The sequence below is a fragment of the Orcinus orca genome, chromosome 21, assembly GCF_937001465.1.
Source record: "Orcinus orca chromosome 21, mOrcOrc1.1, whole genome shotgun sequence".
Taxonomy (NCBI): Eukaryota; Metazoa; Chordata; class Mammalia; order Artiodactyla; family Delphinidae; genus Orcinus; species Orcinus orca.
The window spans coordinates 8548532-8692710 of NC_064579.1; positions in this window are offsets into that span (position 1 = coordinate 8548532).

Consider the following 144179-nt stretch of genomic DNA (forward strand, 5'->3'; position numbering starts at 1 on the left):
CTCTCCCCCCACCTCTTCAGAGCAGTTACTTAGAGTTATCTGAGGGGCTGTCTCCAGGATACAGTCCTCAGTAAGACAGTGAATAAACTCAGCTCACAGCTCTTATGTTGTGCAATTTTTTCCCAGTTGACAATACATATATCTATACATAGAAAAGACAGTATTGGATCCCAGTCTTAAAGGAAGGGTAATTGCTCACCAGTGATAAAAGAGGTGGGGAGGTTTATAATATAATGGTCATCACAGACAGATGAACTGCATGTACAATGACCTGATGTAGGATGAGGTATGGCAAGTTTGGAGAATTAAGGAGGTTTGGTACAGATGATGCTCAAGTGTGCACTAGGTAAAGAGCAGCAGGAGATAAAACTGAAAAGGTCATCTGGTGCCAAGTCTAACAGGGATTTCTCTGACTGACTGAGGATTTTGATCTTTATCCTTTAGGTTATGGGAAACTGAAGGTTTTTCAGCAGATGAGTGACACGAGCAGACTTTTAAGACAATCACTCTGAGGAGTCTGCATGGGGTGGGAGCCTACAGCTAGGAGGCAGGAACATCAGATACTGATTAGATGGCTGATGCAGTATTACATGTAAAAAATGAGGAGAGACTGAACTAAGATCCATGTGAGTATGCAACCCCCTCACTTTGCCCTTGGTCATCACTAAAAGATGTTTCCTTAAAATCCGCTTTCCCTAATATGTCTCAGTAAGTCTGCATTTAAGCAGACTGAATAACACCTCCTCATGGACTAGGCTACAGTGACACTGCAGTCCACCAAATATGCCAGGGATACCTACACAAATGCAGCTGAAGTGCCATCCCCGCTGGTTAGGCCGAATACCAGCCACTTTCTCACTTACATAATCAGTGATTCTTTCCCTTCTCCTGCATGGGCACTTTTTGTTAAACATAGCTTTGTTTTCCCTAGCCTGATTAGTAAAAACTTGTTCAGGTAAGATGCTTCATTAACAAATAGTGTTCTTTTGTTCCTTTCAAACTGTCTCCTACATTTTAATTTACTGGGCAATCCTAATGAACTCAACAGGAGACCTAGTAGTTTCCCCTGGGGATAGAGAAAATTAGAAAATTGCCAAGTAAACATAGGACAGTTAAGACAAAGCAATGCCAAATTCAAATTTTAATGAAACCACCTGTTGCACAGGTAGTAAAGGATAAGAATGTCACCTAAGTTTGCTTCTTCATGTATTACCATTTTAAAGGACTAACCATGCTCCAGGAACAAACTTGCTGTATCCTTTTACATACAAAATGATTGAAAAAAATGAAACGAATGAAAATATTTTCTTCTTTACATTATAGTTTCCAGCCTCCCAGCCATCATCATCCTAATCAGAAGTTTTCTTCATCAGAATTTTGCTTTTGGAATCCAGAAGCCAATGCCCTCTCCTAATAGTATTCTTTGAATTATATGGTTTAGCCTTGTGGATCTGAGTTTTAGTCCATAAGAAAGGGAAAGAAACCTATTATAAGTATGCATTGTTATTTTATAATCCTGGGTTATGTCATTTTCTCCAAAAGTATGCTCACCACCCTTCAACCACTGTGTTTGTTTCATTCATATTGACTCTATATTATTAGTTCTGCCTTTGGATGAGACTCTATTCTTTTCCAGAGAAAAAGGAAAATCCTTTTCCTAATTTTTTTTCCTTGTTAAGACATTTTCTCTTGTAGTAGATGGCGGTTTGTGATCTCACCACACACTTGGCAGATTTCCTTATTCCTCATAATAATTGCATCAACATCAGCAATGAATATCAATGATAATAATGTCCCTCTTCAGACTCTTTCCTCGGCTGATGCATCTGGCCTCCTTGAATGGCATTCATTAGAGCTCAGGCACTAAAGTAATAATATGCCAAAACCAGTGATGCCAGCTTCTCACTCTCTGACCAATTACCTCCTGGACCTGGTTCAGACTGAAACCAAAACACCCTGAATAAGTTTATTCATCTTTATAAGTTATCAAGATATATGAGAAGCTACAAATAATATTTCAGAGCTCTTTTTTGATGATGGAAAAGAGATACTCATTGTATCTATATAATAGCAGCCGTTTAATATATTATTGTTTGTCAGGCACTGCAGTGCAGAGAATGATAGTTTTCCACAGACATTCAAGGTGATAATGCACAGAATATTGGAAGTTCAGGGCACTTATTTATATCCACAACTATAAGACCACTTCATGGTCATTAAAGACCTATACTATAGAGAAAATGGATTAAGAGTTTTCTGAATTTCTATATCAACTGAAATTAGCATATTATTTTAATGATTAATGGTTATATATCTCAGGTGCTTATCACAATATAATTATGTCAAGAATGACACGAAAAATAAAGGGGAGTAGTATGACATTCATGTAGGAAAGGCAACTACTAATTTTTCAGACTCAAGAAACACAGTACAACATGGTAACTGGGAAAGAACCACAGTAAAGGAATAGAGTTGTCAGAAACATTGCAACACCAAACTGAAGATAAGTCAACGTGTCACAGAGATGATACACTTTTGTGGAAAGAAAGCAGCTGTAGTACTTTGAAAGGACTAATTTCCTGTACTGACATATATACAAACATACCATATGGTTGCCATTTTACAAGTGTATTTGCATGTATGTTGGTGAACATATTTATATATAGATACAAGCGTAATTATACATATAAACTCCTCATATAAGGCTTAGCACAGCTTTAAATGATTCTATGCCAAACCCTATAATCTTGATTATCTGATATTCTGCTAATCATAACTTTCTTTTAACTGGCATTTCAGAAGGTATACAGTACTATCATGTTTATTATAATGTCAAATAGCTTAATAATTAAGAGAATGGATTTTGAAGTTATTGTTTAGAAGCCAGTGAAAGATAATTCTTTGGTAAATATCAGCATTTAACCAGAATATTCCATTTTAAACAGTACTAGATAACAGAAGGTTAATGTTTTTGTATTACTTATACATTTATTTATGTTCACTGACATCTGCATTTCTGCATTCAATTTATAAGCTACTCAAGAGCTACGCTTTTAAAAAACTTTATTTCTAGATCTGTGATGGTCTTTGAATATGGACTCAGGGCTTATCTCAAATGGTACATTTTACATGAGATCTTATAGGTTGTGCTAATTTAAATACTATTGTGTCTTAGCTGTTATAGCTCAAGGCCGTGGGTAACAGATGTCTAAGACTAGGTCTGCTCAGAAGTTGAATGATCAGTGGCCTACTCATGGATTGAATGATGAAAGAGCCTGTTAACCATGAGCTTCGCACATGTGAATTAGTAAGTAATGTAAATCTTTGCTAAAAACAGTTTAACTCTGATCATATATATTAAGTGTTTAGGGAAGGAAAAAATGCTTGGTTTCTAGAGAGAAACCAAACCAAACCAAAACAACAACAACAAAAATAGTTACAGAACTTTAAAGTATTGAATAAAATTTAGCCACGTCTCCCTAGTCTAGGGGGAGGAGTAAAGCATGTTTCCAGACTGTCTATTTTCCAACTGGGTGAAGTGTTAAAGAAATGAGAATTAACATTTATATTAGTATTTGGACGGTCACTGCCTTCTAGCCAAAAAAATAGGTAGACTTGGTGGTTTAAAAAAAATATTAAAAACAAAACAAAAAAAGAACACTTTTCCCCCCCTCCCGTTTGAAAAGAAAAATACAGAAAGTCATTAGAGAAATAAATATTTGGAGATTTGGAGGAAATTGAAAATAATAAAAAGCCCATCACTTTTTTTTCACAGATAAAAGTCTCTGCAATTTGCTTACCTGAAGTCTATTCTATCACCTACAATCTACTAGAAAAGCCAAAACAGGTGGAGAAAGAGGGGAGCCAATGCCTCAAGGTGGAACAATAACTAAAGCTCTGACTATTCTTGCGGCATCACCTATGGAGCTCAGAGTGGGCCATGACATCAACAAAGCGTAATTTCTGAAGGAAATAATGTTTATGGTTGAGAAAGGGGAAACCTTGTATTTCTTGAGACGGGGAATGTAAGCATTGAATTCCAGAGAACGAAAGCTTTTCTGAAGGAAAGGTGAGCGCAGTGTATCTGGGCAAAGACAACATAGTTCTCACACACACATGCAGATACAGGTACATATCCACCACACACCCTGTACACGTTGGTTAACCTTTCCCTGGGCTTCATGCCTCCCTCTGTCTGGAAGAGAAGCAAACTTTTGGGCTGCCACCAATGAGATAGAGTTGATGATACCTTTTAACTCGGCTCGTAATCATCTAAATATCAAAGAAACACTCTCTATATATGCTATATATAAACAGTTTCTGGATTTCAAGATACCTGTTTGCTGGGGTTGCTCTCTCTTCCCTACACAGGCAAGGTTAGTTCTGGGTGTGGGCTGACTAGATAGGAGGGCACTACCTGTACCCTGTGATTTGAGGGCTGCTGACAGCCTTTCACCAAAAATAGATTCATCATATGCCTGTCTCAGTGACCAAAAGACAAAACAAAACTGCGGCAGGGTCACTCATTAATAATTATGACATACAGAATCATAGGCTATTAGAGGAAGAAAGATTTTGAAAAATCATCTGGTCAAACCCCCTCATTATACAAAGGAGAATATGAGGGCTAGAGGTAAGGTAATTAGTCCACATTTTTTTCCAGTTACTTCATGATTATCGTGTGTCAGCAAGTAAAAAACGGGGATCTTGGGTATAGGAGTTTCTGAGAGATATTAATGCAAGAAGCTTCATGAAGGCATAGGATCCCGTAACAGAGCTAAAAGGGTGGCCTCAAGGGAGGAAGACCCTCCTCTTCTCTTATTCATTAATCTACCATCTAAAGGTAGCATATATGTATATATATAATTTCTTACATGTATATGTGTAACTTTAGCATACTGTATCCAATATTAATAACTATACATCTACATAATTCTTTTTAATGACCCCATTAGTAATCCACGGCATGAACATACCATGATTTATTTAGCCAATGCTATTAGTTAATACTTAGGTTGTACCCTATTTTTTTACCTTTACACATAACACTTATATTTTTCAAAGTTTTCAGATTCCCAAGATGTAGTATTTTACACACACCTTTTTTTTAAATTGAAGTGTAGTTGATTTAAAACACTATATGAGTTTTAGGTGTACAACACAGTGATTCAATATTTTTATAGATTGTCCTCCATTTAAAGTTATTATAAAACATTGGCTATATTCCCTTGCTGTACAATATTTATACACATCTTTGGTTCTTTCCTAAGAATATGGTTTTGCACATGATATCTCTTAAGTCAAAGCTAACTATTATTTTAAAGATCTGATACAATATAACAGCATTTCTTTATGAAAGTATATCTATACCAGCTCCACTGGTAGGAAAAACTATTCTCAGAGATCCATCACTACTTCAATGCACAGCCACTGCCAGTAAGAGGATGGCAATCTCAGGCTCCCTTCTGTCCCTCTGTGTCCTGCTTGCAGTTTCTTTTTGACATTCTTGTTTTGAAAAGCCTGAGGGCCATCTGAAGTGGACAGAAATCACACAGAAGAGGGGAGAGGAAAAGGACTGAGAACAGAAGAAAGACCATGGAAATAGCCCTCCTTGTTATCAGTACTGCAATCACAGCAACCCCAATTACTAAAGGGAAAAAAAGAGATATGGTGGGGCATGCAATATTACAGGAAGACCAGCCAATCAGAGCAACTGCAATGTTATCTGCCATCAGTACCAGAAAGATACAATTTTTACTGGGAGTGGAAAATGAGAGGGTGAGAGAGCTGTGACGATTGTTGACTGGAATTTCCCACAGTCCTTTGTAGATTTCAGCCCCTTCTGTGTGGGAAGGGTAAGCCCTCTTCAAAGCTCAACTAAGGCAGGCTCCAACGTAACATTTAAACAGCTTACACTATGTCTTGAGTCACAAGCAAAGGTAAATTTATCAATTTTTCTGGCCATGTCGCTCTCGGGAAGTGTTTGCTTTTTTAACTGCTCAGCTAGGGTTCCTTGCATATAACTGAACAGCTACCTGATTAGAGGGCACAGGCTGAGGACGGCAGGAGCAGCTGACAGGAGAGTCTCCCGCACTTTGAGCGGCTCCCTCTGCCTGCTCTGCCCCTGCTGCGGCGATTGGAACTGAACCATTCGCTAATGCTACCTTGACTGGAAAGGAGGGCAGGAAGTCTGCATGACCCATTCAGCCAGCCAGCAGTAGGAATACAGCCCGCCAAGAGGTTCTCTATCACAGCCAGATGTTAACCGAAAGCCTCAAATCTCAGGGATTTCATTAAATGTGAGAATCACACCTTCTTCTTATCACCTGCAAAGAGCTGCAGGCTCCCTGAGGGAGAATGACAGCTCCACTGGCTGAGTGCCTCTTTCCTAACTCCCTGCTGACATCTTTCAATAGGGCTGATGCCATGAAAAGGATCTTGTTTCTACTCTTGAGAGGCCTCAGGACAGGAAGCATTCACATGGAAGGAAAGAGAACATTTTCTGTGAGCATTCATCCCTGCCACTGCCACGGTTACACTTCCAGCAATGAAAAGTTCTTCCACTTCTGAAATACAATTGTCTTGCAAACAGCTGCTCCAGCTTGATTTTGCAGACAGTTTTCAAAACATTTCAGGCAAAAACTTCTTCTTAGCCCACCCACAAATTTTCATTTGTATCTCTCACACTGGCTGAAGCAAATCTCTCATAATTACCCATAATTTCTCCCATTCTTTATATCATGATAGAATTTTAGAATTGGCGGGAGTGAAGTTTTTGGAATAGCCTTACTTTCATGGAATTTATTTATTTATGATAGCAACAATAAAATTGTTACCAAACCAGGTTTGTTTGCCCAACAGGCAGCAATCCAAAAGCTGAGACATCGAGGTTTGCAACAGAGAAAGGGTTTATTCATAAGGCAGCCAAGCAAGGAGACAGGAGAATAAGTCTCAGATCCGCCTGCCCAAAGGCAAGGAGCTTCAGATATTTATGAGTAAAGAGTATAGGGTGGTCGGAAGTGCAGGGGAAGGTGATCGGAGGCAGGAAAAAGGTGAGTAATTGGTGATCTGAGTTACATGCTTCTTCATGGGAGGCATGTTCAGAAAATGGCGACATTAGCATGATCTGAGGTTGGGGTTTTTGTCCCTCTGACAACAAAAGGTCATCCATCGGACACCTGCCCAGGCCCGTTAGAGGGGTGGTGGTTCCACCCAGTCTATAAACTGGCTTGAGGGACTTCCCTGGTGGTGCAGTGGTTAATAATCCGCCTGCCAATGAAGGGGACACGGGTTCGAGCCCTGGTCCGGGAAGATCCCACATGCCGTGGAGCAACTAAGCCCGTGCACCACAACTGAGCCTGCGCTCTAGAGCCCGTGAGCCACAACTACTGAGCCCGCGTGCCATACCTACTGAAGCCCGCGTGCCTAGAGACCGTGCTCCGCAACAAGAGAAGCCACCGAAATGAGAAGCCCGCGCACCGCAACGAAGAGTAGCTCCCACTCACCGCAACTAGAGAAAGCCTGCGTGCAGCAACAAAGACCAAATGCAGCCAAAAATAAATAAATAAAATAAATTTAAATAAATAAATAAACAAACTGGCTTGAACTCGAACTGGACAAGAGCTGACTCTAAGTTCCTGAAAAACAATTTCAGCAACTGTTAGTATAGCGACTCATATCAAAGGTCTTAGTTACAGAGGGGCCGTTAAAGGAGTCTTGTGACATATTGTCTAAGTTATGTGACACTTGGAGGGTATGTAATTTGCAGAACGATTAAGGCGGGTATGTAATTTGCAGAACGATTAAGGCAAGCTTGATTGGTGAAGGCAGGTTATAGAATATTATTTGCTAAGCAAGTTATAGCTCAAAGATTCTAACTGATGACTGTCCCTTGGTTTCAAAATATAACCTCATGTGATTGAAGATGCAAAGAATAAGGCCAACTGAGCATATGCTGTATTTGATTTAGATTATTTCCTTTAACTTCTATCCAGTGATAAATGGAATATTTATAAATGGAATATTTCCTGCCATATCAATAAGCAAAGGATGTCACAGTCACCAATGATTGCAGCCCTCCAACGTAAGCTGGTCAGCCCTGAGGAAACTCCGGGCTGTAAAGAACACCTGCCATCTGCCGCCATCAGACTGCAGCCACTCCCTGCGGTGAGCGCAGAGGAAACTCAGGATGTGAAAATATAGGCCCCAGATGGCTAAGGTGCATATCAAAGGAATGATTTCAGTGAGCCCAGACTCTTGCATCTTCCCATACAAAGAGAAGTGCTAAATTCCTTAACTTGAGATATCTGGTTTTCTATATTTAACAATAATCTTTTGATGTTCCCACTTACCTATCCTTTGTGGCAAAACTCCTCTATATCCCAGCTCCTCCCCTCGCCTCCTCCGAGCAGTTTCTCAGCGTTATCTGAGATGCTGTCTCCCGGAATGCAGTCCTTAGTTTGCCCCAAATAAAACTTAACTCACAACTCTCACACTGTGCATATATATTTTTTTAAGTCAACCCCGGCAACTCTTCATGGCCAATGTAATAAAGGTGGTGGAAACCGGCCACAGTCTAGACACAGTGTGAGGCTCAAGTTGGTGGCAGCATTGCTCTTCCAAAAGTGCGATAATATTTTGGCATTTGAAGATAGGGTAGCATCTTGCTTCTGTGAATGTTCAGTGATGCATTGCCCCTAGAGCACCCAAACAGGAAGCACTGGCCCACTGCTTCCCTTGGGAAGCTTTCTTCTTGTTAACATATTGAGAAATTATATCGGGAAAGAGAAATGTCTCCTCCAAAGACTAGACCTACCTGTTCCTCTGGGATCACCCTTATTTTATCACTACACTCAGTATCAGCTACATAATTTGTAAGACCTGGTGCAAAATGAAGATATAAGTCCCCTTGTTCAAAATTATTAAGAATTTCAAGACAGAAGAGTCATCAACCAAAGACAGGGTCCTTCTAAGCATGGGCCCCCCTGTGACTGCTGTTGGGGAGAAAACATAATTTTTCCTCCACCCTTCTAGGTGCTTGCCTGAGACCTCCCCCTTCCATAATAAAGAACAGATTAACCTGAGAAAAACAAACAATAATATGTATACCACCTATATACATGGGAGATACCCTGGAAAACTAAGTAACTCTGAAATGGTTCAAGCCACCACCTTAAACACCATCTACAGCTAAAGAAAGATAAAAGAAGAGGTGTGTGTGCTGGGGGTGGGGGTGGGGGTGGGGAGGTGGGTGGTATCCAGTTATGGGAGGTGACCAGGAAAAGTATAAAAAACAAGGGCAAACTCGTTATGCATATTTAAGTCCTTACCTTCTCCAACAATAAGAGTTTCCAGAGATTTAGTCATCCTCCTCTTCCAGGTACAGAGAGGGGACACCCTTACAAATGGAGATTTCCCTTATAAATGTCAATGTCTCTTACAAAAGGGTAACTCCTACTCAGTTTTCAGAGCTTCTCCTGCTTCTGCTGTTTCTTAAAAATAGTCAGCCTTACACCAAAGAGGCATATTTGTGGGCAAATTCTGCTCCCCTTTATTGCACAAGTCTCACATCTAGGAACCTAGCTCTGACTATATTATATTCTTTTCTGTCCCGTCATCCCCTAAAGTCCAGCATTCTTGGTCAATTTAAATGCATAACTTATTGTCACAAGAGTGGGGAGGTATTTTAGAGAACACATTACCTAGAACTGAAATAATTTTAAAATGTAATTTCATGTTATTTATTAATTTGGCATAGGCTTAATTCATTAAATGAGCCCTCTTGGCTTTCACTCCTTTTTCTGTTGGCAGGGTCCATCTCTAACCTTAAGTTTTGGAGTTACTGGTTTAACCTGCTAGTCTGTCCTACTTATGTCCCTAAACTGAAGATGTTCCATTATTTTCACTCCCTAGACAAACAATGTCTTTTCTTGTCTGATACCAGGTTCATCCCTTCTCGATTTTAACTTGGTTCTTTTAAACACTCTTTCTCATTTTCAGTGTTTCTCAACCCCTTTCCCCCCTTTTTAAACTTTATTTTCCCCCTATGGAACGTTTTTGGATAACTTTTTCCTAATTGCACCCTCTATGAAATTTTACTACTACAGATACACTATAGCATATAGCATATATACATATACATATAATATATACTATTTTATATGTGTATCAACAAAAATTGATTCCTTTGTGGTGAAAAAAGGTACTCATATATAAATATATATGTATATGTATAGGTGTGTGTATACACATATATGGATATGTGTGTATACAGTGTAAAAGGAAAATCAAAATGGGGTCCAGTTTGCAGGGAGAGCTCCCCAAAATGGAGCTGGGGGGCCATTGAGGCAGGGGGACTTATGCACGTCTCAGCCTGGAGAGCATCTGAACTTTGACCGCTTATTGTCTTAACGCAGGCATCCAAAAACATCTGCCCAGTGTTCCAGAAATTCAAGATACTTATCAGACCCTTATCCTAAAATAACTCCTGTCAGCCTATCCCTTAAGGACAAATATTTCCTTTCTTGCATCAGAGGCAATCATAATTCCTACCAGACAACTTTAACAACTTGTGCTTTTGCCTTTGTAAATCCCTGAATTTTTCTCTTCCTTGGAACACTCTTTGAGTTTTACTGTGTCTCCTGAATTGCAATACCTAAGACCCCAAATAAACTCTTTTCTGATTTGCAGACTTCTGTGTTTTTCTGGTCGACATTACATAGATGTAACTTTCTTCACCACACAAGAATCAATTTTTGTCCCTCAGGGAGTGATATTACCTCTTTTGAGAACATATGATCTAAAGAAACATGTCTCAGGATCATTTTCAACTCTACCTACACAAAGCTTCTCTCTCAAAAAATAACAACAACAAGTCCAAAACACTAGCTTCCACATCCTCAGATTTCTTGACTGAGCTCAGAAAGCATACCATCAACTGGGAAGTTAGCCTACAAACTTTTGTGTACGATCACAAGTCTATGCTGTGAACCCATCTGCATTTTAATTACAATTTCATGTTCTTGACTTCTGAGGTCAATTCTATTCATGGCTACCCTTAGAAGGGGATGCTTTTAGGGACATATATTAACACAAAGATAGTGATGGGGTTCAGGACAAACTACTCCAAAATATGGTAACTTTGCATACTGAATATTTTAAGCTGAAGGAGTTTGAAAAAACAGCAGAAGCAGGAAGGTTAGTCTGACTTTTTCTCTACCCTTCTCCCCTGAAACTGGTCATAAACCCTCGCGTAAGCAGCACCCTCCCTACATCTGGAGGAAAGGAACATCCTTATTCCCAAAGACAAAGGGCCACAGAGGATAATTTGAACAAACAGGCCTTACTGTTTCCCTTGGTTTATTATACTCACTCCATACCCTTTGACCTATCACATTTCTCCATGACTGTCCACTCTTCATCAAACCTAGCATGAAAATACTTGGGATTAACCATTTCTTCAAGTATTCATTTCCTTATGAAGGTTCCTGTGTCATGTAAAGCTTATATTAAATAAATTTGTATGGTTTTCTCCTGTCAATCTGTCTGTCAGTTTAATTTTCACACCCAGCCAGGGACCCTAAGAGGGTGGAGAAGAAAAATGTTTCCTCCCTACAATAACAAATTATTCCCTGCAATCATGAAAGGGCCATGATATTATGCAAACCCTAGAAAGATGAGCTTCCTTCCAGCTTGTCAATTTCATGAGAAATAGACTGATTGACATTCTCTGGAATATAGATAGATACCCATCATAAAGCCAGTTTCCAACACAAATGTCTTTTTCGCTGGATAATGGGAACACTGCCAGTTGGTTGGACAAAGAGTTGGATGGAAAATTACCTGAGGGAAAGAAAAAGTTACACTGATAAAGGACTCCAACACTTCTGGTCAGGTCTCAGGCAAGGAAAGAATGATCTAAAAGTAGTTGTAAAACACTAACATAAAGTACCACTTTTCCTAAAGACAAGATATAACTTTCCTGGATCTTTTTTGATGATATTCCATAGCTTGATAAATTATCTCTTCTCTTGCATGAAGACACAGCAAGAAGATTAAAGTAACTACAAAGTATTTACTTCCATATAGCAACTAGCTAACCATGGAATGCAGTTTAAGTCAGCTTGAAACAGCATAATTTGAAGCAATTTTTTCTCTTCAAATTATATTGCTTGGGCCACCCTGAAATTATATTGCTAAAGCAGGACAGATAAAAATCAACCCCTCATTTTATTTTGTTATATCAGTTTCTTATATGTCTAAACCTACCATAACAACTCCCCTGCAAAAAAGAGAGATACAAGTTTTCTTTTTCCATCTAAGGAGGAGCTATATAGTAAGCAATGAAAGACCAAACGGGAAAGGATATGAGAGAAACTGAAAGCAGAGTCTGTCAAGAACATACGCTTCCTGGATGGAAAATCAGGAAACAATAATTCACAGGGTAGAACCCCATGATATTTATTGCTTATTCTTGGCTTTTATGTCTTTGCTCAACAAATGGTCATTGAGTACCTATTATATACAAATGATTATGCTAGATGTTCTATGAGATTGGACTCACGCTATAGAAGATATTTCTTCTAATCCTGTCTTCTGAAATATTTATATATATTTTCAAGGTTTGCTCTCAATTGCAATTAAAGGCTCCCTCCATTTCCCCACCTCCCATCCACCACAGACCGAGCTCTAAGGCTCTTTCATAATTAGCTGCAAATGGCTGTGAATAAGGCACATCCAGGAACATACATAATGACTAACCTTCACGGGTCTATAAAATATTCAGTGGTTCAGTATCATTTATCCTAGTTATATTAATCTAAGTTTGGAGTGAGAAAGGAAGCAGGGAAGATGTAGTTGGACCTCTTAACTGAGAAACTATTTTTCTCAGAGACTCAAGCCCTCCAGCTCATAGTTTTCTGTTGGTGTAAGATCTATGTCGGCTTCACCATTTGGGGTACAAGTAAGGTCACTTTTAGTTTTTCCAATTAATTACTTAAAATACCACCTCCTGGTATTTTAGCATTCTCCTAATGCTTTCCATCATCACAAATAATCCAAGAATCTCCGTGGGGACGACAGTCTTTGTCAGGAGCCAGCATTCTCCATCCACTCTCTATACTACTATTCTGCTTTATTTTCCTCATTTTGATCCCATCTTAAATTATTGAATTTCCTTAGTTGCTTGTTTATTTTATGCCTCTGCTACTAGAATTTAAGCTCCTTAAAGGCAGAGATTATGTCTGTTTTGTTTGTTGCTATATCCCCAGTGCCTGGAGATGAGATGAGATCTCATTACACTGTAGTCACTCAATAAATATTTATTAAATGAATATTTGAATTGTCAAGGCAATATCACTAGTGAAAATAAGTCTCATCTAGTTCTAAGCATCCGTGCCCACTGCTGCATTGGTTTTATTAGTCCAGACATCTGTACATTTGCAGTGATGCTGCACACTTACATTTGCTAAGTAGCAGCCAATTTTATTTCCTAATCGCATTCTCAGCTTTTGCACTTGTAAGGGAGGAAAAAATAATTTTCCTTCTACCCTTCTAAATTCTTGGCTGGGGCTCCTATAACAAAAGACAGATTAACAAGAGAAAATGTGTCTACCTCATCTTGAGTACGACCTTCCAGAGTCCAAGAAACCCTTGGGTTATTGGGCCAGTTTCCTATATCTGTCCAGCTAAGTTTTCCCTTAGTTTTCTTGCTGGTTCTTTCCTGCTGACAAATCTCAATTAGGAGTATCAGAGTAGACAGAAGATTGTCTCCTTATAGTATTAAATCTCAAAAGGGAAGAGGTCGGGGTCTCTAATTTTTCCCTCCGGTATAGTCTTTAGCAAATTTATCAGTGACCAGTTTTGCTTATCAAAGTATATTTGGAAAAGAGGCCTTCCAGGTCACAAAAGGTCCTCTTGCCCATTTCCAGGGCAGTGGGTGACTACTAAAATTACATTTGTATAACTAAAGGGGGTTACTCAAGGACTGCTCTCTAAACAAAGATTTGCTCTGAGGTGAATCTGTGAATCCCTCTAAATCTAGGTGGGGTACCCTGCAATGTGTGGTCGGATCTAACTCTTCTTTAGAAATGCATGTTTGAGCACAGCTGCTGGGAGAGCCAGCTCTCAGGAGTCAGCTCGGTTTGGGGCTTGCCTCTGCTGAAAAGAGCCGATATCCTACCCCTCCTGAGGGACTGCCCACATAAATGACTGATCTGTGTGGAAGGAGAACCGACTGGCCCTCTCACATCAACTTGGAACAGCTCTGCAGCTTCAGAATTCTCTGCAGAGTTGGTTGCCACTTCTATCAAGTCTACATTGCAGTTCAACTTCTCCCTCTGACCAATTCTGCTTCCTACCCTTTTCTTCCATGGTTGTTTTTCCTAAGAGTCCTCCCAAATAAACCTTTTGCAGGCAGACACACGAGACAGCTGGTAAAAGCTGCTATTTTTATTGTTGAAAAACTCATCCCATTATAATGGGAGATAATCTGTGACAATGTACTTACACTTTGTTTACAACTGGAAATTAAATATAGTTTCAGTGGTGGGTCCAAGCAATGTCTAAGGTTTTGTTGGAATAGAATGAAATAAAAAAGATAGATGAAAGGAAAGAAGTGAGAGAATAGTTCAAATGACTAGAGAGCGGATGAAATCAAGATTGAAATGTATCAGGGAAAGAGGCAGATGGCTGGCCCCAGATTTTGCATGCAGTGCTGACTGGTGATTCAAATAGTAATTCACATTTACATTTTGTTTTACAATTTCTAAAGAATTTTTATATACATTGACGTATTTTGACATCTCAATAGATCTGGGGTGAAGGAGGTAAAAAAAAATATTAGATTTGTAAGAATCAGTTAAAGTCCTGTAATACCCCCGTCTCTCCAATGTAAGAATATGCCTTAGATTTCTCATCTATAGGGATTCTGTGAGAATGAAGTGAAATATTATTTGTAAAATATTTAAGGTAGTGTTCAAATATAATTAGTGTCTGATCAATGTTAGCTGACACCATCATCATCCCTCCCAGTCCCTTTATAACATCCTTTCTGAAGACAGAGGATAGAACTTTATAGTTCATTATTGAGTTTCCCATCTTACCAATTTTGGAATTTTTACTCAGGAAGGGAAAAACTCTACTCTAGACAAATGAGATAGTGTTACAGGCAAAACTAAACCTCATGAGTGTCTGTCCAAAGCCTGTTCCAAAAGCTTTCACAAAGTATTGGAACTCTGCATTAAATCTGAGAATCTTGCTCCTTCCACTTGGTAGATACCAAAACTGAGAAACCATGAGAAGTGATATGATCTCAGTTAGAATGTGAGACAAAATCTTCAAGGAATTTCTGTTCCCTGGATACTCAATCCAACCCATCCTATAGCAAGGGTGAAAATAAACACTAGGCATTACACATTCAATAGGGCCACAGTGGACTGGATCCTTATGCTATGGGATCAGTGAGATCTATAACAGAAACATAAATAAGGTTCTTGATGTAAGTTGATACACATTACTGACTTAACACCCTTAAACCTCTCTCCCCATCCATACCCTTGTCTAAACCTTTTCCCTTCCCCCCTCTTCCCCCTCCCAATTTTTTTATAAAACAAAATGACATGTTGCATTTGTTTCCATAATGCCTTGGAGATGCTGTTCAGTTGGTTTTTATTTACTTATCTATTTACTTTTTGGGTTTTAAGATGGAGGTTAATTGAGGAGATTTGCGCAGGCTTGTGAGGAGCTTTGGGTATTAACAAGCTTTTGGCTTCTGAGATCCTTTAGTCCTGATACTGAGTCACTCTTGTCCACAATATCTGGAGTGAAGTAAAGGGTCTGCCAAGAGTCTCTCTTAGATCAAAACATGTATCTCATATTTTAGCACTGCTTAGGAAAGCCAAACTCATCATTTGGCAGGTTCTGGCTGCATTTCCTAAATTTTAATTTTAATCTTAACAGATAAAACTTTAGATCTCCACTACTAAGGGAAAAGTTGAAGAGCTGTTGAGCTGTTTTCTAACTTTATACTTGTTAAGAGACAAAAGGAACGACAACAAATCTCTCAGCAACCAGTTCTCTGAATGAGGACAGTGATAAAGACTGAGGTGTTGCAGGATTTTTTACTGTGGTCTTGCTTAGTGGGTACAAAGAATGCTGGCCATAGTAAAACTGTGGCATATCTAGAACCCACATTTCTCTTCTCATTTTGTGAAAACAGATGTCAGAGCGAGCAGGATTGAAGAAAAAAATATATGAAGTCCTTACCCAGGTACAGCCCTGAGGAGAATCCCTGGATGTTTGAACCCTAAAATATGGAAGATACTTGGAAAATGATTACATTCATTTCCTTTCTTCTTATTTAGCCTTTCTGGAAAATTAGATACAAAATACAGGGAAGTTTCAGTTACTCTTGGTGGAATGGTTTGCCTAAGGTCTCTCAGTGCTAGTAGTGGAAATCAAGAATTGAAAGCAGAAGGAATATCTTGACGTGAATCCACGTGATGACCTTTAACGTTTCTGAATAATCTACTTTTTGTTGCTGACACCAATTTCTAACACCTCCCTCTTGGCCCCCAAACCTGAGATCCTATAGAGGTCTCTTTGTAATTGTTTCATAAGCAGGTCTTAAATTTTAAGGTTTCTCATAAAAACAACAATAGTGACAACAAAGATCAAATAGGTATGTTCAATTTTATAGAAAAATTAAATATTTATTCCCTGAGGCCAAAGAACTTTATGTAGTGTTTAGACCAAGAATCAATTTTGGAGGCAAACTGTAAGAACCTCTAAGGCAAGTTTCTAAAATGGAAATGTTGAAAAAGTCCCTGTAACAAAATCACCACTGGAAAAGGGAGCCAGCCTTTGAAAGGTCTGTTTTCCTCCTCTCAGATCTTTGCTCAGAACTGAAATTGCTCCTTTGCCAACCCAAAGAGAGGCAGTTTTTGAGCCTTTTGTTGAAAAGAGAGCCTACAGCTGACACTAAAGTAACACTCTGTCAATAGCAAGGACAGGGTGATTTTTATTTCATTTATTTTATTTTTACTATGTTTTTTGTTTGTGTGCAACTTTTCAAAAAATTTCCCAACATTTTATTAATGAAAAAATTTTAAATATATTGAGAAGTTGAAAGGCTTGTAGGATGAACAGCCATGTACTCTCTACTAGATTTTACAATTCACATTTTACTCAACTTATTAAATACATCCACCAACCATCCTTCTCGCTCTACAGCAGTCCATCTTATTTTGTTGATGCATTTTACAGTGAGTTATAGAAACACTTTATACCATTACACATGTTAACATGAGTGTCATTAGTTTTTTTGTTTTTATTCATTCACAATTGATTGCAAGAAAGCTTTGTAAAGAATCTAGACATTCTGAGGTAGATCCATAGCAGTGGTCCCCATGCTCGACTTTTACAATTATTTTGATGTAGTATCAAAGAAGACGATCTACAATGATCTAAAATGGCTATTAAATTACTCCTCCCTTCTCCAGTTGCATGTCTGTGTGAGGGCAGATTTTCTGCATATATAGCAACCAAAAACACCCAAGTCCTAACAGATTAAATTCAGAAGCAAATATGAGAATCTGGTTGTCTTCTATTTAGGCCATAAAAGAGATTTACAAAAATGTAAAACCAGTGTCATTCTTTTCATTATTTTTTTGTTATTTTTCAGAGTTACTCTCCATGTTAATTTAATGGCCTTATGATTGCCATTTTAAATCAATAATATTTATTTCTTTCACTGTTAATTTCTAATAAGATATAGATAAATAAATATAACTTTATAAACAAAAGCTCTTTGGTATGCTCAGGAATTTTCTACTTGGTCCCATTAGCTTTCTGTCTTATACAAATGGGTCAAAATCTCCTGCCCAAACACTTCGTTTTTTCTACTACTTTCAGCACTCTTGTGGTGTTATTCCCTTTTAATACTTTTATATACTAGAAGTATAAAGAATAAAAGTAATACTATAGTTATATAATAAACAGTGTTATTATTATTACTACCATCATCATTGTTATTTCAGTAGAATTTGGAGTGAAACAGGAGTTTAACCATGGAGTCAAAAAAGCTACCCTATTTAAAATAAATCATAACATCTAAAATATTACTTTTTAGATCAAATATATAAACTGGGGTGTGATTTTTGAAAGAATCATTCATTTTATGAAAGAATTAATTGATACATATGAGAGATAAAGATATACATACATCCTTTAATATAATTTCTATATGTATGTTCAGAGATTAAGTGCAGAAAAAAGCATGATGTAGTAGGAAAAAAACAAAATCCAGGAGTCTTAAAAAGTTACTGTTTAGCTGTGTGTTTTGAGGTCCAACTTTATATTTTTGTGATTCAGCTCTCCCATTTGAAATGGAAGTCACATCAAAGTTCATAGAAGGTTCTTTTGGTCTGCACATTACTATGCTGCTTCATTTCATTTAGTAATAAATTTAAAAAGTTATCATCTACTACATTAAAAACCTTTAGCTAGGGGCTTCCCTGCTGGCGCAGTGGTTGAGAGTCCGCCTGCCGATGCAGGGGACACAGGTTCGTGCCCCAGTCCGGGAGGATCCCACATGCCGCAGAACGGCTGGGCCTGTGAGCCATGGCCGCTGAGCCTGCGCGTCCGGAGCCTGTGCTCCGCAACGGGAGAGGCCGCAACAGTGAGAGGCCCGTGTACCGCAAAAAAAAAAAACAACCTTTAGCTAGGAATGTTGAGGGATGCAGATATATATATATGAAATATAATTCTCACCCACAATAAATTCATAATTTTTTTGGATATGTAGAAAGTTTAAATAAAAAGTTAACAGTAATGGGATTTTTGAATTTTCTTTCTTTTCCTTTCTCCCTTTCTTTCTTTTCTCTGTGGAAATAAACAAAGACTAACCAAATGAGAAAAGCAGAGGCTATTTATTCAGAGCTGCTACAGCAAGGGAGCCAGACACTGTCACTTGCATTTGGCAGAGACTCAAGGGCAGGCAGAGGAGTGGGAGAGCTTTACAGCGGAAGGAAGTGAAGGGCTCAGGTATGCTACAATTGGAGGCTGTCGGCATGAGGAAACTAGGTGGACCAACTAGAAGTAGGCCATCCTATGCAGTTGGTAGGGGTGCATATTTGACTTTCGCTGGTTGGTGCTAAGTTGGAAGTGAGGACAAAAATGACAGAAGCTGTCAGTTATTAACCAAACCCTGGTCATTTGGGGTGGATCATTAGAGAAATTACTGGTTAGCTTCCTGGATTGTTACTAGAGATAGCAATCCTACTTCCTGTAAGTCTTACTTGTAGCAGGTTAGCATCCTGAGCTGGTTCTTGTGGATGAGGAGTTTGGTTTCTGGGCAGGTTGTTGCAAGTTGTGGGTCAGAAGTCTATTTTTATATAAGGTCTGGCCATTGTCCATTTGTATACTTATCCTCCCTCTCTCTGTTCTCTCCTTCCATCCATCCCCCCTCCCTTTTCCTTCCTAGTGTTTGTTTCTGGTTTTGTTTTTCTGGCTCCTGAGAGGGAGAGGAAAAGGAGAAAGAAGAAAGGGCAGAGGAGAAACAGAAAGAGAACAATGATGGGATAGAGTGAGTCTGGGACTTAATGTGTTATCAAAGTGTCCCCATAGTGAGGTCAATAAAGGACATTTTTAAAAGAGGAAGCCAAATATTTAATATGAAGTTATACATATGCTGCACTGTAAATACCACGTGTCACTCTCTCCCCTCCTCCCTCAAATTGCAGTCCCCGACTCCCAAGAGGACCACAGTAGAAAGTACACCTGTGTGTGTGTGTGTGTGTGTGCATGCTTGGTGCTTTGCCAAAAATGAGCAAGTAGTTAAGATTACTCACACAGATGCCTGGATAGGTTAGTTAGGTTAATCTTCAATTAGCATGTTCCACCATGCCTGATAAGGACCAGAGTTCACTGTTGACCATAAAGAAATAAAAAGGGAAAGTCAAAATTGGTTAATCTGAAAACCTTAGCGCATGCCCCTGAGGTAGCTACAATGAGTAAGCAGTTAACTGTAGCAGATGACCTGGGTCTCACCTACCCCTCCTCATTTCTAGCAAGCTGTCCTTTTCAGAACTGCCTCTCTGAGTGATGAAAACACTCTCTGTGACATGTGAATTTGCCCTTGAATACAGGCCCAACCAAGCTGTTAAATTTCACACTCTTTGGTCTGTGATTTACTCCATTTTATAGTTTTCAGTCCTGTGCAACTCCACCCACTCAAGACGCTTGCCTCTGACTCCATTGCAAGATTTCAATTTCAGATTTATAGCTAAAGGTAGCAAACATTTTTATAAAGCAAACAAAAACAAACAAACAAAAAAACAACCAAAAAAAACCTCCCAAGAAATAGGGAAGGCCCATAAAGTTTGATTTATTCTCCCCACAAATTCAGTTAGATCTTTGGGAAAGAAAACCATAAGAAAAAGAAAAAGTACTAAAACCCAGTTGGAGGCTTCTGATCCACTGAGCCATTTAAAATAGAGACTGTTCATTTTGATCTTACCAAGATGGCCATTCGCTTTTCATGGGGAAGGAGGAAGGCAGTGATTCCTCCAACATTTCAGATTTTGAAATCTATCATTTGATTCTTAAGCCACATGTCTCCCTCCTTCTAAAATCCGTGCTTTATTCACTTCTTTGAATTTTAATTCAGTTTGAGAACATTTTGTTGGAGGAGAGTATACTAAAATGACTAAGGGCACTGGAGTCAGATAGCATGGTTTTAAATCTTGGCTCTATCGCTTACTAGCTATATGATCTAGAAAAGTTTTTAAATTTATCTGCACCTCAATTTTCTTCATTAATGAAATGGGATAATAACTGTCTGGCTCATTAGTTTTCTGTAGAGTTAAATGAGATGATTTATAGAAAGTTCTTAGTGTAGTGTCTCTCTAGCATATACCAAGGTCTCAGTCAATATTAAAAGTAATAATGGGTAAAAACTGGAGAAACAGGAATCACTGCTTTAAGGAATATGGTGTTCAAGAAGCAAATGTTAGGAGAAAGAGACATTCAATAGGTAATGTATTTCAAGCTTTCTGATACTGATATTTTTAAACTATTTGTTCTTTAATTTCCTAGTCTTGCTAAAATTTAATTTGCTTGAACGTACAGATAGACACTATGTTTCATGCTTAGGGTATTATGGATATTATTTATATTTTCTGTCCCTCCCAGGGTTCTTTATAATAATAATAGTAACATAAATTATTATTATTTTTAAGATTTTGTGGCTGTGATACAGACTTTAGGTTAAAGACTTATCATAAAGAGTGACTGACTACTAGAAATGTTCATTAATTAAAGTCATGTTTCTCTTCCTCTAGTCATGTATAACCATTTGTCTATTTGTCTGTTTCTGAGGACTCCCAAATTTATTAAAAAAATCATTATTGGGAGTGTGAATGGTCCTAACAAGGGGCCACTCTTGGTCAATATTATTTATTGAATTAAGTGTTTTGAAAGGCCAGGAAACTCAAGCAACAAAGTAACTAAATGTTACAATAAATGATTATCATAACTCCAAACATAACTGTTATCCCTAGACCACCAGCTTTTCTGTTAACTTCATATCAGAACAAGTATCTGGTCCTGTTCATTTCCATATTCTCACAATCAAGCCCTGTGACACATGGTAGGCGTGTGATATTTATTAAAATGAATTAAAATAAATTATCACAATTCCCTTTTCAAGAGCATGGCCATTACTGAACATCAAAGATTTGAGTAAAAGGAAACTATTCTCGTTAGACTAAATAATAAGGTTTCTTCCCTGCTGTGGGATATTATAAATTTTGAATTGAAAAGTAGGTGGTTTGGGAGATGAAAGGTTATTCCAGAATACTGAATTTATATAAAAAGCCCAATGATTAAGGTAAAAGAAAAAAAATCAAAAAGTTCACTTTTTTTCTTAACTAGAAAAAAATTAAAGAGACCAAAAAGTCACTAAAAGATGTTGCTTGATTGAAATAAGAAACATGAAAAATAAAGAAAATATTAAAAAAAGTATGTTCTAGTTTATTGTTCATATTTTGAACCTGATGTTATACTCTAAGTTTTCCTATCCATCTATCCATCCATCCATCCATTCACACTTCCATCCATTCAACAACAACAAAAATATATATTGAGTTCTTACTAAAGGGAAGTTCCCAACAGACTCTGTCCAAGTTTCATGGAAAATCCGACCTTGTGAGGCAGTGGAGATGAGACATGCACAGACCGAAGTAACATGTGAGAAGACCGAAGTGTACATGTGAAAAGGAGATGGGTGCTTTGAAGAAAAGGAATCTAGTTTAGCCTGTGGGTCAGGAAAAGCTTGTCTCAGGAAGTGGTATCTGAGTAGAGGTCTGGGGTGATTATGAATTTATTTAATAACAAAGGAAGGGTATGCACACATAGGGACCTGCACAAGTCAAGTTCCTGTTACAGAGGGAATGTGGCACATTGGAGGAATTTCAGAAGGGCTAGTGTGGCAAGATTCCAGAGAGTGAGGCAAAGAATATGGAGAAAGAGTAGTCAACGATGGTCAGGAGCTGGGCCACAGTCCCATAAAGACTTTGTTTCCTTATCCTTAGAGGAGTGGGAAACACTAAACGTTTTTGACAGGAACAGCTTGAGGGAACACAGTCATATACTCAATGTAGCTTCATTTTGGAAATAAATTATAGATTTGGAGGACCCAGTAATAGGCTATTATAGGACTCCAGGTGAGAGAAGATGGTAGCTTGGGCTATGTTAGCAACCATTAAGATGGAAAGAAGGCATGGAATTTGAAAGATATTCACAGTAAAAAAGGCTCTGAAGGGACCGTGGCAATGAAGGGAAATGTAGGTTGGTGAACAGGGAGAGTCAAGTTTTGCCCCAAGGAGTCTGGTTTATATAACTGGGTGAATGATAATGCTATTCTACTGAGATCAAAGGCACTGAACAAGAACCAGATGTTTTCCCCCTGTACATGGATAGTGCATCATAGAATCAGTTTTGATTATGTTGTATGTAAAGTATATTTGAGGTATCCAGGTAGAGGTCCTGGGTAGGCAGTTATACACAAGGTTCTGGAGCTCAGAAGGGAGGCCTGGGCTGAAGGTCACTGGCATATTAATACTACTTAAAAGCACGGGGTAGGATAAAATTCCTAAGTGATATTGTAGAGTGAAAGGAAGGGGAGATTCTGAACTTTAAAACAACACATTATTCAATGCCTGGGTAGAGGAAGAAGAATTTTCTATGAAGCATAAAGAGAGTAATCAGAGAGGCAGGAAGAAAGCAGATATTTAGCTCTAACGTGCAAGCTCTTTTCAAAGCCTTGACTTCACTGGACGCACATGGTTAATGAGAAAATGCTTTGTTTGCTACATTATTTCTGCCATACTTATGGTTTCTGGCAAGTAATTTATTTAGTCACTGTGTTGTTTCTGAGCACTATGGTCTTCTTTACTCACTCAATGTGTAAAGTGTTTTAAAAACCTTGCAACCATCAAAGTAAAAGATGCAGCACGGTGCCTCATCTTCCAGCACTGCCGCAGGGCTCAATAATCTATAGATCATGTAATAATTTCATTTAGCAGCACAATAAAAGTCAAATTAGTTTCCATGAGACAGTTATGTATGATAATCTGGATTACTGTGGCCTCCTACTGACTATATTAGCATTGTAATGCTATTTCCACTTCTGGGATTCTGGTGGAATTATTTCTTTCAGTTTATATTTATTGAATAATTATGAAAACTGAGTTCTTAAAGTCTTGAAGAAGTGGATTTATACCAAAAAAAAAAAATTAATGTGCAGTGATAATGATCTTAACTTCCAATGTATCACTCTCTCCTTTAAAGAAGTGACTTTAACTGTCAGAGTTTCAAAGTAGTTGAAAATGTATCTTAGTGAGTTTGCAGCTAAACACTGACAGCTAAAGCCTGTGTCTCCACCTGCTAGGGCCAGCATTTGCCAGAGGCTTTCAAAGCCATGTCTCAGTGTAAGTCGGAGTTCATGCAAAACTTAAGTATAAGAAACTTGTTTACCTGTCAGGGATTGATAGGACTGCTTAAAAAGCCAGGACTTTTCAATGCAAATCCCAAACAAATCCTAGTGGACACTTCTGTAGAAATCGACAAGCTTAATATTTATAAGAAAATGCAAAAGGCCTAGAATAGCCAAAGAATTTTTAAAAAGAATAACAAAATTGGAATTCTCATTCTACCTAATTTCAACACATATACCATAAAGCTACAATAAATAATCAAGATAGTTTGGTTTTGGCAAAAAGATAGACATGTAGATCCAATGAACAATAGATACTCCAGAAACATACCCAAACGTATATGGTCAACATATTTTTGGACAAATTGCAAGCATGATTCAGTGAGAGAAAGGAAAGTGTTTTCAGTAAGTGGTGCTGGATCAATTTGATATCCATACGGAAAAAAAAGTATACCTTATACCACCTCATACACAAAGATGAATTTAAAATGGATCATAGGCCTAAATGAGAAACCTAAAACTATAAAACTACTAGAGGAAAACATAAGAGAAAATCTGTTATGGCCTTGTGGTAGAAAAAGATTTATTAAATAAAACACAGAAGTATGAATCGTAAAAGAAAAACTTGACATTTTAGATCAAAATTAAAATTAGAAATGTTTGCTATTTAAAAGACATCATTTAAAAAACCCAAACAAAAGACATAGACTGGGAGAAAACATTTACCACATATATTTCAGATAAAGGAGATATATATATATAAAATATATAATATTTAAAACTCTTTGAATTCAATAAGACAGACAACTCATTTTAAAAATAGGCAAAAAAAGGGCTTCCCTGGTGGCGTGCTGGTTGAGGGTCCGCCTGCCGATGCAGGGGACACGGGTTCGTGCCCCGGTCTGGGAGGATCCCACATGCCGCGGAGCGGCTGGGCCCGTGAGCCGTGGCCGCTGGGCCTGTGCGTCCGGAGCCTGTGCTCCGCAGCTGGAGAGGCCACAACAGTGAGAGGTCCGCGTACCGAAAAAAAAAAAAATAGGCAAAAAAAATAGGCAAAAGATTTGAACAGATGCTTAACAAAAGAAGATATACGAATGAGTAATAAACACACAGGAAAATGCTTAACATCTTTAGTTAGCAAAAAAAAATGCAAATTGAAACACAATTATATTCTACTACACTCCCATTAGAATAGCTAAAATTAAAAAGACAGAACATCAAGGGTTGAAAAGAGTATGATATAACTGAAACTCTTCAACATGACCACTCAGAAAGTAAAATGGTCAACCACTTAGGAAGACAGTTTGACTGTTCTTTAAAAGTTAAACCACAAACCTATCATACGATCAAGATAATTCCACTCTTAAGTATTTACCCAAGAGAAATGAACACATTTTTTCACAAAAAGACTTATACACAAATGCTTATAGCATCTTTATCTACAGCCAAAACCTGAAATGATTAAACCAATTGTGGTGTATTCATACAGTGGAAGACTACTCAGCAATAAAAGAAGTACAAATCATGGTTATTAAAAAAAATGGATGACTCTCAAAAATTATGTTCAGTAAATTAAAGCAGTCAGAAAGACTACTTACTAAATTATTCTATTCATAGAATATTCTTTAAAACAAAAACAGGTTCATAATGACAGAAAGGCCAGTGATTACCTGGAAACAGTGGTGAGGAAGGGCTGGATTACAAAAACGGCATGAGGAAACTTTGGGGGGTTATGAAAATGTTTGTCACTTTGCTTGTGGTGGTGGTATCATGAATGTGGGCATATGTTAAAATGTATCACGTTGTACACTTTTAATATGTACCTTATATTTTATTATATTTCCATTGTACCTCAATAAAATTGTACAATTCCTAAGTGTAGGAGATAGGCAAATTACTTTATCTGAACCACACTTTTCTCAGCTAAAAATAGGGGGCAATAAGGATCCCCCTCATAGTGTTGTTATGATACAAAACGTGATTTATTTAATGTGCTGGACATTCTAATTATTAATGCTTAATTTTAACTCAAGGTTTAGAGCTAATTTCCAAAATATGAAATTCAGAAAACAGAGAAATGAGAAAAAAATGACACTAGGAGAAAATAAAGAGCCAAATCCAGAAAGAAAGAAAGTCCTCTGCAGGATAACAGAGTAGGGTTTTGTTGGTTATGTTTTGTTTTTTCAGTAAGACTCTGCTGTTGAAGAAGGAAAGAAAACAAACAAAAACTCTCTTCTAAAGCAAGAGACAATGATAGGATGTGTAATCATATGTGATGTTTGGCCCTGGATTGATTCTGGTTTGGACACCTGACTGCAAAGACATTTTGTGAACAATGAAAGGAATTTGAATATGGGCAGAATAGAGATAACGTTAGGGGATTACTAATTGTATCCACTGTGACCATGTTATTGAGGTGATATGGTAAACGTCCTTGTTCTTTAAAACGTGTTGTTTTATACTCTTGTTCTATACTACAGTTAAAGAAAAAAGAATTCTTGGTATCCATCATCTACTCAAACACATAAGGGAGAGAGAGAATACTGTCTCTAAGGAACACTCATGTGAAGGCAATAATATTTCACACCTCTTCAGAGATAAAGAAGCTGTAAGGAAGTTGTTCAAACTCCTCTAACTGTGCTTTATAAAGCAAGTCAACATATACCACATACTATGATGCTCCAGGTTGTCTGCCCTTAGATATGACACAAATTCATTGGCTGACCCTGAGTTCCATGTACTTTCTTTTTTTTTAAAATAATTTAAATTCTTTTTTTTAAATAAATAAATTTATTTATTATTTATTTTATTTATTTTTATTTTTGGCCGTGTTGGGTCTTCGTTGCTGCACGTGTGCTTTCTCTAGTTGCTGCGAGCGGGAGCTACTCTTTGTTGTGGTGTGTGGGCTTCTCATTGCAGTGGCTTCTCTTGTTGCAGAGCACAGGCTCTAGGCATGCGGGCTTCAGTAGTGGCATGCAGATTCAGTAGTTGTGGCTCGTGGACTCTAGAGAGCTGGCTCAGTAGTTGTGGCGCATGGGCTTAGCTCCTCCACAGCATGTGGGATCTTCCTGGACCAGGGATAGAACCCAAGTCCCTTGCATTGGCAGGCAGATTCTTAACCACTGCTCCACCAGGTAAGCCCCTGTGTACTTTCTTATCCTCTACAAAACTTTCCTCCAAGTACATTGCAATGGAGAGCCCATCACTCTGCCTGAATTTTCAGAATACCTGGCTATAATCCCCAGTTTTCTACATATGTTCCTCCCATACCTATCTTTTGATCTATTGATCAGTCATCAATCTATCAGTAATTGAAGGTCAGGTACAGCCTGGCGTATCCTATGTAACAAATAAAAAAATGAAAGTACTCTTCATAGGATTAGTCAGCTGCTTCTCCATTTTCCAAAGCACTGTAGCTCATACTTTTTATTAAGTCACTTGGGTAATATACTTAGCTACCTTTCTAATTGTTGGACTTTTTTCAAGATTAACACTACTTATGGCAATCCTGGTATGGCTAGGTAGTTGCAGTATCCTCATATTCAGGTAAAATTTAGTTTTCAATTTCTAAATACCAGGCCATTCTCTCTGTCTTCTTCAGCTGTTACCTAGGAGCTCCTGCTATGCCAGATTGCTTATCTCCATGCTTTGGTACATCTTTAAAGTGTTTCTTCACCCTTCTTACTTGCAGCTGCCACACTTCAGTTCACAAGACAGCATTGTTTGAGTATCCTGTTATTTTAGTGCTGCTGTGTGTGCCTAACTCAGCAAAGCTATGCACCATTTCAGGGCTGTGAGACTTGACTCTGTAGCAGGAACCCTGTGAGAATGATCCTCTGGGGCATTTTTCATTAGGCACAGAGGAAAATAAAGGAAAGTAAAATATGCACTGTGTTTGCTACTCAAGATATGTTTATGGTAGGAATGGAAGGGTATAGAAAGTGGAATGGAAGGGTATAGAAAGTGAAAAGGGAAGAAGAGAAGGAAGGAATTAAGGAAGAGAGGAAGAAAGCAAGTGAGGTGATTAGTGGGAAACAGGAACAGGAAATGAGAGAAGATGGAACAGATTTATAGAAAGAAACTTGACTTTATTTCTCATTTAAGACTTCACGGGGGGCTTTCCTTGTGGTGCAGTGGTTAAGAATCCGCCTGCCAATGCAGGGGACACAGGTTTGAGCCCTGGTCTGGGAAGATCCCACATGCCATGGAGCAACTAAGTCCGTGCACCACAACTACTGAGCCTGTGCTCTAGAGCCCGTGAGCCACAACTACTAAGCCCACGTGCTTAAAAAAAAAAAAAAAAAAAAAAGACTTCACCTTCTTGGAGAACTTACCCTCCCCAAAAGAAAGCAAAGCAAAGCTTGACAACGCTCAATCACCATTCTGTAAATGCTGGAACTTTTTTTTTAAATACATTCATTTATTTTTCTTTTGGGATGCATTGAGTCTTCGTTGCTGCACACAGGCTTTCTCTAGTTGCCGCAAGCAGGGGCTACTCTTCGTCGCAGTGCACAGACTTCTCCTTGCAGTGGCTTCTCTTGTTTCGGAGCACGGGTTCTAGGCGCGCGGCTCAGTAGCTGTGGCATGTGGGCTCAGCTGCTCCGCAGCATGTGGGATTTTACCGGACCAGGGCTCGAACCCATGCCTCCTGCACTGGCAGGTGGATTCTTAACCACTGCGCCACCAGGGAAGCCCAAATGTTGGAACTTTTAAATTCTCTGTTCTACTTAATTGCTAATTAGGTCCACCCAGTTGAGTAGAACAATCTTTTAAATGCTTCTCTTACTCAAATTGTATACAGAAAACAACCAAATTGATTGAAAAAACTGATTGAAAAACATCATGAAATTAGTAACATGGAGTTTACCAAACGATTAACTTAAATATGCAGAGAGAGAAAGTGAATGCACACTATATGTACAGTGTGCAACGTTGGTGTTGACTCCTGCCTACTAAGAACACGGTAAATCTACAGTCAGGGATGTCTGTAATGAATTCTCTTTGCTTTAGCACACTCCAGACCTTATATTCTGATTCCATGCCATTTGTTAATTGTCTGTGCTGTTCTTAATCTTGGCCAAAATGGACTTTTTTCATGATTGTGGCTTTTAAAATAATGAGTAGAATTCTCAGTCTCTTTCTACAACTGCAAAAATACCAGGATTTCAAGACAGATATTCTTCATCAGCTGTAAATTCATAGCCCTATTTATCTCTCTTCTGATTTCCTATTTTACGTTAAAAGCTCTGTTTCATTCAGTCTTCACTACAAGGCGACTGTCAACAGTTACCCTCAAATGAAAACTCTCTCTGCTCTGCCTTTGGATGTGGTGGTTGAAGAGACTGTGTAAATTGCCCTGACTTTTTGGAGGAAGAAAAGGTTTTCAACATGGCTATAAAGTGAAAAAATCTACCCTGTTAAGCAGAAGCCAATGCTTGATACAACTTCCCCTGCTATGTTATAAATTAATTCTTCTCCTTTCCCTTTAATGCTATCTTTTCACCTCCAGCAAGCAGCTCAACTGGCACCAGTGATTTTTTTTCTATTTAGAATTTTCATGCTCCAAAGTACAGACTATATTGTCACGGGACAATAATTATTGCATGTATAAGGCATGATGTTAGGTGCAATCCCATTGGTCTTTTATGGGAAAATCAGTTCCTCAGAAGTCATATTATGTGACGTTAATTATCATGAATGACAATTAACAATGACTTTCAGAGATTTTGAGAAATCTGTGCAACAGCTACTCAGAATTTTAAAAGTACTATTTGTGGTTAATCTTCCATATGACTCAAATTCTGTGCATTTTATTTAAAAAATAAAAATGGAGGATTGATTCAAGATGGCGGAGTACAAGGACGTGCTCTCGCTCCCTCTTGCGAGAACACCGGAATCAACTAACTGAGGAACAATCAGCAACAGGAAGACATTGGAACTCACCAAAAAAGATACCCTACATCCAAAGACAAAGGAGAAGCCACAATGAGACGGTTGGAGGGGCGCAATCACAATAAAATCAAATCCCATAACTGCTGGGTAAGTGACTCACAAATCGGAGAACACTTACACCACAGAAGTCCACCCACTGGAGTGAAGGTTCTGAGTCCCACATCAGGCTTCCGAACCTGGGGGTCCGGCAACGGGAGGAGGAATTCCTAGGGAATCAGACTTTGAAGGCTAGTGGGATTTGACTGCAGGACTTGGGCAGGACTGGGGGAAACAAGGACTCCACTCTTGGAGGGCACACACAAAGTAGTGTGTGCACTGGGACCCAGGAGAAGTAGCAGTGACCCCACAGAGACTGAATCAGACCTACCTACTAGTGTTGGAGGGTCTCCTGCAGAGGTGGGGGGTGGCTCTGTCTCACCGTGAGGACAAGGACACTGGCAACAGAATTTATGGGAAGTTCTTGGCGTGAGCCCTCCCAGAGTCCACCATTAGCCCCACCAAAGAGCCCGGGTAGTCTCCAGTGTTGGGTCACCTCAGGCCAAACAACCAACAGGGAGGGGACCCAGCCCCACCCATCAGCACACAAGCGGATTAAAGTTTTACTGAGCTCTGCACACCAGAACAACAGCCAGCTCTACCCACCACCAGTCCCTACCATCAGGAAACTTGCACAAGCCTCTTAGATAGCCTCACCCATCAGAGGGCAGACAGCAGAAGCAAGAACTACAATCCTGCAGCCTATGGAAAAAAAACCACATTCACAGAGAGATACACAAGATGAAAAGGCAGCGGGCTATGTAACAGATGAAGGAACAAGATAAAACCCAAGAAAAACAACTAAATGAAGTGAAGAGAGGCAACCTTCCAGAAGAAGAATTCAGAATAATGATAGTGAAAATGATCCAGGACCTCGGAAAAAGAATGCAGGCAAAGATTGAGAAGATGCAAGAAATGTTTAACAAAGACCTGGAAGAATTAAAGAACAAACAAAGAGAGATGAACAATACAATAACTGAAATGAAAAATACACTAGAAGGAATCAATAGCAGAATAACTGAGGCAGAAGAACGGATAAGTTACGTGGAAGACAGAATGGTGGAATTCACTGCTGCAGAACAGAATAAAGAAAAACGAATGAAAAGAAATGAAGACAGCCTAAGAGACCTCTGGGACAACATTAAATGCAACAACATTCACATTACAGGGGTCCCAGAAGGAGAAGAGAAAGGACCCGAGAAAATATGTGAAGAGATTATAGTCGAAAACTTCCCTAACATGGGAAAGGAAACAGCCACCCAAGTCCAGGAAGTGCAGAGAGTCCCATACAGGATAAACCCAAGAAGAAACACACTGAGACACATAGTAATCAAATTGGCAAAAATTAAAGACTAAGAAAAATTATTATAAGCAGCAAGGGAAAAACGACAAATAACATACAACGGGAACTCCCATAAGGTTAACAGCTGATTTCTCAGCAGAAACGCTACAAGCCAGAAGGGAGTGGCATGATATACTTAAAGTGATGAAAGAGAAGAAGCTACAACCAAGATTACTCTACCCAGCAAGAATCTCATTCAGATTTGATTGAGAAATCAAAAGCTTTACAGACAAGCAAAAGCTATGAGAATTCAGCACTACCAAACCAGCTACAACAAATGCTAAAGGAACTTCTCTAAGTGGGAAACACAAGAGAAGAAAAGGACATACAAAAACAAACCCAAAACAATTAAGAAAATAGTAATAGGAACATACATATCGATAATTACCTTAAACGTGAATGGATTAAAATGCTCCAACCAAAAGACACAGGCTTGCTGAACGGATACAAAAACAAGACCCATATATATGCTGTCTACAACAGACCCACTTCAGACCTAGGGACACAAACAGACTGAAAGTAAGGGGATGGAAAATAATATTCCATGCAAATGGAAATCAAAAGAAAGCTAGAGTAGCAATTCTCATATCAGATAAAATAGACTTTAAAATAAAAAATGTTACAAGAGACAAGGAAGGACACTACCTAATGATCAAGGGATCTATCCAAGAAGATATAACAATTATAAATATATAAGCATCCAACATAGGAGCACCTCAATACATAAGGCAACTGCTAACAGCTATAAAAGAGGAAATCGACAGTAACACAGTAATACTGAGGGACTTGGAACACCTCACTTACACCAATGGACAGATCATCCAAACAGAAAATTACTAAGGAAACACAAGCTTTAAATGACACAACAGACCAGAGAGATTTAATTGATATTTACAGGACACTCCATCCAAAAACAGCAGGTTACATTTTCTTCTCAAGTGCACACGGAACATGCTCCAGGATAGATCACATCTTGGGTCACAAACAAGCCTCAGTAAATTTATGAAAACTGAAATTATATCAAGCATCTTTTCTGACCACAATGCTATAAGATTAGAAATCAATTACATGGAAAAAAATGTAAAAAACACAAACACACAGAGGCTAAACGATACATTATTAAATAACCAAGAGATCACTGAAGAAATCAAAGAGGAAATCAAAAACTACCTAGAGACAAGCGACAATGAAAACACGACGATCTAAAACCTACGGGATGCAGCAAAAGCAGTTCTAAGAGGGAAGTTTACAGCTATACAAGCCTACCTCAAGAAACAAGAAAAATCTCAAATAAACAATCTAACCTTACACCTGAAGAAACTAGAGAAAGAAGAACAAACAAAACCCAAAGTCAGCAGAAGGAAAGAAATCATAAAGATCAGAGCAGAAATAAATGAAATAGAAACAAAGAAAACAATAGCGAAGATCAATAAAACTAAAAACTGGTTCTTTGAGAAGATAAACAAAATTGATAAGCCAGTAGCCAGACTCATCAAGAAAAAGAGGGAGAGGACTCAAATCAATAAAATTAGAAATGAAAAAGGAGAAGTTACAACAGACACCACAGAAATGCAAAGCATCCTAAGAGACTACTACAAGCAACTCTATGCCAATAAAATGGACAACCTGGAAGAAATGGACAAATTCTTAGAAAGGTATAACTTTCCAAGACTGAACCAGGAGGAAATAGAAAATATGAACAGACCAACCACAAGTATTGAAATTGAAACTGTGATTAAAAATCTTCCAACAAACAAAAGTCCAGGACCAGATGGCTTCACAGGTGAATTTATCAAACATTTAGAGAAGAGCTAACACCCATCCTTCTCAAACTCGTCCAAAAAACTGCAGAGAAAGGAACATTCCCAAACTCATTCTATGAGGACACCATCACCCTGATACCAAAATCAGACAAAGATATTACAAAAAAAATTACAGACCAATATCACTGATGAATATAGATGCAAAGATCCTCAACAGAATACTAGCAAACAGAATCCAACAACACATTAAAAGGATCATACACAATGATGAAGTGGGATTTATCATAGGGATGCAAGGATTCTTCAATATACACAAATCAATCAATGTGATACACCATATAAACAAATTGAAGAATAAAAAACATATAACCATCTCAATAGATGCAGAAAAAGCTTTTGACAAAATTCAACACCCTTATATGATAAGAATTCTCTAGAAAGTGGGCATAGAGGGACTCTACCTCAACATAATAAAGGGCATATACAACAAACCCACAGCAAACATCAGTCTCAATGGTGAAAAACTGAAAGCACTTCCTCTAAGATCAGAAACAAGGATGTCCACTCTCACCACTATTATTCAACATAGATTTGGAAGTCCTAGCCACAGCAATCAGAGAAGAAAAGGAAATAAAAGGAATAAAATTGGAAAAGAAGAAGTAAAGCTGTCACTGTTTGCAGATGACATGATATTATACATAGAGAATCCTAAAGATGCCACCAGAAAACTACTAGAGCTAATCAATGAATTTGGTAAAGTTGCAGGACACAAAATTAATGCACAGAAATCTCTTGCATTCCTATACACTAATGATGAAAAATCTGAAAGAGAAATTAAGGAAACACTCCCATTTACCATTGCAACAAAAAGAATAAAATACCTAGGAATAAACCTACCTAGGGAGACAAAAGACCTGTATGCAGAAAACTGTAAGACACTGATGAAAGAAATTAAAGATGATACCAACAGATGGAGAGATATACCATGTTCTTGGATTGGAAGAATCAATATTATGAAAATGACTATACTACCCAAAGCAATCTACAGATTCAATGCAATCCCTATCAAATTACCAATAGCATTTTTCACGGAAGTAGAACAAACAATCTTAAAATTTGTATGGAGACACAAAAAAGACCCTGAATAGCCAAAGCAGTCTTGAGGGAAAAAAACGGAGGTGGAGGAATCAGGCTCCCTGACTTCACACTATATTACAAAGCTACAGTAATCAAGACAATATGGTACTGGCACAAAAACAGAAATATAGATCAATGGAACAAGGTAGAAAGCCCAAAGATAAACCCATGCATCTACAGTCAACTAATCTATGACAAAGGAGGCAAGGATATACAATGGATAAAAGACAGTCTCTTCAATAAGTGGTGCTGGGAGAACTGGACAGCTAGATGTAAAAGAATGAAATTAGAACACTCCCTAACACCATACACTAAAATAAACTCAAAATGGATTAGAGACCTAAATGTAAGACCGGACACTATGAAACTCTTAGAGGAAAACATAGGAAGAACACTCTGACATAAATCACAGCAAGATCTTTTTTGATCCACCTCCTAGAGTAATGGAAATAAAAACAAAAATAAACAAATGGGACCTAATGAAACTTAAAAGCTTTTGCACAGGAAAGGAAACCATAAACAAGATGAAAAGACAATCCTCAAAATGGGAGAAAGTATTTGCAAACGAATCAACAGACAAAGGATTAATCTCCAAAATATATAAACAGCTCATGCAGCTCAATATTAAAAAAACAACCCAATCCAAAAATGGGCAGAAGACCTAAATAGACATTTCTCCAAAGAAGACATACAGATGGCCAAGAGGCACATGAACAGCTGCTCAAAATCACTATTAGAGAAATGCAAATCAAAACTACAATGAGGTATCACCTCACACCAGTTAGAACAGACATCATCAAAAAATCTACAAACAATAAATATTTGAGAGGGTGTGGAGAAAAGGGAACTCTCTTGCACTGTTCGTGGGAATGTAAATTGATACAGCCACTATGGAGGTTCCTTAACAAACTAAAAACAGAATTACCATATGACCCAGCAATCCCACTATTGCACATATACCCAGAGAAAACCATAATTCAGAAAGACACATGCACCCCAATGTTCACTGCAGCACTGCTGACAATAGCCAGGTTGTGGAAGCAACCTAAATGCCTATCGACAGACGAATGGATAAAGAAGTTGTGGTACATATATATATAATGGAATATTACTCGGGCATAAAAAGGAACGAAATCGGGTCATTTGTAGAGACATGGATGGATCTAGAGACTGTCATACAGAGTGAAGTAAGTCAGAAAGAGAAAAACAAATATCGTATACTAATGCATATATGTGGAACCTAGACAAATGGTACAGATGAACCGGTTTGCAGGGCAGATGTTGAGACAAGACATAGAGAACAAACGTATGGACACCAAGGGGGGAAAGCAGCAGTGGGTGGGGGTGGCAGTGGGATGAATTAGGAGATTTGGATTGACATATAAACACTAATATGTGTAAAATAGGTAACTAATAAGAACCTGCTGTATAAAAAAATAAGTAAAATAAAATTCAAAAATTCAAAAAAATAAAATAAAACAAAATAAAATAATAAAAACTAAAAATGCAGCCTGGGTCATGATAATCGCCTGAAACTATATGCTAAAACAAGGCTAAGTAGAATAAACATTAAAGAAAAAATTATTTGTGTTTAGATAAATTCAAGTGTTTAATATTTCTGTCTCATTCTCCTGAATTCTTAAAGATAAACAGTTTTGATATACAAAAATTTTATTCCTGGATGGAAATCTGAGATAACAAAATCAAGACCATCATGTAGATCTGAAATATGCACATTCCTGAGATTCAGATTCAATAGGTCCACGACTGAACACAAGAATTTGTGTATTGAAAAGGTTGTACAGGTTATTCTGATGCAGACTCCTCATCGATTGTTTGCCTAATGTTACACAGCTCACTAAGAACAGAAACTGGACCACAAACAAGTTATAATATATTTCAGTAATATTTTTATTATGCCTGGAGATATATGTATATGTACAGCTGATTCACTTTGTTATACAGAAGAAACTAACACACCATTGTAAAGCAATTATACTCCAATAAAGATGTTAAAAACATTTCTATTATGCCATCTAAGGAAAAAATATAAATATAGTCATTTCTCCTCTACTGCCGTACTCTGAGGATGAGAAATTAATACAAAGGTAAAGACCTGTGCACCATGTGAGACAATCTAGATGTGGGCAGCTCTGGGAGTGAAAGGATCTAAACGGGAGTGAATTGTGTGGGTCTGGGAAAGAATGGGACTAGAGGTGGATAGTAGGGGTGGCAAAATTCAGAGTAACAGAAATAAGGGAAGACTCTGGAAGAGAGTTGAAGCAGCAGGTATAATCACAGCCTACTGAGAACAATAACCAGATGCTGATCATCCCCGGAGAGTAGACACAGAGGTAGAAGCCAAGCCAAGAGAGAGACACAAGATGCTGTACGGAGCATCAAAGAGTAGAAAACCAAGACCTGCAAGCAATGGCCTTATGGCAAAATTCCAGAGGGTGGGCACTACTGCTCCACTTGGCCTTTCTATGTGCTTGTGAGGAGGGCAGGGCTCCCATTTCCCACCTCCCCTCTCTATTCTTTAAGGGGCCTGGAAAAGCTTCGGACATCAACTTGAAAGACTGTTGCAGGACTAGTATATTAAGTTACATTTTATCACATCAAACATCATATTTGATCTCTCTTGACTTCTTATAATGAAACAATATTAAGAGAGAAATTTTAGAACTCATGAAGAAACTAATATTATCATACAAAAAAGCGTAAGATTTTATACAAGATGATTCTAAAATGGGTGCCTTCATCTGAACACATGGTACTTTCAAGAAGAACAGGTAAATCTCACTAATAGCTAAAAGTAATTTATAAAAGGCCTGTAAACCAACAATTAATGGAAAGGAAATGAGAGCTAGAGAAATGTCAGAGGGCAGAAACAAAGCAAACTGCAAACCCTGGCCACCACATTCATAGAGTGACCTGACACACCTAACAGCTATTTTTATTGGACTAAAATTACCTCACAGAAACAAAAATCACAGACTGAAACATTCTGAAAAAGGACTAAACCTCTGATTGACTCACTTAAAAATGTCCAATGAGAGCAAAATTAGGTGAAAGGGTCTCTGATTTTATTTAGTTCTAATCCTTACTGGGTACAGAATCAAAAGGACAGCTAAAGCAGTTGTATCAAATCAATTCAAAATATAATTAAATGCATGTGTATCTGCTATAGGCCAGTCACTTCGATAGACAGAGAATGCAGAACAATAAAATGCCATCTGTTCGTTTGAAACCTGGGAGCTTCCCTGGGTGAAATCTGAAACTGGTCCTCATACTCGGAGAGCATGGAGAGATCAAAGAAAGAGGCAAGCCACTCAGATTGGTGGGCGGCAAGTTTACTAAGCAAGGAATTTTCATACAAGGCTTGTCTTGGGCACCACAAGACGAGCAGGTCTCTGCACTGACCTCCAGAATCTTAAAGAGAGTTTATGCAGAGGCCTTAAAGGGGTTAAGTCACATATAGTGTCCAGATGGTCTCAACAACACATGCTCTCTCAAAGCTGCGTCCTTGAACATGGTTCCTAGTGCGGGAACAGTAGGTGGGATGCACATTCCAGGTGAGGAGACCTAACTGCCCAGGTCCAGCTCAAGGGTCAACCTGTAGTCACAGCCTCTCAATGACCTCCTCCAATACCATCCCTGCTTTAAAGAGCTAGAAGGAATGAAAGAACAGTGAACAGTTAACAGTGACATATAAACTCTGGCATGATGGAAGACAGATCATAGTGCTGTGGAGATAATTAAATGTTCTCTAGGGACAGGAGGTAGGCACAGAAATCCACAGGATGAAATTGACACTGGACGCCTTGCGGATGGAGTTTCTCCAGGTGAGCACAGGGAAGAGGGAAGGAGATGAAAATCCCAGGTTTGGCGACCAGCGCTTGGGGAAACACAGAGTACGCACACATCCCAAACAGCGGGCAGTCTAGTGGGGTGACAATGCACCATGCATGGGGTTGAAACGGCATTATGCTAAGTGAAATAAAAGTCAGACAGAGAAAGACAACTACAGTATGATATCACTTATATGTGAAATCTAAAAACTACAACAGATTAGTGAATATAACAAAAAGAAGCATACTCACAGATACAGAGATTAAACTAGTGGTTACCAGTGGGGAAAGGGAAGCAGGGAGGGGCAATATAGGGGATTAAGAGGTACAGACTGTTAAGTATAAAATAAGCTACAAGCATATATTATACAACACAGAGAACACAGCCAATATTTTATAGTAACTACAAATGGAGTATAACCTTTAAAAACTGTGAATCACTATACTGTATACCAGTAACTTATATAATATTATAGATCAACTATACTTCAATTAAAACGAAAGAAAGAAAAGGTAGCCTGTGACCACGTTTCAGTGGTTCTCAATCCTGAGTGTGGCCCCGGGGACGAGGTGTGGGGTGCAGGATTAGAGGTTTGAATGTGCATCCTGTCTCTCCAATTTCATGACAGATCTTTAGCAAGTTACCACCCCATCCATGCTTCAGTCTTCTCATCTGTAAGTTGGGAATAATAAAGCATTTCCAACCTCATGGTATGATTTAAAGGATCAAATTAAATGATATATCTAAAGAACTAAGAACACTGCCTGTCACATAGCAGTGTACTAAATAAGGTTAAAAATATGTATAAATAATATGTTAATATGTATAGCTGTATTAATATGCATAACTAACATGTGTAATGTTAATAATGAAGAACTTGGAAGGCAATGTGAAATGACGATTAATCTCCTGGACTCAGGAGTCTTGTAGCAGCATTTTGCACTCAACACTCATAGAGCATTGAGGGAGCTATTTCTCTGGGGCTGTAAATTGAGGACAATAATTGTGAGTTGGCCCAGCCAAGACGCAAAATTCTCAATGAAGTTATCTATTCTTTGACAGTCACTAAAGAGGAGGACAGAATCATGAGTTATATGGGTTAGGTAGGAAATTAGATACATTTACCTCCTCTAGAAAAATGTCCCAAGAAAGCAAAAATGAGAGTAAAATGTAAATAGTTTATTTTGGCTTTGGGAAGCAAACGGCTAATGCTTACGTGGTGGTAGTGGAGGTGTGTTGTACTAGGGTGTGTGTGTGTGTGTGTGTGTGTGTGTGTGTGTGTGTGTGTGTGTGTGTGTGTGTGTGTGTGTGTGTGTGTGTGTGTATTTCCTTTCAAAATACAGCTTTTAACTCTTTTTAAGAGAGACAGGCATTTGTAGCATTTGCTTGGCTGACACACTGGCTTTCAGCCCTTCCATTCTTCTGAATGTAATTGCTACAGTTAAGCAGGGCCAAAAATCTCTCTCAATGCAGTCACCAGCAAGACTCCTGACTTGGAGCAATAAAAATGTATCTAGCCTATGAGGCAGTTTGGCTTTGCTGATGATTACAAATGGCAGAAGCCACAGTGTGCTAGGGAAGAAGAGGCAGCAGCCTGCGAGAGGTAGCCCAGAAGGCTAAAAACTAACAGGCATTCTAAACCCTTTACCTATTTGTTAAAAAGCACTTTTAAAATGTTACACTTTAACTCTCACAAAACATTCTTTTCTTCATTCAAAACTATTTATTGAGAATTTGCTACCTGCCCAGCACTATGCCAGGAGTCAGAGATATACAAGTCCTTGTCAAAAGGAGGCTGTGTAGAAGACTGGCAATGGAAGAATAGCACTGAATCAAATACTCAGCGAACACGAGATGTGAGGTGAGAAACAGCAAGATTTTCTTTCTTTGAGAATGTTGTCAGGCCATCTGGAACCAGGAAGGACATCTTCCTTCTCCCAATCTTAAGAAAAAGTGTGGTAATCTTGCAAAGATGGCCTCCCTCTGTCCATGCCCTTCGATATGGCTTCCTGCCCTGACTCTGGGCTGGCCTTGTGACTTACTTTGGCTGATGGGACAATAGCAAGCATAACCTAAACAGAGACTTGAAATGTACTTCACAAAACATTCTTGGGTATGATTATTCTATTGTTTTCCAGATGGGAAATGGAGGTTTCAGATATGTTAACTGATCTGCCCCAAATTTCACCATAAAGAAATGGTGGAACGTCTTTGGTATCCATGTTCTCCTTCACACATTCCTAAATATCTTACTGCATGTAAAGTGTGTGTCTGAGGTTTTATGTTACTGGAGGTGGGGGACAGACGTCTAGTTGACCGTGAGAAAGATTAAACAGTAGGTTCTCCAAACAGAAGTTAAAATAAACTAAAATGTACCATTCGACCTTCCTGGTCACAATATTCATTTAGGTGGTCACCCCTGATTCTGCTTTAGGGATGTCCTGATAGAAACATTTTTCAGTTGATGTGTACATTTGTTGTGAAAAATTTGTTAAGATACTGATCACTTCTCAAAAAGAAACAAAGGCAAGCCATGGGCTCATATAAATGAAGTCACCCCTATCACATTCTTCTTCCATCTCATAATCATACAGTGTCCATGGAGGAGTGAGAACTGCGCTCCTGCTCTGACACTTAGGAACATCATGCCATGCCTTTCTTGAATTGTTTCTGTTCTACCTCAAGGCAGTGATCCTTCAATGTGGAAAGACTCATTTCAATGCCTGACACATAAAAATCTCCAAATCTTAAAAAAATAAGCTAGAAGACACCAAATAATCTAGATTTTTAAGATATATACATACCTGTATCTATTTCTATATGTATTAAGATATGGAAGTATAAATATACTTCCACACCCCTTAGCTCTTCTGTAAGCCACACTTTGGTACAAATACTGTTTTCTTAACTTAAAAAAAATGCCACTCACATAAAGCAGTTGTGTGCAGCAGACTTTTTGATAAAGTTCAAGAGAGTGAATGGGATTACACAGAATCACAGTGGAATCAATACTTGAACCCGAACATTAGCATGCCTCTTCTCATAAAATGTTCAGGCATCTTTACCATCAACTCCTGACGGCTTTATCCCTTCAGACACCAGGTCTCCTGCTGTAGGACCACCCCTGGTCTCTGTCACCGTTTTCATGTCTTTTCTGCTCCCCATCCCTGGGCCCTCCCATCCTGTCTTCCCAAGCTACCCCTAGAAACTCCATTGTTTTCTTTATTTTATTATGCATAGCAATATAGCTTTCTCTTTGTCTTACTCCTTCTGTCTATTCTCTGAAATCTAACAGCAAAATAACTCATCAAATCTTTTTGGTAAACAAAAGATAGCTCACTTTTCAAACTAATTTTCCTATCTTAAAATAGCAAAGTCTTATGGTGGAATCTTAGTTGGGATACAACTCAGCAAAAGCCCATTCATATGGTATTTGTTTTTCTTTTTCTGACTTACTTCACTCTGTATGACAGACTCTAGGTCCATCCATCTCACTACAAATAACTCAATTTCGTTTCTTTTTATAGCTGAGTAATATTCCATTGTATATGTGTGCCACATCTTCTTTATCCATTCATCTGTTGATGGACACTTAGGTTGCTTCCATGTCCTGGCTATTGTAAATAGAGCTGCAATGAATATTGTGGTACATGACTCTTTTTGGATTATGGTTTTCTCAGGGTATATGCCCAGTAGTGGGGATTGCTGGGTCGTATGGTAGTTCTAGTTGTAGTTTTTTAAGGAACCTCCATACTGTTCTCCATAATGGCTGTATCAATTTACATTCCCACCAACAGTGCAAGAGTGTTCCCTTTTCTCCACACCCTCTCCAGCATTTATTGTTTCTAGATTTTTTGTTGTATGCTAACACATATATATGGAATCTAAGGGAAAAAAATAAAAGGTTATGAAGAACCTAGGGACAAGATGGGAATAAAGACACAGACCTACTAGAGAATGGACTTGAGGATATGGGGAGGGGGAAGGGTAAGCTGTGACAAAGTGAGAGAGTGGCATGGACATATATACACACTTCCAAACGTAAAATAGACAGCTAGTGGGAAGCAGCCGCACAGCACAGGGAGACCAGCTCGGTGCTTTGTGACCACCTAGAGGGGTGGGATAGGGAGGGTGGGAGGGGGGCGCAAGAAGGAAGAGATATGGGAACATATGTATATGTATAACTGATTCACTTTGTTATAGAGCAGAAACTAACTAACTAAATAAATAATAAATTAAAAAATATATATATATAGATGAAGACAGAAGAACAGTAGTCTGTGAATTTTCTTCTAGCTGGTAAGAGGATTTTCTTAAGCCCTTAGTCAGTTATATTAAAAATAAGAATTGCAATAATTATGTAATTACTAATATATAATTAATTATATTTTGTTATAAGTTTCTTACCTCAAAAAAAAAAAAAACCCATTCAAAGTCAACTTTTGTGCGGGAGGAGGTAACAGCTTAGATTTAGATCGGTTACCGATGAGCTAGCTTGAGCAAAGTATAAGAAAATAGTGTCTGTTTTATTTCATGCTTTTTGAAACAATGTAAACTAGAAAGCATTAAAATCTACTAGAGAAACCTATTTAAAAGTGCTTCACTCTTGGTTTAAGAATCGTTTCAAAGGTGCTTCTGAACGTTGTATGTTTTGAAAGCTTGTGTCAATGCCTCTTGTCCAATTAAATATTTTATTAGAGTTTAGGTGTGACATTAAAAAGATGTATAGTTGCATTTACTATAAATATAAAAGAAAGGCATGAACAAGAAGAAAAGCAGGACTAGGTGAATAAGTAGCTTTGAATATGTATTCAGTGAGGAGCAACTCTCTATGGAATGATGCTAAGAACTCCCACTTTGACCCAGAAAAAGAAGGGTCTCAAGTTATTTGAAAAAGTCCAGCAAAAAAGAAATATGAACATATCCAAGGATGTCAGTTCTTATAATCAACCAAGTAGATGGAAGGACTGACTTCTTATAAATCCTAAAAATATCCTAGAACTCACTCTGCCCTGCTACTCACCACACACAGTTGAGCAGCTCAGAGTCCTGCCCTGTGGTGTACTTTCACTCTGGAAAACCGTGGTTAGTTAGTAGCGCAATTTGTCTGAAGCACACTGAAAACTCAAGAAATCTTGCTATTCTGAGCATGAATGCCCCTGTAACCTAATATTTCTATTGAATTTATAGACTGATATTACGAGTACACGTTGGGTAGACAGGTACACGGCTGGGTTAAGGGTCCCTCCAACTATTGATCTCAGCACAATAAAGAGTAAGTGGTGCCACCGGAAATTTGATTTTTATGTGATGGAAATGTGCTGAATCATCGATTATAGTTATACCCCATGTGTTTCAGGGACAGTTATAAAGCTATGGGGCTAAATCAAATCAGACTTGGAGAATGTAAAGAAAATATCTGCAGAAAGCACAGGGGGTCATCAAAACTATGACTTTAACGAACAACGTTTAGGGCCTTCCTGGAAGAATGCTATGCAGACCACAAAGACATTTAAAACCACTTTGAGTGTGACTGCATTAATTGAATTCCTAGAAATTAAATGCAACCTAAATAATTTTATTAATGTAATATATATGAAGGACACAGAACAGCTTATGTGCTACAATGTCTATGAATAGCTTTAAAACATCCAAAATACCAGGCAAATAGAATATGTCCCTTATATGTACATCTCTTCCTATTAGACTTAGAAGGGTAAAAGATAACTTGATGATTTGGGAACAAGTAGATTTTTAAACATTCTTGACATAACCTTATATTATGCAAGAAACTAGCAGTTGAATGCTCAGGTATAGAAATCTATAAATGTGTGAACTTCTTAACTGAGTGATGATAAATGTTAGGGTGTAGAGTGAGAAATAGAGCAGCACTTAGTATGGGGATGGAGATATTGATGATGTAAACTTAACTGCATCCTCAAATTTTTATTGGAAAATCCTCATGAAGAAAACTGGCTTTGTTGTGAATATCCTGTTACTTATTGTTTCTGATTTGTTGAAGAAAACAGGATGACAATAGCATGCAGGCTGATGGAAGTGATGTAACATGTTTGTAAAGCCTGGCCACGCTGTGTAGTTTGTAACCACATTGTTAGGGGACATGGTTCCTTTCTGGATCATCTCACCTTATCAAGTAATGTAAGAAATCCCTGGGGAGTGGCCATTGCCAGAGTGTAAGGTTTTGGACTTTGAACCAAGAAATCCATAGATTAGACTTTACTTTTCCATAACTAGATATATGACCTTGGGCAAGCCATTTAATTTCCCTGGGTACTCAGACAAAATAGTATTAATAATCCTAGTTTATTATATGCCAATACTCTAAGTATACTTTCTTATCTCATTAATAACCCTTCTAAGTAAATATACTCTTCATTGACACACAGAAAAAACTGAGGTTTAGGGCTTCCCTGGTGGCGCAGTGGTTGAGAGTCCGCCTGCCAATGCAGGGGACATGGGTTCGTGCCCCGGTCTGGGAAGATTCCACGTGCCGCGGAGCAGCTAGGCCCGTGAGCTATGGCCGCTGAGCCTGCGTGTCTGGAGCCTGTGCGCCGCAACTGGAGAGGCCGCAACAGTGAGAGGCCCATGTACCACAAAAAACAAACAAACAAAACTGAGGTTTAAAGATGTGAGAAAACTGCTGAAGGTACAGAGCTAATAAAGAGTAGAAATGGGATTTTAATTGAAACCTGTTTGTTCTAAAACCAATATCCTTAATCACTATGCTATGATGCCTTCCTAAAGAAGTGTGCATCTTCCAAGTTGATGTGGTCACTTAATGGTTAAGAGCATAGACTGGGGGACCTAGAAAGCCTGAGTTCAAATTCCACTCACTGACACTTAACTAGCTTTGTGACTTTCAGTAAGGTACTTATCCTCTGTGCCTCCATGTTTTCATCTGTAAAATGGGGATAATAATAGAATCGACCCCTAAGGTTGTTACAAAATATACGTAACACATTTAGAAGAGTGTCTGATACATACTAAGTACAATATTAATCTTCACTATTATTTTCCCTGGCACAGAATATATAGACATTTACCCCCCCAAATGTGAAAAATATGAGTAAATCAGTGAACAAATATTTATCAATATGATGTATTACTAGTAATTTAATTTTCTGATTATTGCTTTTAGAATGTGCTCTTTCATTATGGTTTTAAAGCTATTTTGAGTCTCTTTATTCATTCATTTATTCATTACAACCTTTCTTTCCTTGTGGCTTGGAGAGGATGCACTAATACTTCACAAGAACTTATTTATATTTATAAAAAATATGAAGCTTCAAAGCCAAAGATTTTGAATTTGGGACTCATGTGTTACAACAATTGATGCCTGAAAGGTTGGAAAGTTAACTGTACTCCCTGAAGTGGAAAGTGGTTTTTACTTAAAATCAAAAATTAGTAATTTAACAGGTGATATTTTCCACACAATGATTGCTGAGGTCTGATTAGAAGCTAAAACTGAATATTTGGAATAGCTTACATAATATATATCACAGAACCCCCAAACATTCTCTAAGAAATAATGTGTCTGCGATCTGTAACCTGACTGCAAGATCAATGAGGAGAAGCATTTCTGAACTTGCCTAAGATGAGAGAGTGAAATGGATACAGAATCTGGAAATCTCAACTGGATCAAAGTATAGCAAATCTCTAAAATCCAACTGAGTATCACAGGTTGTATATACAGTGAGGGTAGGAAAAAAATTCAGTAGTTCAACAAATATTTACTGGACACCAATGTATGCCAGGCAGTTTCCTTCCCAGTTCTCACAAAGCAATCTCAGAGTCCTGCAGGTTACCATGACTTTTAATTTGAGGAATATAATCCCTATTGGGGTTTGGATTCAGCAAATAGTCCTACCCCACCCTGTGGGTGAAGTATACTTTCCTGTATCATTGATGGTGAGATGTGCCATGGACTTGATCTGGCTAAAAGGTGTTGTAAATCATGATCCAAGCAAAGGCATGAAATGTATTTCTGCATTAGAGACAGCTCTCATGTGCTTCTGCCATTTCTGTGAAAAAATGTGATTCTGGCAGCTCAGAAGAATGGGCGATATACTGAATCTTCTACTGCTACTCCTCACTGCTATCATTTGCTATCTCACCCATTAAGAATTTAGTTGCTGGTTCACTGTCTCTCTCCCTCCATGCCAAGTCCTCCCTCCAATTATCCTGGGAAATTAAATGTCTAACATACTCTAAATTGCTAAGCTTCACATATCAAGCATACTTCTCCTCTCTCCTCTTTAGTTTTTCTCTTCCTAGTCATCCCCTAGGTTCTTCTCAGAGTGAACCTTTTAACAGCAAAGATACAATGATTTCACTTGTCCTGCTTAAAAACCTTCTACTGTCCATTGCTCTTGGTATGTAACCCAAACTTCTTGAGGCATTCCTCCATCATTTAGCTCACAACCATCTCCAGAGTCTCTTATCAAGCTCCATGCTCTCTTAAATTCTAGGCTCTACGTATATTATGCTTCTTTTAGATATTCAAATGTGCTATCCTTTTCATCTTAGGTCACTTGAATATGTGGTTTTCTCTTCCTAAGGTTCTGATACTTCTTTCTTTTCCCAATTCCCCAATCCAGCTTCAAACTTCACATCACTCCCCTCAGAATGCCTATACTAATCCAGTAGATAAAGGAGATTGCCCTTTTCATTTTCTAATTCTTTCTTATATGCTCACTACATAGTGTTTTCAGAATTTATTATAATTCATTGTTTAATTACTGTCTCATTTCTACTAGACTGAAAAGTTCATGCAGTAGTGATCACAGATGTCTTATTCATTCTTGTATCTCCGGTGCTTAGCATAATACTTGGAACATGATGGATCCAATAAATATTCATCAACTAAACAATTACACCATTAAAGCATTGGTTAGCTGCACTGCAACGACCCAGTGGCTCAGTACCATCAGGGACAGGTTAGGCTGATGTGTTTTGAGTCATAGATCTATGGGAAATGTCAATAGTGAGGACATTAGGAAGATAATTTGAGGATAAATTGTTGAGGGACTCGAGTCCTCCAGTACTTACTGCAGGCAATAAAGGTTGACACCCCTCAGAGTACACCTTCTTTGAAGTACTTCCACTTGAGTGCCCTCTTCTCAATTTATTGTCAACTTTCTAGCAAGGTAAGTAAGGATAGGTAGCAACTGCTTCTGCTAAATCATTTTTGATTCTGTGGCATCCAGACACAGGGTATCATCTGCAATTACACTGGCAGATAAATGGCAACAATTGAGGGAAGATTTGATGTAAACAGAACAAAGAAACTCTGATCTTTACTGAGGATGCTTATTCTATTGCACTTAAAATGAAAGCATTCATCACTATCACACACAAGAGATGGCAGAAATTCATACTGAAAGTGTAAGGTTAGAATTTGATGGGCTGCTACTGTCCCCCACAAACACCTTTGTGATAATAGGCAATGTGTGATTACTAAAGGTGTATCAACATGTACATCTCCTTTTTTAAGAAAGACCTAGAGAACAAAGGATTTCCTGTATTAGTCCAGTTTCAAATTAAAGGTTTAGTATTTTGACACCCAACCACATGGAGAAATGCTCAAAAAATCTGATCTTTTTTTTTTTTTAATAAAGTCAATCCAGAAAAGCGACATTCAACCCTAATTATTCAATTTAATTTGTCTGTGGATAAATAGAAGAAAATGACCTTGAGGCACTGATTCACATAACAAAACGTTATGATTTAAACAGGTTTTTGTAAGAAATATGTTTGTAAGAAAATATTTTGATATATCAATATGAGAATTATTTTTCTCCATTGTCATTTACTTGGCTCTATTTACCAGAAGTGCAGAGAAGTAACTGGCAGAATACAGACTGCATTGATAGAACAGTTAAACAGACATTCTGGACGTTAGCAAGATCAATCTGCCATGTAGCATATTCATGATTTCTATAGCTGCTGCTCCCACCAGGACTAAGAACCCTATATAGCAGACTTAGCCTCAACAAAAGAACTAAGGATCCCTTCAGCTATCTTTCAAAGCTTTATAGATTTTTGTGTTTGGTGATGGTGTTACTGATGTAGTTATTTTGCACCCGCCCAAATATGAGTAGAAAGATCCATGAGCGACCAAAAACTGGGAGAGAGATTATAGAGGGATAGAGATAGAAACAAAAAGAGAGAGAGAGAGAGAGAGAGAGAGTGTGTGTGAGTGTGAGGGAGTAAGGGCGTGTGTTAGTTTGTTCTGACAAAGCTCTAAGGCTCTGATGCTCAATGACTTTCCCCAGTGAGTTTCCCTATCTAATGGCCCTCTAGGACAAATCCTCTTTTAATACATTTCTTTAAAAGTTTCTCTTTAACAAACCTCCTTCCTGTTTGTTTGTTCTAAAAATCCAACCAGCAAAATACATTTCTTCTCAATCCTACAAGATTAGCTATCTGCAAGGAAGAAACAGATGGATCCCATGCCAACTTATCCCCAGATGAGGTCCTGGAACCCCCCATCTTCGTAAATAATAGCCTGGAGTGTTCATTATAAGCACATGTTTCTGGGTTTTTCCCCAGACTTACTATGAAGGAATCTCTGGGGATGCATCCCAGGAATGCGCATGTTGAACAGTCTCCCCATGTGATTCTGATGCATACTACAGCTTGAGAGTTCTATGGTTTGATAATGAGAGAGTTGAGACAGTTTGGACCTTAGCTGAGGCTGGATCTGTCACCTGGGGAGGAGCTAGATTAATTTATAAGTGAGGCTTAAATTACAAATACAGTAACAGTGGCTAACAGTTAACATTTATTGAGTCCTTAACATATACCAGAAACTGCCAAGTAAAATTATAAGTTTTTCCTCCATGAATGCTCCTTCTGATAACTCCTTTTTAGAAAAGGTCTATGTACCTATAGTGAATGTCCACTATGTACCAGGCACTGTGATAATGTTAAGGATACTGACAGGTAACAGTTAAGTCCATGCACTCAAATAAGCAAATATAAACATTTCCATATGATACCAAGTGCTAATAAGGAAACCCATGAAAGGCTAAGGTACAAAAATCCTCGGAGGGATCAATTTTAATTAGGATGATCAAGGAAGTCTTCCTTGAGATGAGGTGGCATTTATGCTGAGACCTACAGAAAGGAGAACAGAGGGAAATCATCTCAGAGGAAGAACAGCAAATTCAAAAGTTCTGAGATAACAAAGGCCTTGCACGTCAGAGGAGCTTAGACAAAACTGGTGGGGCCAACTTTCAGTGAGAAATGGGGACAGTGGTTTGGTTCTGAGGCCATATCATGCAAGGATGGATTAAAAAATTGGGTTTTCTTCTGAGTTAAAAGGGAAGCCACTGAGGGATTTCGTGCAGGAAAACATTATTTAATTTACCCCTAAGAGGATCCCTTTTCCCAATATGTGGAGAAGAGGTGGAGGGAAATGGGAGTCACTGAGAGACCAGTCAGTGGTAGTTGACTGCAGTAGTCCAGGTAAGAGATGGTGGTGGTCTGAGGGCATAATTTTGGAAACAGAGGAAGCAGATGACTCTGAAATATAACTTACATAATTAACAGGAAATAAAAATGGACTAAAGAGAGGGCAATGGGAGAGAAAAGAATCAAGGATGATTCCTTAGTTTCTGAATATAGCACCCTTCGAGAGTGCTTAGATGGAAAATTTAGAAATGGGGGTTATTTCTGGGGTCACGTAGGAAGAGTGGGAAAACAAGACTGATTATAACAAAATTTTGTTCTAATAAAATTTGAGAAAATCAGGCGCAGATGGCCATTGGATATGCAATCTTAAAATGCAAAAGAGAACTGTACAGTAGAAATATAAATTTGAGAATAATCAACATCAATATGCTGCTTAAGTCCATGGAAGTGAATGAGATCGTCTAGACACAGAGAATGATTTAGGATGGAGCCCTGAAGGGCTTCAGTAGTTAAGAGGTCGGATGGAAGAAGCTAAGACATCAAAGAAATTTGAGAAAGAATGGCCCTAAAGGTAAGGGAAAAAGCAAATAGAGGATGTTGTCATGGAATCCAAGTTAAGAGAGTGTTAGAAAAAAAGGGGATGTGGTCAGGTATACTGAATGCAGGTCAAGTAAAATAAAGACAAATAATTTGTACAGTCAATTTAGCACTATGGTTAACATCAGTTACCTTGACAAAAACAGTTTCAATGAAGTGAGACAGTAAAATCAGATTACAGAGGGTCAAAGGGTAATGGAAACAAAGCATGATTTCAGAAAACTCTACCATAATCCAATGCACAGAGTCCAAAAATTTCAATTGTACAAAATGTGGACAGCCATTATTTCAAGGTTAAGGAAATGACCTAACCATCATGCTGGTAGTTCCAAGGGTCCAGCTACATCTTTCCAAGTCCTGGCTGCACTTTTCCACTACACAGTGGTTGTTCACTCCTGATCAAATATAGACAGGGATGATCCTGGATCCTCTGTCTGGAACTCCCAGGACATCTGCAGGGGCTGGGATATCTCCTGGTATTTGACTGATTGAGATTGTGCTGAGAGAACACTGGGTGTTTGCTGCTCACTCTCCAACATCTTACTTCAGATCCTAAGATTTCCCAGCCTGGTGACTCCTGGCATTTTCCATTTCAAGGTAAAGAAATTCAGCCCACCCCCTCTTGGGACTGTTGGTTGGTCAGAGAATAAGATTAAATTTGGTATTTCCTCCAGATGTCCATGTACCAAGACAACATACAAGTTTTCTGTTACCGAGGAAGAGGGGAAGCCTAGACAGTAGAAGGAAACTAGAAATCTTTCTAAGACTAAACCAGAAAGATAATTTTTCAAAGTGAGTGGTAGTGATAGTTACAAAAGAAGCAACCTGGATAACGAAAAAGGCTGTGGTTGACGAGATGTTTAAACTGAAGTTTGGGAGGTGGAGCAGTTATCAATAATGAAAGAGCCAAGGCAGGGGGGAGAATGTCCTTGGAAATGAGGTGAGGAAGTGAGAGGCATGTTTGGATGAGTCAGGGAAATGAATGTTAATGTTGTTCCAACTGAGAGCAGCCCTTGAAGTAGGGAGGAAGCTTGTCCCAGGTACCAAAGTTTTTGATGAATGGCAAGGAGTTATCTGAGGCATGATAAATGATAATAGTGGAGAGCAGAAAAGGATGACATAACTGAATGTCATGGGCCTCAAAGGGATAGGCTGTTAAAATTATACTGGTAGGATAATGATCTGAAAGCAGCAACAGGTAGCAAGGATGACTCTAGATCCATCTCTAGTTTGAAGATAGGAGATTTGAGAAAATAAACAGCCACCACCTCAGAGGGTACAAAGGAAGTAGGACCCTCAAAAGATTGGCAGGTGTCAGCTGAAGTAATGAGAAAAGAAGTTTAAAAGTTGAGAAGAGTTTGTTGGTCAATGAGCTGCAATTTCACAGAGGGAGAGTTTGGGAGGTTTGCTGGAGGACAGGATGGGGGAGGGCTTCAGAGAAATATGGAGATGATCACTGGGAAGAGGGCTAATGAGAATACCTTATAAAAACAGGGAGGAGGGGACGGCGCACGCTATTTCTGCAGTCACTTTGATGTGAATGCACACCGGGCTTAAAGGCCAGTAGACTTCTGACTCTGATGGGATGACGGCAGTATTGATCTCAAAGCCTTGAAGAACGTTGTTACATATGCAGGTAATAGAATAGAGGTCTCCTGTCTACGAAGACAATGCCCTTCTTCCCAACCCCTTGCTTTCAGAGCACTTTTTTTTTTAATGTTTAATTAGCTTTATTGAGGTATAATTTACATCCAATAAAATTAACCTATTTTAAGCATACAAATCTAAGACTTGACTAATGTATACTGTCATGTAACCACCACTACAATCGAAGATATAGAACATTTCCATCCTTTACAATCAATCCCATTCCCCAACCCCAACCCCGAATAACATCAACCTATTCTCCACTTTTTGTTACCCTCTGAGTACATACTGCTCTGAGGGTCTGTTCAGGCAGCAACCCTCTGTACTGCTTTGTGACATCTCTTGTGTCTGCATTTTACCATCTATGTGCATAAAGATGTCCTTCCTCTTACTTTTCATCTTCAGTATAAGTTGTGGGAACATCTGGTCTGGTCCACCCCTCTTCCCTCCACACCAAGCACACTGTCCCAGACACAGTGGACCTTCAATAATGTGTGCCAAATGAATATATGACCAAATAAATCTGCCCCCTTTCTTCAGAGTGGGATTGGGATCTTTAAAAAAGTGTTTATTTGGTCTGACAGAGGGGTGAATAAAGAACATCTGAGTAGGGAGCGCTGCCGCTTAACCAAGGCTCAGGATGACCACGGTCAGGAGACACTGCCAGGGAAGGAGGCTGTTTACAGGGTGTGTGCTGAGGAAAGGGCTGCCCCTCGAGGCTAAGGCCCGCGTTGGACTCATGCCGTGTCTACAGAGATGGAAACACTCAGGTTGGCGTCACATATCTTTGAATGTTTTTATTATCTCTGTAAACCAAAGTTCTGAAGTGTATCAGGGCTCAAAGCCAGCCTTTCGCTGTGAATAATGAACTGAAATGAGGCCTTTTGTGTTGATTATCTGATGATTCATTCTAACGGAGCAGACACTTTGGGCTGTACTGAGGGAAAAAAAACACAGGATGTGTTCAGGTGGCATTTTTGATTCATGGCCTTTCTCTTATGATTTATTATTCTAAGATATTCAATTTGAAAAGCAAATAGTTTGATACTAAGTGATACATTATTTTTCTTCAGTGTGAAGAAAGCCATGTTGACAAGTCTGAAAGAAGTAAAGTGACAAGGGGAAAGCTTTCTTTTCTCATGATCCATCACCAAGTGGGGTTGACTCTAAAAATGAAAGACTCTGGATAAAAGAACCATTTGCTGAAGCTTTTTGTTCCTTTAATAAACAATTTTGAATGCCAGCCTAACTCATGTCAAGCCCTTTACTAAATCCAGTGGAGGAATGACAAAGTAGAGCAGTCATAGGCTCTTATGAGGAGAACACACAACCAAAGACCAGTGAAAAGGCCTTATTACAATTGCAGACTGAAGTCCAGCAAAAATATGTGTGGAAGGGAAAAAGAGCAAGAAAGTGATCATAGTGGGATAAAATTTACCAGCAAAGGCTTCAGAGGAAAATAATAAGGCATTGAACTTAAACTGGATTTAGACATTTTTAGAAATCTGGGCCCTGGGAGAACAGGTGTGTTGATGTGGTTGCAATATCTCTGGTGTCTTGAGGTTACTTTGAGAATTCTACAGAGGAGACAGCAAGAGAAAAGAAGAAGAAGGAAGAGAAGTACAAATTGTATTAAGAGATATTTTAAAAGATCTAAATGAATGGAAATGTAGATCATTTTCATGGAGAAGACTGTGATAGCATAAATTCTAACTAAGTTTACCTATGCATTCAATCCAATTCCAAATAATTCCCCAAAGTATTTTATGGAATTGATATGGACAATGTAATACAATCATAAAATTCATTTGGAAGAACAAAGGCCAAGAAGAGCCCGGAACTTCTGAAGAAATGGGGAGCGTTCTTGCCTTACCAGATATCAGGATTGATTTTTAAAGCTGTAGTAATAAAGAAGAGTTGTGAATCCAGGGATAAACAGACTGGACAGCTGAGATCCAATTCACATCTTTCAGAGTTCATGTGAGAGAGAGAATATAAAGTTAATTTGGGACAAAACCCTGATTTCAAAGTAACTTTTTTTAAAAAAAGATATAAGTCCTTTGCTAGCGAAAATGAATCTGCTTCATTATGGGGCCTACTCTCCAGTGAACGTCAAGGATGTAGATGTCATTAATTTAGCCAACCTTTTCTTGAATGTATATTTTTAATTTTTTAAATTTAAAAATAATTTTAACTATTTCCTCATTTGATTTTAAATCTATCATTTTAAATTAAAAGAGACTTGTGAGTGGCCTTACTTGGGCATCTTTAAATATCAGCTCCCTGGTGAAGGTGCTTCTCCCTCCCTGAGGCAAAATAGACTACTGTGTCCTCTGAGAGTTTCCCCAGCTACTATCTAGGCAAGTACTCATCATAATGTACGTCTGTCTTTGTTTTGTTTGTATATGTCTTCTCTTCCAGACAGAGAGCTCATCAAGGGAAGAGGCGCTGTCTTTTCATCTTTGTGTCACCTGGGCTGGAGAAGGTTTTTGGTGCACGGCAAGCATTCAATAACTACTGAAAGAATGAAAGAATGAATGGATCTCTCCAAGACAGTTTACATGAAGTGCTTTCTGAATGCAGGAAGGGGCCTGGAACAGTACTTAGGGAATTATTTCTGACGCTTTTATAATTCAGTGATGACATGGGAGTGGGGAACGCTAAAGATCACAGGAGTAAAAACAAATAAGAATTCAATTCATCCAGAAAGCATTTCCTTTTTCAACTGCAGGCATTTTAAAGGCACATCATTATTCTCAGTACTAAGCTGGTAATTTCAGAACAGCAAGAAAAAAGTTTTATTTTATGTTGCCGCCATAGCACAAAACACATTAATGTATTTGTGTGAGCTGAATAAAAGGTATCTTGAAAATTCCAAACAAAGTGATTTCTCAGTGACAAGAGGTGAACCAATTAAAATCAGAGACTGGAAAGAAAAGTTTGGCAACTGCTTTGTGACAGACATTTCTGAGAGGGCTTCAGGGAAAATGATGCACGTACATCATTTGTTTCAATGTAAATAAGACTAGAAAAAAAGAGACTTGACAAGAATACTGCAAGAACCAAGTCATGAACTAGCCCAATGCCCTGATCTGGGATATGCTTGTAAATTTCCAGGACAGCCTTCTCCATCTTATGTCACATAACTAATCAGCCATTTAGTCATCTGTCCATGTATATTTCCTTCTACCCAACTGTATTAAGGGAATTCGATAAAAAACATTCAGCATGTTCCCTATTTTAAGGCTTTATTTTTCTTCTTAGAAACCTTTTATTAGCCAAGCCTTCACTCTTTGCCAAGTAAGCAGCTGATTTTTATAATTCAGAGCTGTGAACTCTAGATATACCTCTTAAATCATTAGTTTAGATAGTTGGTAGAGTTTTGGGGTCAATTCTATTATTGACATAAAGATAGTTTAGCATGGTAATTCTCATTTGGTATGTTCTACTTCCTATTAGCTACAACATGTCCATCATTAGAACATACTATTTCATGATACTTCTGGATATCACAGACTTCAAACGCTTAAGTACATTTTATAGGGGATATGAACAGAACCTTCGGAGGCAGACTACCTGGATTTAAATCCCAGCTCTGGGGCTTCCCTGGTGGCGCCGTGGTTGAGAGTCCGCCTGCCAATGCAGGAGACACGGGTTCGAGCCCTGGTCCAGGAAGATCCCACATGCCGTGGAGCAACTAAGCCCATGTGCCACAACTACTGAGCCTGTGCTCTAGAGCCTGCGAGCCACAACTACTGAGCCCACGTGTCACAACTACTGTAGCCCGTGCACCTAGAGCCCGTGCTCCGCAACAAGAGAAGTCACCGCAATGAGAAGCCCACGCACCGCAACAAGGAGCAGCCCCTGCTCGCTGCAACTAGAGAAAGCCTGCGTGCAGCAATGAAGACTCAACATAACTGAAACTAAAATAAATAATAAATTTATAAAAATAAAATAAAAATAAATCCCAGCTCTGTCACTCACTGGCTTCTTGAGCTTGGACTCATTACTTAACCCCTCTGTTTATATCTATAAAATGGTGGTGATGATAATAAAAGTAACCACTCATAACGTTATTTTAAGTTTTGAACAATTTATGTTAAAGCATTTAGGATAGAGCCCAGCGCACAGGTAATTTTGTAGGTTTTTTTTTATTATTGCTATTATTATTTCCATTGTGGTTCTTATAGGCTTCTGAAAGATCCCATATTGTCTTACCATTGTCATCTTTCAACATACTCACTAATTAAAAGATGTCCAGATACAGAAAGTAGAGAACTACAGTGGAATCAAACATGGTTGAGCCATTGTAATGTCTTTATTTGACTATAAAGCAAACATTGTTTAAGGGTCACGGAAGCACTTATTTGAAAGGCATACAGGGGATTAGGGATAGAAAACTACCACTTACCCCTTTCTCAGCACAAGAAAACTACTACTTACCCCTTCCTCAGCACAACTACCCCTACACACAATACAGGGCACTTTACATGCTCTATTTTTGCAGAGTAATTTATAGCAGAAGTCAGCAAACTTTTTCCATAAAAATCAAGAGAATATGTATATTCAGTTTTGCTGGTCACATGACTTCTGTTGCAACTATCCATCTGGAAATATATTATGAAAGCAGCCAAAAACAATACGTAAACAAATAGGCTTGAATGTGTTCCAATAAAACTTTAAAACTTTATTTACAAAAATAAGCACGGCTTCCCAGATGTACTTGCCTAGACCAAGTTCTATAGCCAAGTTAGTTTTCCCAGGCTTATATCCACAACTCAGAGAAGTGGCTCTGACCAAGAGGTTTCATCTTGATTCACTGCAGGATGCTCATCCTAAATACTTTCCCACTCTAAATGCCTACTATCTTGAAGGTGATGTACCTGAAAACGCATTGTGCTTCTTGACCTTGAAAAATCCATACATTTACACACACACACACACACACACACACACGCACATACAGAATGCAAAATGCCCTTTGATTTCTGACTGCATTTGGTTAAAAGCAACAAAATGGAAGTGTGAAGAAGTGCGAAATCAGAAAAAGCCTCTACTGAGAGAATGTGGAACTAGTCATGCTTTCAATCTTTGCAAGGAGAAAAAAAACAGGCCAAAAGTGGTATGTGAAGAGTGAGAAAAGTGCAAACTAATGGTGGCTGGTTAAATTCATCTTCAATAATTCATCTAGAAATGAGTAGCAGAATAAAGCCAGAGAAATTTGAAAATGTCAAGAAGAGAGACCTATTAAATGACTTTCCAACTGTTACCCAAGGTCAGGAGAAACATAAGCTTGAAACCATTAAAGTCCTGGCTCCCAGGTTCCAATTTTAACAACTAGATGACATGCCTTGTTTTTGAAGGTATAGTCCCTATTTAAAGAAATGGAAAGGTAACAAACCCAGAGATAAACAAATTTAATCCAGATTACTCTGGCCTTACCTGTTAAACGGCATTAGTTTAGTAGAAATGGCACTGGGTGTGAATTATTCAATGCCCATATCCTTCCCAACTTTAAGGATTTTTTTCCCTTAAAGCTAGGTATCAAAACCATTAATAATTGACAAAGCATGTGTAAACCCTTAGCAAATGAACAGTCAAGGGACACATTAATAAAACATCTTTAAAAATCTCCATCTCTGTGCTGACTCTCGTCAAACTGTCCCAAAGCAGAGTAACGGGCAGCTCATCCTCCAGCTCAAAGCAGGGGCCAGCACGTCTGACAAGGCGACACAGAGGGTGGAGGGCAATACCTTTTAGGAAACCATGATCATCTTTTACTTTTACCCACACCCCTCCAGCTAATTCAGAGCTTATGAACCATTCCTCAATAAATAAATTTTTTTTGGCCTAAATTTTTCTGCTGGGTCACTTTAGGGATACAAATTTATAAATAAACCTTCTGACATTTCTATTCACAAAGCAAACATTTAAGATGCTGGAGGAATGGAGTGTTAGGGATTTAGGAAGGGCCAATGAAAATCTTCACCTTGAGGTCACTGCACGTTTAGCTCAGGCTAAGGGAGTGGTCAGAGCCGCAAAGTGCCACAGCCTCAAGGCAGTTAAGTGGCTTAGCTCATCTTATTCTCACTGGATAATGCAAAAGAAATAAAAATGTATTTTATTGACATGGCATCTTTTTTCTTAAGATTGAAGAGTACTGCAGGCACAAGAAAGAACCAGCTATTAGCATACCAGCTTGTCACTGCCCTTGGACAGAGAAGGGATTGTCAAAAACCTCAATGTAGGGGATTCCCTGGTGGCGCAGTGGTTGAGAATCTGCCTGCCAATGAAGTGGAAACGGGTTCGAGCCCTCGTCTGGGAAGATCCCACATGCCACGGGCCAACTGGGCCCATGAGCCACAACTACTGAGCTTGCGCGTCTGGAGCCTGTGCTCCGCAACAAGAGAGGCAGCTACAGTGAGAGGCCTGTGCACCGCGATGAAGAGTGGCCCCAGCTCGCCGCAACTAAAGAAAGCCCTCGCACAGAAATGAAGACCCAACACAGCCAAAAATAAATAAACAAAAAAAAAATAAAAATTAAAAAAAAAAACCTCAATGTAAATAAGATCAATGGGCCAGGGTCAAGATTCCTGAGCAGGAGGGCACTGTCATAATCCTCTAGGGAGAACTACCCACCTGGGTGTGACTTGAGATTACCTGGTAAGAATTTCTTCATCAGGTAAATCCCCCCCACCCCCATGTCAAAGTACAGAGGTCATTTTAGGGGTGGTGGAATGATTTTCGCATTAGTAGCACCCCAAACATTTACTGAACACTAGCTACATACATGACTTCATAGGCACTGAGAATATATTGATAATATAAGGCTCCATCTATGCTTTTCTGAATGTTTCACTTGATTTGTGGAGGCAAAATTCATGAGCAAACAGAGAAATGATTTTCAAGGGGGCACAAAATTTCAAGGAAACAGGGTTAACAGAATCCTCCTAGAGTACTGAGGTGGGTATTTCAAGGGTCTACAACTGATATAATTAGGGGCACTATAGGATAATGAGACATAAATTCTCTCGATTCCTATAATTTTTGGCCTAATTTATTTAGCACTGCATCTGCCTAGATTCCCAAAAACTGATTCAGTTCTGCTCAGACAAAAAGAGAGGAGAGCCCCTTATTGGGGGAGTACTAGTTTAGACGTCGAGTTTGTGCTTTCTGCTCTAATAAATTCGAGTCTTTGGTCCATCTCTAAAAATGTACAATTTTATCAAACCTATATCAAAATGTCCAAAGGAGAATAAGGCTTTTCCCAGTATAATCCCTTTAGTTTGTATTAGGGTTAGGGTTAGGGTTAGGGTTTGGGTTAGGGTAAGGGTTTGAGTTAGGATTGCCTCAGATTTTTTCTGATTTTTGAAAGGAGGTTTCCAAAACGGAGATATTCTCACTCCAGGAAAATCTTCCTTTTCAATTCATTTATTTAATCACCCATAAACTTACTATTGCTCAACAAAGTTCAGCACTAAATGCTACAGTCCACCCCAGTCCAAGCCCCATCCATTCTCACCTGGACTAATGCTTTATCCTCCTAACTGGTCTTCCTTTGTGGCTCCCTCACAATCCTGACCTACACGGCATCCAGAATGACCTCTAATAATGAAAATCAGTCTGTTTAACCCTTGGGCCTAAGATCCTCCTTTTCAGAGCCCACAAGATCTTACAGGATTTGATCCTGATGGCCCTTCCAACTTCACCTGCAACTTCTTCCATTTTCCACTCTCCTTCTACACACACCAGCTTTTTTTCCCCTTTGCTGTGCATTCCAAGCTCATGACTGTCTAAGGGTCTTGCTCATTCTATTTCTTTTCCCTAAAACCACCTGATCCCAGATACTGGCATCTTCTGTCCTGTCTTTTCATTCAGGCTTCTTTTCAGTTTGCAGAACAGAGAGGTCTTCCCTGACTATTCAACCTACGTACTGCCTACTTCTGCTTGCATAGAACCCCCCTCCTCAGCTCACTCTATACCATCTTACTGTTTTATTTTTTTCAGAAATTATTACTGTGTGTTCATACAGTTATGTACTTGTTAATTTTTCTATCTTCCCTACCCCCATCTCCAATTAGAAATAAGTTCCATGAGATCAGGGCCTTGTTGAATGAATGCTGACTTCATACATCAGCCCACTTAAGACACAGTCCCGTCTTGTAAGAAATATACGTACTAAAGAAAATAAGGAGCAGAACAAAATAGCTATTAAAGACAATGTCTGAAAAGTATTATAAATGAGGTGAGGCCACAGAGTAAAGGAGTTCACGAAAAGCTGGCTTGTAGCTGGAATGAATATGGAAAACTCTGTGATGCTAGTGGTCTTTTAGTTAATTGATGAAGGGTCTGAAATCTGGTTTTAGAGAAATATGCTCCTTATTTATTTATTTATTTATCTATCTATCTATCTTTGGTTGCATTGGGTCTTTGTTACTGCACACAGGCTTTCTCTAGCTACGGTGAGCAGGGGCTATTCTTTGTTGCAGTGCGCAGGCTCTAGGCACACAGGCTTCAGTAGTTGCAGCATGTGGGGCTCAGTAGTTGCGGCACACGGGCTTAGTTGCTCTGCGGCATGTGGGATCTTCCTAGACCAAGGATCAAACCCGTGTCCCCTGCATTGGCAGGCGGATTCGTAAGCACTGCGCCACCAGGGAAGTCCCCCGAAATATGCTCCTTGAGAGGAAGTATAGGTAGATATTTTTCAAGACACGTGGATGATGAACCCAAAATACCTTTGCATGAATTAGGGATGCGACGCCAGACAAGGCAGCCATGCCCCTTCCAAGGATTTCGTTATTTTTTTTATTATGTGGAAAAAAAATCTTCCTCATTATTCAAATGAAGAAATGTGTGGCACTTTTTCTGGATATTTCAAAATGGGAAATAAATAACTTATTTTAAGAAATTATATCCTTCTGTGGTGGGATGAACTGGGAGATTGGGATTGACATGTATACACTGATATGTATAAAATGGATAACTAATAAGAACCTGCTATATAAAAAAATAAATTAAAAAAAAGAAAGACTCACCAAAGGGGAAATGGTTAAATAATTTATAGCATATGAGCCTATTGTAAATCTATTAAAATGATGTTTCTGAAGCATTTATACTCATGCTATCCTGTTAAAAGGGTAAAAATTATGATTAAAAACTGTGTATCTAGGGGCTTCCCTGGTGGCACAGTGGTTGAGAGTCCGCCTGCCGATGCAGGGAACACGGGTTCGTGCCCCGGTCCAAGAAGATCCCACATGCCGTGGAGCGGCTGGGCCCATGAGCCATGGCCGCTGAGCCTGCGAGTCCGGAGCCTGTGCTCCGCAATGGGAGAGGCCACAACAGTGAGAGGCCCACGTACTGCAAAAACAAACAAAAACAAAAAAACCCAAAAAAAACCTGTGTATCAAAAAAAAAAAAAAAATCCACCTGCCAATGCAGGGGTCATGGGTTCCAGCTCTGGTCCAGGAAGATCCCACATGCTGCAGAGCAACTGAGCCCGTGTGCCACAACTACTGAGCCTGCGCTCTATAGCCTGCGAGCCACAACTACAGAAGCCCGTGTGCCTAGAGCCCATGCTCCACAACAAGAGAAGCCATCACAATGAGATGCCCGCGCACCACATCGCAAGGAAGAGTAGCCCCCGCTCACCACAACTAGAGAAAGCCCGCGCACAGCAACGAAGACCCAATGCAGCCAAAAATAAATAAATAAAATAAATAAATTTATTTAAAATAAAGAGATTATTTCCTTCTGTTAAAAAAAAATAAATGCACATAGCTTATATATATCTTCTGGCTATCTGTGATAAACCATGACTTAACTTCCCAGAAACCAGCTTGTCTCTTAAATAGTATTAGAGATAAATTTCAAAGACTCTTATATCTGATATTTCTTCCTCTCACCTATCCTCTACCCAAAGACAACATATGTATTCATTTTAAAATAAACAAACTAACTAAAAGAAACAGTATCTGTGACCACAGATATAAAAAGCCTAGAAATGATTCTTTGTTGCACATAAAGTTGAAAAAAAAAAGTGCTCTCTCTTCCCAGATGACATTTAAGCCCTGCCAGTATCCCAATCACTCACTCCCTGTCCCTCACCCAGATATCTGCTCTTGTAATAATCTTGTTCTTCTTGTAGTAACACAATTCTCTCCAACAGCCTCCTATATCCTTACAGGCAATGGGCTGTGTCCATCCCTATCAGCACAAAGGACACAATGAAATAGATGTGGGGGTTCAGTGTCTAGTGCAGAGGCACGGAAAGAGGTTTTGGCTATGACACAGCCCTAATTACTTACGAGCACTGTCAGCTAAATAACCCACCTAGACTCCTGCTGCTACCCTGCTTCTGTGACGCCGTAGTCTGATCTTTTCCAAAGCAAAGTCCACCCAGCTATTAAAATAAATAAGGAGACCGATACTGCCTTTCAGTCTCCTCACAGAAGAGTAAGTTAAGAACATAAACACATACAGCCACACACACACACCAGAACCAGGGGCACTGAAGATTTCATCAGCTGTCTGATGAGAGGATATTTAATTAACTCTCGTACCTATCTCTCCCTGCATGAGACAAACAAATCAAGGAGCTTTGGAAGAATAATTAGTTCAAGATGTAAAAGCAGCATCAGACTTTAAAAAAAATTTTTTTAAAGAAATAAAAACCCCCAAAATAAGAGACAAAAGCAGTAGGAGTCTGGAGCATTTAATTATCATCGATTAGGAGCCTCAGGACCCTTGCTAAGGGCTTTGCCACCAAGCATTCCTCTAAGGTCAGGATCCAGCAGGGCGCTGATCCACCAAAATATATATAATAAAACCCAGAGTCTTAACATATGGCCACATCAGAAGGCAAAAGTGTGGCTTTGAAAAATGCACCTGGAGTATAAAAGTAGCTCTGCTATCTCACCTTCGCAAGTGTGTATATTGGGAGTTATTTTCCAGTGGTGTGGATGCATCTGCAGTATTAGAGAAGAACAACCATTCCTCACTATTAATTTATGCACAGAGAGGGGCCCTAGCCTCTTCCCCCATCTTTAATCAGTCTGCACATGTTAACAGAAATAACTTATTTGATGGATGAATTTGGAAAGTGTACTTGAATGTGCCCAGTTCCACCCCTCCTGCTTTCCACTTTCAGACTGAACCTGTTGGCAGGAAGCTTCTATTTTCTGCTAGACAGACCCCCCCACGAGGGAAGCCTTTGATTTTCCTGTTTCTCCTGTGATGGAGACGTAGCATTAACAAGATCATTGTATCACAGATATTAAATCACATTCTCCAAACTGATTTTTTTTGTTTACTTCGTTTTTTGTTTTGTTTGTATGAAAGCTGCTATTTTGCCTTCTATCTCTCTGATGTCTACACTGTTCTTTCAATTATTTTAGAATTTGGACAATAAGGATGAATGTATTTATTGGTGCCTCAAACACCTCTTTCACCTAGTGGGAGAAATGAGAACTTCAACAATTTTCTCTTTTCTTTTGTAATATCTTTTTGGCTTAAGGCAAACCAGGATAAAGATAAAAGAACAGTCACAGAGCCAGAAATTAATTTTTTTAAATATGCATCAATTTGAAGTTATAAAAATTGGAGAATTGTCTTAGGGGAGAATTCTCAAATGGAGGGACGTGGGTCAGGAAGCCCTAGATTCATTTACGAGAAATGTCAGAAGGAGAGCAAGTCATCATTTCACTTCCTGTAGCCCCTATTACATTTCCATCAATAATAGCTTGGAGAATTTTTTTTCTCCCCAAAAAGAGCACACTTGCCAGGCCTTCTGCAATGAGTCATTTACTTCCTTTGTGGCTTTAACAATACTTTGCTCTCCATTCCCTGTAAAGGATTCCACTCACTGTGGCCTCAGACTCTTTCTTCTGATTTTCTTCTTCCCAAACACCTTGGTTCAACTAGGTTTGCAGATTCTTTATGTCACATTAAGTTTAACTCTCCTCTTTCTCCCCAGTAGATTTTGTCTTTTGTACTGTCTCCTGTTTTCCAAGCTTCCTCAACCTGGGACATTTCTTTTTTCCTCTTTATACACCGGATATGAACTGCCAATAACAACCTCCTAGAACGTAGCTCAGGCCCTCTCATGCTTGGAAGGATTGGCAACTAACATTTACTATGCACCAGAAACTATAAACATATAATACCTTCAACATACAAATATACATCTGCACAAGGTTATTAATTGCAGCATTCTTTATTAAAGGCAAAATATTGGAAATATCCCCAATGCCCATGCATAGAAGAGGGACTGAATAAACTATGGTATATCCTCACAATATAGAACTATGCAGCTACCAAAAAGAATGAGAAAGATCTCTATAAAGTGATACGGGGAAATTTCTTGGATATATTGTTAAGTGAAAACAAAAAAGCACATACAAGTGTCTACAGTTTGCTACTTTTATGTAAGAAAAAAAAGGGATATAAGAAACTATATATGTCTGGTTATTTGTGCAAAAATATGGGAAGGATAAACTAGAAACGAATGAGACTGGTTACTTAAAGGGGGAAAGTGGGATTGGGGTGAAAACACTGTGAGAATGGGAATGAGATAATAAGATGAGGGAGGAGAACACCTCTCAGGATAGCTTTTGTTACAGTTCTGACCTTTAGACTCTACCTAAAATGAAAGAATGAATGAATCAATGAAATCAACTGAATTGCTGGGGGAATCCAAAAGGGAATAGAAACAAATGAATCCAACTGTAGTACCAATAAGTGATATAAGTCAATTGAAATCAGTGAGGGAAGAAAATAACTAATTTAAATAACTTTACATAACTGGAATATAACTTTTTGATTATATGTTTTGTAAGGCAAAAAGACAAAAAGAACTATCCACAGGTATTGTCCTCTATTTCGTGGTCCTCCATTTCGTAAGTTTGGTTTTCACAGGAGTATGGTTAAGCAATTCTGAAACAACTTTGTGCACATACAAAGAATGAACAAATAAGTAAATATATTGTAAGTAACGAGAGTCACATTTCTCATTGTTGGAAAAAGGAGTTATGAATAAGGAAAGGAGGAATGTTAGATTGAACTCTGTGGTACTGGATTAGAATTCCTAATTTAGAGAACAACAGGAATCAGCATGAATTTGTGTTTTTCTAGATATATATACAGACGTATAGATATAAAAATGTAGATCTGTGAATGTAGGAATTTATAGGTAGAATTTCCTAGCCCTGTCTGAGAGGACCTAGAAGCAACGATGTCGTGATAGCAATTAGCACACCTTGCATCCAGATCTTGACTTCTAAATTCCATTCTTCAATAAAAGGAACCAGGGCTCCTTGGAGAAATAGCTGATTCCAAGGCTGGGGCAGAAAATACAAACAGAGCTTGGGATAATTCTTTGTGGTGCCAGAAAGTAAATTAAGGTTCAAAAGAAGATAGGATCAAAAAAAATAAAAAAATAAAATAAATAAATAAATAAATAAATAAATAAATAAAAAAAGAAGAAGATAGGATCATGTTCAAATAGTACAGGGGCTAAGGATGTACTCCCAAAGGCCAACTCTTGGACAATCTGAGCAACAAAATAAGTAATAGTAGTAAAGGATTATAACCCACAGAATAAACTAAAGATACATGAATCTATACATCATGATGTAAGTAAATAAATGAATAAATAAATAAGGAAGAAAGAACAGCTCTTCCTCATAGTAAAATTCCAACTAAAAAGCAGGAATAATGGAATGAAAAAAAAATCACCATTAGGTACTCAGCACATTAATAACTGTTGTAGGAAAGAATGAAGAAAGTGAGACGGGGGGCTTCCCTAGTGGCGCAGTGGTTGAGAGTCCGCCTGCCGATGCAGGGGACACGGGTTCGTGCCCCGGTCCAGGAGGATCCCACATGCCGCGGAGCGGCTAGGTCCCATGGCCGCTGAGCCTGCGCGTCCAGAGCCTGTGTTCCGCAACAGGAAAGGCCATAACAGTAAGAGGCCCGCGTACCGGGAAAAAAAAGTAAGACAGGGACTTCCCTGGTGGTCCAGTGGTTAAGACTCTGCGCTTCCACCGCAGGGGGTGCAGGTTAGATCCCCACTTGGGGAACTAGATCCTGCATGCCGCACAGAGCGGCCAAAAAAATAAAAATAAATAAAAATAAATAAAACCCATCTGACAATGGATTTTAAAAAGACAAATAGAAAGTACATACGTTAATATTACTAAACAAATAATATGTTAGACCAAAATCTATCTGACTACTATGAACAGGTTTTCCCAATATGCTAAACTTCTTTCCATGGTTGATGAATCCTAAAATTGAATGAGACAAGCATCATCTCTTTTACTCACGTCCCAACATGCAATGGACAATAATAATAATGTATTCCTACTTCAGAGGACAGCAGAGGCTAGGAATAGTTCTGTAATATTACAACCAAATGGACAGTGATTGAGGAAATAATTGTTTCCAAATTTACCTGGAATCAAAATCAACTAACCAAATTAATCAAAACCAGTATTATCTCCCAGAATCTTTATGTTTTACATTAGATGACCAATTCCTTTAGTTCAAGGGAAGTGGCTTATCTATCTTACCTTGAAAAGCTAATGTTTCTTAGGGGTCTACTATGTGCCAACCCCTTTGCTTAGAGTTTTATGTACACTACTGCATCACATCTTCACAATCCTTTACGGATTAGTAACTAGCATAACCTCCATTATCACAGGAGAACTTGGAATGGCATAGACAACTTGCAAAATCTGAATCCAGGCTTTCCACCTGACTTGCTCTTACGAACTACACAACATGTTCCATGTAAATGGAGAAGTGCATTGGACTGTAATATGCTATCCCCATCTCTTCCTCCTTTGGAAACTCAGTGTGTTTCCAGTACATAATTGCAACTGTTGATTTCTTGAAAAGGTCAGGCAGTGCCCCTCAAGGTGCATTTTTCCATCACACACCATGCAAGCATAACTCTTCCAGCTCTGTCATTTGCTGTGACAGATTTCCAGTATTTCCAATTATGCTCTTTTTGGGGAAGGTTAAATCAGATTTGAGGGCAATGAAGGGTTAATGAAATGATCTTGGTGTAATTACTCATTATAAAACATCTTCCTTTCAGTTGTGGCCCTAGATGATTTTATTTGGGAATAAAAACAAAAAAATCTCCTGGGGCAGCAGTGATAGACCAAGCTGATAAAGGAGAGAAGAGCTGCCTATTCTTTAAGGATTTTGATCACAAGTGGAAAAGCGTATTACTTGTCAAAGGCACTATTAGGAAACTCACTGAGAAATACAAAGTGGAAACAAACAACAACAGCCTGCTCTGCTTTTCCCACTGCTCAGGAATATTTATATTTTTTTGGTTTAGAACAACCGTTTGAAATGTAAGACAGAAGATGGCTGAGTGACATTAGTCTTTGTTTTCTGCTCTGTGTCTACTGTATGTGGGGACGCAGACACACTCCTGTCAAACCTCCCTCCCTCTCTAAAGTGGCTTGATAATGACGTGTTTAGAATCCTTGGAACTCAAACAAAGTTGTAACTTAATTAAAAGAAGAAAAGTAAAGCAGAAGGAGGATGGCAATAATAAATATGCGAGGTTTTCTTTTACCTAAAGCAAAATGGATCTCTCCATCCTTAATCTTTTTACAGTGCCATTTCCTGGAAGGTGCTCTGGTTGATGCTTTGCTTTTCTGAAGCAAAAAGCATTTATATAACTCAAGCTGTTAAAATCATGGGTAGAACAGCATGATTTGTGGTTTTTCCCCCAGTGTAGAGGCATGGTATATCACTGTCCAGAACCCTAAGTCCACACACCCCTTCTACTGATGAACTGTTGCTAAATAAAGCTGGATAAAAAGCAAAGATCAAGGCAGACTATCTCAAGTGATCTGTGTGCAAGATATTTGAGTCAACTTTCTATGTGAAACCACCAAGGAGCAGAAGGTAGAAAAACCCTGGGTTCTAGTTATACCTCTGCCCTTAACTACCTTGGACCCTTGCAAAGCCTCTCACTAACATCTTATCCACTGCTCTCACTGCATTTGTCTTTTCTTCTAAAAGGTCTTCCTAAAAAGCAAAGCTAATCATGACACTTCCCTGTGTAAAGCATCTTTTAATTACAATCCAAATAATAAAATTAGAATTCCTTAGATAGACACGGAAAGCCCTTCACAACTGTTATTACAAATGTCCCTATACAGCCTCTCCTAGGATTGTCCCACCTGTTATCTCTTCCTGAGGGACAGACTTGGAAAGATGGAACAGGATGACCAGTAGCCTATGGTTTGGTGGGAAAAACACTGCCCAAATGTAAATGATGATTATGAGGTGAGCCAATCTGATTCCCTTCTTGGAGTTTGTGCTAGAAAATATGGGGAGAAATTAGCAAATTATTAACAGAAAAGTAAGTGGACACAGAGGCAGATTTGAATTAATGGTAGAAAACTAGAGTGAAACCTCGGAAGTTTTGCTTCCAAGAGTCCTAGATCTGCTGTGAACTGTAAATGACCTCCCTTGTCCAAGCTCAGGGGCCTTAGTTTTGCTTGGTTCCCGCTCCTCCTCTGCCTGGATATTTGGCTTTGCCTAGGTTCTCTCCAGCCTCAGCCATATGGCTGAGATCCTTGTTTACTTATTCTCACATGTATCCTTAGAATACACTCCATAATTTAACGTAACCCTGTTGAGCTTATTGCTATTCAAACACCACCATCACTACCAACTTCATCTCCAACAACAGAAATAAAACAGTAATCTGACTTTAAACTTACTTCACCTGCAACATCCTTATTCTTTCTTAAGGTTCTGGATTAAATATCATGTCCTTTGGAAAACCACACAGTTCTGGAGGCCAAAACTCTGAAATCAAGGTGTCGAGAGCTCCCTGCTTCCTCTGAAACCTGTAGAGGGTGACTCCATCTTTGCTGCTTCTGGCTTCTGGTGTTTCCTGCCAACCCTGAAGTTCCCTGCTTGAGGATGCATCATTCCAATATCGTGTCACAGAGACACTTTGTCCTTGTGTGTCTACCCTCTTTTTGAGGACACCAGTCACGCCGGGTTGAAGGCTCATCCTACTATAGTATGACTTCGTCTTAACCAATTACATCTTCAACCACCCTATTTCTTGAGAGAGTCACAGCCTGAAGTCCTGGCGGTAAGACTTCAACAAAACTTTGGGGGAAGACCCAATTCAACCCATAACAGGAGTCAGAATTCCTGGGTAGAAATTTTGACCCCTACCACCTTCACTGCTATTTAACTGTGTGCATTCAGACAAGTTATTTTTACTAGGTTTTCCTTCTTCTTTCTCTTCTAAATTAGGAATTACACCCTGCCAATTTAACCAGTTTGTTGTAAAGAGCCAAGGAAGTGCTTTACTTAGAGGTTTCTATTACCTAGCATGACAAAACTGTTATGCCCACAGAATTAGCAAAAATAATCTTTTAAAAGATTCCTTTCTTAACCATTATCCAAAGTGGAAAAGAATCTCCAGGTCCATCCACGTTGCTGCAAATGGCATTATTTCATTCTTTTTAAGGCGGAGTAATATTCCTTTGTATATATGTACACATCTTTGTCCATTCATCTGTTGATGAAGGGACCTCGAGGTTATTACACTAAGTGAAGTAAGTCAGACAAAGACAAATATATGACGTTGCTTATATGCAGAATCTAAAAAAAAAAAAGTGCTACAAATGAACTTGTTTCCCAAACAGAAACAGACTGGTTACCAGGCGGGATGGGTGGGGGGAGGGACAGAGTGGGAGTTTGGGATTGACATGTACACACTGCTATATTTAAAATGGATAACAGCAAGTACCTTATGTAAAAAAAAAAAAAAAAAAAAAGGTTAAAAAAAACAAAGGGGAAAAGAACTACCATGAATTCAGGACCTACATGTAACCAGGCCTTTTAAGAAACTACTTAGATCCACCGAGAAATCGACGACGAGGGCGGCGGCGAGGAGGAGACCGAGGCCTTCGACACCGCGGCCACCGACACTGCAGCCACGTGGAAGACCAGAGAGGCGCAGGCAGGCGGCGCCCCCAAGACGCGGCCGGACACGCGGCCCGAGACCGAGAGCCTCTCCTGCTACCTCAGACGTCCGTCCACAGCATCTCCACGGCTACGAGCCGGCCAAGATCTATGAGAACGCCTTGGACCGGCAGGCCCCGCCCTTCGACCGTCTGCACACTTACATTTTCAAGGGGAGTGGTTCGGTACGGACGGGTCGCGGAGCTCCCTGAAGTCGGCCACGTCAGACTCCGAGCAGAACTTAGACTTCCGGACAGACCGGAAGCTGACGGCGCTCTACGGGGCGTCGGAGGGGCCGCTTCCCTGCGGTGACGGAAGCCGGGAGGCCTGCGCGCGGCCAAACCCAGCCGTTCTCGGGACGGCTTTGCGGACGAGGCGCAGCCAACCACAACAGCGATACGGTGCAGAGGGCGAGGATGCGGGTGAGCCGGCGAGCGGAGATCTCCCTGGATCAGCTTTACTTGGATAGATTCAGTTAAATAATCAAAAGGAAACACAGGAAGAAGGGGGCAGAATCTCTAATGACCTTCTTTTCTTTTTAGTTTTTTGTGACACTGTGTTCAAAGGCATGGAGTCCAAGGCTAAGAATGGCAAGCTGGGCTTTTCTTTGCCATCCTCCAAGGCCTTTGTCACCTTGCCACCTCTAAGAGACTGTGCAGTTCAATGCAGAGGTGGCGAATGAAAGCAGATAGAAAGTTCTACACTCTTACCAGTTTTTTTGTTTTGTTTTGTTTAAAACCTCATTTTATTCTCCATTTAAGAGTTTTGCTGACTCAGCACACCACGCAAACTGACCCACACAAAACACTGAAAAATTATTCCTCGGTGAAATTAAGCTACTTGTTCTGGGATGGATGGAATGCTTTTAACCCTTTTAAAACAAGGTTAAGGCCGAATTGGCCTTACATGGGGGATGGGGGCAGGGGAGAAGGAAGAGGCATTGACTTCAAGCTCAAGTTTAATGGCTGAACCAAGAGTTGGCTACAACAAATCCACCTCCATCAAGTCAGAGTGCTTTTGTTCTCTCAGCTCTTTAACTGTGCCCCTGCAAAACTGTTCAGAAAGAAGCCAGAAAATGTGCCTCTTTTGCACTGTAGGTGTGTCTTCCATGTGCCAAATGTGAAGATTAGATGCTACGAATGAAAGCCAAATAAAAAGAAGTATCTGATTAAAAAAAGAAACTGTTTATACATGTTATGGCATTATGTTGTTTTAAAAAGAGAAAAATATGGACAATCTGTACTCCCCCCAAATTAATCCTCAAATAGCTAATACTCATGTGGTATGTATACACACATGTACACACCATTCACACACAGATATCTACACATATATGTTTAGGGATATATATCCTGGTTATATAGTATATAATTGGAACTACTGAAATGAAAATATTATGCTACTTTAGATAATATTTTAATATTCTAGTTTTGTTCAAAGTGAATCATTTTAGAAACTATATATATGACTATATATTATATACATAGAAACTATATATAGTGTACATATATATATATTCTATTTTGTTCATCTTGTTTCTCTAAAACATTAAAAACAAAGAAACAAAACCCTAAAACTTTTGTTTGGTTCATGGTTCAGTAGCAGAATAAAGCAAAATAAAGCAAAATAAAAAGTCTTCTGAGCTCAGTTTTGGATTCAGAGTATTATTGCTGCTTATTCTGGTTTTTAGTTCACAATTTCACCCCACTTAAGTTCCCTGTAATTATTACAGCCCTTTTGGTTGGTGTAAAGGATGGGTGGTTTTTCCTGTTATAGAATGATCATTTATTTGCTCTTTTACTTGTGGGTATAGCAGCAAATTGAAATCAAAATGATAATTTAAAATGTCCTCTTTGTTGTTGATTCATCTTCAACTTCCAACGGACTGTGACAAGTGCTGCAAACCCATTTGTGCCTCCTACACTTGTGTATGTCCTCACAAGAGATAAATACCCCCTCCTATCTGATGGTTATAAATTGCATCTTTGTGTCATTTTTAAGTGAGAAGGTAGGGACACAATACAGCTTAAGATAACAGCAGACTTGTACTAGATGCCTGAATGAAGCTAGAACAGTAAAAGCCCAGTCCTGTTTTCAACAACATGTGTGTGCATTGTACCTAGAGCATATTTTTTGACAAAAGATCATTCATAAAAGGCACTGCACTGTAGAAAGTAAATAGACCAAGTGAAGGAAAGCAAATCTGTCTGATGTACTAATGTCTATTTAGCCCCTTTGGGATATAGGAAGAATGTTAATGCAGCTGAGTTTTGGACCAATGACATCTTGGCCTCTATGCTAATTTTATATCAGGTCAACATTTTAAGAATCATAATTTTTGAAAGATTCAAATTTATTTTTTTACTCATTCTCCTATTCTTATACAAATCAACTCAAAATATAAACTGTATTTCTCAATATTTATTCTCACTCCGTTGTTTACATTGACAGGCTCTCTGTGACTGTATCATGTTCAATAATTCCTATTTGACTTTTTAGGTCCATTGGTACTTTCCTTTTGTAATTTCATATCTATTCCTTCCTTAGGTTTCTCCTGTAGATAACAGGCTCTTTCCTTAGCCTGAATCTCTGATAATTTTCTATACTTAGCATTATTCATCTAATAGTTGGTTTTCCATCTGTCTCCCTTCTTTCCTTCCCCTTAGGTCTTCCTATAATTCCCTGTGTTGCTCATTCCTGAGTCCACACCACTAAGAATTAAGGTGAAATGCCCATCAATGCCTTTTTTTTTTTTTTTTTTTTTGCGGTACGCGGGCCTCTCACTGTTGTGGCCTCTCCCATTGCGGAGCACAGGCTCCGGACGCGCAGGCTCAGCGGCCATGGCTCACGGGCCCAGCCGCTCCGTGGCATGTGGGATCTTCCCAGACCGGGGCACGAACCCGTGTCCCTTGCATCGGCAGGCGGACTCTCAACCACTGTGCCACCAGGGAAGTCCCCTTTTAAATATAATAAAAGAATATGATGGGAGATCATCAGGACTTCTGGCTAATTCCCTCTCTCTCTCCAGGACAAACGTCCATACATCATCCTGTAAGAAAAATCAGTTTCAACACCTCAGGCATGAGGGGAAGTTCTCAACTGAAGGGAGAGGAAGGGAGAAAGAGATATTAGGTTCCTCAGGTGAAGAGGTGCTTGGGGTACTGACCATCACCAGCTGGGGAGAGTAGCACAGGATACAGCTATAGAGGTGAGGGGGGCATATCTTGCAGGTCCCTTCCAGGCCATTAGAAGTTTTGAATGTATTCAGAGCATAACAGGAAGTTATTGAAAGGGTTGAGTTAGGAAAATGATATTACTCAATTAACTCCATTTTTCAAAAGATTCTTCTGAGTGTCTTGAGGAAAATGGATAAAGAGGGATGACAAGGATAGAAGCCAAAAGACAAGATGGTCAAAGAAAGTTGAGTCACCTGAGCAATGAAAGGAGAGTCTGTTCATGAATATTTGTAGGCATTTGTAATACAGTTCAATAACTTCTTCAAACCAGAAAGCAAAAATATGAGATTGGTGTTTCTAGATTTTTTTTTTTTCTGGAGAAATTGCTATTTTTGAGAGAGCGAAATCTCCAGAAAAATCAGGAAGTTACCATGGTTGTGGTACAAGTATGTCTCTTTTTGTGTTTCCCAAGGCTTGGTGTCCTGCAGTAACTTGGGTTATAAGCATCCTTCCTACCAGACTTCATCTAGATTGCCAGTTCTAGGATCTTGCTACTTTATTAACTGCTGTGTCCTTGTATTATAGGGGAAAAAAATATTCCTTCTACCCTTCTAGGTTCTTTGTCTGGTTTAATAATTAAATTTATGGAAGACAGATTAATAGGAGAAAAACAAGTTTAATTTCATATGTTTAGGAGAATCATAAAACTATGGGACTCAAGGGCACGTCAGGCAATTGGGGTTTATATGCCATCCTGAGCTAAGGAATGGGATTGGAGCTGGAGCTTCAAAGGAGAGAAAGAGAATTCACGGGATGATAAGAAGAGCAAATGTTTGGTCATTAGATGTTTGCCCTGCCATGCAGGTAACTCTTTCAAATTAAAAGGTTATCTCTGGTAACAGCCCTCTTTCCTAGCCAGGCCCCCTATCTCCCTATCTAAATTATTTTAGGGAGTTAAGGGAGAGGTAAAATTTCTTCCTGAGTCTGCTGGGTCTCTATTGCCTTCAGCTCAAAACAATCCACAGGCCAAAGTGGCACATTCGGGGTGGCCTATTCTGTTCCCCTTCAGTATCTTAGATTTCATCACATTGTTTCATTTTTAAATTTGCTTTGATCAAATGTAGCTTCTTTTTTTTCTTCCACTTTTATTTAGATATAATTGACATACAGCACTGTATAAGTTTAAGGTATACAGCATAATGATTTGACTTACGTACATCAAGAAATGATAATCACAGTAAGTTTAGTGAAGCTCCATCATCTCATGTAGATAGAACATTAAAGAAATAATTCTTTTGTGTGTTGAGAACTCTTAGGATTTACTCTCAACAATGTTCATATATAACATAGAGCAGGGTTAACTATAGTCATCATGTTGTACATTACATCTCTGGTACTTATTTATCTTATAAGTGGAAGTTTGTAGTACCTGTTGACTGCCTTCACCCACTGTAGCTTCTTTTGTTGTAAGAAGCCTCTTCCTCAGCCTCTACCTCTCTCTGCTAGAGCCACACAGGCACCATTGCTACAGCTTCCCTGGCTTCCAGTGCCAGTCCTACCCCTAGTTTGACTTAACTCATGCCATCTTGATTCAAACCACACTTAGTGACCTTTCTTTCTGTGTCACTGCAATTTTGTCCTCCTGGAAATATTGGTCCAAACCATTTAATAAGGTTAAAAAAAAATCAAAGCAAAAAAAATAGAAAACCAAGTAGCAGATGTTTCAGCTATTGTATGATGAGAAGAGTTGGGTTAACACACTCTGGCAGAAGGTAAATACTTTCCTATGTTCATTCAGGTAGTGGCTGCCTGGCTAGCTCAGTTGGTAAGGCATGAGACCCTTGATTCGGTTCGAGTCCAGCGTCCAGTGGGCTTTTCACTACCTGTTGTGGATTCCGATCTCACATGGGTTTGTCTTCTGCTCCCAGCTATCCACTTCCGTCTAAAAAAAAATACCTTGTTGGGGGCAAAGTGAGTTGATTCAGACAAACCATTCAGTTCTTGACAGGTGCTCATTCATGCCTCATCATTTGTGTTTAGTATGCCTCCTGCTCTGATTTCTTTTCATCCTTATTGTCTTTCCAATGTTCACCAACCATTGCTCTTCATTAACACCAAAGACAACTGTCTATAAATTTCTTCTCCAGTGAAATTATTCTGCTTCTTTGAAAATTCCTATGATGTAACACTTTATATCCCTCTTGTGTCTTTTGTGGGTTTTCTGCTTCAGAGTTTTTCCTGTTGTTTATTAGGTCTCGGTTAACTTAGAAAGACATCAGAAATAAAAGTTTAGCAAGATTTTTCATCTCAGCTTCCTGACCTGTGGTATTTCTGACTTTCTTCCAAAGCCCATTCTAGATTTTCCCTGCAAGGTGGCGAATTCAATATAATGCAATTATCTGTTTCCCTAGCTTTTTTTTTTTTTTTTTGAGAAGAACGGCAGGTATAAATCTTGAGTCTCATTACTTCTGAACGTCTGTCTAATTGCTATTGGCCACAGAAAGTAGTTTTTGATCGAGGCACAATGTAAAGTAATATTGATTACAGTAAATGAACTTTTCTGCAGTCACTGAGTCAATTAAGGAAAAAATATCTAGAGTTGCATCTCGTAACAAAATCCAATTTTCCTGTAGCTGACTTGTAGCCCTGGTTCCTGAGTCCAGGCCTGGATATTTGCACTAAATCCCCTCTTTTGTTTAATATAAAAATACCATTGCCTTGAGCAGAAGGATAGTCAAAATAAGTCTGTACTTCTGCTGTTCCAATAGAACAGAAGGAAATTAGAACAAAAACCGATTTTACTTTTAATCCTTCAAGTAAGAAGCTTTTCTGCATGTATTTTTTACAAAGCAATATACATTTTATTCTAGGTTAACAGTCAAGAAATCCATATCAAGAGGATATCAGCAGTTTGCAGCTGCTGTCACACTGGAAGGAGGCTCAACTCTGATTCTGCTGAGATGACTGATAGTGATAGCACCGTAGCGGGATGAAGCCCCTTTCACCCTGAAATGTTTTATAGAAATCACTCCTGCCAGCTGTGACTGCTGATGCTGAGGCCCCCAGGGACATAACACAGCAACAGAAATGCCATATGGAGGGGGCATGGAGAGAGGAAAAGCACAAGGCCACAGGACACATATAAGCTTATGACTAGAGACCCTTTCAGGGGCAGGAAGGAAGTCTTAAGTCACACAGTACTCTTGAAATTTGAACATGGGGGTGTGAACGATTACAACCTTGAGATCTGCTATGTGAACCTAGCTATAGAAATTCACCTTGGCCTTTTTGATCCCAGGGCCTCAGTGTTCCTGGGGTGTACAAGAAGAAAGTCAGCAGGTTCAGCATATTGCTAATGTATCTCTTATTCTATTTAATTTTTATTCAATGGTCACAGCAATTTGTGCTGTGAAAATAAAAAATAGGTAAGTTGGAGTGTTGCTATGTATTTGAGTATTCAATGCCTAGCAAATCTAGTATCATTGTTACTAAAATGCATAGCTCACTTTTAATATTGCCTTGCAGTTTATGAAATTATATCATATAGTTTTTGCAACTGAGCCCCAAACTGTCATATGTGATGGAAAGGCACATTGCTGTTGTTATTGCTATTTTATCTCTGTTTAGCAGTAAAAATTAAGGCTTGTAGAATTTAATCGATTTGCACAAAACTATGCAGGCAACAATGATTGCTGAATACCAGGTCTCGAGATGCCTTCTTCTAGAAAATATTATTCAATGACAATTGAGATTAGTTACATTTTTGCTGACATATATCTCCAAAATATTTTCCATAGAAAATCTTTCATTCCTTTGCCAATGAATCTCAAACTCCCGATTCATTAAATATCTTTTCCTTTTGAATATGGGTTTTCTTGGCAATCAGTATTCTATGACTATTGGAATTTCATTTGTTTTAGAGTTCACATTGTATGATTTGACTAATTCATACTGGTTTTAATAAAGAATCCTATGCCAACTTGGCCAGGTAAGGTTTTAGAAAAATATACTCCTTAATAGGTCTGTTTTATAAATTGCCCAGTGAATTTCAGCCTGCTGGTTCCCAGGCTGAAAGTGCTGGACAGCTTCATTACAGAATTTGATCACTGCGAATTTATTATAAAACAATAATTAGTGTAATTATATTCTCCTACTGAATAAATCAACCGCTATCCCCTGACCTGCCTTTCTGCAGATAAAATACTTGCCACAGTTCTGATATTAGAGTGATCAAGACTTTTGCCAAGGTAATACATCATGTAATCTTGAGTACTGGGGGAAATTGGTTTAAATAAAAACTTCCCACTTACCCCTTATAACTCTATAACTCTCTTATGAAGATTAAATCATAGCATAATGTGTGTTTTGTGCTTTATCCCTCAGTGGCTGCCTCCTGTGGATGGTTGAGCCAGTTGTGCACTGTGCAATCATATTTAACGACCTTGCACCCACACTGATGAGGTTATTATTTCATTCAAACATTGAGTGCTAATTGTGTGCCTTTTTCTAAAAAATGAAGATGCAGTTAAAAAGATGATCTAGTTATCTGCTTCATAGAACCAGTATTTTAGTGTATGTGGGGAGCGGCAATGCAAATAAATAACCAAGAAAACATATGACAATGAGATATTACCTCACTCCTGTTAGAATGGAAAATAGTCAGTTTCTTCCCTTCACTTCTCTAAGACTTTTGCTTCATATATTTTGATGCAAACAATAACAAATATTAGGTGCCTTCATGTTTGTAATTGCTCTATCTTTCTGATGAATTGATATAGATATGTGTGTGATTAAAATAAAATGGGGTATTGTGAGAGTGACTTGTAGACTCTTTTAGAATAAGTGGTCGGGAAGGGCATTTCTGAAGATGTGACATTTAAGCTAAGATCTGAATGATAAGAATTATCCAGCCAAGCAATGAGCTGGAAAAGAACATTTAAGGCAGAGAAAAGAGAAAGTCCAAAGGCTGTATGTACAAAGAGAACACATGTGACTGGAGTGTAGTAAGCAAGAGGACAGTGTTAACTATAGATAAAACCAGGGAAATAAAGAAAGGAGGAGCAGGTTGTGTAGATAAAAAATGACAGGAGTAAAGAGTTCAGATTTCATTTTAAATGGGGCATGAGGGACCAGGGTGTTTTGTGAAATAACACGGAGGTGAAGGAGAGACCAGCATTTTTTTTTTTTTTTTTTTTTTTTTGCGGTACGCGGGCCTCTCACTGTTGTGGCCTCTCCCGTTGCGGAGCACAGGCTCTGGACGCGCAGGCTCAGCAGCCATGGCTCACGGGCCCAGCCGCTCCGTGGCATGTGGGATCTTCCCAGACCGGGGCACAAACCCATGTCCCCTGCAAAGGCAGGCGGACTCTCAACCACTGCGCCACCAGGGAAGCCTGAGCCCAGCTTATTAAAGGGGTACAAATTCACCATTTGATTTCAGCACAGGAGATATATTTAGGTAAAGCTTTGGACACTATGCTAAGTTTAAATTTTCTTCTGAAGTTACCGGGAAGCAAAGAAGAATGACAATCTGATTTCCGTTTTAGAAAAGATTCTCTGGAGAATGGATTAGAGTGGGATAATATTGCACTCTGGTTAACCATTGTATTAGTTTTCTATTAATGCGTAACAAATTACCACAAATGTAGTAGTTTAAACAAAACTCTTTTACTAACTCACAGTTGTATAGATAAAGAAGTCTGAGTGAGCTTGGCTGGGTTTGTAGCGTAGGATCTCACCAAGGTGAAGGCAAGTGTTGGCTAAGGTGGCCTCTGGAGGCTCTGGTGCATATACAAAGCTGAGTCTCCCTGGGTACCCTATCAGAAGCTAAACACCGAAAGAAAGAAATATATGCCACTGAAGTAATATAACTAATAACTAAAGAAATAAGTAAGCAAGTATCAATAACAAGCCCTAGAAGGGGAAACGGTACCCCAAATTGCTACACTCTCTTATCTAAAATGTCCAATTTCCAACAACAGAATAATGACACATGCAAAGAAACAGGAAAGTATGACCCATTTATAAGGAAAAAAAGAAAAAGAAAGAAAAAAATATGCAACAGAAACTGTCTGTGAAAGTGACCAGATGTTGGATTTCAGAGAAAAAGACTTCAAGGTAGCTGTTATAAATATGTTTAAAGAACGAAAGAAAACTGTAATTAATGAAGAAAAGCAAAGTTGTGCTGGAAGGAAGTGACAACGATAGTAACTTGAATCCATCAGAAATGTAAAAAAGAAGATTAATACATCAAAACCTATAAACGTATACTTGATCTCTTTTCTTCTCTCAGCTGCTTTAAAAGACAGAAAACTATGTGAAGTAATAATTATAATAATGTATTTTGGGATTTGTAACATTAGTAGATGAGATATGCATAAAATCATACCACAAAGAGAGGGAAAATGATAGAGCTATACAGGAGTAGTGTTTATATATCTTACTGAAGTTAAGCTAGTATAAACTTGTAGGTGATTCTGATTAGTTATGATGTATGTTACAAGCTGTAAAGTAACCACTAAAAAACTAAATTAAAAAAGTGCAAAAAAAATCAGAAATTTAATGCTTCACTAGAAAATATTTGCTTAATGTCAAAGAAAATAAGAAGGTGGAAGAGAGGAACAAAATAGACATGAGACATGCATAAAGAAAAAAGTGAAATGGCAGATATAAATCTAAGTACAGTTGACCCTGGAACAACACAGGTCCACATATACACAGGTCTTTTTCAATAAATATGTCAGAAAAAAATTTTTGGAGGTTTGTGAAGTTGGAAAAAACTCACAGACAGATCATGTAGCCTAGAAATATCAAAAAAATTTAAAAATTAAGAAAAAGGTGTGTTCTGAATGCATAAAATATATGTAGATGCCCATCTATTGTATCACTTACTACCATAAAATATACACAAATCCATAATAAAAAGTTAAAATGTATCAAAACTTACAAACACAGATCACAGTCCAGGGTAATGTAAACAAACATGAAGGTGCCGTATTATATTATAACTGTATGAAACTAACTGTAGTACATACCGTACTACTGAAATAATTTCATAGCCACCGGTTGCTATTGGGTGACCACAAGTGCTCTGAATATTCATGTACAGTGCCATGTGACACTAAACATCTCTCGACATGAGCAGTTCATCTTTCCAGTAAAGAGCATCACAGCAAAAAGTGATCTCTCATGGCTCTCCTGTATTTTTTATTCTGTTGAGTGCAATACGGTAAACCTTGAATAAATCCACTGAACTCATACAGAGTGCCACTAGTAATGTTGAAAATGCTCCCAAGAAGCAGAGAAAAGTCATGAGATTACAAGAAAAAGTAGAATGGCTTGATATGCACCATAGACTGAGGTCTGCAGCTGCTGTTGCCCACTATTTCAAGATAAATCCAGCATGAGACATTGTAAAAAAAAAAAAAAAAAAGAAAAAATTTGTGAAGCTGTCCCTGCAGCTACACCAGAAGACACTTTTTGTGGATGACTTTTTTTTTAATCTCATATTGAAAATGCAGCTTGTATGTGGCTGCAAGGTTGCTATAAGAAAGGTATACCTATAGACTCCAACATTATTCAAGAAAAAGTGAAGTCATTGTATGACAACTTAAAGCAAAGGAAAAGTGAAGGGTGTACAGCTAGAGAATTTACTGGCAGCAAAGTATGGTTTGATAATTTTAGACAGAGGTTTGGCTTAAAAAAAATGTCAAGATAACAGAAGAAGAAGTTACTGCAAGCCAAGAGACAGCAGAGGAATTCACAGATATCATTAAGAAAATCTTTGAAGAGAAAGGATATCTGCTTAAACATGTTTTTAATGCAGATGAAAGTGCCCTATTCTGGAAAAAAAAAAATGCCACAAAGAACATTTATTAGTAAGGATGAGAAGCGAGCACCAGGGTTTAAGACTGGAAGGGATAGACTAACTCTACTGTTTTGTATAAATTCAGTCGGGTTTATGATCAAGACTGTCCTTATCTAAAAAGCTGCTAACCCCTGAGCCTTGAAGAGAATAATATAAACAGCAGCTGTCAGCCTTTTGTTTGTACAAGATGGATTGTTTCCATTGATGCTTTGTCTCTGAAGTCAGAAGCACCTTGTTGGTAAAGGACTGCCTTTTAAAGTTCTTTCAATATTGAATAATGCCCCGGCTCCCCAGAACCCCATGAGTTCAACACCAAAGGCGCCAAAGTGGTGTTCTTACCCCAAACACAACGTGTTTAATTCAGCCTCTAGATCAGGGCATCATAAGGACTTTTAAGACTCATTATACACAGTACTCTATGGAAAGAAATGTCGATGTTATGGAAGAGAATCCTGATGGAGAGAACGTCGTGAAAGTCTAGAAGGATTACACCATTGAAGATGCCATTGTTGTTAAAGAAAAGGCTGTGAAAGCCATCAAGCCTGAAACAATAAATTCCTGCTGGAGTAAACTGTGTCCAGATGTTGTGCATGACTTCACGGGATTTATGATAGCGTCAATCAAGAAAATCATGAAAGAGATTGTGGATATGGCAAAAAAGATGGGGAGTGAAGGGTTTCAAGATAGGGATCTTAGAGAAATTCAAGGACTAATAGACACCACACCCAAGGAATTAACAGAATATGACTGCAACAAACTGAGTGCTTCCAAATGAGTGCCAGACAATGAGGAAGAAGATATAGAAGAAGCAGTGCCAGCAAACAAACTAAGGTTAGAACATCTAGCAGAAGCGCTCCGGTTATTCAAGACTGCTTTTGATTTCTTTTACAGCACGGACCCTTCTATGATGTGGGCTGAAACTAAAGCAAATGATGGAAGAAGGATTAGTACTCTAGAGAAACATGTTTAGGGAAATGAAAAGACAAAAACATCAGGAAGAAATTACAATATATTTCCATGAAGTTGCACTGAGTGTGCCAACCTCTCCTGCCTCCCACCACCTGGTTCAGCTATTCTGCCTCTGTCACCTCTGAGACGCAAGACCAAGCCCTCCTCCGCCTCTTTCTTCTGAGCCTACTCAACGTGAAGATGATGACAGTGAAGACCTTTTGGACGATCCAGTTCCACTTAAATAGATAGTAAACAACAATCATGCCATACAGTTATGAAACTTGTCTGTTGCGTATGTGTGTGTTTTCCTGTGAAAACCTAATAACTGTATGGCAAGAACTGTATGGGACATTTTTGTGTCACCATCATCGTTACCTACGTATTCATAATGTAGAACATTACATGCAAGAATTGTATTGAAGTGGATATTCTATCCTTAAATGGGAATGAGTCATATTTCAGATAAAATTAATAATTTGTTAGTTTTCTTACTGTTTTATAATTTTGCTTTCAAAGAATTACATTACTGTACAGTATGCCTTTCTCTCTTGTAACTGGAGAAACTGTGTATCAGCCTATAACCACAGGTAAGTGGTTTTTAGAAACAAGATAACAGTGTTTCTAGTACTGTATTATAAATATGATTATGATATTGTATGCCATAAAAATTTTATGATTCATTCATTAGGTTACCATGAAACGATCATGTCAGTTGTATTAATAATACTAGGTTACCATGAAGCAATCATATTGCTGCTCCTTTATTACCAATGCATGAGTTATTATAGCTGTAAATATATATGAATTTCTTTTTCAAATTATTTTTTCATTTTTGGTGTCTAATGTTAATAGTACATACAACATCCACAGTGTTTTGTACTGTGTAAGACAATATTGTAAATCCTGTAAATGGAATATGTAAACTTATGGTATTGTTAAATACAGTACAGTACTGTAAATGTATTTTCTCTTCCTTATGATTTTCTTAACATTTTCCTTTTTTTTTTTAGTTTATTGTAAGAATACCGTATACATATAACACACAAAATGTGTTAATCAACTGTTTATGGTATTGGTAAGGATTCTGGTCAATAGTAGTCCATTAGTAATTAAGTTTCGAGGGCGTCAAAAGACATACATGAATTTTCAACTGTGTTGAGGGGTTAGCACCCCTCGCCCCTGTGTTGTTCAAGGGTCAATTTTATATCAAAAATAACATGAAGTTTGAATGAATTAAACAAATTTCATTCAAAAGTCAGAGTTTTTCAGACTGGACTAAAAAATAATCCAACTATATGTTATCATACTTTAGATTCAAAGAAGATTCATCTACTTTTAGATTCATCTACTTTTATAGTAGATGAATGTAAAAAGGCAGAAAAATTATACCATGCAAACAGTTACCACGGAAAGAAGTGGTTATACTAGCATGAAATAGACTTTAAAACAAAGACTGTAACTTGAGATAAATAGGGATATTTATAATAGTAAAAGGATCAACCCGGAAAGATAGAACAATTACAAACAGGTTGGCACCAAATAACAAAGCATCAAAATACATGAAGCAAACGCCTTACAAAAATGAAGGGAGAATTTGACAATTTACTATCCTAATAGGTGTAAGGTGATATTTCATTGTTGTTTTGATTTGCATTTCCCTGATAATTAATGATGTTTCATATATATGCTGACCATTTGTATGTCATCTTTGGAAAAATGTTTATTCAGATCCTCTGCCCATTTTGTAACTGGATGTTTTTCTATTGACTTGTATGAATTCTTTATATATTTAGATATTAACCCCTTATTCAATACATAATTTGCCTACGTTTACTCCCATTTTTTTATATGAGTGAATTCTATGGATTGCATATGAATAAAGCTGTTAAAAAAAGAAAAAAATATATTTTAAAATAGGAAAAAGAGTTAATACAGATCCCCATTAATATTTCGTTCTAATATTTAAGACTATATAGAAGTGTATTTTTTAAAATAACAATCCTTAAAAATGACACAACTACAATTTATTCCAACTATTGCATCTCATATGTGTTGCTTTGAACTTGTCCAGTATTCGGATCTTCTATTTTAAATGGCCTCTATTTTTTATCACGCTAAAAAATTGGTGCCCTGATGTGAACATAATGATCATGGTAGAACAGAACTCTCCCCTTTCTTGTCCAAGGCATTAATAGATTTCTAAGCTAACAGACAACTACATCCAAATTTATTATGGCTATCAGACTTAACTCAAAAGCGTGATGGGCTTAGAAATAATTGGGATAAACCAAAGACCTTGAATGGGCATGTCTGTCATACCAGAACACCTCATTCATCACTACAACTCTTATCTATTACTTTTCCCCTAGCTTATCTTCTCTCAAACTGAAACCTCTGTTATCTCTATATTTCTTTAAGCACTTTAAAAATAATACAAATAAAATTCAAGCAGAAAGCCCCTCAAATCATATTAGGAAGTCAGGTACCTACTCAATTTGTGATTAAGTCTACCTCTAACTATGGTTTCATGTATGGAATGGAAGAGTTGGAAAACTCTGAAAGCTGGACAGATTTAAAATCCATTGATGATAGGAAAGAAGAACAGTAGGGATGCCTTATCCTATGGGATGAATAATGTGAGAGGCAAGGGAGGGGACGTAGAAAAGGTACATTAAAAACATGTAAAGAAACATACAAACATAAATAGATTGTTATTCTACAGCAATGAGCTCTCCAGCAGATTTTCAGTTCCGGAACGCAACAGCTAATTAATGACTGTGTTTAAAATGCCTTATACAGTATTTGGCATACCATAGGCTCTCAATGAATATCTTTCAAATAAATAAACTAATGGTAGCTTTGGCTTGGTAAGAAGCATGCCATTTTGGAGCTGGAGAGCATCTTAAAGACTAGCACAACTCCTGTGTCTTATAGTCACAGAAAATAGGTCTCAGAAAGACGACATAGTTTTCCCCATACTATCTAGTTGTAGATATTTTTATCGAAATATAGTTGACATACTATAATGTTATGTTAGTTTTATGTGTACTACATCTGGTGGTATTAAAAGCAAACAAATTTTATAAAAATTTTAGCTCCAGAGACGGATCAGGTATTCATCAACAAGTATTAGAAGAATTGAAATTTAATATGTGACATTTGAAAAAGTATCTGTTTAAATTTTAAATTGATAAAATTCAAAATGAACAAATCAGTATGCGTAACCTGACTTTCAGATCAAAGACTAGAGCAGTTTGAATTAAAAGAGGCACAGGGCTTCCCTGGTGGTGCAGTGGTTGAGAGTCCGCCTGCCGATGCAGGGGACACGGGTTCGTGCCCCGGTCCGGGAGGATCCCACGTGCCGCGGAGCGGCTGGGCCCGTGAGCCATGGCCGCTGAGCCTGCGCATCCAGAGCCTGTGCTCCGCAATGGGAGAGGCCACAACAGCGAGAGGCCCACAAGGGATTAGTTTGTTGATTAAAAAAAAAAGGGATGGGGAAGGAGATAAATTATTTGTACCATTCTACACAAGAAGAACAATTAACACAATTAATTTATTAAATTTGGAGGATTAAAAATTAGTAATGCGATATAAAATTGGTAGAGATGGAAGGAAAGCATTTTTGGCAGTGGTGATTCAGTGTGGTACTAAACTAGGGTCTTTGTTATAAGCTCCAAAAGATACTTTCCAGGCTTCCCTGGTGGCTCAGTGGTTAAGAATCCACCTGCCAATGCAGGGGACACAGGTTCCATCACTGTCCTGGGAGATCCCACATACTGCAGAGCAACTAAGCCCGTGCACCACAACTAATGAAGCCCGCGCGCCACAGCTACTGAAGCCCATGCGCCTAGAGCCCGTGTTCCGCAACAAGAGAAGCCACCACAATGAGAAACCTGAGCACCACAACGAAGAGTAGCCCCTGCTCTTCGCAACTAGAGAAAGCCCGCGGGCAGCAACGAAGACCCAACACAGCCAAAGATAAATAAACAAAACATACTTTCCATGTATGCATATGTTCCCACTTTATCTCTCCCTTATGAGTTGTTAGTCAGACAACTAAATATTTAAACTTCCGGATCTTCATCAAAGATTGGGGAAAATAAAGAGATCTACTAGTTAGGGCTAAATGTGATAATCCATGTGTAGTACTTTTATTTTTTTAGAACTCATTTTAGGTAACATTGTGAAAAATAAGCAGCAAAACAAAAAGCAACGCACTTTGGTGGGAAAAATGTGGGCATGGACTCTGGTGACCTAGAACCTTGGGTCCCATGCTTTCCTTCTTCCCCATGTGACTGTAGGTAAATCATTGCATATCTTTGAACTTCAGTTGTTTTCATAAGAAAAATGGGTTTGGTAATGACTACTTCCCAGATTCTCTGTAGAAATTAAGAAATATATGTAAAATAAACTAGCATTTGGTTATTCTTTTTGTGTGTCATTGGTGCTCTGTCACCCCATTTGTGTCTCTGCGTGATTCTAGTAGCCCCCCTTTTTTCTGGTGGATCAATGCATGGCATATTCCCAAGTGACCCTCCCCTTAGGATATCAAGCAAACCACCTCAAATATATGGGCTAAAAACACTCTAACGTGTTATTCCTCCCCCAAGGTATGCACTTTAATGACAATCCTTAAAAACCTGAAAGCCTTAAAAACCAAAAGAAAGCAATGTTTAATGGTGGAATCTGAAACATTATAACAGGGAGAAGAGCTAAAAGGAATTTTAGATTTCACTGAGTGCAACCAGTTCATCTTATAGATGAGAAAACTTAGGAGAGAGAAATGACAGGTGTCACCCAAGAGTCCCCGGTTCATAATTCAGGCAGAAACTCAGGTTATCAGACTCAAAACAGGCTGCTCTGCTTGAAGTGGCAAGTGCCCTGCGCGGAGGCTTAGGAGCTACCTTACCATCAACAATAAAGGTTTCCTGTCGTTTCTATCCAACACTCATATCTAACAGCAGCTGGATCAGCTTCCTGGCCCCTAGGACCCAGGGGTGGTGCCCTTTCCTGGGCATTCCGTTCTAAAGTGCATTAATACTTTGCATCTAGAAGTGGTGAGGAAAATGGTAAATACTTTACGTGGAGGATACTCACTCATCAACTACTATTGAACAGTTATGCATTATTCAGGGAGCATTCTGTCACAGGAGGGGATGAGTTGTCTTTATATTTATTTTACATCACACAGAAGCAGCAGCCAACCCTTAAAAGGATAGATGAAAAAGCCAGAATGTAACAACTTGTCTATTCCTATTTTTTTTTTCCGCATCCCAAGTTAGCTCATACAGAGGTCAAAGAAAGGACTGTCTTCATTTTAAGTACAGGCCTTATGTCTAACTCAGAAACTTGGACTTTAATTTCTAGTGGAGAGAGAGAAAGTAAAAGACACCAGGAACCTACCAGGCAGCTATATTTTCTTGGGCCAACACAGAAAAACATTGAATGTATACAGTACAAGTGACCTATAAAATCCTATACCTTAACCTAACTTGAACTTCTTTCAACCCATAGGTGGCCCCCAGCTCTGTCTCTCAATTTGTCGTCTCTCAGGCCTCGCTTGTTGCTTTAGGTGCTGAGGGGTATCAGTTTGATCCTCCTTTAAATAACTAAGAGAGCCATTCTGGGGAACCAATTCTTTTGGAGGGATGGATTCCAAAAACACCAAAACCAAACCCAAAAAACCATTAAAAACCCTCAGGAAGGTAGAAGAGACAGAAATTAGCTAAGAGAATAAATTATTTAAAACTCTAAGGTCAAGAATGGGGGATGGGACAGAGGGGTAGAATCATAAGAACAGTAAAAAGAAAGTAGGGAGATCCTATTTCAGAGACATCAAGAAAAAAAAGGAAAGATGAGAGGAAACTGTAATAAAATTGTCAAAGGAAGATCAGAGACAGGCAAACTAAGGATGTTAAATAGAAAAGAATTTGCATAAAAGGAGATTAAAAAGAATTGAAAAAAATTACAAAGTAATAGATCTAATAAAGATTATTGGAAAATAAAGGAACATGGCAACAAGAAGGGTTCTGCAAGGAACAATAGATACATTACCGCACTGTGAGAGGAAAGCGTCAGACAGACACAGCAGAGTGAGGAAAATAAAAGAGGAAAAATAATTTAAAGTTCAGCCCACAGAGGAACCGAGAAGATGGAGATAAAAAGGATAAAAGAGGCGAGTAAGTGACAGATATTAATACAATACACAGAAGGTACGAGAGAGAGAGAACTATTCAAAGCATGAAAGAGGGAAGGTAGGTGACAGACACAGGCGTGAAAAGAAATGCATGCAGCACACAGGCAGAGCTTTAAAAAAAAAAATTTACTGAGAAAGCATTCACTGCTTTAAATAGCATTGACAAGATGATAAAAGTATTTCCAAAACTGTAATTAAGAGTTTATTCATGCATAAAGTCAGCAACTGCAATATTAGAAAAGTAAAGTCATGGACCCTTTATATCTCTGTAAATATCTAGAGCTTCAACTCTGACTGTCTGCACATAAAACTTAACTGTTTTCTATTGCCCTGAAGGCAGTATCTCAGGATTTTGCATTTAAGTATCAAAGGAAAATGGTATCGAACTTTTTCTTCATACATATGACATGAATTTCAGGACATTTGGAAAAACAGGAGTGAGTTCTAAGTATATGCCTCTCAACAATGTGGGGATTTTCTTTTCCTGTACCCTTCCTCCAACTCTAAGACCCAAGCAAAAATAAAATAGAAAAAGAATCTCTACTCCACAGCATCTAGGTAATCCTAGGTACCTAGGTATTCTACCTAGGAATACACAACCTTCATACACATATCAAAACTGTAGGTCATTGGGATTCCCTGGTGGCTCAGTGGTTGAGAGTCTGCCTGCCGATGCAGGGGACATGGGTTCGTGCCCCGGTCCAGGAAGATCCCACATGCCGCGGAGCAGCTGGGCCCGTGAGCCATGGCCGCTGAGCCTGCGCGTCCGGAGCCTGTGCTCCGCAACGGGAGAGGCCACAACAGTGAGTAGGCCCGCGTACCGCAAAAAACAAACAAACAAAACAAAAAAACCTGTAGGTCATTGCTTGTAGACAGAAGACGAATTCTCTTCCACCCAAACCATGGTGGATGGTGGTGGGGTTTCTCCTCATCCTACCACCTGGATGACCCCATCATTAGATTCCAAGAATCTTTCAATTTTCTAGCACCACATAATGCTAGATTAGAAAGGACCTGAGGATATCATAGAATCCATGCTTTTCTCACAGGTGGGGAGATCAAGGTCAACAGTGGTGATGTGCCTATCTTAATCCCAAGGTGACACTAACACATAAGAATTCCCCTCTGAGGGGTGTCTACAAGGAGCACATGTAAAAGATTTTATTACCTTTAGAATGGGCAAAAAATAATTCCTTGAAACCTTCAAAAAAAAATAAAGGAATTTTAATAGAACAATGAATCAACCGTGGAGTACTTAGCTACATGGGAAAATCAAAGATACTTTATTGTATTAGGCCAGAGTCTCCCAGTTTTTCTTGGTTTTCAGTGCCCTTAATGGCTCAGTAATTTTTCATGGCACTCTTGGGCAAAAAGAAACACCTAACAGTTGTGTATAAAGAAGATAGGTCCAAACAACTTTGTAAGTATTTATGTCTTAACAACTTATTAGTTGTCTTAAAATCACACACATAAAATAAATGATAAAACATATGCTTATTTAATTCTTAACTCCAACACTGGCTAATGGGATGTGTGCACCTCTTGGGCACTGCACAAATTCCCAAACCTTGGAATCAGATTGTATATTGCAATTATCATTTCCTGTTCCACGTCAATTTTCACACCATATTTGTTTTTTATCACAGCTCCCAAGACAAAAGATATATGATTTATGCCACTGAAAGGAGAATAGCAAGATTTAGTGTTGAAACTGTGAACTCTCTCCAACTAGTAGTTAACGCAGGGTCCAATAAATGTCAACTGTTATCAAGTTTAACCTGAAAATTTTAAATATCCCACTGTAGTATTTGTGGGGCACCTTGGCACAGGGTTTGGGATCCACAGTTCAAAGTTTTTGTTCTGACCTTAGAGGATTATCTTTATTCATGGTAATAAAGGGGAAGAGTTTAAACCTTCAAAATAAAATCAAAACTATTTCCCTGCTATAGTAAAATATTTTATGCAAAAAACTCTTTCTTGTTTCTGTCTTTTAAGTTGCATAACAATTTCCTAACGAGCCTGCAGGGTTGTCTTCAGGACTGGATTTAGCTCAGATCTGGAAAAAACCTCCAAAGTCATCTAGTTAGATGCAAACCATTCAGTGCATATTCACAATTTGTTTTCTTTGTTTTGATAATATTTCAAAGCAGGAGGCAAAAAAGCATAGCCTATGGTATAAAGAACAATTTCAACTGAATTCTTTGTAATAATCTAATACATGTCCATAATAGTAGTGTATCATTGGAGTAATTTCCCTTCTAATACCTGATTTGATCCTCAGGATGCCATATGAGGCAGGCAAGGACATCATCAGTATTTCAATATGACCTACCATGCTCTTATAATAGTGGTAGTAAAGATTCAAAGCATCAGTTGATAACTCAGAAAGCTTTATTGAATACTTCCCTCTATCAGCATTATGCCCCAAACCGTGGAATTCAAGACAAGTATAAAACATGCTTCCTCCCCCAAAGAAGACTTTATGCTAACTGTTGTGGAAGAAGGTATACACACATAGAACAATTAATGAGTTATTAAAGAAAGCAGTATCAGACAATAACATTACAGAACAATTAAAGAATAGAACAACATATAATAACCTGGCAGGTGTGCAATGCTGCCAATAAATACAACATGAGTTAAACCACAGAGAGATCAATGTGACTGCAGTCATCCGGGAAGCTTTCTGCTCAGTGTAAGGTCACCAGTTGAGAATCTCAAAGACACTCCAAGTTCAGTTACCTAATTTATATCTGGAATAATTAGAAGGGCTGAAAAGAAGATTAAGAAGATCTGTTTTTAGTTTCAGTTTTGATATTGTCATCAACAGTTAACCCTTAGACAAAGTTGATTGTTGTATACTAACCTTCACACGGCAATCAAGAGATTCTAACTCTAAGAAAATAGAATCCAACAGAAGAATCGTCTGTAATCTAGTAAAAGTATGTTCAGAGTTTAACATAGCTAAAATGGGGGTGGATTTTCCTTTTCTTTTTTCACTATGGAAGATGGAAAATGTGAGAGAAAGGTGGGTAAGAGAGAAATCCTAGAATCAGAATCTACTCCAGCCACACTTAGGAGGAATATCACATCCCAAAGATCAGAGATGAGTAATGCAGAGCAGACAATGAACTAGTTGAGGGACACTTTCAGAAACAACTTGTGCCAGTCCCCAGGTGGAAAAGTAGACAGCACGTAAATGAGGTATAAGTGAGACAACAGATTTTGGCTCACCACCAAAAGGCTATATGGTTTGGGGGGTGTATAAGGTCTCCAATCCCACCATTAGGTAAACAATGTAGTCATTACACACAGGCACGTACACACACACACGAAACAAACACCTTCCCATCAAATACTCTGAGATGAGTGGACATCTTCTTTTCACATCTCAAATGTCATTATTTTGTACAGTTAATGTACTTTGGGTCCACTTTCCTCTTATTCTACACTGTCTTCCTCAGTCATATCATCTACTCCCATGTCCTACTATCTAAAATTTAGATACTAAATGAGACAAATGCCAGCTGTTACCTTTAATATCCTGGGGTCTGGATATTTGACATCCCCATCTGGAAACTCAGCTTCAAGAAGAATAAATTTGAAATGATTGTTTTCCCGTAAGTCTGACCCTCTCTATATACCTATGTATGTCCAGTCTTGTGAAAGGGCCATTATTGCCCAGTCTCTCCATGAGAAACTTTGAAGTCATTTCCGACTCCTCCCTCTTGCTTATGGCCATGTCCAATTTGTCTTCCATTATCATATCTTTTACTTTTTCTGTATTTCTTCTTTCCTTCCTTCCTGCCTGCCTTCTTTCCTTCCTTCCTTCCTTCTCTCCTTGAGTGCACAAGGTATTTCCATTCAATAACCACCTTATCACAATGGAAGTTGCTGCTGTGGGAACAGTGTTTAATGGTAGCACAGAGGGTGTCTTTCAGCACTGAAAATGAAGAATCCAAGCAGGAAGTGATACTGCTTGAAAAAAGAGGTTTAAAATGCCACTCAGCATATAGGAAGCACTGAGAATGTTGGCCCTACAAAAAGAATGTGATGGTCACAAGGAACACAGAGAAAGATGCCAAGTATTATGGTTATGGATTAGAGAAAACCATAATTCAAAAAGAGACATGTACCACAATGTTCATTGCAGCTCTATTTACAATAGCCAGGACATGGAAGCAACCTAAGTGTCCATCGACAGATGAATGGATAAAGAAGATATGGCACATATATACAATGGAATATTACTCAGCCATAAAAAGAAATGAAATTAAGTTATTTGTAGTGAGGTGGATGGACCTAGATTCTGTCATACAGAGTGAATTAAGTCAGAAAGAGAAAAACAAATACCGTATGGCCACACATATGCTGTAGCTTTGTAGTATAGTCTGAAGTCAGGGAACTTGATTCCTCCAGATCTGTTTTTCTTTTTCAAGATTGCTTTGGCTATTTGGGGTCTTTTGTGTTTCCATACAAATTGTGAAATTTTTTGTTCTAGTTCTGTGAAAAATACCATAGATAGTTTGATAGGGATTGCATTGAATCTGTAGATTGCTTTGGGTAGTATAGCCATTTTCACAATGTTGATTCTTCCAATCCAAGAACATGGCATATCTCTCCATCTGTTTGTATCATCTTTAATTTCTTTCATCAGTGTCTTATAGTTTTCTGCATACAGGTCTTTTGTCTCCTTAGGTAGGTTTATTCCTAGGTATTTTATTCTTTTTGTTGCAGTGGTAAATGGGAGTGTTTCCTTAATTTCTCTTTCAGATTTTTCATCATTAGTGTATAGGAATGCAAGAGATTTCTGTGCATTAATTTTGTATCCTGCTACTTTACCAAATTCATAGATTAGCTCTAGTTTTCTGGTAGCATCTTTAGGATTCTCTATGTATAGTATCATGTCATCTGCAAACAGTGACAGCTTACTTCTTCTCTTCTGATTTGGATTCCTTTTATTTCTTTTCCTTCTCTGACTGCTGTGGCTAAAACTTCCAAAACTATGTTGAATAGAAGTGGTGAGAGTGGGCAACATTTTCTTGCTCCTGATCTTAGTGGAAATGGTTTCAGTTTTTCACCATTGAGAACAATGTTGGCTGTGGGTTTGTCATATATGGCCTTTATTACGTTGATGTAAGTTCCCTCTATGCCTACTTTCTAGAGAGTTTTGATCATAATTGGTGTTGAATTTTGTCAAAAGGTTTTTCTGCATCTATTGAGATGATCATATGGTTTTTCTCCTTCAATTTGTTAACGTGGTGTATCACATTGATTGATTTGCATATATTGAAGAATCCTTGCATCCCTGGGATAAAGCCCACTTGATCATGGTGTATAATCCTTTTAACGTGCTGTTGGATTCTGTTTGCTAGAATTTTGTTGAGGATTTTTGCGTCTATGTTTATCAGTGACATTGGCCTGTAGTTTTCTTTTTTTGTGACACCTTTGTCTCGTTTTTGTATTAGGGTGATGGTGGTCTCGTAGAATGAGTTTGGGAGTGTTCCTCCCTCTGCTATATTTTGGAAGAGTTTGAGAGGGATAGGTGTTAGCCCTTCTCTAAATGTTTGATAGAATTCTCCTGTGAAGCCATCTGGTCCTGGGCTTTTGTTTGTTGGAAGATTTTTTTTTTTTTTTTTTGAGGTACGCGGGTCTCTCACTGCTGTGGCCTCTCCTGTTGCGGAGCACAGGCTCCGGACGCGCATGCTTTGCAGCCATGGTTCATGGGCCCAGCTGCTCCGTGGCATGTGGGATCCTCCTGGACCAGGGCAGGAACCCGTGTCCCCTGCATCAGCAGGCGGACTCTCAACCACTGAGACACCATGGAAGCTCTGTTGGAAGATTTTTTTTTTTTTTGGAAGATGTTTAATCACAGTTTCAATTTCAGTGCTTGTGATTGGTCTGTTAATATTTTCTATTTCTTCCTGGTTCAGTCTCAGAATGTTGTGCTTTCCTAACAATTTGTCCATTTCTTCCAGGTTGTCCATTTTATTGGCATAGATTTGCTTGTAGTAATCTCTCATGATCCTTTGTATATCTGCAGTGTCAGTTGTTACTTCTCCTTTTTCATTTCTAATTCTATTGATTTGAGTCTTCTCCCTCTTTTTCTTGATGAGGCTGGCTAATGGTATTTCAATTTTGTTTATCTTCTCAAAGAACCAGCTTTTAGTTTTTTTGATCTTTGCTATCACTTCATTCATTTCTTTTCCATTTATTTCTGATCTGATCTTTATGATTTCTTTCCTTCTGCTAACTTTGGGTTATTTTTGTTCTTCTTTCTCTAATTGCTTTAGGTGTAAGGTTAGGTTGTTTATTTAAGATGTTTCTTGTTTCTTGAGGTAGGATTCTATTGTTATAAACTTCCCTCTTAGAACTGCTTTTGCTGCACCCCATAGGTTTTGGGTCGTCTTGTTTTCATTGTCATTTGTTTCTGGGTATTTTTTGATTTCCTCTTTGATTTCTTCAGTGATCTCTTGGTTATTTAGTAGTGTATTGTTTAGCCTCCATGTGTTTGTAGTTTTTACAGATTTTTCCTTGTAATGGATATCTAGTCTCATAGTGTTGTGGTCGGAAAAGATAGTTGATATGATTTCAATTTTCTTTAATTTACCAAGGCTTGTTGTGACCAAGATATGATCTATCCTGGAGAAAGTTCCATGAGCACTTGAGAAGAAAGTGTATTCTGTTGTTTTTGGATGGAATGTCCTATAAATATCAATTAAGTCCATCTTGCTTAATGTATCATTTAAAGCTTGTGTTTCCTTATTTATTTTCATTTTGGATGATCTGTCCATTGGTGATAGTAGGTGTTAAATTCCCCTACTATTACTGTTTTACTATCAATTTCCCCTTTTATGGCTGTTAGCATTTGCCTTATGTATTGAGGTGCTCCTATGTTGGGTGCATAAATATTTACAATTGTTATATCTTCTTCTTGGATTGAACACTTGATCATTATATAATGTCCTTCTTTGTCTCTTGTAATAGCCATTATTTTAAAGTTTATTTTGTCTGATATAAGACCTGCTACTCCAGCTTTCTTTTGATTTCCATTTGCATGGAATATCTTTTTCCATCCCCTCGCTTTCAGTCTGTATGTGTCCCTAGGTCTGAAGTGATTCTCTTGTAGACAGTATATATATGGGTCTTGTTTTTGTATCCATTCAGCCAGTCTATGTCATTTGGTTGGAGCATTTAATCCATTTACTTTTAAGGTAATTGTTGATATGTATATTCCTATTACCATTTTCTTAATTGTTTTGGGTTTGTTGTTGTAAGTCTTTTCCTTGTCTTGTGTTTCCTGCCTAGAGAAGTTCCTTTAGCATTTGTTGTAAAGCTGGTTTTGTGGTGCTGAATTCTCATAGCTTTTGCTTGTCTGTAAAGGTTTTAATTTCTCCATTGAATCTGAATGAGATCCTTGCTGGATAGAGTAGTCTTGGTTGTAGGTTTTACCCCTTCATCACTTTAAATATGTCCTGCCACTCCCTTCTGGCTTGAAGAGTTTCTGCTGAAAGATCAGCTGTTAAGCTTATGGGGATTCCTTGTATATTATTTGCTGCCTTTGCCTTGTTGCTTTTAATATTTTTTCTTTGTATTTAATTTTTGATAGTTTGATTAATATGTGTCTTGGCATGTTTCTGCTTGGATTTAACCTGTATGGGAGTCTCTGCGCTTCCTGGACTTGATTGACTATTTCCTTTCCCATATTAGGGACGTTTTCAACTATAATCTCTTCAAATATTTTCTCAATCCCTTTTTTTTCTCTTCTTCTTCTGGAACCCCTATAATTTGAATGTTGGTGCATTTAATGTCCCAGAGGTCTCTGAGACTGTCTTCAATTCTTTTCATTCTTTTTTCTTTTTTCTGCTCTGAGGTAGTTATTTCCACTATTTTATCTTCCAGGTCACTTATCCGTTCTTCTGCTTCAGTTATTCTGCTATTGATTCCTTCTAGAGAATTTTAAATTTCATTTATTGTGTTGTTCATCATTGTTTGTTTGATCTTTCATTCTTCTAGGTCCTTGTTAAACATTTCTTATATTTCCTCCATTCTATTTCCAAGATTTTGGATCATCTTTATTATCATTACTCTGAATTCTTTTTCAGGTAGACTGCCTATTTCCTCTTCATTTGTTTGGTCTAGTGGGGTTTTACCTTGCTCCTTCATCTGCTGTGTCTCTGTCTTCTCATTTTGCCCTACTTGCTGTGTTTGGAGTCTCCTTTTCGCAGGCTGCACCTTTGTAGTTCTTGTTATTTTTGGTGTCTGTCCCCAGTAGGTAAAGTTGGTTCAGTGGGTTGTGTAGGTTTCCTGGAGGGGACTGGTGCCTGTGTTCTGGTGGATGAGGCTTTATCTTGTCTTTCTGGTGGGCAGGACCACGTCTGGTGGAGTGTTTTGGGATGTGTGTGAACTTATTATGATTTTAGGCAGCCTCTCTGCTAATGGGTGGCATTGCATTCCTGTCTTCCTAGTTGTTTGGCATAGGGTGTCCAGAACTGTAGCTTGCTGGTCATTGAGTGGAGCTGAGTCTTAGCATTGAGATGGAGATCTCTGGGAGAGCTCTTGCCATTTGATATTACATGGGGCTGGGAGGTCTCTGGTGGTCCAGTGTCCTGAACTTGGATCTCCCACCTAAGAGACTCAGGCCTGACACCCGGACAGAGCACCAAGACCCTGTCAGCCACACGGCTCAGAAGAAAAGTGTGAAAAAAAATGAATGAAAGAAAGAATAAAATAAAATAAAGTTATTAAAATAAAAAATGTTAGTAAAAACAAAAAAATTAAAAAGTAATAAAAAATAGAAAGCAAGAAAGAGAGCAACCAAACCAAAAAACAAATCCACCAATGATAACAAGCACTAAAAACTATACAAAACAAAACAAAACAAAACAAAAGCAGATCGATAGAGCCCTAGGACAAATGGTAAAAGCAAAGCTCTAAGGACAAAATCACACAAGGACGCATACACATACACAGTCACAAAAAGAGAAAAAGGAAAAAATATGTATATATATATATATATATGTATATATAGGAAGAGAGCAATGAAATCAATAAACAAATCTACCAATGATAATAAGCTCTAAATACTAACCTAAGATAAACATAAAACCAGAAATAAATTAGATGCAGAAAGCAAACCCCAAGTCTACAGTTGCTCCCAAAGTCCACCACCTCAATTTTGGGATGATTCATTGTCTATTCAGGTATTCCACAGATGCAGTGTACATCAAGTTGATTGTGGAGTTTTACTCTGCTGCTCCTGAGGCTGCTGGGAGAGATTTCCCTTTCTCTTCTTTGTTAACACAGCTCCTGGGGTTCAGCTTTGGAGTTGGCCCTGCCTCTGCATGTAGGTCACCTGAGGGTATCTGCTCCTGCCCAGAGAGGACGAGGTTAAAGCAGCAGCTGATTAGGGGACTTGGTCTCACTCAGGCCAGGGGGAGGGAGGGGTACGGAATGCGGGGCGAGCCTGCGGCGGCAGAGGCTGGCGTGATGTTGCAACAGTCTGAGGGGCGCCGTGTGTTCTCCTGGGGAAGTTGTCCCTGGATCACAGGACCCTGGCAGTGGCGGGCTGCACAGGCTCCTGGGAGGGGAGGTGTGGATAGTGACTGGTGGTAGCACACAGGCTTCTTGGTGGCAGCAGCAGCAGCCTTAGTGTCTCAGGCCCATCTCTGGTGTCCCCGCTGATAGCTGCAGCTCACGCCTGTCTCTGGAGCTCGTTTAGGCGGTGCTCTGAATCCCCTCTCCTTGCACACCCTGAAACAATGGTCTCTTGCCTCTTAGGCAGTTCCAGACTTTTCCCTGGACTCCCTCCTGGCTAGCTGTGATGCACTAGCCCCCTTCAGGCTGTGTTCACGCAGCCACTCCCAGTCCTCTCCCTGGGATCTGACCTCCGAAGCCCGAGCCTCAGCTCCCAGTCCCCGCCCGCCCCGGCGGGTGAGCAGACAAGCCTCTCGGGCTGGTGAGTGCTGGTCGGCACCTATCCTCCGTGCGGGAATCTCTCCACTTTGCCTTCCACACCGCTGTTGCTGCGCTCTCCTCTGTGGCCCCGAAGCTTCCCCCCACCCCCCCACCAACCCGCAGTCTCCGCCTGCGAAGGGGCTTCTTAGTGTGTGGAAACTTTTCCTCCTCCACAGCTCCCTCCCAGAAGTGCAGGTCCCATCCCTATTCTTTTGTCTCTGTTTTTCCTTTCTTCCTTTGCCCTACCCAGGTATGTGGGGAGTTTCTTGCCTTTTGGGAAGTCTGAGGTCTTCTGCCAGTGTTCAGTAGGTGTTCTGTAGCAGTTTTTTGTGGGGAGGAAGGTGTTCTCCACATCTTACTACTCTGCTATCTTGAAAGTCCCCCCCGAGAATAAATTTTAAACAAGCTCACTCCCTCTAGGTATCGAATGTATAGCTAGTTAGCTTGACTTATTAGAACTTACCTATTAGAGTTAAGATTCTGGGGCTCAAATGAGTTATACCGAGTTCTCCACTCCAGTGATCACTTCAGCATTACAGGGTTCTTGTTGTAGAAGCCTATCTCTCTGTGTGTGCGCAACGTATCACTCTGTATACTTGAGAAAAAGCCGCGATATAGCCTTGAAAGACCTTCCTTTCCATTTGCCTGTGCCCAGGCTGTCAGCATTTATTGAGAGCTGGAAGTAGTCTTTTCCAGCATTTCATAAGGTTCCCTCCTTTGACCACTGGCCAGATTTCTACTTCTCTGTTGATCTTGGCCCTTACAAGGATATGCACACTTATACTTGTAGTTAATTTGCTGCTACACACACCATCAAGTACCAGAAAGCACAGGCAGCCTCTAGGGCCCTTGAATCCTCATGCGAAGCCCTGCACACTCTGTGATACGTCTTCCTCTTTCCTAGAAATTATTTTTCTCTTTCTTCAGCTCTGCTGAGGCCAGCTCAAGGCCGGAACACTGTGTGTGCTAATGACAGATTGGATGAGAGAGAAGATCAGAAGGAGGAATGGCAAAGAAGATGAACTAAGTTCCAAAACAGTGACTTTAATTGCTTTTGCCTGTAAAATAGAGTTACGTGGCAGGACAGCTAGGGTAAAAATGAATGAGGCACTATGTATTACTGATACCAGCCCAGCAACCTCTAATAATGGAATCTTTCATGATTTGAATTATTTCAGATTCTTTCATAAACTCCCCAAATCATAATGTTACATTGCTTAAGTGTTTATTGAGGTTTTTATCATGATAACGACTAACATTTATATTGTACCTAAGCACCAGTGAATCTCCAGGCATTTCCAGAATGAAACATAAACTCTAATATATAAAGTAATTAGAGAAAACCCTTCTGTCTCAACCAGATCTAGAGAAGGAGTAAAAATGTACAGTAACTGTGTTAAATTGAATATAGTTGGTAAAGAAGGCATAAATATGAAATTACACCAATACTCCCTAAAAAAGAAAAACTTGAAAAAAATGTAGTGCCCGCTTTCAGTGGATAATAATGGGACACTTTAGGAATTATCTGGTGGCAGATATAGAAGTGGTTGCAGAGGCAAAACTTGGGGTGTCTTGGATTTGGGTAGCAGAGTTGTTTCTGTTCATCTTTCTGATAAGCGGTCACTAAGTGGCTTTAGAACAGTGGGCAAAGCATGGGCTTTGGATTTAGCGTGATCAGGCTGGCTGCATTTCTCAGTCTCACTCTTGTCTAGACCACTGGATTTAGAAATGTCACCTGGACATTGTTCTGGGTGGTACTTACAGAGTGATGGACATAAAAGATAGCATTCATGCTTTTGTAAAACTTACATACTGATAGTGAGGAAATAGACATTAAGCAAAGAAATAAAAAGATAAGCAAATAATATTAAACAATGCTAATTATAAGAAAATAAACCTAAGTATTAGGATAGAAAATAAGGCAGATGTTGTTATACCTCTTTATACTGGAGAGTCTGGGAAGTCTTCCACAGTCACTATTTATGCTCATGAATTTTCAGCGAATAATATAGTCACCTCCCAGAGACCCTATGGAAATTTTATGGAAACATCAATAGTCTCTACCTCTCCCTGGACTCATTTACCTTATTTACAAAACACTATCAAACATTGGTAACTCATGTATAATTCATTTCCTGGCATTTAATTATCGTTCACTAAATCATTTATCCAAATAAAGAAAAATAGTGTGAAGGGATTTTAGAAATATTTTCTCATGATATACTTATTTTATTGGTAATAACACAAAATCCCTCAGAATAAAAGAAACTGGAAAACACACACTTGAAAATGAGAATAGCGAAAATGATAAAAAAAAAATTACAGCTACAATTTATTGACTACGTATGAAAGTCAAGGTTTATTTGAGTTTGCTATATAATTTTTCTGAGTTGTACAATAACCTTGCAAAGGATTCGTAGAACTCAGGAAAGAACTTTAATTATGCACAGCTCATAAATGAGGAAATTGAGGTTAAGAACAATTTTGTGGTTTGCCCAGTTCCACACAGTAGGCAATTTTGAAGTTTGTATCCTCCTTGGTGTCTTTTCCAACATCAACAGCCAATTCTCCAATTCTCTGGCCTCATCTAGGTATCCAAAAATTCAATTCAACTCTGATACTATCAGGGTTACCTCATACCCCTCTGTCCCACCAGGCTGCCCTACTTCAGATACCAGCCACAAATGGGTTGCCCAGGCTACCCCACACTTCTGCTCAGCTGACTACAAATGTGGGGTTTCCCATTGAAATTGTGCAGCTCAGATGGGGCCTTGAACCCATGGTCTTTTAACTGAGATCACACACCTGTTCTCAGGACTTAAGGAAGCTCAGGTTCTTGATGTCTCATGACAGAAAGAATTCAGTGAGAGACTAATTGATAAGTAAGAAGTGGATTTATTTAGAGAGAAACACACTCCACAGGCAGAGTGTGGGCCATCTCAGAAGGTGAGAGCGGCCCCAGGGTATGGGGTTGTCAGTTTATATAGGGGTGGGTAAATTCTTTTTTTTTTTAAGATTTTTTCCCCCTTTTTTGTTTTTAATTAATTAATCAATTTTTGGCCGCATTGGGTGTTTGTTGCTGCACACGGGCTTTCTCTAGTTGCGGTGAGCAGGGGCTGCACTTTGCTGTGGTCCGCGGGCTTCTCATTGTGGCGGCTTGTCTTTGTGGTGGAATTCATAGAACTCAAGAAAGAACTTTAATTATTAATACTAGTTTATTCTAAAGGATACAATACAACTCAAAAACAGCCAAATGAAAGAAATGCATCGGGCAAGATGGGGAGTTGGGGGTGAGGGAAGGGTGCTTCCCTGTCCTCTCTGGCTGTGCCACCCTCCAGGCACCCCACTGTGCTCACCAACCCGAAGGCTTTCCGAACCCGGTCATTTAAGGGGTTTTATGGAGGTTTCATCATGTAGGCATGATTGATTACATTAGTGGCCATTGGGGATTGAACTCAGTCTTCAGCTACTCTTTCCTTCTCAGAGGTCAGGCGGTGGGGCTGAAAGTTCTTTTAATCAGCGTTGGTTTTTTTCTGGTGACCTGCTCCATCCTGAAGTTACCTTGGGACCCTGGTAAGAGTCATCTCATTAGCATAAACTCTGGTATGGTTGAAAGTCGTTTGTTATGAATAACAAAAGTTGCTTCCATCCCTCCTATGACTGAGGAAATTCCAAAGGTTTTCTTTGTTTGTTCGTTTGTTTCACATCTTTATTGGGGTCTAATTGCTTACAATGGTGTGTTAGTTTCTGCTTTATAACAAAGTGAATCAGTTATACATATACATATGTTCCCATATCTCTTCCCTCTTGCGTCTCCCTCCCTCCCACCCCTCCAGGCGGTCACAAAGCACCGAGCTCATCTCCCTGTGCTATGCGGCTGCTTCCCACTAGCTATCTACCTTACGTTTGGTAGTGTATATACGTCCATGCCTCTCTCTCGCCCTGTCACAGCTCACCCTTCCCCCTCCCCATATCCTCAAGTCCATGCTCTAGTAGGTCTGTGTCTTTATTCCTCTTAGCCCTAGTTTCTTCATGACATTTTTTTCCCTTAAATTCCGTATATATGTGTTAGCATACGGTATTTGTTTTTCTCTTTCTGACTTACTTCACTCTGTATGACAGACTCTAGGTCTATCCACCTCTTTACAAATAGCTCAATTTCGTTTCTTTTTATGGCTGAGTAATATTCCATTGTATATATGTGTTTTAGGATTAGGAGCTATTTGCCAGGAACCTGAGACAAAAACCACCTATATATTTCCCATCACGCCCAGTAGTAGAGGTGGAAACTAAAGACAAATACTTCTTCCACATCCTCTCCTTCGCAAATGCCTTGTGGAAGGCTGGCAAAAGCATCTTTCACGCCTAAGGATTGTGTTGTGCCTACTTCAGTTTCCAAAAAGAGATTTACAAACTAATTGGAGGAAGCTCATTAATCGCCTAAGGCAAAGTCCATACAAGTAGCACATTATCCTAAAACTCAGTGGCTTAAAACAACCACCTTTATTTTGTTATAGTTTCTATGGGTCAGGACTCCAACATAGCTTAGGTGGGTCCTCCGTTCAGGGACTTTACAGGCCGTGATCAAGATGACATCTGGTTGAGCGGTCACTGCAAAGATCAACTGGGGAGGGTCCATGCTCCTTTATATGGTTGTTGCAGTTGGACTACAGCCTCTGTTTTCACTGGCTGTTGCCTGGAGACCAGTCTCAGGTCCCTCCCAAGTGGACCCCTCCATAGGGCAGCTCACGAGACCGCAGCTTTCTTCATCAGAGCAAGCGAGCCGGAGAGAGTAAGCAAATGGAAGTAACAGTGTTTTTTTTTTTGCAGTACGTGGGCCTCTCACTGTTGCGGCCTCTCCCGTTAATGGAGCACAGGCTCCGGACGCGCAGGCTCAGCGGCCATGGCTCACGGGCCTAACCGCTCCGCAGCATGTGGGATCTTCCCGGACCGGGGCACGAACCCGTGTCGCCTGCATCAGCAGGCGGACTCTCAACCACTGCGCCACCAGGGAAGTCCGGAAGTAACAGGCTTTTACAACCTAATCTCAGAAGTCACTTTTGCCACTTCTGTTGTACTGTATTTGTTAGAAGAAGGTTACTTAGTCCAGCCCACACTCATTACCAGGAAGCAGAGATCATCGGGGGTCACCTTAGACGTCTGCCTAGTGCGTCATCCAACTTATTGCCAGTAATTCTGTAGAGGTTGATGTGCCATTTTCACTTCCAGACACAGCGACAAAAGGGCGCTGAGAGAGAGTTGTAAGGAGGGTAAACACAGTAAGACGGACCTCCGGATGTAATCTGACTTTTCTGTTTCCATACATCCTGCCTACCCAGAGCTGATAATCAGGAAAAAGTGCCCAGAAAGGCTGGCCTGACGGACACCATCTGAAAACTTCTCCTTTTCTCTTCAGTTGAATTCAAGTAGCAAAAACTTCCAGTATACTCTCCAAATGCCTTTCAGAGTGCTTGAATGTCCCTCAAAAATCAGTTTGTACAGTCATTCTTTAAGATTGTATGCTTTTGTATTGTGTACTCACACTATACCAAATTTTGAGATTGTAACAAGAAATTCATCTCAAGTAGTCATCACTTCACTACTCTCTTCTTTCTTTTTAAAAAATTAATTAATTTATTTTTGGCTACGTTGGGTCTTTGTTGCTGCGCGCAGGCTTTCTCTAGCTGCGGTGAGCCGGGGCTACTCTTCGATGCGGTGGGCGGGCTTCTCACTGCGGTGGCTTCTCTTGTTGCAGAGCTCGGGCTCTAGGTGTGTGGGCTTCAGTAGCTGTGGCACACGGCCTTCAGTAGTTGTGGCTCGCAGGCTCTAGAGGACAGCCTCAGTAGTTGTGGCGCACGGGCTTAGTTGCTCGGCGGTATGTGGGATCTTCTCGGACCAGGGCTTGAGCCCATGTCCCCTGCATTGGCAGGCAGATTCTTAACCACTGAGCCACCAGGGAAGGCCTGCTACTCTTTCAAAAAGTCAACTGAATTCTCTTTGTCACCACCTGAAGAATGGGAGCATTTTCCAGTATTTGGTGAATACCCTCCTGCCTTCCCAAGGTTAGAAAAGAAAAATTGTAGAGATTTCCATTCATCCACATGATCAAATGTCCTTTGGCTGATGTAATTCCACCCTCCTCTGCCTGACTTTGACCCTTGCCTCTTTAGCATTCCTATCCTGAGCCCTGAAAGTAAAACAAAACTGACATAGATGCCACATTAGTATGTTGGGAAAAAATTCTACACAGTTCTAAGCTTGTGTCATTTCTTCTTTAGCAATGTGGCATAGTAATTACATCTACAAATCTATTGGAAGATAAAGAAAAGGGAAATGACAGAGGGACAAAATCCCGGAAGGGTTATAAATTAATTGTCACATGTTTCTCAAAAGTCCCCTTAGGATTTTTGAAAAATTCCATCCCTAACCAAATTCACAAGACAATCTATAGAGAAAGAAATTCCTAAAAGACCATTCATTCATTGATTAATTCTTCAAAATTTTCAGACCCCTACACTGGGCTGTTAACATTCTCTTAGGCATTTAGGCTAGAGTATCAAATAGGACAAACCCTTTAAATCTTGCAGCTTCATACCAGTGGGGAAGGTTATGGGGAACAATAACCAAAAAAAAAGAAAATAAAGAAAAAGAAAAAGGAAAATGCCTTGTCCCAGGTATTAATCATCTGGCCAAGTGATTGACTGTATACCTGTATACATACATATATATGTACCTACATATTCACATATCTGCAATGAAGCACATTACTTTATCTTGTTTCATCTTTACTCAAACCTGGTTAATCAGTACTCTTATTATCCACAATTTGAAGACAAGAAAATTAAGACTAATTCAAGTTGAGTAACTTCTCATTATCACTCAGTCAATTAAAGAAAAATCTTAAGATACTTTATTCTTGCTTTTTTGATTCCAAGTCTTTTCCTCCATAGTGTGATAAAAACCATGAGGAAAAGAGAATGCAACAAAAACTGAAGTCATTTAAAAAATAAAAAAAGGAAAGAGAGAAAGAAAAAAGGCAAAAACAAACAAAAACAGGAGCAATTCCTTTTAGGTGTTTTCACAAAAATTTATGCTGCCGCACCCATCATTTTTTTCTAATCATATCACCTATTTTCTCACCCACAGAAGAACTTTGTGAAATGTACCTCTACAGTTTCCTTCATTTAAAAAAGGAAAATGTACAAGGGAGTCAACTGTTGGAATAAATAAAGAATTCATCTGTGAGGGAGGAGGAGAGGGGAGCACATATTCAAACATCTTGCTTCCTTAACCGCCTTGGTTAGCAGCTTGTCTTTGCTGAGACCACTTAGAGATCTTTCCTAGGTATGGATTTAATCATGTAAGAAGGCAATGGAGAAATAGCCCGTACAAAGTGAGCAGAACATATTTCTTTTGAAGAAAGGTTCCTCCTGGGTCAACCCAGTGGGAGCAATTCCCACCTTCCAAGCCCCTGACAAGCTGATTGCTCTGAAGCCATAAGAGCTTGTTTAAGCCTCAGCTGCGCTCATGTTCGGAGGACCAGTGCTGGAGACTATCTGCTCGATGAAGAATCCATTCTGCTAAATCATCACTCCTCTTTGGCCAGTGGTTGGTTGGCAGATCTAAATATGGCAGCAAAGCAACATTTTAAGTAATGTCTCCGAGTGGCTGAAACTTACGGCAGCCAGAAGCAAGATAGAAGGCCGGGGGAGTTTCAAAGTCACTCTCCGAGTGACGCTGGTGAGAGGATGGGGAGTAGATCATCTGCCAGTTGTGTGTAAGATGGTTTGGGGCTTCCCTGGTGGCGCAGTGGTTGAGAGTCCGCCTGCCGATGCAGGGGACACGGGTTCGTGCCCCGGTCTGGGAAGATCCCACATGCCGCGGAGCGGCTGGGCCTGTGAGCCATGGCCGCTGAGCCTGCGCGTCCGGAGCCTGTGCTCTGCAACAGGAGAAGCCATAACAGTGTGAGGCCCGTGTACCGCCAAAAAAAAAAAAAAAAAAAAAGATGGTTTGAACAATGTATGACTTTGCATGAGCAAAAAATAAAAAACAAAAAAAAAACCCAACCCTTGCGTTGTTACTGATGTTTCTGGAAGCAGCTAGGCCTCAAAGCCAGACAGTAGGCCTGGATATCCACAGAATCAATTTTACCTATTGACTCATAGAATAGCAGTAGTTTAGAGGTAGAAGAGATCTTGGTGATCATAATATCTAGTGGTCTTTTTCTGTATAATGAAATTCTTTCTTGACTTTTTCAACATTCAATGAACATTAGTTGAGCACATAGTTTGTCTGGACGGGAGGCACTATTTTAGATGCTTAAGATATATCAATGGGAGAAAGTAGTCAGAGAAACCTTTTACCATTAAACTTATATTCTATCAAAAGTATGTGGGTAGGGCTTCCCTGGTGGCGCAGTGGTTGAGAGTCCATCTGCCAATGCAGGGGACATGGGTTCGTGCCCCGGTCCGGGAAGATCCCACATGCCGCGGAGCGGCTGGGCCCGTGAGCCATGGCCTCTGAGTGTGCGTGTCCAGAGCCTGTGCTCCGCAACGGGAGAGGCCACAACAGTGAGAGGCCCGCGTACCGCAAAAAAAAAAAAAAAAAAAGTATGTGGGTAATAGGTAAGAGACAATAAGTAAAGTATGTAAAATAAAACATGAATGATGAAAAAAGAAAAAAGTAGTGTAGGATAAGAGGGATAGGACATGCCTGAGAAGGTTATGGGTTGAATAATAAGGTGGTCGAGGTAGGTCTCATTGAAAAAATGAAATGTTAACAAAGGCAAGGTTACCAATTACTTTAAAGAGGTGAAGTTTTCATCATTTGATATGTGGGAGAAGAGCAGTCCAGGTAGCAAAGAGACCCTGAGGCAGGAGAAAATTCAGCTTGCTGGAGGAACAGCACAGAGGCCAGTGTGGCAGGAACTGAGTGATGGATGGGAGAAGTGAGAGAAAAAGCGTTAGTGACCAGCCCCCCATCTAACTGCAGCACAGGTCATTAGAATTTTTTATCTCATGGTATTCATTTTTTAAAAAACTTTTATTGGAGGATACTTGATTTACAGTGTTGTGTTAGTTTCTGCTGTACAGCAAAGTGAATCAGTCATACATGTACATATATCCACTCTCTTTTAGATTCTTTTCCCCTATAGGTCATTACAGAGTACTGAATAGAGCTGCCTATGCTATACAGTAGGTCCTTATTAGTTATCTATTTTATATACAGTAGTGTGTATATATCTATCCCAATCTCCCAATTTATCCCTCCTCACCTCCCTTTCCCCCCCAGTTACCATAAGAGTGTTTTCTACATCTGTGACTCTATTTCTGTTTTGTAAATAAGTTCATTTGTACCGATTTTTTTAGAGTCCACATGCAAGCGATATCATACGATATTTGTACTTCTCTGTCTGACTTACTTCATCATTTTATCTTTTATTCTGAGTGAGATAAGGAAACACTGGAGAGTTCTGAACAAAAGAATGGTGTAGTTTGACTAACATTTTACTTATATTTATCTGGCTGCTGTGGGAAGAATGGACGTTTGAGCTCAAAGGTAAGGTCAGGGGAGGATGCCATTGCTGTGGTCCAGGTGAGAGATGATAGTGGCAGCTTCCAAGGAGGTGAGGACAAGTGGTGTGATTCTGGATGCATTTTGAAGATACAGACAAGATATTCAGGAAAACATGATGTAGGTTGTGAGAAAAAGAGAGGCATCAGGATGACTTCTCAGGTTTTCTGAGTAACCAGACGTGTGGAGCTGCCGTCAGCTGGGATGCAGAAGGCTGTGGATGGAACATATTAAGATGAAGACTGGAGTTTGGGTTTGGACTTGATTATCCATTCAACATCTATGTAGAGATGCCAATGCACAAGGTTTTGTTTTGTTTTATTTAATATGAAAGAGAAATGGGTAGGGTTAAATTGAGAGAATGAGTGGAGAAATAGTGGATAAACGCTCTCTCTGTGCATACCCACCTCCCACTTTTATGGCTCTAGATGTAACTCTGTACAATCTCAGCACCCTTTATCACAGATCTTGAAAAAATTGAACTACTTCAGCATGCTCATTCACAAATATAGAAACATGGGTTCCGCATAGTTACATAAAGCAACATGCAGATGACTACATATTCAAATAGTGACAGAATCTGGGCTTAAATCCTGGCCTCTGGACCCCCAGTTCATTGTTCTTCCATTATCTATCAACAGTGGCACACTGGGTTCTTGAGAACTCTCTTGTTCCCAGACTTTGCCTTTTGTGGATCAGTTAAATTTCAAAAATCCTTTAAATTTCCACCAAAGTATTACTACATCCTTTTTTTTCCTATATATCCACTCTTTTTTAAATTTTTTTATTCTTTTCCCATATAGGCCATTACAGAGTACTGTGTAGAGTTCCCTGTGCTATACAGTAGGTCCTTATTAGTTATCTGTTTTATGTATCGTAGTGTGTATATGTCAATCTCAGTCTCCCAATTTATCCCTCCCCCCCATCCCCTGGTAACCATATGTTTGTTTTCTATGTTCGTGACTCTACTTCAGTTTTGTAAATAAGTTCATTCGAAGTATTACTACATTCTAATTTGTCCAAGTAGCAATCTTTTAAAAGAAACAAAAAACTAACAACAAAAACAAAATAAAGAACAAACACACCACCACTGTCACCATCATTTCTTGTAAGCCAGAAATACTGATAGGAAAAAGCCAGAAAGGATTTAATCTTGGAATGAAGGATAGTCCTTCTTAAGAAAGGACAGTTGGCAACCTGACACTGGATGTCTTACATACATATCTATACTTGTGTATTTTTATGCCCCTTGCTTTTCTTAATTTCCTTATTTATGCAGTGTCATAAAAATTTCAGCACAAAATAACTTTACCTTCAGGTTTTCTAAACCATTGTTTCTACGAAGGGGCATGTGAAAAAAAGAAGATTGATAGAAAATATCTTGCTCTATTCATGGATGCTTTCCTTTTATCCTACCCACTCACCTTCTTTTAGTAGATCCAAATCATTTTGTCTCTGAAGGAATGTGCCTCTCTTGATAGCTGAGTTGGCTGCAGAAGACAGAATGTTTGCCCCAGAGGAGAGAACAAGGGATGCTCCATTCCCCTGTAAACTCAAAAGGGCACATTACTATCATTCTCCTGATGTTAAAAGAGATCTCCTGATCTCTTATACTCAATAGTCATGACTATCTGTTATTGTTTAGTTCAATTCAATTTATTTGTGTTCAGAAAAATTCAATCACCATTTGTTGCATGCCAGACACTATACAAAAAACACTATACAGTGTTGCATGTTGCATGCAGACACTATACAAAACATCAGAGGTTCAAACATATACGTCTTCTAGAAATACCTTCTATTACAGTAAATCCTGCAATGTGCTAAAACAGCTCATAGAACTACGAATGAAAGGTTTTAGGAGCACAGAACGAAAACAACTAATGTTGGTGTGTGGCTATGAGAAGCATAATATCAGAGAACATTACAGAGGGGAAGATACAGCTGACTTAGAGTTTGAAAGGTAAGTCAGTATTTATTAGGCAGAAACACCTGTCCGGGCAAAGAAAAAGCATGAGCAAAGGTGAAGAGACATGAAATGGCACATGTGGGAGAAAAGAATAATCTGGTTTGTCGTGAAGAGACTGGAAAGGAGACTGGCCCCTGGTTGTGAAGTTATGTCCATGTCATGCAGAGACTTTGAGCCTCATTCTTCAGAATTTTTAAGCACGAGAGTGATACAACCTAATTATTTTAGAAAATTCACTCTGGTGGCAAAGGGCATGCTGGATTTGGGGGGGGGGCACAGAGGAAGAACAGCTAGAATGCTGCTAAAATAACCCGATCAAGAGACCGGTTCTAAAGTAGGCAGGGTGGATACAGAGGAGAATAAAGGTTAAGATGTGTGATCATCTAACCTGCAGAGAGTTGCTGTAAAGGTCCAATAACCCTTTTGCGCCCTTTTGCCACAGTTGCCATTCATTTGAAAATAGCAGTATTAATTTTGGTACAGCAAAGCACCCTAGTAAAAAGAAAAATACGGGTAACAACCTCAGGCTGCATCCTAGAATTACCGTGATGGGCAATAAAAACCATCCTTAGCCAGGTGCTAAGTGGGACTCCATAGAATTTTTTTTTTTTTTTTTTGCGGTACGTGGGCCTCTCACTGTTGTGGCCTCTCCCGTTGCGGAGCACAGGCTCCGGATGCGCAGGCTCAGCGGCCATGGCTCACGGGCCCAGCCGCTCCACGGCATGTGGGATCCTCCCGGACCGGGGCACGAACCAGTGCCCCTGCATCGGCAGGCGGACTCTCAACCACTGCGCCACCAGGGAAGCCCCATAGAAATTCTTAACAGCAATAATAAAAATAATACAGCCCTCTAGAAAGCTAGAAATGTATTTGAATACAGATATTTTTATTAGTCCTACAAACTTTCCATCAGGCTCCCCACATCTGAGAGTCTGAGCACTGATGTGACATGTCAATAAACAGAGAGCATCATCAAGGTGAGGAAGTGGGTCTGGGGTTTTGTGTTTCACCTTGAGGTTTACTAGCTGAGATCCTCTCTTCATATTTACCCAAAACACCCTGGCTTTTGTATTGAAACAGGAATTTGACTTTCTTGATTTTCTTTAGACTGTTTGAGCTGGAAGTGCCAAAATTGCTGTCTAACTCCAAGCCTCACTTCCATACTCATTGTATCTGTAGACATGAGATGCCACCATCTATTTACCAAAGTCACATACAGGATCTGGAGCTGATCTAGGAACAGTGTCCTGACTCTGAATCCAGTGTTTTTTGACTCTAACCTGCTGTCTTTTCTAGGAATTCCTCCAGTCTCCAACTCTTATGTCTGTACCACTCAATGATTTAGTTCCTATATTTTGCTAATTCCACTGTTCATTTCCTCATCCTTCATCTAATACTGTGGCCTGCAAATTCTTGCTTTAATTTAGTTATGCTCCCTTAGATTAGTATTGTTTTCCCTTGGCCATTTCCTCCCTCATCTTTAGTTTTTCTGTTTTAGGTTAAGGGGACTTGCTTTCTTCTCTAGCCCTGGAGTACTTTTATTATGTAGTGTTTATTACTTTACAAACACAGGATCAGAGAAAGCCCTTCAGTATTCTGCTAAATTAACAAGTCAGTCACTTATGGGGCAATCTCTCTCTAACCCTGTTATTACCCGAAGGTTTCATGTCACACCTGCCATTCCCTGTTCTCCTTTTCTGCAGATTTTTCATAATCGGAGGTTTTGGTCCCAATAAAAAAAAACCTGGACTGTTCAATATTTCACTTTCTCTAGAACATGAGAATAGGTCTCATTCATTCATTCAACAAATAATATGAGTGCCAACTATGTGTTAGGCATTGTTCTATGTTAATGGGATATACAGCTGGCCAAAATGAGTATGAAGTTTATTTGCTAGTGGAAAAGAGAAAAATGAAACAAGTAATGATAAAATTATATAATTGCAAATTGAGGAAAGTATTATGAAATATAATCAACATGTATAGTAGGATAATTTTTTTTGCCATATGGGATGCCAGACAAAGAGGAAAGGTCAAGAGAAAGGTTTGTGAGAAATAATATTCAAGCAGAAACCAAAGAAACGATCCAGGTGAAGATGGGAAGGTGAGCAGGAACTTTGCAGACCAAGAGCACACTGTGTGTGAAGACAGGGCATAGCCTGGTTGTGTTGGAAGAACTTTAAGGCCAGTGTGGCTGGAACTGGGCACAAGATCATACTGAAGAAACAGGTAGGACTTGGACCGTCCAGAGCCTTGGTCAACATAGGGAAGTTAGGGGATTTTATTCCAAATTCAATGAAAAGTCTACTCAGATTTTTAAACAGGAAAACAACTAAAGCAGTCTTTCATTTTAGGAAAATTACTTCTAATTTCTTCATGGAACAAGAATGGGGGAGTGAGAGAGTTAAGTGGAATAGTGAAGAGAAAATTTAGAAAGCCGTGGTCCAAGTTTTGTCCATGGATAATGGTGGAGGGACACTCCCCTTACTGTTGTCTGTACAAATGGTGCTCACTGGACTTTTGCAAAAAGGTGCCCCACTTCTTTTCTCCCTTCTTCCCTTTCTTCTTCTTTTTCCCTTTCTCCTTCTCTTTCCCCTTCCCTTCCCCCTCCCCCTCCCCTTTCCCCTCCTCTTCTCCCTCCTCTTTCTTCTTCTTCTCTCTTTCAATACTGTAAACTGATTGTTTTTAGACTTTGAGCCTATTCTAACTATACCACCTGAGACAACACACATGATATTTAACTAATGCTCTGAATGCAATATGGCTTTCAACAATTGTGTGAAAATGGCAACATCCTTTGGCATAAATGTTTGTTCAGTGTCTTGTGTTACTCTAATTCTCCTTATTCCATCCACAATTTGAATTCTTCTTTCAAACTTGTTTTTTGAATTTACCATTAGGAATGCATGCCTTTCTTCCCCCAAACAATAAAATAAACAAAACACATAAAAACAAACAGACAAATCCACAAAATACTGTGAGGGTTTTCCAGGTGGAACCTGAGATGTCAGTGCTAAAGTGAAAGTTATTTCAGAATTATTTATAAGACTAAAGTATTTTAGAGCTGGGAGAAAGTTTAGACATCATGTATACAATATTCTATTTTTAAATATGGAGAAACTAAAGTTCAGAGAAGGGGAATAGCAGGAATAGCAAAATCTAGGGTAAATATAGGTGTCTTGGCTCCTGGGCTAGTATTTATGTAATTATAATTATTGATTTTAAAAATTTGCTTCCTTTCTTTCTTTCAGATCTCTGGCTTCTCCACAAACTGTCCCTGTCTTTCAACCATTGTGATTTCTACTGCAAAAATCCAATAAGAGAAGCAAATCTTATCTTGTTGGCTGATGCTCCAGAATAATAGCTTTTCCCATTATCTATTGAATTGAAACAATAATTTTCCTACTCCAAGCCCAGCATTGTATCTGTACAACCATATTTGACCATAAACAAGGTTCATTCAGCTGATGAAGATCGGCTTGTAAATTCTCCTGTCATCTACTATTATTTACACCAAAGGAAATCATCCCTCGTTTCCTGTTCACTCCTCTTGTTGCATAAGCTGATAGAAATATCATTCTTGTAGTCAATGAGAATTCAATTACACCAATTTAAAGACTGGTATTAAGAACTTAATGAACTGTTTTCTCTGTCTTATTCTGGAAATTCAGCTCATTTCCCAAAAAAGAATTAAATGTGCTTTGTTGATATTTGACAAATGGCTTTTGTTCTAAACTTTAAACTTTACCCTTTCACCATGCATAACCAATCTATCCTTCGCTATTTCATCATAGAAATGTTTCAAGGCAAAGATCTCTTTGCCTTATTTTTAATCCATAATTGCTAGTTCTTCTTTTTATTAGCAGTATACCAAAATAAAATAAAATAAAATAAACTATAAAGATTCATGCGTTTTGATCTGGGGTCCTTGTTGCCTAGAAACAGAGGAACTCAATTGCCGGAACCACCAGTTAGGTCTGCATGCATCCTGCCGTAGTACAAGCCAACCGACAGCTATAGGTAGAGGTTACAATGCTCACGTGTTGCCCCTGCACATAAGCAGGAAAGAGAAAGCTAAGAATCTTGCCCCCTGCTCAGTCTTGGCAGTATTTTGACTCTGCTGTGACAGCCACAGAGTGGAAAACGTTAAGTACAGGTAATTTTTTGTTTGAGATTCTAGGCAGCCTAGGCTGCAACTGAACTACCTAAGCTCTAAGTCTCCAGCAAACCAAGCCTAACAATATATGTACTCATTCCACTGTTGGCTCAGGTTTTGATTAAAATCATTCAATACATTCATCCTAAGGGTTCAGAAGTCTTTTCCTGACAAAATACATAAAATTGCTAGACAAAGAGCCGTCACACATTTGAGAAGGTTTGGGACTTCGGACTGCAGGTGGTAGGGTTCACATGAAAATAATGGAAATGATCCCAAATAGCCCTCACCTCTCACATCCAGTCTCTATTCCCAGTTCCTATCTGCTGCCCTACTAGAGACGGATTCCAAAAGCAAGTCATAGTGATCGGCAACAATGGAGCCTCACCGGCTCTGATTCTCAGTCTGCATGAGTTGGTCACCAGTGCCAGTTTCTTGCAGATGATAGTGGAGGAGACAAGACAAACTTTTGCGGGGCAAAAAAGAAAGAATGTGTGTGTGAGGGGGTGTACAGGAGGGAATATATATATTAAAATGAGAAAGAATAATTGCTTCCTTATGTCTATAGATGGATGCACTGACTACGATTATTCTTCTAATATGTAATTAAGTAAATTGATTTCCTTATGGTTATTCTTCAAGCCCTTTTAAGCACGCAAAATTTCCACTCCTCCAGAATTATTGTAACTCTGACAGATTTACATCTTGGGGATAGCTATGCAACTGGTATGGACTTTTACCTTCTTTTCTATTTTTTTTGTTTGTTTGTTTTGCTTTCATATTTTCTTAGATTCAAGGTCTGCACCTATGACATTCTATCTAGTTACGTCTTTTTTAAAGATGCTTTTTAAAAATTTTTATTTATTTAATTTAATTTATTTATTTTATTTTTGGCTGCATTGGGTCTTCGTTGCTGCGCAAGGGCTTTTCTCTGGTTGTGGTGCGCAGGCTTCTCATTGCAGTGCCTTCTCTGGTTGTGGAGCACGGGCTTTAGGCACACGGGCTCCAGTAGTTGTGGCTCGCGGGCTCTAGAGTGCAGGCTCAGTAGTCGTGGTGCACGGGCTTAGCTGCTCTGCGGCATGTGGTATTTTCCTGGACCAGGGCTCGAACCCGTGTCCCCTGAATTGGCAGGCGGATTCTTAACCACTGAGCCACCAGGGAAGCCCTAGTTACATTTTTTAAAGAAACAAAAAGCCTAAATCTAGATAATGAATATGATGATACCCATTCCTCCTGTTTTCTTATAAATCTGAATCACTTCAATTTAGAAGATAAAATGCTATGACTTTAAAAAGTAGAATCCAAATAGGAAATCAAAATTGCTTTATTCTTTCCATTTTTTTCTTTCCAAAGCTAAGTTTTATGAAGGACACCATGATGGAGAAAAACTCATAAGCTGGGCGGTGACTCCTCAGAATCAAATACAAAATCAAAAAGAGCCTTTATTCAAATTACTGTAGATTAATTACAATCTGTTCAAGTCTTGAGAGGTACTGAACATCTGACACCAATGGGGCTACTTTCGCTAAGGGCCAAGTCTTTACTTAATGTGATCTCAGTCTCCATTGCAATTGATTTCTGTGTTTCTGAGATTGGTATCAACCTGAAAATAGAAAGTCAGAATATCATTTCCATCCCTGTCTTATCATAAAATACCACCTACTGAGTGGATAAGTAGATGAACCAGATCTAGAAATCACAAGTTCTGGTTAGCAGCAGTGTTTTAGGAGCTGCTCATCTCTCTTCCTTTTTTTCCTTGTGAGAAATGGATTCACTGTTTGTAATATTTACCTTAAGTAATGAGACTGTATCTGGGACCAAGGGATTGGAAAAAACCTATGTACCACAACAATACCTAAGTTTCCCATCTGTAAATGTTGTTGACTTTCCATAAGTTATGGGTCCCTAAGGCAATGTCTATTCAGCACCTCAATACCACTTTGAAAGTTCAAAAAATTGAACGATGGGATCGATCATAGAGATGCCCACACCTCTCATATTCATTCTTAGTGTCTTTTTTCACTGAAAGCCAGAAGATTTTCACACCAACCACTTAGTTCAACTATGCTTCATCCTATATTTTTCCCAAAGCTGTAAAACCTATGTAAGAGTGTTTTTCAATCATTTGAGAAGATTTCATAGTGACAATGCTGTTGCCAATTTTGTAGCAGCTCATTGAGAGGATCAGCCTTGGTGATCTGCTAATTTACATGTAAACTAATATTTAATAGCTCTTACTATGTGTCCACTTTTGTGCTGAGGTTTATTATCTCATTTAACCTTCTCAGCAATTTTGAGATATAAGTATGTTATTTGCATTGTAAAGATGAGAAAACGCATAGTGAGAAAATATATGATCCACCCAGAGTCACCCAATAATTAAGTGGAGGATTGTGGATTTGAAGTTAGGTCACCTGGGTATGGAATTACAGAGTTTTTGTTATTGTTGTTCATTTCCTTATTTTTTTATGGTTTAAAGTTCTCTAAAATAAGAAAGAACTAAATGAAAGATAAATCATGGTCACATGTGTTTGTTTTATTAATAGGTGCCAATTTTACCCATTTTTTCAGTGGTGATGATATAAGAAATTAGAGATCCATTATCTTTAAGTATAGAGTAAGAGTGCAGGGAATTTCCCCTCTGAAATGTATAAATGAGAGCAACTATTACAGCGAGCAAGCCTTTTACTCCCTCCTTCCCCTCCTTTCCCAGCCCTTCCTTCCTTCCTTCCTTCCTTCTTTCCTTCCTCCCTCCCTTCCTCCTTTCATTTCTTTTCATGGCACTAAAAAATCTCATCATTGTCAAGATTCAAACTCTTATTCAGATTGGTTCCAGCATGAGAATAACAGATGGTAATGTCTGACCTATTTTACTGAGAATTTCCAAGAAGCTCTCAACTCAGAATATTATTACAATAATGTATGTAAATAAGAACACAAATCACATTAATGGGTCTGTGTATGTACACAGTTTAGAAGGGAAGGGCAGTAGTGTTTGCCATGTAACATTTTTGAAATGGAATGCTTAATTATCCATAGGTCAAGATTAGAGAGAATATTATTGAAATAAACAACAATTTAATATTATTGTTTAAATATTTTATTTACTATTTAATAGGGTTTGGAGAGTAAGGATAGATAAGTTTGCTGTGTAATTACCAAATAATACTGAAGATTAAATGTGAGAAGAAGCTTGTAAAAATCACATTTGCATGAGGGAAATAACTTTATTATTTATGCTATGATTTGCTATGATTTATGCTATGATATGCTTTCTTTTACAAAGTGGAGTAATTTTCTTTAATTTTTCTACAGATGATATTGCCTAAAAGGACTTAAGAAAAATAATTTAGAGGCATAAACCTTTCAGCTGAGATTGTTAACATAACTTTAACCACAGTTAACGTGATTCCAAATATCTTAACTGTTCCATACCATCTTGTTTTATATAGTAAAAGGTTTTTAAAATTCTCAATCAATTAAGCATCCAATTATCTTGAATTAATGCAGTAGCTGGAATCATTGCATTAAAATTGGTTTTATTTACTTTTTATAAATCGCATCCTTCAATATTAGATGAGTTTCCCTAGAGTCACTGGGAAACCATCATCTAAATTCATGAATCATAATGTGTGCTCCTTTCCCATACTTAGGAAAATGAGGATTTGTAAGGCATCCTGCAAGTTTCTTCTGTCCAAGAGAATCCCATTGAAAGATAAAAATAAGACTTTACGTTAATCTACCATTTCACTTTTTAGAAGAAACATCTTGTCTTCACTAATGCTTTCAAATACTAATCACAGTCCTGCATCAGAAAGTTCAGACACTCAGGTCTAGAAAAGAACTTCCGTGGAACTGTAAAATGGAATTGAATATGATGCTACCTTGAAAATCAAATTTAGTCCAATTATGTCACTCTGCAGTTAGGCAGGCAGAATCTTGACATGATTTACCAAATGTCACGTTCTTAATTAGAGGCAAGTCTGAGCCTAGAACATCTCTCTTAAGCTCTGTCTTCGTTCCAGTTTTGCTCCCTGTTTCCTGTTGTATTCATTAGCAATCACTTCCTTCTTTTATCCTTTAAGAGCTCTTGTTTTGTTCCATCTCTAGTCCAGCTTTAGCTATTAGGTATTTAAAGAGGTCCCAGCCCTCAAACTTGCTTGCCCTTTGTCAAAGACACTCATGGCTTTGTTTTCTATCTGGGACTGAAAGCAGTCAGAATCACATAGTTCCCAAAGAGTCCCTTGAAGGCATATGGCATGGTATAGTAAAATATTTGGCACAATTACTTCTGTGGTCACCAAGAATGAAGTGTTCATTGACAGCAAGACTCATGGTAGAAGTGGAGGCTGTACATTTACATCCTCTGGTCAGTTCTGGCTCAGCTCTTGATTCGGCTGAGTTCCTAAGGTGCCACTGGCAGTAACCAACCTGGAGCCTTCATGTGGTACCATGACTGACAACGCCATCACACATTACCCAGGGTTCACTATGTAAGATTACTGATAGAGATCTTGGGGTTAGAATAAACCACTCTCCTCTCCGCTGTGCCTGCCGCCTTAGCCTTGAAGTCTCTTTTAATATAAACAATGGTAGGATTTGGCAGACTTCCATGTTGTCATGATGGCAACCCATCACTAAATTTTCCAGGTCAAGCAAAAGCTGCTTTGGCTTAAACACAAAAAGGTATGCTTCTGTGTCACATGTTTATTTATTTATTTTTTATTTAAAACAATGTTTATTTGGCTGAGCCAGGTCTTAGTTGCAACATGCGGGATCTTTAGTTGCAGCACGTAGGATCTTCTTTAGTTGTGGCATGGGGGCTCTTAGTTGCAGCATGCACCTGGTGGTCCAGTGGTTAAGACTCCGTGCTCCCAATGCAGGGGACCTAGGTTCAATCCCTGGTCAGGGAACTAGATCCTGTGTCACATGTTTAAATGGGAATTTATCAAAAGAGGGTACATGGTTTCCTTTCTCACTTAACTAAGTCATTGCTAATTGGACATCCGGTATGCAATTCGAACAGCTAACCCTTTCTATACCTCCTCTAAAGCAAGTTCATCTCACTATACATACAAATATATTTTCAAAGGTCTAGTCCCCCTTTAATCACCAAAGCTAAAAGATCTTGATTTTTTTCTTTTATGTGGCACCGAATTAATTATAAAAGCTGTATGTTAACCTCAATATTGCTTCACTGTAGATCAATACCTTTTATTACCTTTGAATCAAACATGTCCATTTTATGACAAAACTTCACAGTACAATTCAGGAAATCCAAGCTGATAAATTTAGGTAAAGATTTAAATGGAAGTGTTTTATCTTTTAATCATTCAACCAAGCTCCAGTTCAGTAGCATAATCTGCTTAAACTGCACGAGTCCTTATATCCACAGGAATCAAATGAAAGCAAGGTTTATGACATTCTTCTGCCATTTTTACCAGTAATTCCCCCTGATGGATTGCTGGGATTCACAGGGCTGGGAGGAATTACTGTCTACCAGCCATTCAGTCAAATCCAGAACGCTTTGGTACAATTCCAATATTACCCTCTTCCTTCGTGGCTGCGTGACAGCAAGTACGGGAGTTATCTGTGAATCCATCATCTTTTTATCCCTGAAGTAGAAGAAAAAAAAATACCATATCAGTTAAATGCAATCTGATGTAGAGCTTTACCCAGGTTCAAGAGGAGTAATATCTGATTTAATAGTCCAAGGTGGATTTCCTTGTATACTTCTGGGCTTAAGGAGTGTTAGTGAAAGCATGGCTGCACTTCCTTTTCTGGCACCAAACCATCAGAACAACAGGGATGGACTCAGATCCTGGATTTCTACTTTCTCCCTGACGGATGATATTTCAGAGGAGCGTAGCAGGAGAGGTATGGGGGTTACCCCCCTTGTTGGAACCTCTCTCTCAGTCTACCTTTTCTTATAGGCAGGTCTGCATGCAGTGGGTAAAGGATCATGTAAGAAGGGCCTCATTATAAACCCCTCATTTTGCTAACAGCTTCAGCAGTAAGTCACCAAAGAATCGCTTCTTGGGAATCCATTAAGCAAAGTTTGGGGTACACACATGGCCTGGGGCTTTCAATGGACCAACACTAAGCATAATTCTAGGTCTGAGTCAATGACCAACAGGTATGGGTCATGAAACCATGAAAAGATTAAGGAGGCACAATCTTCTATCTTCTCTCTCTTATCCACTTTCCCTTTTTTGGGAGAGCTTTTCTCTCCTTGCATTTATTCCTTTGCCTGTTTGTCTTGTACTCGGTTTAGTTTCCCTTTTATTTATCCTTTTTATCCACCCCATGGGAGTCTTACTAAATATCATTTTCCATTCAAATCTACTCATATGTTTTTGTTTCTTTTGATGGTGACAGAGTGCAGGTGGCACAAAGAGCTGTTGGCTCACTGAAAATCACACAGCCAGAAACTAAATTTTTTTAAAAAGAAACAAATTTGAGAATTGCTGCTCTTGTCTTAGTATTTGAAAACTCTCCTTTTAGATTTCTTCCTAAAAGCTTACGATTTTGGAAACTGAGCAAATTAGTTACTATGTTTAAGTTGTGAATTTGTCACTTTAAACAACAAAAACCACAGGAATAGATGACAGCATATAAAGATCACTTTGCTTGCCAATGGTTCTCTGACTCCTGATTCAGCATCTCAGGTAAGAGTGCAGGTAGATTTCACATGCAAGCAGTACTTCATGTATGTTTCCCTACTGAACAACATTCCTCGATTCATAAGTTTCAATTCCTTCTCATGAAACAGATATCTGTGGGCTATTTTGTGGAAAAAAAAAAAAAAAGAGAACTGATTCTCTGGGACATAGATATTCCACTATTCTGGGAAAAGAATATTAAGAAGGAAGTGTATTCCTTTTTTAAAATTTTTATTTTACATTAGAGTATAGCTGATTAACAATGTTGTGTTAGTTTCAGGTGCACAGCAAAGTGATTCAGTTATACATATACATGTATCTATTCTTTTTCAAATTCTTTTCCCATTTAGTTTATTACAGAATATTGAGCAGAGTTCCCTGTGTTATACAGTAGGTCTTCGTTGGTTATCCATTTTAAATATAAGAGTGTGTCCATGTCAGTCCCAAACTCCCATTCTATCCCTCCCCTGCCACTCTTCCTCCTGGTAGCCATAAGTTCCTTCTCTAAGTCTGTGAGTTTGTTTCTGTTTTGTAAATAAGTTAATTTGTATCATTTTTTTTAAGATTCTGCATATAAGTGATATCGTATGATATTTGTCTTTCTCTGTCTGACTTACTTCACTTAGTATGATAATCTCCAGGTCCATCCCTGTTGTGGCAAATGGCATTATTTCATTCTTTTTAATGGCTGAGTAATATTCCATTGTATATATGTACCAGATAAGAAGTATATTCTTTTTTTTTTTTAAACATCTTTATTGGGGTATAATTGCTTTACAATGGTGTGTTAGTTTCTGCTTTATAACAAAATGAATCAGTTATACATATACATATGTTCCCATATCTCTTCCCTCTTGCGTCTCCCTCCCTCCCACCCTCCCTATCCCATCCCTCCAGGCAGTCACAAAGCACCGAGCTGATCTCCCTGTGCTATGCAGCTGCTTCCCACTAGCTATCTACCTTACGTTTAGTAGTGTACATATGTCCATGCCTCTCTCTCGCTTTGTCACAGCTCACCCTTCCCCCTCCCCATATCCTCAAGTCCATTCTCTAGTATGTCTGTGTCTTTATTCCTGTCTTACCCCTAGGTTCTTCATGACATTTTTTTTCTTAAATTCCATATATATGTGTTAGCACACAGTATTTGTCTTTCTCTTTCTGACTTAAGGAAGTATATTCTTAATGCGGTAGATTGAACATCCAACTGCCATTCATGAAACCATTTTGTTGGTTTAAGCAACAGATTTATCATTAACTAATTTGGGGAAAGACAGTTCATATTTTTGGCCTCAATTCTCTCATTCATGAAAGGCAGTGATCAGACTAAACCATCATTTAAATTCCTTGTGGCTCTAGCATTCTGACTCTAAGGACAAACTGGTGTGTACCCCCAAGGTGGTATAACTTCATTACTCTCTTAAAGTGCTACATGTCACAGAATGACTAATCAAACTCTTTTTGCTAACATTTTGACTATTCATCAACACCATTGTTAATGCTAGTTTTTACTCAGTTATTTCCATCATCAATTGGGTCCTGTTCCAGGCCTGGGATTAGAGATAAAAGGGAGTGACCAAAGAAGAAGAAAAATAAGAATTTTTGAGTATGTACCCTGAACCACACTCTGGCTTGAGAGAGATGCATACATCTCAGAATAGTTGGAGTAGAGCACTATTAAATTGAATATATCCAAGAAAAACCTGAGAGCCCAAGGTCAACTATCCCATTCAAGGTCATTATGTAATTGAGTGGTAGAGCTAAGATTTGAGACAAAGCTGCTTGATCCCAACACCCAGGCTACACCACCACCAGTTGCTAGGTCATTAGATGGCTCTACCGCTGCCTATGGGGTCCTGTCATGTTCAGTTCCAGATTGAGGATGGTTCTATATCTCTTTAAAAACACAGAATGAAGATTAATATTCTTCCTGGGATATATCTATAACTTCCACTCAATCTACTCATTTTTGAGTGGATTGCCACTATTTCTGAAATAATCACATAATTTTAACAATCACATCTTGGATTCTGCGTTATACACAGCCCACCCTCACAAAAGGCAAAAAACAAACAAACTAATTAAAAAAAAAAACCAAACAAACAAACAAAAAATCACTGCTCATGTTAGATAAAACCAAATTCTAATTGCTCATAACTCTCACCCTTAGAAAAGTTTGTTTTTAAGATGAGACATTCTAAATCCAAACAAACCATACTTTGCTTTCTCCTAAACTCTTCCGAAGTATTATTCTGGTTACACTCTCTCTCTCTCCCCCCACCCACCCCCTCTCTCTCTCTGTCTGTTTAAAGGAAATATGGTGGAATCTTGACTGTGGATTGCTGGCAAGAGCAAACTTCTAATGAGCTCCCTTTGCATGGGAAGATAACAACAAAGTCAAACTTTAAACTTCCCTATCCTTGTTTCACTGCAGGTTCTACTCCCTTTGATCTAACTGCAGAGACACCAAAGACAACTCCTTGCTTCCAGGGATATGGTTCACATTAAGGGTTTGTAGAGCTGAGCTTGTTTATGTGCCACACAAAAGTATTTGTCTCTCAACAACAAAGGAAAGCCACCACACTGAGGTCATTCTAATTACTCATCTGTACGTGAGAAACAGTCTTCTAAAGGAACCCATTCTACCCCTCTTTTAATTATGATTTGTTCTCTAACACTTAAGAGATTAAATTGAAGGTGTCAAATCAAGGTAGAGAAATGACAGCCTTTAAAGTGCATTGAGTCAGTGCTTAAGCAAAATATGATGATAGCTTTTAAAAAAAATCTTTTACCATGACTTAAAATGAGCTAAGAATTTAACAGAGATATTGTTACCACTTTTTAAAAGATTGGTTTAAAATCCTTGTTTTTTCTTATGCCACCAAGTATACCAAAGAGTGAGAAAACAGACTTGTTTCATGAATTATGGAAGGCAACTTAAGCTCCAGAGGAGTTGCAATAAATTTGGGATGGTATATAGTGAATTTCAGGGAACCTGGTGTTCAAAAACCAAACCACCATGTGAAATACTAATAATTATTATTGATAGTAAAAACTAGTAAAGATACAACGTTTTATGGTTATAAAGCTTCCTAAATTGTATGATTTCATACGATCCTTTTTGCAATTCTGGAAGTCAATTATAACTATAATCTTTTTTTCCCCAAAGGCATTAGAAGCCCCTCTCACACATTATTTGACTTTCAATGTCTAATATCTGTAAGATTCTGTAACAGTTTCATATGTAAGTCAAAATCTGTGTCAATTTGAACTAGTTTGTTTAAAGCTTGCTTTCTCTTTTTATGGATAAATATATTTCCCTCTTAAGGAAATGAGTTGTATAAACAAGACTTCTAAGAAAGGTTAAATTACCCAATAGAAAGAACACTAATTAGTGTTTTAAAATACTTGAAAACACTCATTGACTATATTAAAATTGGTGAATGAGTTAAAAGTCATACTAATTAATTGATCAATATAGTGTTTTTTAGACTTGGACATTTTAGGAACTCTATTCAGATGTATATTATTTGCTTAGGTATCAGCTAGGGATAGCTTTGCATACATGATGTTAGGCCAAAGAAATATCTCTTTGAGTATCAACAATACACTAAAAAAGTAAAAATTAAGCAAGTTTTCTATTGTAACCATTAGATTGTTGTTTTGTTTGATTGTTTGAGCAATATGGTATTTTTAGAGTGTCTTTATAACAACAAACAAAGCAAAATTCCATTTTATTCAAAATCTTTTTTCTTTTTCTTTTTTTCAATTGGTGAAGAGATTTCCCATATACCCCTTGCCTCATACATGTATAGCCTCTCCCATTATCAGTGTCCCCTACCAGAGTGTTACCTTTGTTATAATTGATGAACATACATTGACACTTTATTATCACCAAAAGTTTATAGTTGGTATCAAAGTTCACTCTTGGTGTTGTACATTCTGTGGATTTGGACAAATGTATAATGACATGAATCCGTCACTATATTATTATACAGAGTAGTTTCACTGTTCTAAAATTCCTCTGTGGTCTATTCATTCCTCCCTCTTCCCTAACTCTTGGAATCTTCTTTACTTTAATTGAAATTTTTATTTTGAGAGCATTGTAAATTCTCATGCATTTGTAAGAAAGAATATGGAGAGATCCCTTGTATCTTTTACCCAGTTTCTTCCATGATAACAACTTGCAAAACTATAGTACCATATCATGAGCACAGTATTGACATTGATACAATAAAAATACCTACACTTCCATCACCACCACAAGACTATCTTACATTATCCTCTTATAACCACACTCAGGGTCCTCCCTCCTCCACTCCTTCCTAATCCCTGGAAACAGCTTATTTATTCTTAATTCTAAAAGTTTGTCATTTCAAGGCTAATATATACATGGAATCATATACTATGTGACCATTTGGCATTGACTTTCTCTCATCACTGTAATTCTCTGGAGATTCATACAGGTTATTACATGTATCAATTGTTTACTCCTTTTTATTGCACAGTAGTATTTCATAACATGCATGTGCCACAGTTTAATATTCATCCATTGAAGGACATCTGGGTGGTTTTGACTGTTATGAATAAAAATGCTATATATATCTGTGGATAAGATTTTTTGTGAACATATTACTGAGTCCAAGCTTATACTGCTTTATTACAACCAGCCAATAAATCAAGAGGCAAGGTCCAGGGGCGAAGAGTAGCCATTTTATTCAGAAAGCCAGAAGACAGAGAAGATGACAGACTAGTGTCCCAAAGAACCATCTTACTGGAGCTAGAATTCAGGCTTCTTTTATGCTAAAAGGGGAGGAGGTGTGACTGATTGTTGCAAACTTCTTGGTACCTGCCAGACCCCAGAGGGGTTATGATAATCCTTTGTTCTTGCAGCTGTCCACATAGGTCTAGTCACAATGTTCCTGTAAACCTCCAACAAGACAAATGTTATTCTCTGTTCTGCAACTTTTTATCTCTATATGAATGAAAAGTGTTATACCTTTAAAGGTCAAGCCTGGGAGGCAGAGCCTTGAGAGCTAGCTATCATGTATATTTCAGACTACAGGCAACATTCTTTTACAGAGGTGTAGAGCCGGCATGACTAAGCACAGGCAACAGGGCACAAAGATTAGAGCTAAAGGAATAGATCCAATATGGAGTCAGGTTTGTTCTCTATTACAAATGTCTTTATTTCTCTGGTACAAAGCCCAGGAGTGCAATTGCTGAATCATATAATAGTGGGATGTTAATTTTTTAAAAGAAATGACCAAACTGTTTTCTGGAGGGGCTATACCATTGTACATTTCCACCAGTGTCATTTTACATTCCTATCAGCAACATAGGGGTTTTCTGATTTATTCACATATCACTAGTGTTTAGTGTTGTCACTATTTTTAATTTTAGTCATTCTGATTTGTAAGGATATCTTTTTGTACTTTTATCTAGCATTTGCCTCATAGCTAATGATGTTGAAAATTGTTCTATGTGCTTGCTTAATGCCATATCTGTATCCTCTTTGGAGATAAATTTGTTTTGCCCTTTTCTAATTAGACAGATTTTATTTTATTCATTTATTTTTTTCCTGTTGAGTTTTGTAAAAAAATACATAAAATATATTCTAGCTACTATTACTTTGTCAGATAGGTGGTTTGCAAATGCCTTCTCCCACTCTCTAGCTGGTCTCGTCATACTCTGACCAGGGTCTTTCACAGAATAAACATTTTAAATTATGATCAAGTCCAATTTGTCATTTTTCCTTTTATGAATTTAGCACTTTTTCATGACCTATGCTATTTTCTAAAAATAAACATGTTGGATAATTAATAGTGTTACTAAAGGTAGAGCTCTCCATGGTGGAGTGCTTGTATCTCAGAAGAAATGAGATAAAAATAGTCGAAATTCTATGTGTGTTTCTTTCTTAATCTAGAAACATAAGGAAGATATTAAGCTTTAGTAAATGAATCAACAATTGTCTACTCACATAAATTATTAAACCTTAAATTTTTATTGATAAATTTGTATTACAAAAGTGAAAGATATTTGCATGAGAGCGTTATGAAGAGTTCTATTCAAAATTTCTTTTTATTTTGAATAACATCTGTTCTTCAGTCAGGTTTTGATACATTGACCTTTTGCACTGTTTACATTTTCTTGATGTGGAAGTCTATTTATATGCCACTTCGCTGCAGTTGGGTCTTATTGGATAAATGTTTTAAAATAAACAATTTGACCGTGTAAACAATACTGACCATGTGCACTCAAGAATAAATATCAACATAAGCTGAAGAGCAGAGTGAATATATAGTGTATTAACATTTCTTTTTATTTGTGTCATAAAATCTCAGCTAATTCACAGATTCTGAGACTATTTCTATTGGCATGAAATGGGCACACTATATTTGTTTATTTTGACTAATTAATCACTATGTATCTTCATACATGATGGCTCAATTGTGTTGACTCCACAACGATATGGAAAGTAATATTACCTAAATAAATTAAAATTTTAACCCTTGTTTAATCACCTGGTTTATAGAGAAACCAGTTAGATTTATTAGCTAAAGACGAGTTATTAGGCATAGACCACTAGTTAGTTTAGTTAGTAGCAGGATTTGGTAAGATAGAAAAGAAAGTTGGACCTAGTAATGGTGGGAATAGAACAAATGTATTTAAGATTTTCTTGGGAAAGAATTGTCTTGGAGAGAGACTTCTAACAGCTACATTGTTCCAACTCTATCCTTATTAACATTTCTTTTGTTATATTTCTTTAAACGTTAACAGTGGCTTAAAAACGGGCAACTAGGTGTGGATGCATCTTGGTTAGCCAAACAGTAATACATTATCTTGGTAGAGACTCAAGGGAAAGTACAACATAGGGACAATAAATGCATGTCACACTACTCTCTGTGCTTAATGAAAGATATATTTTGTTCATCAAAGCACTCTCCAACACTGAACCCTCAAAAGCCTTCTCACTATAGTGTTTCCAGAAGACAAATTCAATTAACTGAAGTTACTAGTTGACATCAACCTCTTGCTTTTGCTAAAAAAAAAATTAAGGATTAATTGAAAATTATGGTTTTATAGACAAAGGTCAGCTTTGACCTAGATGTCTAGCAAAGTTAAGGCTAAACCCTCAGAAATCGAATCAGGAAGGTCACAGTAGAATCACTGTGAAGAATGAGCCTCAAACATGGTGCTGACTTGGCGCAGGAGCAGCTAGGATTTGATATGATGTGAGCAAAGACCAAGTCAGGAATAGTAAAACTGAGATCCTGGAGCTAAGACCTGAGATGATATGAGCGTTGGCTCTTAATCTTTATGTTTTGACAGAAGCCATCAATATAGAAAACTTTAAAGACCCCAGAGTTTTAGAGGTCATTCCGATTTGCCATATCAGTGGCATCGTTCTCTAACACCCAAGGGCTCTTGGAGATTTGCTGGGTAGGACAGCAACATTTCTGGGACCCACAGATTGGTGGCTCAGCTGGGGCTACAGAATATTCCCTGGGATACGTGGAGGACAGTCTCCCAGAGCCAATGGTTCCATCTGGTAGGAGCCTTGTTTACTGGGCCAGAGGCCTCTTTAATTCCTTCTCATAACTTCACATGACTGAAATAAAAGCCTGGTTTGGGGAGATAAGAAAAGATAATGGCTTTTTTTTGTTTGTTTTTTTTTTGATACTTAGTGCTGTGTAGCTGCTTTGGTTAAACTCTAAATAGTTTGAACAAAACTCGACATAATTCCTACCCTGTAGATGCCTATAGCACCAGAGCCACGCTTACAGTTTATAGTTGTGTACAAATATATTTGATAGTAGGTAGGTGCTCTTTCATTACTGCTATTTTTAATGAAACTAGTCATTTTCCTCTTGGCTAGTTTCACAAGTGATATCTCTCTCTAGACAAATGCTGGCTGTGACCAGCAGTCAGAAACGCAGAAGTACTATAATCTTATATAATCCTTTCCTGCCCTCTCCAGCCCACCTCACACCCCCTTCTCATTTTTTTTTCTTTTGGGCATAAAGCAATTACTTCAACTCCATCCATCCACCTAATTTAATAAACATAGGAAAAGGGGGGAAATAAAATTTTAATCTGGCTAGTAAGATAAATAGCTTTCCTACCTCCACATCAGCAGAGGATAAAAGGGGAATATTGCCATCAAGGTTTAAATTAACTGCTGTGTGCCTGTGTGTATGTATGTTTGCATGTGTGTGTGTTGTGTATAATTTTATGAATTTGAGTTCCTTTAAACAGTGTCTTAATTTATTTCAAAGTAATGAGTTGCCTGTGACTGGTAAGAGATGGAAATTCTTTTCCACAAGCAGCTTTGGTTATTGGAAACAAAATTTATATTTTACTTGGGATCACAGTCATGGATCAAATATATGAAAAAATAATTTAAAACATTTCTGGTGGGAGCAGGTGGGTTAACTCCAATGCTTGTGCTGATTCTTTCCTCAGTTTCAGTCAACGTAGTCTCCTCACTTACTCAACAACAGGTCTAAAACAGTTAACACTTTGTAGTTTCCAATTAATTCAAATGTGTCTTTTCTAAAATAAAAATGTTTCTTTCTAATCACTGCCTTTCAAATATTTGATAAAATTCCTGTGAATAGGCAGAAGATCTGTGGAGTGGGATAGAGTGAAGACTGCCTGAGAAAAACAGTCACAAAGTGCCAAGAGTTGAAACTGGGGCTCTAACAAATCAAACTTATTATAGTCGAGGTCGCTAATCTCCCACACAATCCTTTCCATGACATGAAATTGTCCAATTGTAGACATCTATGTTTATAAAAATTGGTGGAGGTGTTATAAAAGTAGCAAGTTAGAATTAATTTCTAGACAATTTTGGAAAATTAGTTTTAATGTTTTTTGCTTCTAATTACTTAATTTACATATCATCTTAAGTCTCCTTTCATCCTCACGAGTTATACTAAGAATGACCATGTGGAGGAAATGAACTATCATTTTGCTAAGCATTGAGGAATGTGAGTTCTCCTGCTGACTGTGGCATCAGCAGCCTATGGGACAATCACTTCCAAAACTTGAATCTTAGATTTCTCACCTGGACAACAATGACAGTTGAATTTGGAGTCCTCTAAAAGTCATTAAAGATTTTGATTCATTGGCTCTAAGAGTGAGACCAAGAATCTGTAATTTTTTTAAAGCTTCCGCCAAGTTCTTCTGATCCATAGCTGAGTCTGGAAACACTGAGACAGCATTCTTTCTACTTCTTATATTTGATGATTTATGATACAGCCTTTTGGAAAGTAAATGCTCAGTGCCATAGACTGAATTGTGTGCCCCCAAATTTATATATTGAAAACCTAACCTCCCTTCTGTTTTTAGAAATAGGGTCTACAGGGAGATGATTGAGATTAACATTACCACAATACTCTTAACTAGAGTCTTTATTCAGATTTTAGCATTTTCCCATCATTTGCCCTATTCTTGTTCCAGGATCCACTCCAGGACACCATGCTGCATTTAATTGTCATGTATCCTTAGTTTCCTCCAATCTGTGACACGTGCTTCTCAGTCTTTCTGTGTTATTCATGACCTGACCCCCTCAAAGAGTACTGGTCAATAATTTTGTAGAATGTCCCTCAATTTGGATTTGTCTGATGTTCTTTCATGATTAGACTGGACTTCATGATTTTTAGGAAAAATACCACGGAAATGAAATGCTGTTCTCCTCATACCATATCAGGAAGTTCATAATAACCACATGACTTATCATTGATAATGTTGATGTTGGTTAAGGTGGTGTCTGCCTGGTTTCTGCACTGTAAAGTTACTTTTTTCCCCCCATTCCATATTTTATTTATTAAAAATGAATAATTAAGGCCAGTATACATTCAAAGGGAGGGAAATTAAGCTCCCCCTTCTGGAGGAAGGAGTAGCAAAAAATTTATAGATATGTGATAAAACTCCCACTATAATTAATAAGTAATTTGGGGCAGTTGCTCTGGGGCTGGGCAAATATTCTGTTTCTCTGCTACTTTTACGCAGTGATTTTAGCATTCATTGGTGGATATTGCCTGGAGTCCTATGACTGGTGTTCTAATTGTGATTCTCTATTTCTCTCATTGTTTCTACATTTATTTTTTGGAAATAATATGTAAGGAAAATTTGTTCCTTCTCCTCCATTTATTTGCACAATTGTTTATTTATATCAGTGATGCATTTGTGGACATTTATTTTATTCTTTGAGTTTTAATCCAACACTACCTTTATTGGGCAACAAGAGTTAGGATGAAATCATGGAATGGATTATCCCTCAGAGCTTCCAAATGGCAGCAACCTTGCTGACAACTTGATTTAAGACTTCTGGACTCCAGAACTGTAAGATAACAAATTCCTTTCGTTTCAAGTCACCAAGTTTGTGGTAATCTGTTACAGCAGCCCTAGGAAACTAATATAGTCATTTAGAATATACACCAAATTAGGTGAATTAGATAAAATGGTATTAAATCTTACGTAAGAATAAATTCCCAAGAACAACAAATGATATTATGGAAAAGTAGTATAATAAAGCACCACATGCCTTATCAGATGGTAGAAAGTATTATAAAGCACTTGCCATTAAATAATTACAAAATAATTATGACTATGAAATAAATATTTTTCACAGTACATACATTTGAAATAGACCCAGAATATATGAAAAGTTAATATGTAACCCAGATCCTAATTGGGTTCAGAGACAAAAGGTAAATTAATTCATAAATAATACTGGCACAGCAGACTTTCATCAAGAGAAAATGATATTCGGACTCTTATCAAATTAAATCCTGATGTAGTAAAGATTGAAATATTTTAAAAATTCTTGAAATAAAGAACTCTGATACTACATTTAATATCTATGACCTTGGGAGAAATAAGACAAGAATTCCAGCAGTTATTAAAGAAAATATTGACACATTTGAGGATACAAAAAATAAAAACAAACACAAACTTTTATACAGCAGTAGACACTTGAAACAAAATCAACAAATATTTAGGAAAATGATATTTGTAAAGCTCATTGTCCATAAAATGTTAATATATGTAATATACATACAATACAATATATAATAAGAGCTCTTCATTTTAACAAGGGACAAAATACTCTAATAGACAAGTGGGCAATTCATGGAAAAGGACATTTAGCAGAAACTAACACAGCATGGTAGAACAATTATCCTCCAATAAAGATGTTAAAAAAAAAACAGCTGACAAATTTATGAAATGTGCTCACACTCTCAGATAGAGAAATTCAAAGACAAGTCATAAGAAGATACCAATGTATAACCATCAAACCGGTTAAGTAAAGGGGAGGACTATTGCTGAAATCAGCAGGGGGAAATTTTAAAAGACTCACTGGAAACTTACCAAGAGTTATTTATTTAAAAACAAAATTAAATTAAACATGTATCCTTTGACTCAGACATATCACTTTTTAAAAATATATCTCACGTATATGTAAAAAGGGGGTCTTTATTTCAACATTTTTAGAGTGACAAAACACTGGGGAAAAGAGAATGTATGTTACCATTATAAGGGAAGTAGTTTAATAAATCATGATGTATTTTTATTACATATCACACTATAATTTTAAAAGAATATAGTAGAAATATGACTGTGGACTTGATGACTCATCATGATATAATACCAATATCTTTTTTAAAACTATAGTGACACATGTTTCTGAGTGAGAAGAAAATATGGAAGATGTGTTCTTTTAGAAGAAGTCATCTGAGGTAGGTTTTGGTGATGCTGGAAAAGAAGAGAAGGAGAACAGGAGGAAGGCAAACAAACATGAAAATGGAGAAATAAAAACTACATTAAAAAGAACATTAAGCTCTTTATGTAGTAACTATATAGATGGCTACATTTGCACAAGAACATTAAAATAAATCATCTGTAAGCCTGTAAGGGTGGTCAATGAAACAATGTTAAGAGAAAAAAGAAATGGAGGCTAAATGCAGTTATGTGTATAGTATATTCAATTTTGTTTAAATTCACAAGTAAACGCTCTGCATATGTGTGTATGTATTTGTATCAACCTAAAGAAATTCATAGCAAGAACAAGAGGCTGTTAATATAGGTGTAGGGGGTGAGTAGAAAATAATTTGTTTTGCCTTCGTACGTTTTGTGCTGTTTGTTACGTGATGGGGTTCAGAACACACTACCACAAAATATGGTACCTTGGCAAATTGAATATCTTAAGTTGAAAGGGTCTGAGAAAACAGCAGAAGTGAGAAGGTCATGCTAACCTCCTCCCCATTCCTCACCCTTCTTCCCTGAAATGGGTCATGTATCTTTCATGTGGAATTTACCCTTCCTTTACCAGAAGGAATGAAGGCATTCTTATTACCAGAAACTGGGAATTTAGGGCTGAGAAGGAGGTATAAACAAACCTTGCTAAACTAACCCTCATCTTCCTAATTATTCCTCCACCATTTACTACCCCTAGCCCAAACTCCTTTGTCTTGTTAATTCTTCACAAGTGTACTGTTTCTTTGTCTAAATGCTATAAAAGCTTCCTGTTTTAGTCACCTTTTCATCCTCTTGTGGAGGTCCCCAAGTGCATGTAAAAATTTAACAAAATTTGTATGCTTTTCCCTTTGTCTTTGTCAATTTACTTTTCAGTCCCAGCCCAAGACCCTAAGGGGTTGAGAAAAGCTTTTTCCCATTCTTACATTATGCAAATTTTACAATGAAAAGGAGGAGAAAAAAATCTCAAAAGAGAATTAATTTGATTGCACAAAAATGTTTAAATTACTGACACAAAATACCAAAAAAGCCACCAACAAAATAAAAAGAAATATTTACTTCAGATAAGACAAAATTTTAAAATACTTAACACTTAAGGGGTCAAATTCAACATGCAAAACAGAGTCAGGAACAGATAAACCAAGGGGAAAAAGCTATTTTTCTGACTTTTCAGAAAAGAGGAAATATCTAAATAAATGTTCAAATTTACTATAATCAGAGTAATAAATATTATAACTACAAAGTTATTACTTGTCAACTTTCTAATTAGCAAAGTTTAAAAAAATATATTGGTGAGAGCGCAGCATGAAAAGCACTACATTATTCTGCTGATAAAAGGATAAATTAGTAGATATTTTTGGAAAAACACATGGCAATCCATTTTAAGCTATATAAAATATTAATTTTCTGTGACCAAATGATTCTATCTCTAGAAATACATCATAAGATAAAAAACAATGCGAGGAAAAGTATGAATAAAGTTATTGAAGAATTATATAGGCATTTTGTATAATTATAACAAAAATTTGAATATTAAGTTAGTGGTAAGGAAGTAATTTGTATCCAACAATAGAAAACTATGCAACATGAAAAGTGATACTTTACTGCTTTAATTATATTAGAAGATGCTTATGATAAAATTATAAGCATGTAAATAAGGTAAAGTTTTATGTATTATTTTGATTTTAGTTATAAAGTGTTAAAGATTACTGAAAATAAAAATACTACAGTATCATTAGAACTAGAGACGGAATGTTCTGTTTTATAAATTGTATATATTCTGCTTTTTCACAATGAACATTTATTAATTTTGTAATCCAAAATAAAATAATTTACAAAAGTAAAGAAGAATAACTGCTTGAATATATATTTGTTTTTTATGGTGTTTACTTATATTAATGTCATTTTTGAAATAACCAGAGTAGATTGGTGCAATTATTGTTATTTACAGTAGGGAGAGATGGACATTAGATGCCATTATAGATAAGAATTCAGATCTGATCAAACTCAAAGCAACTTTTCATAACTTTAAAAATTACTTAATTAATTTTAAGTCAAGGGCCACCAAACTAAAGATAAAAACACGATGTGTCTTTAAACAGGTGAATTGTATGGTGTATGAGTTACATCTCAATAAAGCTTTTTCAAAAACAAAACAAAATGTGTAACTTTTTAAAAAAATTATTAATTTATTTTTATTTTTGGCTGCGTTGCTGCACACGGGCTTTCTCTATTTTCGTAGAGTGGGGGCTACTCTTCATTGCGGTGCACGGGCTTCTCATTGAGGTGGCTTGTCTTTGTTGCAGAGCACGGGCTCTAGGTGCTTGGGCTTCAGTAGTTGTGGCATGTGGGCTCAGTAGTTATGGCTTGTGGGCTCTAGAGTGCAGGCTCAGTAGTTGTGGCTCACAGGCTTAGTTGTTCTGTGGCATGTGGGATCTTCCCAGACTAGGGCTCGAACCCGTGTCCCCTGCATTGGCAGGTGGATTCTTAACCACTACCAGGGAAGTCCCCAAAATGTGTAAGTTTTTAACCAGGACAAAGAAACTTGATCTGACAATGGAAATAAAGAAAAAAAGTAAATAGAAAATGTGAAAAAATTATGGCAGAAATAAAATTTAATATTGCAGTTAGTATAATAAGTGGAATCAATTAAAAGCATTTCACAGATTAAATTTGAAAATATGGTAATATGTCCTCTATAAAAATATACTTAAAAATAGACAAATAAAAATAGACAAATAGACAAATAAAGGTTGCAGACTAACTAAAAACAATGTATGAGGCCAATATGGTGGAGGGGAATATGCTAGAAATCTTACATCTGCCAGAATAAAGTTAAGAACCAAAAATATCATGAGACAATGAATGAATGAATGAATGAAGTGCAAAACTATAACATTTCTAGAAAAAAACCAGGAGAAAATGTAGGTGATCTTAAGTCTGGTGATAAACTTTTAGATATAATATCAAAAATATGATCCATGAAAGCAAAAGTTGATAAGGTAGACTTATTAAAAGTAAAAAAAAAAAAAAATCTGCTCTGTAAAAGACAATGTTACGTGAATCAAAAGACAAGGAACAGAGACAGGGTGAACAGATATTTGAAAAGCATATCTTATAGAGAACTTGTATTGAAAATATGCAAAGAACTCTTGGGACTTCCCTGGCAGTCCAGTGGTTAAGACTTTGTGTTTCCACTGCAGGGTGCATGGGTTCAACCCCTGGTCAGGGAACTAAGATCTTACATGCTACGCGGCCAAAAAAGTAGAAAAAACAGAACAAGAGAAAAAATGAAAACTCTTAAAACTCAACAATAAGAAGATAAACAACGCAGTTTAAAAATGTGCAAAAGAGACTGCTCACCCATGAAGATAAACAAATGACAAATAAGCATATGAAAGATGTTCAACATCTTGTGTCATTAGGGATTTACAAATTAAAGCAACAATGAAATATAATTAAAAACTGTTACAATAGTCAAAATTAAAAAAAAAAACAACACCTGACAATACAAATTGCTGGCATGTGTGCAGATCAACAGGAACTCTTCATTGCTGTTGAGAATGCAAAATGGTACAGCTACTTTGAAAGACAGTTGGACTATTTCTTACAAAGATAAACTTAGTTTTTCCATATGATTCACTAATCACTCATCTAGGCATTTACATAATTGGTTTGAAAATGTACGCTCACACAAAACTCTGTATAGTTATAGCAAATTTTTCATAATTGAAACAAATCTGGAAGCAACCAGGATGTGCCTCAATAGGTGAATTAATAAACAAAACAGTGGGTCATCCATACCACAGTATTCAGGAATAAAAAGAAGTTAGCCATCCCACCACCAAGAACCAGGAATGAATATTAAATACATATTGTATCTGTTCAAAAAATGAAGTCTGAATAAAGTTAATGGACAGATGACAGTATATATTGTATATAATATAATTTTCTGCAAATCAACATGAAGAAGGGCACCTCAATAGAGTAGTTAGGCAAAATATAAAAATATATGAAGAGGCAATTCATACAAAAGTAAACCCAAATGGCTAATATGTTTAGAAATATCCAATTTCAATAAGGAAAATGTAAGTGAAGCCAGCAATGAAATGTCACTTTATATTAGAAAGTTTGATATTCTCTAGAGTTGGCAGTGACGAGTGACTACTGGAACACTTCTACACTGCCAGTGAGAATGTAGACTGATACCGCCATCAATATGGGGGAACATGCTGGTAATGTTCATTGAATTAAATATACACAGTACTGGGAATCCAGGAATTCTACTCCTGTTGAATTCTACTCTGTATAAACCTTATGGAAACATATGGACACCAAGGGGGGAAAGTGGCGGGGGGTGGTGGTGGTGGGATGAATTGGGAGATTGGGATTGACATGTATACACTAATATGTATAAAATGGATAACTAATAAGAACCTGCTGTTTAAAAAAATAAATTAAATAAAATTCAAAAATTCAGAAAATAAAAAAATAACCCTTATGGAGATTTTTCACAGATATATGAAGCGACAAGTGTGAGGATGTTCATCACAGTGTTATTCATGGTGGCAAGCGTTTGGAAGAGGAAACCTGGCCATCCAGCACAGGGAGAGTGTATGTATAAAATACAGTGAATGCAAAAAAGAGTACTAAGCACCAGTTAGAAGCAATAGAAAACATGTAGATTTAGCAACATGGACTAATCTTAAAAATCAAGTGTTGAGTGAGAAAAAGTAAGAAACAGAATACCATTATGTAAATAAAATTTCATGCCCACAAAATAGTAATTCATTGTTTTCAAGAATGCATAATTCACACTCTCTTGGTCTGAGGAGCTTGCAAAACAGAGCCAGAAGCAAGTTGTAAGTGCTAGTTATTTATTGGAAGGTACAAGCCCAGAGAAAACAGAAGTGAGGTGGAGAAAGGTAAGACGCTAAAGCAGAGTGATGCATTACTGTTCTGCCCACTGATTTATGGTGAACTATGAAAAGACACAGCTTGTCTGTCCTGTGTCTTGTGCACCTGCTTGGCCATGTGAGATATTTCTGGACAGACTCTATGGAAAAATTGTGCTTTAGAAAAGTCAACAGAAGGTTGGAATAAAGAGAGAATTTATTGCTCTCGTCTCCTGTCTCCATTGGTCAAAATCCTCCCCACAGGGAAATAACTCCACTTTAAGGTTGAGGAAGGCAGTCGGTCCTTCGGAAGTCAGCCCCCAAGCCCCCTGGGGCGGCACTTTGTGGAGTGGCGGTAGAATTAAAAAATCCCAAGTCTCAGATGAAGGGTGCATATGGACACTCCTGGGCTCCTGGGCTCCAGCAATGGCTGAGGTAGAACAAGTAGGCAATATTCAAGAAAGAACTGACTATGAAGAGATATGTGTCGTATCCGACACACATACAATCAAAAGGCACAGAGGAAACACGCTAAGCTGGTTGTCTATGCTGGGGGAAGAGGAAAGAGTGGAGGATGTGGATAAAAGGGAATAAATACAACAAGAGAGTGCTTGCTGGGAGTAAGGAGGACAATGTGTCATGAACCACAGTATAATTAACCTTACTTCTTCACCTAAATTCAAAAAGAAAGGGAAATGGAGAAAATCCAGTAGATTGTGTCATAATGTCGGCAAATAAGTGGGGCACGAAATCCTAAATCTCTTTACCTGTTCAATTACTGGACAAGCGCAAGATAGGGTGCTATGGAAAAAGATAAGCCAGTTTTTTTCCCCCTTTTTCATGGAGAAAACTAAATCAATATTGGTTTTGTTTAATTAAAAATGTGAATAAAATTATGGGATAAAAGTAACATTTCCTATATTACAAACATTATCAAGAGTACTGAGAAAAGCCAAGGGGGATTAGTAAGTGTCCATAAATCCAAATGGAGAGAAATTACTTACCAATGCCTTGCCAAAGGTGTTTAATTTAGAAAGGTATTGCTTATTAAGTATAAATCCCTGGGGTCTGGAGTAGGCAAATAGCTATCTCTGTGAAAGAAAAATGCTTAATATTTGAGGAAACTGAATATTTGTGTCCTCTCAAATTCCTATGTTGAAGCCCTGACTCCAGTGTGGTGGTATTAGGAGGTGGGGCCTTTGGGAGGTGATTAGGTTTAGCTGAGGGCATGAGGGTGGAGCTCCCATGATGGGATTAGTGCCCTTGTAAGAAAAGGAAGAGACACCAGAGATTCCTCTCTGTGCCAGGTGAGGATACATGAGAAGGCTGTCTGCAAGTCAGGAAGAAAGCCTTGCCAAAAACTGGATCTTCCAGTACCTTGATTTGGACTCCTCAGAACTGTGAAAAATAGATTCCTGTTGGTTAAGCCTCCCAGTCTATAATATTTTATTATGGCAGCCAGAGGAAGAGACTAAGACAATATGTTAGGTCCCTTTTGCCTGAAAATTACAGAAACCCAACTCAGACAAGCTTTAATTCTACAAGGTAATAGACAAGAGACATTTACTTCATACCTTATAAACTAAGGGGTGCAGTTAGTCTCAGACTCAATTGAATCCCTAATCTCAAGCAGTATCAGGAATTTGGGGTCTGTCTTCATATTCTCTCCCTTTTCATTTTCTTGTCACAGCTTCTGTCATTGTGTTGACCTCTCTCTCCAGTTTTTCTTTATGGCCTGTGGCCATGGTTACCAGCACTCTGACCTTTTGACCGTACAATAACACAGCATAAAAGATGAAAGAGAAAACCGTGGCTCTGTCTCAAGTTCAGGAAATCCCAGAGAAGAGCTCTGAGTGACCAAGCAGGATCTCAGCTTTGCAGCCACAGGGTGGGACTTCAAGCATATTAAAACAAAATGGAATAAGCGAGGAGTGAAAGCAAGTCTTCAGATGAAGATTAGGGCACTGGAACCAGGAGACAGAAAGAAAAGCTGGTCAGAGGTTAAAAAAACAAAACAAAACAAAAAGGAATTAAAATTTCCTAGTGTTTGCAAATACTTAACAAGTATTAATTTGGGGCATTTTAGAATAAGAAGTTAAAATTCCGGAGATTTCTTGAGGAGTCTCCAAAATCATGTTAGTTCTATAATTTCCATAACATGTATCTTTAAAAAATAATAAATGATTATAATAATACAGAATGAATAATTTTTCTGTGATAGAAAACTTCCAACCAACATATTTTTTTATTTTTGCGGTACGCGGGCCTCTCACTGTTGTGGCCTCTCCCGTTGCGGAGCACAGGCTCCGGATGCGCAGGCTCAGCGGCCGTGGCTCACGGGCCCAGCCGCTCCCCGGCATGTGGGATCTTCCCGGACCGGGGCACGAACCCGTGTCCCCTGCATCAGCAGGCAGACTCTCAACCATTGCACTACCTGGGAAGTCCCCAACCAACATATTTTGAGGGGATTATGAATTTCAATATCATGTACATGTGATCAGTACCTGATAAGTATATTTTATGATAGAAGGGAAGATGATTATAAAATGCCAACTAAAAATCATTTTACAAATTGAAAAATAACATCACAAAAATTTGTCATTCTCAGAATGAAATTTTAAAACATCCAAAACATTGATGGCCCCATCCTATAGTTTTGATCTTGACAAAAATTTTAGATGTAGAAAAATGCCTTCCAGTTTGCAATAAAATTGGTTGAATTATTGAGTGTCTAAAACACCTTTATTTTGGGCATTTAGATACAAATTGTCTCATATAAGCTCTTTTTTGTTTGGTTTTGTTTAATGATTAGGGTATTTTGCCCACTTGCCCTGATTTTGACTTTGATATTGTTATTATTTTTGCTAATTCATATTTTAGATCAGATTTTCCTTTCCTGTGCACCTCTTCTCTTTGCATTTCTTCTGCTAATGGTTTATAAAGAAGAGTCGTATATAGCCAACATGAAAAACAGGAGAACACCAGTGAACATTTTTGCATGGTATTCAAACAACATAACAGTATATTTCAGCAAGGATAACATCACTACACATGATCATGTGTCAAAATAGTCAATGTAAGGCTTCTTTTGCTTCCAAACTTATTATTTCTTGGAACCCCATTTGTTGGATTAGTATAAAGTGTACTGTGAGTATAAACTTGCTAATATGTATTTTATTTGCAAGAATGAATGCAACACTGTTAGCAGCAGACAGAGTCATAGCACACATTTATAACATGCCAATGGTTACAAGTGAGAGGGACTGATTACATCATGAACATATTTCTCTCCTACCAGCTCCTGTCCTGGTTTCCAGAAATGTTGGCCATAACCTTTTACTTCTCCCTCTCCTGCCAGGCTTTTTTTTTCTCTGCTTCAACTTGGCATCAGTGAATTCTTTCAAAGCATTAACATTTCTGTGTTGATAGTTTAGCTTTAATTCTCATTGGAGAATTATAATTTCCTATCTCCTGATATTTCAATTGATTTTTCTCAGAATTCAGGATTAGGAAAAAACATATAAATTTTCTAAGAAATGCTGCTAAGGTATCCCCAGGTGGATACACTAAATTCTCCTGAAACCCTTAAATACCTCATCTCAAAAAAAGAAAAAAAAAATTGTGTGATTCTGAAAGATAGGATGACGTTTGACCTTACAAAGAGAGATTAGGTTCACAAAATAAACTCATAACTGGTTGTTCTTCCTTCCTTTACCTCTAATAAGCTGTTTCTACAATCATCCCCATTGCTGTCCCTGAGGGGAAGAGCTGCTATTTAGGGTAACTTAAGCTCAAAAGGAAAACTTATTCAGTGCATGGATATCTTCATCCTAGAGATAAAATAATGTGTGCCTTTTATAGTCTCTCTTTAAAATTAGCTTTGATAAAGAAGTATAAATTTGGTCATTGATTTCTGTAAGACATGAAAATACAAGAAAAACAGAGCTATGGGCAAGTATACAATTTTACAAGTAATAAAATATCTATTAGTGTCTCCTTATTTTTTACTTTTTTATATATTAGAGGATGTCAGACCCTAAATGCTTGACTGAAACAGTCCTTCTAACTTGTTATGGTATTACTTAAATTTTTTTTCCAGTTATTTCAATCAGTCCTTCTTCCAAGCAATAATTATATTTTCAGGAAAACTTTTGTTCAGCTGTTCAGCTAGTCTGAGTTTCATGCTAGATTTTTGTCTGGCCTTCCAAATGACACACGTTCTATGATAATTTCCTGATAGGTTAAAAACAAATAGATGTTTTTAAAAGATATTCTTTCTCCTTTCCAATTTCTGATCTAGATATCTATAAACCAAAATCAGGATATGGTTACCTGGGTAACTAAGGTTCCGCAGAGAAAGTTCTCTTGCCTCTATGTTCTTGATTTTATTTCTTAATCAATAGTTAATTACTTAAAAAAAATCTTTTTTGGAGGATGGACATTCCCAATAGCCGATGCTTTACAACTCTTATTCCATAGGTCAACCCCTGTGCTTTCTTCCCATGGAGTCAAATCAGTGTCCAGGACACAGGCTGAAGACACAAGGCTACAGCTGAGTGAAAGGTGATATAATCCATCCACAAGCTGTTGGGAAAGGTCAGTCATATTACAATGATTAAAAAGTACATATTCTTTTGGGATCAGAAATAAAGATCCTCAATGAAGAACTAATGAACCTGAAGTTTGCTCTTCTCTGTTTACACATTCCAGGTACTGTCTGACCTTCAGAAATAGTGCATTGTCTCAGATTCTGCGTGGAAATTTTAATTTTCTTGCATTGCAGCGGAGCTATGCTGCCGTTCGTTTCATCTGTATACTTAGATTTATTAAAGTCCAGCATTGCAAGCGTGTCCATCCCTTCTTTTGGCTCTGTAAATTTCAAGTGGTTGTAAACAATTTTTAAAAATAAATGAAAACAAGTGAAATGCTGAATTTGGTGCTGATCTCCTTTTCTGGAGTTGTTACCTGAAATCAGTTACAAATAGCTGGAAATGTGCACAGTAATATGGGCCCAAATTGACCAATGATTTATCTCTATCTGCCTGAGAGACAGAAGCTTTAGAGACTGAGAAGGGACTGGAGAAGTGATTGGCATAGTTCTGCATTATTTTCCTTTGGTGTTTTTTTGGACCATATATGACAAGATTTTATATCAAGCTTTAGAGACTGTAATATATTTTTCCAACTGTTACAGCGAACCTTAATTTAAAATAAATAAAAATATTATGGAGTGAAAGTTTGAAAAATCTGTGTGTGAGTGTTCAATATTATCATACGGATTAGCATTGCATACACAAAACCAGGAGAAGAAATCTTTCTATCTCACCAACTCAGAGAGGAAATTTTCCACTAAATGGTTTGTGGAGGTAGGACAGAATAGAGACAATTCTCGTACCCATGTTCTGTAAAAGACAAGGTAACATAGTGAAAAGCGCTTTTATAATCACACTAGTAGTAATAGAGAAATCGTTTTTTTTTTTTTGCGGTACGCGGGCCTCTCACCGCTGTGGCCTCTCCCGTTGCGGAGCACAGGCTCCGGACGCGCAGGCTCAGCGGCCATGGCTCACGGGCCCAGCCGCTCCGCGGCATGTGGGATCCTCCCGGACCGGGGCACGAACCCGTGTCCCCTGAATCGGCAGGCAGACTCTCAACCACTGCACCACCAGGGAAACCCAGAAATCAAGTATTTTAAGCCCACTTCTTTCCTACATAAAACAGAATAATGAGTCTACATGTTTTTCTAAATCACAGGATTTTATGAGAACCACTGAAAGACAGTGATCCTACAGAGATGGAAAAAAAATGCAGTGAACCCTATTATTGTTCCAGCTTACTGACTTATAGCACAAGGAGGAGGAAACTTATACAGACTCTGGTGGATTCCTTAAATTAAAAAGGCAGAGTTGAAAATCCGGTGAGACAAAATTATAGCTCACAGGACAAAGTACCAGAGATTTGAGGGCAACACAGACAAAAAGCTACATAGGGTCCCTCTCAGGTATGCAGCCAATTAGTCAGCCCCCTCATGTACATATGCCATACTTGTGAGGAACATACTCAGGGTCGGAGAAAGAACCACAATAAAGGCTGAGAGGAGAGCAGTACTTGGTGCTCACAATGTTCTCCAACCAGACTGAAAAACATCAAAATTTCTGGGGCATTGGGTAAAACACTCAGAAGCATTTTGCTTTAGTAGTGGGGTAAAATTGGAGCGTGGGAATGCCTAGTAAAGACATTCCTAGAAAAGGAAAGATTAATTTTTCCAAGTAATTTAAGAATGAAGCTCAAAAATAGTTAAAGGAATATAAACAGATCTAGCTCTCAAGAAGAGAAAATCCATAAAGTACAGCATCAATTAAAAATTACCGAGCATGCATAGAAACAGGAAAATACAAATTATTGAAGAGAAAATCAGTCATCAAACCTGACCTGGAACTCACGCATATGCTAGAAATAGCAGAAAGACATGTTAAAACAATCATTGTAACTGTACCCTGTATGTTCAAAAAATTAAGTAGAAACACGGAAGATATTTTAGAAAGACCAGAATTGAACTTGAGAGGTGAAAATTAAAATATCTGAGATGAAAAAAATACTGAATGGAATTAATGGTGCAATCAGTATGAGATTAGCACTTAGTGGTTCCTTCATCATCTGTTAACTTTTCTAGTGCTGGGTTTTTTCTTTAAGTTCATGTCAAAGTCTAAGATGGCTGCTTTGAATTTGAGACCAGAAGAAGAAAAGTTAAAGTGGCAAAACAATACTTGCAGACAAGTCAGCTTCCTTTTAAGATTACCCACAAGCTTCACAAAACATTTCTGCTTATGAGCCCAGAACTTAACAAAATGGTCACCCATATTTTCAAGAAAGGCAAGAAGTAATACTTTATTCTGCATGAGTTGCAAACTGTGTAGCTGACAACTGGGGAAATAGAAGTGAGATTTATGGACTTCAGAAAAAATTAGAATTAGTTGCTTAGATAGAACTGATCTCTCAACCGAAATTCTCAGTGTTTCGGGGCAGGGGGTATATATCCTTAGTATGGGTTAAAGTTGAAATGTCATATGTAATGAGAAAGAAATAGAAAGATTTTTTCCTAGATTAGAGAAAAATGCCTTAAATTACCTTATTCAGTGATTCATGAATAGCAGGCATTCAGTTAATATTTGATGAATGAAAGAATAATTTCCTATAAAACATATTCTTACTAAGCGTTGAGAATTTCATTAGTGTCAGTCAAGATAGACTCATGCTATT